At 50.0% G+C, this 140,070-nt stretch overlaps 5 protein-coding genes and 4 pseudogenes across 12 annotated transcripts in view; 4 read left to right on the top strand and 5 right to left on the bottom strand.

Moving 5' to 3' along the window:
• Nucleotides 1–44,259: 44,259 nt before the first annotated feature.
• On the top strand, nucleotides 44,260–99,630 carry DNAJC11 (DnaJ heat shock protein family (Hsp40) member C11). Its single transcript, XM_039842324.1, has 16 exons — nucleotides 44,260–44,414; nucleotides 63,404–63,533; nucleotides 65,509–65,582; nucleotides 72,152–72,253; nucleotides 82,536–82,664; nucleotides 83,541–83,663; nucleotides 84,659–84,732; nucleotides 87,560–87,749; nucleotides 88,520–88,605; nucleotides 88,921–89,037; nucleotides 95,706–95,861; nucleotides 96,913–96,982; nucleotides 97,497–97,554; nucleotides 97,701–97,843; nucleotides 98,504–98,633; nucleotides 99,016–99,630. Exons 1-16 carry the CDS (start codon nucleotides 44,343–44,345, stop codon nucleotides 99,039–99,041), a joined length of 1,680 nt encoding a protein of 559 aa, XP_039698258.1. The 5' UTR covers nucleotides 44,260–44,342; the 3' UTR covers nucleotides 99,042–99,630.
• LOC120585948 (uncharacterized) lies at nucleotides 70,134–70,251 on the top strand (annotated as a pseudogene).
• Nucleotides 88,230–88,348, bottom strand: LOC120585931 (uncharacterized; annotated as a pseudogene).
• LOC120585936 (uncharacterized) lies at nucleotides 92,714–92,800 on the bottom strand (annotated as a pseudogene).
• Nucleotides 99,631–100,603: 973 nt separating the features above from the next.
• THAP3 (THAP domain containing 3) lies at nucleotides 100,604–107,595 on the bottom strand. Of its 2 annotated transcripts, none has more exons than XM_039842325.1 (5): nucleotides 107,466–107,595; nucleotides 104,144–104,336; nucleotides 102,106–102,186; nucleotides 101,783–101,887; nucleotides 100,604–101,503 (listed from the first exon to the last, which is right to left on the bottom strand). In XM_039842325.1, the coding sequence occupies exons 1-5, from the start codon at nucleotides 107,537–107,539 to the stop codon at nucleotides 101,264–101,266; spliced, it is 693 nt and encodes a 230-aa protein (XP_039698259.1). In that variant the 5' UTR covers nucleotides 107,540–107,595; the 3' UTR covers nucleotides 100,604–101,263. The 2 variants fall into 2 exon arrangements, with proteins under 2 accessions (XP_039698259.1, XP_039698261.1); XM_039842327.1 differs by having other exon boundaries at nucleotides 100,807–101,503; nucleotides 102,106–102,168.
• LOC120585951 (uncharacterized) lies at nucleotides 105,158–105,275 on the top strand (annotated as a pseudogene).
• A 753-nt stretch (nucleotides 107,596–108,348) lies between the features above and the next one.
• PHF13 (PHD finger protein 13) lies at nucleotides 108,349–116,054 on the bottom strand. Its single transcript, XM_039842328.1, has 4 exons — nucleotides 115,557–116,054; nucleotides 113,239–113,340; nucleotides 111,415–111,949; nucleotides 108,349–110,924 (listed from the first exon to the last, which is right to left on the bottom strand). Exons 1-4 carry the CDS (start codon nucleotides 116,037–116,039, stop codon nucleotides 110,698–110,700), a joined length of 1,347 nt encoding a protein of 448 aa, XP_039698262.1. The 5' UTR covers nucleotides 116,040–116,054; the 3' UTR covers nucleotides 108,349–110,697.
• Nucleotides 116,055–121,813: 5,759 nt separating this feature from the next.
• On the top strand, nucleotides 121,814–132,960 carry KLHL21 (kelch like family member 21). Of its 2 annotated transcripts, none has more exons than XM_039842338.1 (4): nucleotides 121,814–122,927; nucleotides 124,993–125,398; nucleotides 128,494–128,566; nucleotides 128,993–129,191. In XM_039842338.1, exons 1-4 carry the CDS (start codon nucleotides 121,907–121,909, stop codon nucleotides 129,017–129,019), a joined length of 1,527 nt encoding a protein of 508 aa, XP_039698272.1. In that variant the 5' UTR covers nucleotides 121,814–121,906; the 3' UTR covers nucleotides 129,020–129,191. The 2 variants fall into 2 exon arrangements, with proteins under 2 accessions (XP_039698272.1, XP_039698271.1); XM_039842337.1 differs by lacking the exon at nucleotides 128,993–129,191 and adding an exon at nucleotides 129,725–132,960 and having other exon boundaries at nucleotides 121,820–122,927.
• Nucleotides 132,961–134,808: 1,848 nt separating this feature from the next.
• The window catches only part of ZBTB48 (zinc finger and BTB domain containing 48), a 7,309-nt gene continuing 2,047 nt past the window's right edge, over nucleotides 134,809–140,070 (bottom strand). For 5 of the 6 annotated variants that reach the window (XM_039842329.1, XM_039842332.1, XM_039842333.1 and 2 more), the window contains exons 3-11: nucleotides 140,003–140,070; nucleotides 137,945–138,056; nucleotides 137,240–137,332; nucleotides 136,813–136,899; nucleotides 136,491–136,645; nucleotides 135,883–136,019; nucleotides 135,647–135,811; nucleotides 135,237–135,325; nucleotides 134,809–135,145 (exon numbers count right to left, since the gene is read on the bottom strand). The exon at nucleotides 140,003–140,070 is cut by the window's right edge and continues 174 nt beyond it. In XM_039842329.1, coding sequence (XP_039698263.1) covers nucleotides 134,849–135,145; nucleotides 135,237–135,325; nucleotides 135,647–135,811; nucleotides 135,883–136,019; nucleotides 136,491–136,645; nucleotides 136,813–136,899; nucleotides 137,240–137,332; nucleotides 137,945–138,056; nucleotides 140,003–140,070 — 1,203 coding nt within the window. In that variant the 3' untranslated portion in view covers nucleotides 134,809–134,848. The remainder of the gene's footprint in view (nucleotides 135,146–135,236; nucleotides 135,326–135,646; nucleotides 135,812–135,882; nucleotides 136,020–136,490; nucleotides 136,646–136,812; nucleotides 136,900–137,239; nucleotides 137,333–137,944; nucleotides 138,057–140,002) is intronic. The other variant, XM_039842330.1, reaches the window with a different exon arrangement.

Consider the following 140,070-nt stretch of genomic DNA (forward strand, 5'->3'; position numbering starts at 1 on the left):
CAGAAGAATCGTTTTAACAGTCCTGATCTTTCCCCTCCTTCGGAATGAAAATTGACTTTTCTTTCTTATTGGAAGAGAGTCCCATCTGCCTCGCTCTCCCACCCACGAAGAATTAGACCGCATGCATGACAATACCTAAAGGGAAAATTAAAATTTTAGTAGTCAATAGCAATTCAAACATAGGTTTCTTGAAAGAGACCTCGCTAGTGAATGAAAGAGCTGCTCTGGAGTAGACCTGAAACTATTGATAGATTTCTAAAAACTCTGCCTTCGTAAACGTATGCAAATGAAGTAATCTGGGGGGTAGTGGGGGTCTGGCATTATTTTCATTTTAATTCAAACTCTAAAGCGGAGACTCATGCAACGATTTCTCAAAGCACAATTTCCTTCGGTGACAAAAGATTTCTTCCTTTTTCATCTTGTCAAACGTAATCGCTCACAGATAAAGTCGATTTGCTCTTTTTGCCTTCGTGTTGGGCTATTTCCTTTCGCCGGCTGACTAACGTTTTCTAGGGCAGGTTGGAATTAATCATTCAGCACCCTGAGATTTTTCAGGCCGGCCAGGGCTGAGGATTAGAAATGGTAAGACCACAGCTCGTCCTCTAAGACTTCACACTTGGCAGGGAGAAGGCCCCAGACTTAGAAAGAGCCGTGGGGGAAATTTTACCCAACAGCCCAATCCCGATTCTCCAGATGTGGAGAAACGTGTTCATTTGTCACCCTAACTAGAAGTCATTTGTGCTAATTATTCTAGAACTGGTGGCCCTTTTCTGCTTTCCCAAGAGGCGTCACCATCAAGTGCAAGCACACTGCAGCATTTGCCCCTCTGAATCCCCTTGGGCCTCCCAGGGACTGCACTGAGGAACCCCAAACCCCACCACCACCTTTGCATTTCCATTCTGGTGGCTCTCAGCCCTGCGTGTTGACCCGAAATACCATGTTCTTTCCAACCGGGGTGGTATCTTAATTGGTCCCTTCTGCAGAGCCAAGTTCGGTCAGCCAGTGCTCACAAACTGGGCCACTTGCCCTTCTCACGTCTGGAGCTTCAAGACCAAAAGGCAGCCTGTGGTCCTCAGCATACAGTCGCAGAAGGCTGGGACCAGCCAAGCGCTTTCAGGCCGGCCAGCCAGGGTGCTAGAACAAATGTCAAGGGTTACTTGCTGCAGAGAGGCTCCGGATATAATGTAAAATTGTTCTGTCCTTTTAAAAATGGAAAACGCCTTGGCAGGGTGATATATTATTTGCCTGGCTGCATTTTCTCTCTGTCTCCGTCAAGCCTTGAAAAGTACTGGCACTTCTGCCTTTTCAAGCGGAGCTCAGTGTAACTGGACCACATCTAATGCCCGTACGATGCAAATGAAGATTGAAACTGTTGTTTCCTTTGATGTGTGTGACTAAATGCTCAAAGGGGATATTTTCTTTTCTATCCTCCAGTGGATAGAGCCTCTTTAAAAATACCTGTTGGCTCCCTCTTCCCACTGGAAGTTGAAGTAAACCCTGCACGAGAGATGGAGGTTGGTTTGGGCACAGTGATGACGAAAGTCTTTCTCTGGGAAGAATCCCCTGCCTGTGTCTGCCATGATCGTCACAGTTCTGGAGGGAATTAAGAAGCGTGCAAGGCCTGTTAACGGCGAGAATGTGCAGTGAGCCTGGAAGAGTCTGGAGAACACGAAGCTGGGAAGGTGGGTGAGTCATGGCTGGGATTCGCGGCTGGGCAGCGGGCCGGCGGCTGGGTGGGAGAGAAGCCAACCCACACGCTGGCCGTTCGGTCTTGCCCCTCAAAAGCCTTCCGTGCCAAGAGGGGACCCGATTGCAGACAGCGCTGGTAGAAACCAAGCTGGTCTCTGCGTCTGGGTTTCTCCGGAATCACAAACACCCGCAAGGGAAACCGTGACTCTGCGCCCTGTCGCAGCCGCAGCCTCCAGACCGGCTGTGCTGGTGCTTTGACCCGCCGTCGTCGTCATGAGAAGCGTAAGAGAATCCGGCTTAGTTCCTTTTTCCTGCTTGTCTGCGCTCAGCAAGGCCATCTACGGGAGAAGCTCATATTTAAAAGTAAAACAAAGACACAAACAACAACAAGAAGACAAGCAAACGTTTGGAACGTCTATAAATCATCGTTCGGGTCATTTAGTTTACTTTTAATGTCTCTTCTCTCCCCTTTTGTCCTGGGACATGTTCACAGTGTCTCACTCGGGTCATTTTGGAGGTGGGGTATTAGGCACTCCGTCACCGTTCCCACTGCGTGCCTACCGCCTAGATTGGACCAGGCACAGGACAGTGTGCAATAAATACTGAATGAATGAATGAATGAACGAACGAACGAATGAATGAGTGAATGAATGAATGCTCAGCCAAGCCCTATCCAAAGGAACCAGATTGTCCTGGGGGAAGGAAATTCATACGGAGGAGAATTAAAGAGAGCCATTGGATGGAGACTGAATTCATTTGCTTGGACCGCCATAACAAAGCACTGCAGATGGGGGACTTAAAAGAAACATTTCCTCGTAGTGCTGGAGGCTGGAGGTCTGAGATCAAGGTGTGGGCAGCTTTGGCTTCCCCCGAGGTGTTTGCTTTTTAAATGGGGGAGGGGCATTTATAAATGCTTTTGGAGTGATACACGGAAACGTATAACAGGGGCTTACCTCTGAGATAAAGACCTGGGGGGCCAGGAGAGAGGGGTGGAAAGGGAACATCTCATCATAAACCTTTTCATTCTACCTGATTTTTTTTTAACACATATGTTCTACCTACTTTTATTTTTTATTTTATTTTTGTACTCTCTATTTTTAAAATGCTTTGTTTTTAAAAGCAGTGGTCTAGATAACAAAATTCACTCATTATTACTATTCAAATGCCAGTGATCTAAAGAAAAACAAAAAATACTGGACAATAATTATTAAATATACGGAGTTACTTGATACTGAAATTAAAAGTTTCACTTTCCTCTCTCCTTAGTATCTGCAAATTATTTCTCTACCCTTTCCGCCCTTGAGTAGAAAAAAAATGCATCTGATCTCACGTCCTGTGAGATTCTCCCTACGAGTAACATTTAATCATAAAGTTTTAGCTCTAGGACAACAAAAATTGAATCACATTAATTTCTTTAGGAGAAGCCTAGGCGTGTATATATATAGCAGGGACGTAGGGCGCTAGGTGATCATGAATAAATATGGTATGAAGTGTGGGTAGTTCACTCACTCACTCACGTATTGAACCAGCACCGCTTGGGCACGTACTCTGATACCGAGCATACGTTTGGACCTGTGAGTACAGAAGCAAATAAAAATTTAAAGTAAAAAGCTTGTTTCTGTGCTCATACATTCTAGTCTAGTGGTAGAGACAAAAACATATAATTGCAACTCATGGGAAGTGTTTACTCCAAGGAGTCTGGGAGAGCGGGTCATGGTCATACGGGGCATGGTGGACGGACATTGGAGTAAAGGGACCTTGAGCAAGTTTCTTCCCTAAGCCTCAGTTTCCTCAGTGGCAATATGAGATTAATGACATGGCTGGTGAGAGTGTCAGATGATTGAAAACAAAGTTTATATGACAAGGTGCTTATAAACCATTCATCCCAATGCCCAACATAAATATTAGCTTGTTCAAATGCTTTTTAACTTTTGTTTTTAGTAGATGGTTGGGCATACAAGTCCAGAGCTCAGGAAAAGTCTGGATTGCGGATATAGATTTGAGAGTCTACACTGTCCAAGCAGGAGGTGAAGTCAGGATATCAACAAAGTTACAGCAGGGTATATGAGTATATGAGTACATGAGTATGTGGAGTATATTAGTATATGTAGTATGAGTATGTGAGTATTTGGAACACATGAGTATATGAGTAAATTAGTATATGGCATAAGCTTACAGAGTACATAGAGTATATTAATACATGTAGTATATGAGTATATGAGTAAAGACTATGTGGAGTATATTCGTACGTGGAGTACATGAGCATATGAGAACACGAGTATTTGAAGTAGAGACCTCGGATGCAGCCCTGGGTGGTGCTAACATTGACGAGGTAGTTGCAGACTGAGAAAAAGAAAAGTAATAAGGAAACCCAGAGACTGTAGGAGAAAGGAGGGCAGGGGGTTCTGAGAAGGAAGTGTCCACAGAGTCAAACACCCGGGAAAAGTCAAGTTGGAACCACTTCACATCCACTAGAATAACTGTTATCAAAAGAGGAAAAAAAAAAACAGAAAAACAAGTGTTGGCAAGTATGCGGAAGCACTGGACCCCTTGTGCATTGCTGGTGGGAATGTAAGATGGTGCAGCTGCTGTGGGACATAGTGTCCCACAGCGACTCCTAAGAAAATGAAACACAAAATTACCATATGATCCTGCGATTCCACTCCCAGATATAGAGCCAAAAGATTCAAAAGGAGGGACTCGAACAGATATTTGCGCACCCCTGTTCACAACAGCATTATTCACGATAGCCGATAGGTAAAATCAACCCAAGTGTCGGTCAATGGATGAACGGATAAAGAAAAGGTGGTATGTCCATACAATGGAATAGTATTGAGCCGTGAAAAGGAATGGAATTCTGACAATATGATAACATGAATGAACCTTGATGGCATTTTGCTAAGTCTCAATTAAGCCAGTCACCAAAGGACAAATGCTACACGATTCCACTAATGGAAGGTAGCCAAAGTAACCAAAAGTAGAACCGAGGCTGCCGGGCCTTGGGGGAGGGGAGGACGGGGGAGTGAGTGTTTAATGGGGACAGCGTTTCAATCTGGCTGATGGCTGATGGTTGCACAACTATGCGAATGCACTTAATGCCACCAAATCGTACCCTTAAACGTGATTAAAATGGTAAATTTCCTATCATGCATATTTTACCACCATTTTTTTAAAAATCAGGTTAGAAGACAAATGTGAATGCAACCCAGAAATTACTGGGGAAGTTGATGAGCACAGTTTCTGGGGAGACAAAAGAGCAGAAGCTGAACTACAGGGGATTAGGGAATGATGTAAGGACGTGAAGACTCTGACACCGGTGGCTGCAAAAGGCAGGCGGAAAGAGGGTGTCGGCTAAAAAGGAGGGGGCATTGTCAGCCATTCCTGGGCCTTTCCACTCCCTTAGTCCTGCCTGAGTCCCGGGATCATCGCTAGTGCAGAGGCATGACGGGGAGGAGCCCCCACGACCACTCCCAGGGGATGCTCTTGCTGCTTCCAAGCCTCTCGGCTCCTCCCTCCCACCTCCATCATGCATGTTAAGTTTCTTACAGGTTTAGGCTTTTGGAAACAAAAGCCAGGGTCTTTCAGCTACCCCTGCAGTCTGCCAAGCTCAGGCTGGTCCGGGACAGCAAAATGCAGAGCCAGCTATCTACCCGAAGAAGGGGAGAGGGAAAGGGAACACACTATCGCGGGACATCGCCTAGTGCACTTGCTTCTGGGGTTCTCGGAGCCTGTGAGCTGCTGGCTGCTGGTGGGCATCTTGCTATGTGAGCGAGCCCGGTGAGTGTCTTCTGTGAGCTCCAGCTCACGGGCCTTACCTTCCACGCTCGACCCCGCCTCACTGTCTGCGCGCCCCATACTGCTCTCCATCTTGGCCCCCCCACCCTTACACTTGACATCAGAGCTCATTCCACAAATATTTATTAGCACTTACTGTGTGGCAGGAGATGGCAATTCCCGTTCTTGTGGATTTTAACGTTCTCATAGTGGGAGACGGATAATAAAGTTTAAAAGTTAAGTACGTGTGTCAGGTAGGGGCGAGAATAATGAGGCAGGGGAGGCAGGTGAGGGGAGCAAGCGTGAGGGACGGAATTGCAATTTCGGAACGAGCAGTCAGGGAAGGCAGCCCTCAGGTGACAGTGGAGCTGGTGGGCAAGAGCCCCGTGGGTGTCTGGGGAAGAGCATCCCAGGCCGGGGAAAGAGCCAGTGCAAAGGCCCTGGGGCGAGCTCTTCCCTAGCGGATTGGAGAAAGAGCAAAGAGACCAAACCACTGCAGCTGAGTGAGCAGAGAACACAAAGGGAGACGCGCTCGGAGTTTGAAGTAGAGAGTCAGCGAGCCGATGAGGATTTCGGCTGAGTGAGATGGGGAGCCCTACAAAGAGCGGGTAGGAGTGACACGATCTGACCCACGCGCTGGAACCATCAATCCGGCCACAATGTGGAGAATAGACAGCCGAAGGGGGGCGTGGCCAGGGGAAAAACAGCCCAGTTCCAAAGCAATCACACAGTCGCCGAAAGAGGTGATGGTGGGGTGCACTGGAGGGAGAAGGGTAGGGGTGGCGAGAAGGAGTCGGGCTCTGGATGGACGTCGAAGGCAGAGCAGCCGTGATCTGCTGGCGGATGGCGTGTGGATTGCAGGAAAAGGGGACGAGGCAAGAATGGTCCCAAGGAGGGAAGCGTGTCAGCAGGCAAGGATGGAGCTGGCCGATGGATGCTGCGTCGTCCCCAGGGAGAGAACCGGCCCAGAGTGGGCGCGTCGAACCCTTCCCAGCACCGTGCTCACAGCTTCACTCAGACGTGGGCTTGGAGTTTCTCTGCCATGTCACAAAGCTCGTAATCAAGAATTTACTTCCCATTTATTCTGCCACCGGTACATGAGAATCCCCCTGGTTAATGTTAATAATCGTGTAGCCAGCGTCTTGTATTAGAGATCTGGATGCAGCCAAAACACAGCCCTGTCATTTCTTGATTATCACAGCCCACGTCGATACGGATACGGTTTAGGGGCCAGGAAAGTGTGAAGGGTTGATTTCAGTTTTTCTTGGTTAAATATGAACAGATCTGTAAACACCCGCCCACCTTCAGAATACTGAGGCGCCATATGTGTCAGAGTGGGGGTGTCCCTCAGTGAGCGACGCACACCTTTTCTGGTGGGATCTGCCTCTAGATCAGTGGTTCTCCAAGTGGGCTCCCTGGACGAGCTGCACCTGCATTATCTGGGAAACTGTTCCACGTGCGGATCCTGGGGTCCCACTCCAGACCTACTGAGTCAGAAACTCCAAGAAGAGAGGAGATCAGCAGTCTGGATCTGAACAAATCCTCCAGGTGGTTGTGACGCACACTTCCATTTGGCTGCTCCAGATTCTCAGCGCCCACTGCCTTTAATCCGTCCCCTTGGGAGGGGCGAACACTAGAAAGTTGGAGGGCAGAGTAGGGAGAGAGCTTTTTTATGCCTTTACTTTCTAGGCGCCCTGTCTGGAACTTCCTTAATTTATAGATTGGCTCTGCTTATTTAATATGCACACACGTAAGCGTGGGGACCACATCCAGGCATCTCGTCATGGGCTTTCGACCAGTGCCACGCATACATGGCCCGTTGCTCTGGAGAGCGGTAACACAACCGGATGACTTACACGATTTCTAACGGTAAGAATGGCGCTATTGAAACCCATTTCCTCGTGTGCCAGCTGCAAAGTTTCTCTGCAAACAGAAGTAAAAATGCCAAGTGTTGTTGTTTTTTAAACACTTGTCAAACACGAAGCTAACTTTTTCAGTGTTTGTATGATGGAGGTAAAACCAACTGTTCTTTTGGCTTGGCATCTTTTCATGGATCGCTCTTTGTAAATGGGTATCGGGGAGCCCCTTCTAAGCTTGCCTGCCTTGCCGTTTGAAATGCATAAAAACTCAGTCTTTTTTCTGTAATAAAAGTTTGAGTCCTTACAGCAATCCAGCTGTATGCTGCATGAGACACTGCCAAGTTTACCAGGTATGTGTTCAGAACCACATGGAATTAGTTATTCCTTCTCACCGCCCCACGGGCTGGTGGCCCATCCGTCCACTGTGACTGTCCTGCCATTCATTGCCATGTTCTTGGGGCAAAGGATCCACTGGGAATTTCATCTGAGTGGTGGATGCTGAGTCAGCATTCATTGGGCGTATCCTATTTTCTTATCAGCCCGATGAGACGGCTCTTCAGGCTGTTTTTCACCTTCTGGAGCTGGAAACCCTAGATCAGAGAGAGAAGCCGGTTTCCCAGTGAACAAAGGGAGTGTGTGTCAAGGGCAGGGAGAGGATTCCCTCACTTTTACTCCATTCCTCAGAAGCCACTCTCTCTGGGCCTGCGTGATAATGCAGGCTCTGGGGAGGAGGAGGAAGGAATGCCTCTGTCAGAGGTGAGAGCGCTCCCTCCTCAGGGGACATTGCGAGTCTGCTCCTGATCGCCAGGTGGGAAGGGAGCATGAACTCAAATAAAAAAGAGACTGCACACATGGCGGGGCCCCCCGGGGCCTGAATAATGATGCTACCTGGAGGCGTAGCCCCCTCTCACTCCTAGCACGGCCCCAGCAGCAGGCTTCGTGGGCATCCAGTGTCAGAGCCAGGATGCTGGGGGCAAGAGAAACACCTGGCTGCAGCATTTCCAGAGACACCCACCCTCAGGCGCCCACCCCACATGCACGCCCTGGGAGCACACATCTCACAGTTTAGATGGAAGGCTCTGGACCAATGGCCAGGCCTGGATTCCTGCCCCTGCCCATTTACACCGTGGCACTGGGCAAATCCTATGGCTCCCATGAGCTTGGATTCCCTCATCTGAAAATGTGCATGGTACCTACCATGACATGTCATGGGTTGTTATGCGTGTCACAGAAAACCTGTCAAAGTTTTTATGAAAATACAGCCTACATTAGCAACGGAAGACACAGCAATTGCTATCTGCTCTTTGTCATTTACAGATCTGTGACAGCTATTTGTCTAGCCAGCCATTTTCATTTTAAATTGTCCTACCCTTGTTTGAACTTGCAGAAATTAAGCAAGCAAGTCCTGAAGACTTCGATGGAAACGTGCAAAAACCATTTTGTCTGTTTGTTTGTTTTTGTTTATTTTTTCTATGCCATTTCCTGGTTTGTGTTGACAAAGCCTATGTAACCCATCATGCTAAACTAATAGGACGAGGCTGCATTCATTCTGGGCTCAGAAAGCAAGGCGGAAGCTCAGACGTCGTACGTGTTAACCAAGAGTAAAAGGTTAGATCGAACTAGCGCCGCCAACGATATGCTCGTGATTTGCAGGGAGAAATGCTTTATACAAATTCCAAACACTCAACTCCATTCATTTGGCTACCTTTGTTTATTCACTGACCTCCCAGAAACCAACTCTCCCTCTCTCTCTCCCTCTCTCTCTCCCTCTCTCCCTTTCTCCCTCTCTCCCTCTCTCCCTCTCTCTCAGGAAATTGGTGGTGTAATTCGGAGTCCAAAGGCCTGGGAACAGGGGGAGCTGATGGGTTAAATCGCGGTCTGGGGGCTGGAGATGACATGAGAGGAGATGAGAAGTCCCAGCAGGAGCAGACAGGCAGGAAGCCAAGAGGCAAATCCTTCCTTCCTCCGCCTTGCGTTCTATCCAGGTCCTCACCGGACTGGATGTTGCCGACCCACACAGGAAAGAGCCACACAGAGTCCACTGATTCGAATGCTAGCCCCACTCAGGAATACCCTATGTGACACTCCCAGCAATAACATTTCATCTGGGCTCTCCATGGCCCAGCCTGGTTGATGCATAAAATGAATCATCATGGTAACCAAACAGTTACATCATGAGTATTCCAAGAAATGTTGTATAAGCGCTAGGGACAACAAGGAACAATTGCTTCCTTGGGAGGATGCTGGGGCAGCTTCACTGGATAGGAGTGACCAAGATGGCCCTTGAAGACCTGATGGGAAGAACTGTCCCGTAGCATTATGGTTGCCTTCTTCAGAAAAATTGCCTCCTTCTTTATTCATTCATTGATCCCACAACTATTCGTGTTTCTATGCCAGCTCAGGCACGCATCCCTGGGAATATGGTGGGAAAACACAGAGACGAGGTCTTATTCTTATAAAGTGGAGGAGATGGACAACAAGAGAGAAAACAAAGAAATGGGATGGCGTCCAATGTGATAAGTTCCAAAGTCAACCAAGCAGTGAAATGGGATAGAGAACGCCTTGCTAGGCGCATAGGATGGTGGGCGAAGGTGCTGTTTTATCATTTACTGCTTTATTATTAATACAATCCTACTGGAGCTGTGGGATTATCTGGAGGAAATGCATATCAGGCACTGCACAATGGCCCTGAGGATGGAATGAGCTTGGCTGAAAATGCTGATATGACCACCAGATAGGGAAGGAAGGAGCCACAACGCAAGGGACTTGGCCCTGAAAAGGAGTTTGGGTTTTATTATAAACGTAGTAGAAGTCTATTTGTAGGATTTTCAGCAGGGAAGTCATACGATCTAAACTTTTCTAGAGCCGGGACTCAGTTTCTCAATGGTTTCCAACCATTTATTGAACTGAATTGAATTTCATTCACTCCTCCAATATTAGCCATGTGACCTTGGCCAGATCTCACCACCCACATCTCTCCCGCGGGGTCTCCTTTCCATTGAGCAGGCAAGAGTCCAGTATTTGCTGCGTGGAGATGTTCACTTGCCTCACCAGATAGGGAAGGAAGGTGGGGGGTGGTTGCTGGGTGTGTTCCAGCGCCAGCATTTGCATGATGAGCCTGTGACCTCAAACTGCTGAAATGGTCACAGAGTTACCCAAGCTTCTCTTAGTGCTTAGTTCCCATTGGATTATTACAACCCATTTCTCTTCAGAATGACCCGAACCCCTCCCTCACATCTTAGCCACAAAGGGAAAATTAACAGTAACATAAAAAGTTAAGAAGGTGAGAGAATGTTATCACTCTTGTCGACAATAAAATCTGTTGCTGATCTTCAGTTGTGAAGACAGGCACATTTATTATTTAGAGAATACAGATTATTAAATATTAAATACTTGAGCCCGGGACAGTGTGAGGGTAAAACCAGGAGTGTGAACTTGTCAAAATCGTAAAAATGGTAACTCCTTGCAAGGGTGAAGTGCATCTGCATTTATTACCACTTTTATTGTGCTATAAATTAGGAGGGGAAACCTGTGATGTGTCAATTTCAAGTTCCAAGTGATATGCATTATCTTTGAGATGGAATCCGTTTAACTCCGCTTCACAAATACTTACTTGCCCACTTGCCTAGAACTATTAACTGTTTTGGCTGGGAAGGTGCTAAAAGATAAGGTTTTTTTCCCCTTATTTACCACATGAGGGAATGGCAAATGAGTAAAACATTTTTTATAAGCTGGCAATTTTTTCGTAGTAGCTCACACATCCGATCTCACGTTTGTCTAAAGGTTTGTGTTGATGAAGGCAAAAATACTTTTTAAAAATTGTAAACGTCACACGTGATGCCGAACATAGTTTTTATATAACTTTTGACATCCTTCAATTTACCCTAATACATGTCTGGCCTAAATTTTTCATGCAAATTTAAAAATTTGAATCACTGCCATTTGCTTCATAATATGAAGCGACACACCACAAGATCTGTCAGAATCTGAGCATCCACTTGACTTGCCCCTAAAGCTCACAGATGTAAAAGCTTGATTTCATGATTTACCGTTTATAATAAAATGATTTTCCCTCTTCTTACAAAGAAGATTTGCACATCCAATTTGTTTCGCCCTTTTAAAAAATGTGTCAAATTTAACAAAAAATTTCCAGTGAAGCACCTGATTTAAATACAAATCCTGCCCCCTAAAGTAGGTGGCCTTTTGCTTCATAAGTGCTCAGCAGGGGTTACGCATTGAATTATTTCATCAAAAACTTACTGATAGGCTTACCAATATTTGGATTAATTTTAATGCTAAAGAAGTAAATTGTTAGCATTTCCATTTGAAAAGGAAAGGAAACCTATGACTTAATTTTTTAACAACTTTAACCTTGATTATCCTTTTTTCTGACTGAATGCTATACAATGATATTAAATTCAAAAGTTAATCTAGCCTGCAGGATGGATAATTAGTCAAAACCAGAGAAAAGTCACAAGAAATTAACAATGAAATCAATTCCTTGATTTTGTGTCACGCCTCTTTCTCCTGGGCATTTTGAGGCAGATTTTCAATAGACACTCATTGCTTTCTTCTAAATTCTGCTGAGGTTATATTCTCGAATGATCCAGACTTTTCTCCTGAGTGAAACGAAAAAACTTAGGTAAAGCAAAGTTCCATGATGACGGGAAGAAAAAACAGAAGAAGAAATGATTCAGAAAGAGACTAACTAGGGAGGGGAGACGAGTCAGAGCTCAAAGGAGCTGAGGAGACCAGGCCCAGGAGACAGCCAGAGCTGAGTGGTTAGTGATGGAGCAGGGAAAACTGCTTTCAAAAGCTTCTGGAAATCTAGCAGGAAAATGTCCAGATTGGAGCAGGAAAGCAGAGAACTCCAGGAAGAAAATTCCTGATGAAAATAGGTGGAATAATTGAGCTCTTGAAAAAGAATTGAGAATAAGATTAAGGTGAGTCACACATACAAAAATAAATAAATAAGAAGAAAAGAGATAGGCCGAGAATTATCCTCTGAGCAGCAGGAGAAGGCACAGCATGCACTGTGAGTGACCAACGCAGCAGAGCTTAATCCAGGAATATGTGGTTTCATAAAATTATAGAATATTTTAGTGAAAATACAGTTTCATTTCTTCAGAGTTTATGAAGCAGTTCACATAAACCTAAAAACCCCAATAGTCTTCTAAGTTGAGATTCATGAGGAACTACTTTAAAGGACAGATAAAACTGATCTTCTGGTCAAGATGGTACAGAATGTAAATGATATGCTCACCTCCTCTCACGACCACATCAAAATTACAACTAAACCACAGAAGAACCATCATTGGGAGCCACCTGAGGTCTGGCTAAACAGAAGTGCTTCAACTGAGGACACACAGAAAAAGCCACCTCGAGACTAGTAGGAGGAGCAGAGACGGGGAACAGCTGAGTGTGGCGATTGAGAATCGAGAGGGATGTCTCAGCTCCAGAGGTCCCCCCAGGGAAGCGAGGGGTCCCGGCCCCACACCAGGCTCCTTAGCCCAGGGTTCCAGTGCTGGGAAGAGAAGTCCCCACAACCTCTGGCTGTGAAAACCAGCGGAGATTGTGGCTGAGTGACAGGAGGGCTGTGGGAATCGCCGATGTTCCTCTTAAAGGGCCCGCGCACAGACTTACTCGGTGACAGACTCGCTCACTCTGAGCTCCAGCACCGGGGCAGCAGCTCAAAAGGCACCAGAGACACACGGGGAGGAACTAAGGTGTCTGGCTTCAGGTTGAGGGCTGGAGGGGTGGCTTTCTCCCAGATGGAAGTGCTGGCAGAAGCCATTGTTCCTTCATTGAGCCCTCCCCACTCCCAATGCACAGACCCAGGTGGGCACCACATCTGAGTCTCCATCCACCTGACTGACACCAATTGCCCTGCCCAAGTGATTCCCTGAGACTCTGTGCCTTCCAATGTGTGGGCCCACCTGAGTTGCCTCCAATGGCTTTTCCATACAAATGACCTGTCTTGGCTCATGCTATGAACTTTCCGAAAATCTCTCAAAGCTTCACAAGACCCAGACAAGCAGCACCTAGCCTCAGCATGCCCCGTGCCTCTGCCGAGAAGCCCCAAGCCCGGCTCTAGAGGCAGCCAGCCTCAGTTTTTGGTTTGGCCTCTTGAGGCATCTCTAAGCCCAGCACTGGTGGTGGCCATCTGCAGATTGCTTGGTGACTCTTGCCAGGTGGCACCAGGCAGTGTGCAGGCTAAACTTGACCTGCAGCAGGGCCTCTCCCAAGAGGCTCTGGGACCAGCACGCCTGGTGGCCAGCTTCAACCCAAACTGGAGCACCAGTCAAGATTTCATCTGAGGACAACATACCCAAAGGGCAGACTGGGAAGGCACCAGAGCCTTGCAAAGTGAATCCTGCTCCATAGCATCAGCGCCTCACCAGCCTGTCCTCACAACCAATCCCTCCCACTGATGTACAAGTAGTAACTAAGGCTCAGCTACACCAGGAGGGTACACACAACCCATACAAGGGACACACCCGGAAGACCTGGCTCAGGTAACCAGGGAAGACTGTGCCACTGGGCCCCACAGAACACCTACTACATTAGGCAACTCTACTAAGACTGGGAAACTTAGGAGCCCTACCTACTACGTAGGAAACAGACACAGGGAGACAGCCAAAATGGGGAGACAAAGAAATATGTCCCACGTGAAAAACAGAACAAAGATCCAGAAAAAGAACTAAACAAAATGGAGACAAGCAATCAACCAGATGCAGAATTCAAAACACTGGTTATAAGGATACTCAGTGAACTGAGGGGAAGAGTAGATGAACTCAGTGAGAACTTTAACAGAGAGATAGAAAACATAAAAAAGAACCAGAAATGAAGAATACAGTAACTGAAATGGAGAAAACATTAGAGGGAATCAATAGTATATTAGAAAAAGCAGAGGATCGAATCAGTGATTTAGAAGATAAGGTAGCAGAAAACACCCAATCAGATCAGCAAGAAGAAAAAAGAATCTAAAAGAATGAGAATAGTTTAGGGGGCCTCTGGTACAATGTCAAGTGTACCAACATTCACATCATGAGGGTACCAGACAGAGAAGAAAGAGAGAAAGAATTGAAAACTTATTTAAAGAAATAATGACAGAAAACTTCCTTAACCTGGTAAAGAAAATAGACATACAAGTCCAGGAAGCAAAGAGAGTCCCAAAGCAGATGAACCTAAAGAGGCCCAGAACAAGACACATCATAATTAAAATGCCAAAGTTTAAAGACAAAGAATCTTAAAAGCAGCAAGAGAAAAGCAGTTAGTTAGCTACAAGGGAGCTCCCATAAGATTGTCAGTTGATTTCTCAACAAAAACTTTGCAGGCCAGAAGGGACTAGCATGAAATAGTCAAAATGATGAAAAGCAAAGACCTACAACCAAGATTACTTTACCCAGCAAAGCTATCATTTAGAATCAAAGGACAGATGAAAAGCTTCCCAGACAAGAAAAAGCTACATCACCAAACCAGTATTACAAGAAATATTAGAGGGACTTCTTTAAGAAGAAGAGAAGAAGAAAAACAAAAACTATGAATAAAAAAACGGCAATAATTACATATCTATCAACAATTATTTCAAATGAAAAAGGGCTAAATGCTCCATTCAAAAGATAAGATGGCTGAATGGATAAGAAAACAAGACCTTTACATACGATGCCTATAAGAGACTCACTTCAGATCAAAAGACACACAGAGACAGAAAGTACAGGGATGGAAAAAATATTTCATGGAAATGAAAATGAAAAAAAAAAAATCTAGGGTAACACTACTTAAACCAGACAAAGGCTATAGAAAGAGACAAAGAAGAACCCAGTAATCCCACTCTGGGTATTTATCCAAAGAAACGCAAAACACTACTTTGAGGGGACATGTACATCCATATGTTCACTACAGCGTTATTTACAATAGCCAAGATATGGAGGCATCCTTGATGTCCATCAATGGATGAATGAATAGAGGTAGTACGTGTATAAATGGAATATTACTCAGCCATAAAAAAAAAATTTAATGAAATCTTGTCATCTGTAACAACATGAATGAACCTAGGGAGTTTTGTGCTGAGTGGAGTAAATCAGACGGAGAAAGACAAATGCCGTAGGATTTCACTTACACGTGGACTCTAAAGAGCAAAACAAACAAGACAGAAACAAACTCACAGATACAGAGAACATTTTGAGGGTTGCCTCATGGGTGGGAGGTTGGGGGCTGAAAAAGGGGACAGGATTAAGAAATACAAATTGGTAATTACAAAATAGTTGCGGAGATGTAAGGTTTAGCATAAGAATATAATCAATAATATCATGATAACTGTGTATGGTGTCAGATGGGTTCTAGATACATCAGGGTGATCATAAGTTATAATGTCTAATCATTATGTTGTACACACAAAACTATAATATCGTCCAACTATGATTGACAAAAATTATTTAAAAAAAAGAAGAAAGGCAGTCAGACCCTCTAGGACAAACTACGAAAAATGGTCTAAAAATGAAACAAACAAAATGTGTCTACTCTTAAGCTATCAACAAACTATGATAATTTTTTTTTTTTACATTTGAAAAAAATAACACATTTCACTCTTGGGCTAGGCATGGGACACTCCTGAGGATATCTTTATAATGTTAAGCCATTCATTCGTTTTAACTTTTCAATTTACACTGCAAATATAACACCCGAGACTCAGTTGTGTTGTCAGGACAGAATACAGATGTTACTAAACTTGAAATCGTGAAAGTGTAAATAATAGATATTATCACAAGGAAGGAGGGAGGAAAATATGGGGTGTGTATACCTTTATCCGAACGAGTGGGGGGTCAAATGAAATTGTGGATGATCGATGTACAAGAAATCAAAAGATAAGTCCATTATTTAAAGTTAGAAAAATGACTGATGAATTCAAAATAATATAAATATCAAAAAATTAGGGGAAGAGGGAAAACTCAATAAGGGACTCAAGAAGAAATAGATACTACGAATAGATCTATAACAAGAGACTGAATTAGTAATTGAACCCTCCCTGTCCCCCGCCACACACACATACGCACACAAAAGCCCAGGACTAGATAGCTTCCCTGGTGAATTCTATCAAATGTTAAAGAAAAATTAATACCAATCCTTCACAAATTCTTCCCAAAAAAAAATAAAACAAGAGGGAATACTCCCCAACTCATTCTAAAACATCACCCCCCCAAAAAAAATCACATACCAATATCTTTTTTAAACATAAATGTGAAAATCCTCAGCAAAATACTAGCAAATCTACTCCAGCAACATATAAAAAGGATTATATGACTAAGTGGGATTTATGCCAGGAGTGCAATGTTGATTTAACATATGACAAATCGATGTATTAGTAGAATAAAGGACAAAAACCACATAATCATCTCAGTAGACACAGAGAAAGCCTTTGACAAAAATCCAACACTCTTACGTTAAGAGCACCTAACAAACTAGGAACGGAGGGGAACTTCTTCAGCCTGATAGAGGCGTCTATGGAAAGCCCACCCTGGTAAGACTGAAGACTCTCCCCTAAGACTGGGAATAAGACCACTCTCACCACTGCTATTCGATATCGTAGTGGAAATTCTAGCCAAGGCAAACAGGAAAGAAAAAAAAAAAAAGTCATCTGGATTGGAAAAAAGGAAGTAATACCATTTTTTATGTATTCACAGATGACATGATCTTCGGAAATCCTAAGAAATATACACATACGCACATGCACATGCACTGTTAGAACTAATAAACGAATCCAACAGGCTGAAGGACACAAAATCAATGTATAAAAAGCAATTCTATTTTTATACCCTGGCAATGAACAATATAAAAATGAAATTAAGAAAACAATTTAAGACAACCTTACAAACTGAAAACTATAAAACATTATTGGAAGAAATTTAAAAAGACTTAAATAAGCGGAATCCATGTTCACTGGCTAGAAGACTTGATATTATTTAGATGGCAACTCCCCAAACTGGTCCGCAGATTCCACATAATCCCTATTAGAGACCAAAGTATAAAAGCTAAAACTATAAAAATCTATTTAAAAAAAGAAAACATCAGAGTTAATCTTCGTGACCTTAGTTTAGGCAATGGCTTCTTAGGTATAATATCCAAAGCATAAGCAACAAAAGAAAATTAGGTTAATTGGACTTTGTCAAAATCTAAAACTTGTGTTTCAAAGGACAACATCAAGAAAGTGAAATGACAACCCACGGAAAATATTTGGGAGAAAATATTTGCGAAGCGTATATCCGATAAGGATCTAGTGTCTAGAATATATAAAGAACTCTTATACCTCAACAATAAACAAGCCACCCAACTGAAAAAGACGAAGGACTTATATAGACATTTCTCCAAAGAAGATGTATAAATGACCCATAAGCTCATGAAAAGATGCTCAAAACTTATAGTCATTAGGGAAAAGCAAGTCAAAACCACGATCAGAAACCACTTTGCACCCACTAGGACGGCTGTAAGAAAAAAGACTGACGAATAGCAAATATTGGTGATGATGTAGAAAAATCAGTACTTGCCAGAGGTTGAGGGGAGGGAAGACTGAGGGTTCCCTGCCAATGGAAGTGGGGTTTCTTTTTGCCGGGTGGGATGAGACGAAAATGTTCTGGATTCAGAGATTGGTGCACAGTGAACTTAGACGTGACTGCACAATCTGTGGATATACTAAAAAAAAACCCAAAACACTGAATTGTACACTTTAACAGTGTAAATTTACGGTATGTGCATTCTAGCTCCATAAAACAGTTATAAAAATGAAGGAGAAAACCGGATATTGACCTTAAAAACACAGAAGAGTCAGGTGTTTTACCAGCAAAATGGGTTTATTCGGAAATAACAGAGGAATTACAGTTTGGGACAAGCAAAGCTGTAGCAAACCGGAAGAACGGAGGAGAGGGGCTTGCTTTTCTAGGGACCAAAGAGGACCGACAAAAGAAGAGGTGTTTGGCTGGGCAGCCCTTCCTCCGCCGCGGTTCGTCCTCCCGTTCGTGGGGGTCTGCGTGAGTGCGCCCCCTTCAGGGCGTCCTCGCTCCATTTTAAACGAGGTTTCCTTCCTTTTCAACAAGGGCAAAGAGGGAGGGGTGGGGTAGGCGAGCTAAACCCTTATCTTTCTACTTAAGAGTCAAAAGCTAGTGCCCACAATCGATAAACCGAGCGATGGAAGTGTGATCGCAGCGGCAGAGGAAGCTCCAGAAGAATTAAAGCCAGGAACAGAGCGAGTGGCTCCTAGGAGAGGACATGAGCGAGAATGTCAGTCTACACCGTCGTCTCTTTTCTACTTTCTGTTACTCCGTGTGCCTGTGTGTTACTTTCACATCAAGTTAAAAAAAAAATTTTTTTTCTTAAAAATGCAAGCATTTAAAAAAAAAAAAAACTCCTAAAGATCGAAGCCAGGAGAAGGGAAGCTTTGGAAGGGACCCGTGAGCCACCGGGGTGGCGCTTCTGGACCAAGCTTCTTCCAGGAAGCTGTCCTCGCTCTGAAATCTTGTCTCAGCCCCACGCCTGCAGCTCGCTGCTGCGGCTGCTGCTGCTGCTTGCTGCCTCCTGCTGCAGCCAGATGACCCTGTCTGGGCTGGAGCAAGGATAATGACTGATAGAGATTTTTGCCAACCAGCTGAGAGCTCAAAAAATGACTCTGTCAGAAAAGGAATAGTGAAAAGAATTAACCGTAAAATTAATTAAATGTCATGCACTCAAAATCACGGCAAGATTGGACCAAGAACACTGGCTGTGGCTTGAACAGGCAAATATCCCTAATTCCACTTTCACATAGATCCCTAATGTCCCCCCAGAGTGTGCCAAGAAAGTCAGGTTCACGTTGTCTTCAGCGGTCTCTGTGGCTTTTAATTCCAAATCACTCTTGCTCTGGGTTGAATCTTGTTTAGCTAACACCCAGCTCAGAGACCTCTCCGTTTGATCCAACACTCAGAAAAAAATGTTTCAAAGAAAGAAAGAAACGGTGTGTAAGGTAATTTTGTCCCAGATCTTTCCCTTCAAGTCATGAACATAATAGATTTGACTTTTTACACGGTGTGCCCCCCTAAGAAGCATAAAAGAAAGGTTACACTGGCAGGCGGCTAGAAAAGGGTTTAATTAATCCCAAAGTGTGCGCTTCATTTGGAAAGTGCATCACAAAAGAATCCTGTGTTTACTGAACTACATCCTTAGGGCCGTTATCCCTCCACCAACAGCGAGATTTTTCATCCCTTGTGGTCTGGAAGGTACTGCCATTAAAAATAAGATCCACACAGGGCACCAGAGCTGAAGATGCTGAGGATGCAGGCACTTTCCCTTTGGCAGATGTAATTGGCATCTTGGCATTTGTGGAAAGATGTCTAAGCTCTAATCCTGTAGACTTCACTCTCTCGGAGTGACGGTGCCCAGGTGGCTCTCCCCAGATCATGCCCATGAAGGAGCCCGAGCCAAGAGTGGTCCACACGAGGCACGCTCCCAGCGTGCGATCCCCCTTTTTGAAGCAGACGCTGCCCTACCTTAGCAGACGTGGGCCAGGACTAATCAGAAACGACTTGCCTAAAGCAAAAACATGGAGCTGCGCTTTCATTTAGCATGACTGTTATCAATCAGATGAGTGATTTTTTTAAAAACGCTGAGGGCGCTCAACGTGGACGAAGCTTGAAAACATTATACTAAGTGAAAATGGACTGTCACAGAAGGGCAAATACTGTATGAGTCCGCTTCTGTGAGGGACCTAAAGGACTCAAATTCATAGAGACAGAAAGGAGGAGGGTGGGTGCCAGGGGCGGGGGACACGAGGGCGTGAGGTTGGTGTTCCATGGGACAGAGTTTCAGTTTGGGAAGATGAAAAAGTTCCGGAAATGGATGGTGGTGACGGTTACACAACAATGTGAATATACTTAATGCTACCAAACGGTGCACATAAAAATGGTTAAAATGGGAAATTTTGTAATATGTATTTTACTACCGTTTTTAAATTTAATTTTTAAAAAAAGCTTAGGGCTTATTTTATTGAAAAAGGACACAGTCTTGTGCTTCGCTGTAGGTGTTAGCATAATGCTGAATTCAGAGATGGCTTAGCGGCCCAGGGCGGAGGCCCCTGGGTAGGCATCTGAGGGCAAACCTGGACCCTTCTGGAGACCGGGAGGCAGGGAACTTGCCCCGCTTGTGAGTAATGACTGTGGTTTTTTGGCAAACATAAAGGAGGAAGGAACTAAAAATACTTATTGGCTACTCTGCCAAAACTCCACAGCGCTCAGAACGTACCAAGCCAACATGTTGAAGCACTTTCAGAGTGAGAAGGATCGGACTAGACACCAAGGTCAAAGTCATCTCACGCCTTCCGGTTGCCTGTGGGTGATGCGCAGGAAGAGGGACCAGGCGTCCAGCGCTGCCCCAAACAGCTGTCCAGCCGCCGGCCAGGAGAGAGGGGCAGCAGGAGGAACTGGCAGGGTCCCCGGATGCGCGGGCCACGCCCCCGCCGCCCCCGCACAGCTGCCGGGTTCGCGGAGCACTGCCAGGCGGTGCCCTTTCCACTGCCAGCTCGCAGAAGCTGAGAAAGAGCAACATAGCTGTTTTCCTCCTGCTTCTCCCAAGGTGCGGGAGTGGAAGCCCCAGACCCCTGCGGAGGGGTGGGAGAGGAGAGCAGGTGTGTGAAGGCAGCCCGGGGGGTCCCGCACACCTGGCTGCTCAAACGTAACGCCAGGGGAGCTGGCCGGAGGGCAGGTTTGATTCAGCCCGTCTGGGCGGAGCCAGAAACTCCACGTCCAACAAGGTCCCAGGTATCCGCCGCTGCTGGCTTTGGGACCTGGAACGAAACTAACTCCACCAGGCCAGACAAACGCAGAGGGATGGGGGTCGCCGGTGAGGCTAACGGCAGCCGGCTACTCCGTGAGGTTTGGAGGGTGGAGAACGTTCTCGGAATCTGGGCCTTGCAGCCAGGTTGGCCTTGGAGGCGGCGGCCCATGAGTCTGTGTCTCTGTGTCCACCACATGAGAGAATTTTACTCAGCGCGGGCACTGCCCAGGCCCCCTTGTGGGTTTGGGAGGTGCAGGCATTGCAAAAAGGGTACACACTGGCCCAAAAGGGTAAGCTGGGGATTCTGACACCCCAGGGTTCAGGTGTCAGGGGTTTGACATCAGCCATGTGACCCTAGGAGAGGTTTCCTTATTCGTAAAGTGAGGCTAATAACGGTACCTTTTCATGGTGGACAGAATAATGAACCCCAAAGAGGGACATATCCCCAGAACCTGAGACTAGGTGAGCTTACATGGCAAAAGGGCCTTCGCAGATGTGACTAAATGAAAAATCTTGAGTTAGGAAGATTGGCCTGGGTTATCTGGGTGACAAGTCTTTATAAGAAGGACACAAGAGAACGAGGGTCAAACAAGGAGACGTGATGATGAGAGCAGAGGTCAGAGAGAGAGCTTTGAAGACGTCATGCTCCCAGCTTAGAAGATGGAGGAAGAGTCAACCAGCCGAGGGATGCAGGTGCCTCTAGAAGCCGGAAAGGCAAGAAACAGATTCTTCCCCGGAGCTTCCAGAAGGAACGCAAGTCCGCACATGCCTCGATTTTAACCCTGTCTGATCCATTTCCTCCTGAACCGTAAGGTAATAAACCTGTGTTGTTTTAAGCCTCGAAATTCGTGGTGATTTGTTACAGCGGTCATAGGAAGCAAGTGTGCTTTCCCACACGACAGTCGCAAAGACTGATGAAGCAATGTCTAGGCTCGGCTGCCAGGACAGTACCTGGCACTAGGTAAGTTGCAGCTGTTAGCAGGGTTCACAGCAGAGACATACTTGCTCTGTTAGCACAGTGGCAGCCTGGTCAGGTGGCAGTATCCCCCTCACCCTGCACCAGGAGCTCTGGAGGTCTCTGAGACCAACAGTCATCACTAAATGATGACCAGGGACTTCCTGTTTCCAATACTTCTAATGACTCTGGGGTCAGACAAGCTCGCAGGGGGCAGGGGGTCCCCGCGAATGAAAAAGGGGCTACGTAATAAACCTGACAAGCCCAGGGGGCCACCTGGAAGGCATGACAAGGTCAGTGACCAAAAGTAACCCTCGGGATGGTCTGATCATAAATTTCTAATTGGGCTAGTAGCTTCCTTAGCTGAAGTCAATCTTAGTAGCTTCCCAAGCCCGTAGCTTCCTTAGCCGAGGTCAATCTTTACCTTAAGCGAGTCCATCCATCGTTCTTATGCATCTATGCATCTAGGATAACATACCTTTGAGGTGTCAGAGCAGTTTTCCTTCTGCAACCCCCTCTCACCTTCCCCACCCCCCCACGCCCCCATGAGCATGCAACCTGACACCAGGGCAACCACCAGAACAGATCACAGAACCCCTCGTTCTGGTCTTGTTGCCCACGTACCATCTACATGACCTACGATTGTTGAATGTCAACTAATCTACCACCAATAAATTTCATGTACCTCCCTCGGGTTTCCCCCTTTGATTCTAAATGCATAAAAGGAACTGCAAAGCTGTCATTTCCTGGAGCATTTTCTCAATCCGCTGAGATCTTGCTTCTGCATGTGTCCTCAAAAGTCTGGCTCAAATGAACTCTTACGAGACTTTTCTACGGGCTGGCCATTCTTTCTTCGACATCCCCAAAGTGCAGCTTTAGAATCACTGATGAAGCACCCAGTGGGGAGCTTGGTGTCCTCAGGCATTATGCACTTTCCTTTATCTAAGAATTAAAGTGCGCTTTTTAAAAATCTCTACACCTCCATAGTAATGTCACAGAGAAATGCCACGTTAGCGGCAGGAGGGAAGAGAGAGAGTAAAATGATGATCTGCAGCCTGGATTTCAGGCTGATGCAAAATGGACCAGACACAGAGCCGAGCCTCCCAGGAAGGACTTGCGGATAGAGACAGCAGCTGCGGAATCCCGACTCTCAGATCTCGCTCAGCCCGGGGGTTACCACACCTGGACCCGTGCCAGGGCATAATGCATTATAACTACAGAGTAAGTAATTCAAATTATGATCATTTCAGGAACCATTTTTTATGAGAAAATAAATTTTAAAATAATAGCATTTTAAACTTTTTATGGTTACATTTGTCATGTGACCTGGGACAAGGTATATTTTTGCACTAAAATGGGACACATTAATTATCTCCCAAGTAACACTCAGGAACAACATTAGCAGGAAAGGACAGGCTGAACCAGACAGTCGTTCTTTCCATCTGAGACACACGAACACACACACACACACACACACACACACACGCACAAAAACAGGATAAAGGAGTAGAACAATTTGGCTGTGGGTCCAGATAAGTCCCCAAAGGCTAGGGAAGGTTGCAAACAGGGCAGCAGATTTAGTGAGACTCCAGCGGGCCGCATATGGATGAGTGTGTGTGTGTGTGTGTGTGTGTGTGTACAGTATTATTAATGTGTGTTTGCTTTGCTTGTTTGTTTAGCAGTCAATCAAATAATTAAAATTTCACTTTGGCCATATGCTTCCCCAAACTCTTGGAAATGGAAAAGAATCTTCTATGAGCGATGATTCCCCACCTCTCTCTCCATATTCCCATGAGAGTCACGGGGATCCACGCGGGTTATTGGGGGTCAGGGAGCAGACAGTGGATTGTGTGAACGGGAGGTTTCCCAGCAGGAAGGCCAGTGACGCTAGACATAGGAGGTCCACACAGTATCTTTTGTCCCTGTGGAGAACGACAAGAGGCTTAGAGATAATAACAAACCGTGCTTCGTATGGTGCTTTACAGTTTACGACTCCTTTTCTTTACGTTACATCGCCTGCCCTGGATTGGCTGGATGATTCGTGAGGCCGGCACAAGATAAAAATGCAGATTAAAATTGTTTAGGAATTGCAAGATGGCAACGGCAGAGCATTAAGCCAAGCGCAGAGCCCTGCGTGGCCGCCTGGGTCGCCAGCCTGTGAAGCTGGCCCTGCTCCCACCGATATTAAGAATCGACCATTTGAAGCACAGAAACTCCTATCGCCCCCCATGCTCAAAGACTCCCCCACCTTCCCTCCAACCTCCTACCCCACTCCTGCCTTGCGCCCAGCAGCAAATTACAAACACCCACCGCAAACTGGCTGAAACAGCAAGAAAATGTGTTGGATCACACGACCAGAAGTCAAGAGAAAGAGTGGGCTTCCAGACCTACCTAACCCTCTGGCGCTGGCTCAGTTTCCCTGGCTCGCTCTGGGTTCTGCCCCTTGGGCGATGAACGTCGTCCTTGGGGCGGAAGCAGAAATGGCTGCAGCAGCTCTGGGCCCAATTACTGTGCACAGCAGTGTCCTGAGGAAGAGAGACCGCCCTCCTCCTGTCCCTCCCCTCGGAGCGGGGTTATTTCAGGGCTGCACACGTCTCCCCTCGTGCAACATCGCCCTAAGTTACAAACCCACCCCTCGACCAGTCCGGGCTCAGAGGAATGCCCTGTGCCACCCAACCTTGCATTCTTTGACCGAGAGCTCGTGAGGATGGAGGAGATGAAATTGCCTTGACTAGTTTCAGCAGCCCCTTCCCGCCACCCCAGGCTGAGGTCCAGCCCCCCTCCCCACAACCGCCTCAATGCCCCGCCCCAATGCCGCGCCCCCATCCCTTGGTGAAAGCAGCCATGGGAAACCATGCTTTCTAGCATATGACATTGACCGCTGGCTAGACTCGATTGGCCTTCTGGGTACCCTGACAAGGAGACCGCCGATCCACTCGACTTTACAAAGCCCCGCATAGAAACAGGAGCTCGACCAGATTATTGCTCCGGGCGTTGGAAGGAAGAAACTATAGGACCGAGAGAATGTTTGAAGCTGACGTTTAAACCTGACGACGTAGAAGCCAGAGAGGCCGCCGTGGGCCTCGCGCAATTGCGTCGCAGAAGCTGTAGAACGCAGAGAAAAGCTGTTGCCTCAAAGGTGAGGAGCAGGGGACGGGCGGAGCCCTGGGGCTCGTGTTCATGACAGGGTAAACCCACGGGGTAAACCCACACGCTCCTGTTCCCGCCCCCTTGCTGCCGGAATCCCTGTCTGCACTCCCGGCCCCTTGCCTGGGATAGCCCTTCCCCCACCCCTATTCCTGGAGTGGTATTTTTCCCCCCTATAGCCAGAAGAGCCATGTCTCAACCATCCAAGGGATCTTAGATTTAACTGCGCTCTTCAGCTGAGTAAGAGGAGAGAAATACAGGAAAATAGCCATTCATCTGTTCAACACATGTTGAGAATTCTGTGCCCTGAGCCACTCGACCAGGCTCTGGGGATGAGAAAGTAAACTGCGGTCCCTCTCCAGGACTTCGTGGCAGGGTTACGGGGAAGGCAGAAGAAAGACAGACAGGTGCACAAGTCATTATGCTGTGATGTGATGAGTACGAATAGGGAGAGGAGGGAAATGATCGAAAGGGTCCCCAAAACTCAGCCGCCTCAGAGGGAAGCGTCTCCAACACTTAAACCGTATCCGAAATTTTTGCTCGGAGTGAAGATAAGATGGAAATGTTTGATAATAAACAAACATATGGCGAATTTGTTTCAGCTCCCCTCCCAACTGTTTCCCCTGGATCCATAATCCTTCTACTCGCATGAAAAAGAATTAAAAACAAACAAACAAGGTTTATCCTGAGAGCTTTGCACAGATTAGTCCTTACAGTGGGTGAAGCCCACAAATGTACAGCTCGTAGTTACCGAGAACTGTGATAACCAAAGCCATATCCATGGTAACTGATCAGAAACATAGGAAATCTATGGCACAGGAATCTCCGATGAAACAGAGTAATCGGAGTGCATGATACTGACTTATGAATCTAGTTATGGAATTTTATGAGAAAAAGAATTATACCTTCAGAGAGAAGGAAGGGGTTCACGTCTCTATACAACATCCATCTGCGTCAGAATAAATAACCTCACCTTGACTCCAAGGGAATTGCCTTTGTTTTGAAAATGCTCAGGAATCTGAGACTCAAAAGCTCTGTGTGTGTGTGTGTGTGTGTGTGTGTGTGTGTGTGTGTGTGTGTGTTGGCGGGTGGGGAAAAGCAGAGAACCAGGAAGAACGTGGGGAAGATTTAGCTTCCCTTTCCCAATTTGATCACCCTATGGGCATTTGAGAAATCTAACGTAGGTTCACAGATGGACATTTGATATCAAAAGGCTCAATTGAAAAAGCCTTCAGTCTGGCCAAGCTTCTGAAGCAAAAAGGTCCAAGGAAATTCTCTCCAAGCCTTGGGGAAGGACCTTAGCTGAATTCTCAGGGGATGTCATCACAGAGTCCCCTCCTTGCCTCATTGAGTCCGTGCTAACATACAAGATACGCTGTTTATTTCTGAACACTGCAGAAATCATAAAGACTGAAATTTAATTTTTATATCACAATAGAGAAGAGTGAGCCTGAGAAATTGGCCCTAAGGTCAGCGGAAGGGAACCCGAGATGGATTTCTTCCTGAGATCATCGTTCGGCAAACTCCTGGCCAGATGTGCCCTGGCAAACGTCCACATCTGTATCAGAGACTCCAAAACGCCACCCTCCCGTACTTAGAAAACAGATTGATAACGTGACAAGCCGCGATTGCATTAACAGCATACCAGCCGCCTGTCTGATGAATTGGAGTGGGCAGTAGTATATGGAAGTTACATTTTCAGAGTCGATGAGTTTTGATAATTGAGTTTATCCCTCGCAATGAGTACAGTTCTAGGAAATCTAGATAAAAGCGTTACGGGCTTTGTTTGCTTAAGTGTTTCCTGAGCAAGGACCATTAGCTTCGTATGACTTTCTTTGGACATTTTGTTGTCATTACGTCCTGGATAGGATTTTCAGCGGCACTCTCCAGGATCATGTCCACCCTCCACAGAACCTTTCCTCAAATAATATATGGAAAAACAAAGCAATCGCACGGGAAAAGTCAGGCGGCTCTGTGTGGCGGATCGCCAGGAGGGGCTGAGACGTCTCCCCGTTGTCATCGCCCATCACACACAGTGGCTCTTGGGGAAAAGCACAGTTTGAAAACCATTGCGTGATCCACAGCAAACCTCCGTGTCTCTGTCCCACTTAGTACACTGTCGCTGGAGCTTCAGGGAAGGCTTGGACTTGGGTGGGCCTCGGTTCGGGTCTGCACGGGTGGAGGAGGAGTTGAGAGCTGTCCAGGAAGAGAATGAGCCAAGGGCCAAGGGGCAGGGCCGGGAAGGACCGTGGGGTGGGAAGAGCCTGGGAGTGGACCAGAGGGGTGGACAGAGGGCTCCGATGTCGAAGGAAGAAGACAGACTGGGAACGTGGGGTGGGACGAGGACATAGAGAGTCTTGAATATCAAGCTGAGAAATTTGGCCTTTGTCTTATGTCACTGGGCTCCACGACTAGTGATTATATTGGTTTGCTAGGGCCGCCAAAACAAAGCACCACATACTTGTGGGTTAAACAACAGAAATTTATTTCCCCACGGTTCTGGAAGTTAGAAGTCCAAGATCAAGGACACCAGTCACAGTGGATTAGGACCCACCCTAGTGACCTCATTTTTAACATAATCACCTCTTTCAAGACCCTGTCTCCAAAAACAGTCACGCTCTTAGGTACTGGGGGTTAGGACTTCAACATACAAATTTTGGGGGGGTGCACATTTCAGCCTGTAACACTGAGATTTATATTTGTCTTATACATATATTAAAATATATAGATGCTTTTTAAAAAACCATCTGGCAATAGTGCAAAATAAATTGATTGGCTCCAGGCAGAGTGCAGAAGTGAAGAGCCTGAGCCTGCTTCGAGTGAAGCACCACGAAGACGTGGAGCAGAGGCCGGGCCGCAGAGGATAAGGGAGTTTATAAGTAAATGCCAGTTGGGGTGGTGCAATCCATGAGTCCCCAGGGACAAGAGAGAAGCCTGTGCAGAGGGCGGGAAGTGTGGCGGGGGGCGTGTGGAGGGGCGCCTGCAAGGATGGGTAGGTTCGGGACAGGAGAAACGGGGGGAGACCTGTGTGAATAAAGAGGGGGAAGCGGAACCACGAGGACAGGCGTTGCAGATGCCGCTGTGGTTTGCAGACCTCTGTGTGCAAGGCCCGGGTGAGACTGCATCGCTGGGGACTTCGCCGCCGAAAATTCACGCGTTTAGGAAGCTGCTTCTCAGGGCACGATGTTCACATATGAAGATCTTTGCCCTTGTATCGTCGTTGATCCTGAAGAAACATCCAGGGGTAACTCTGAGAACCCCACGCTCAGGAAAAATCCTTCCTTCCTTCCGCGATGCGGTGGTTTGCATTTCTGCTCTGTTGGGATACACCAGACAATCTCTTGCTGCCTCCAATGCCCTACTAGGCACTTGCTAACACGAGCCCCCACCGGGGGGCAAGGGAGGAGCACGTCGTCTGAGCAAGTCTCAGGACACCTGACATCCACCATCATGTGTGTGTTTCAACGGCACGGCTTTAAAAAATTTACAGGCAAGTCCCAGTAACAATCCAGACTCCAGAGGACAGCGAGAAAATGTAGAGAAGCCAAAGATAAAGATACTGGCACATGCCAAAAAAAAAAAAAAGGGTCAATTCACTTCCACAAATTACAAAGGAAATTCCCAGAGGAATGGGCAGATTTTTAGAAGAGAAAAAGAGATTCTATTTTATGGGAAGAGATACAATAACCATTCTCTTCCCATAAAGCGAGTGATGGAAGATTGTCTCCGCTCCATAGATACACGCTGCACATTTTCGGGGGTGATACTAACAAGAAATCAATAGGGTCTTTTATACGTGAAAAGACGTTATCTCTCTGGAAACTCACCACGACTGCTCAGGCTCCAGGAGATCGTCACGGAAACCTGCCACTCGCCATTAATCTCAGTCCCGAGGCGGTAAGTAGCCTTTAAATCCAGACCTTTGTTTATTTTTAAATTATCCTCATTTTTTTTTTTTTTTTTTTTTTTTTTTAGAAAACATCACATTCAAGGCTTCACCCTTCATTAGAGCCAAAGAGCCTTCTGATAACGCTCCGTGACCTGTGTCTCTGCCGTGAGCCAGATGCTGGCCAGAAAGTCCCCCTCCTGCCCGCATCCATGCCCGGAGAACGTCGCATCATTAGCCACCGAAAGCTTTAACGGGGCGTAATTGGGCAGCTCTGACAGGCTCAGCAGGATTTATGGCATCTCCTGGTTGTTGCCTCCATTGATCTGAAATAGAACCAAAGTTAATATTAGCAAAAAAACACTTTGTGCTGGGGTAATTTTCCCATGAAAGGCTTTGGCGACGAGTGGCTTCGAACATCTATTATCCAAGCGCTCTCGGCCAATGGCGGGTCACAGGTTTGAGAACATCCAAAAGCCTAAATCTCCTTGTCTCTCCTCCCACGTGAGCATCCTGGGACGATCTCTCGCTCTCCTAAGGAACTAATTGAATCGTCGCAGAGCACAGACCCTATCCGGATCAGCACGGGCTCTGCCCTTGGATTCGTGTCCTAGGGCCCTAACCAAGTACCCAGACCAGGTGATTTAAACCAGCCTCACAGTCTGGAGGCTGGAACTCTGAAATCCAGATGTCCCAGGGCCAGGCACCCTTCGAGGACTCCAGTGGAAGGTCCTTCCTGCCTGTCCAAGCTTCAGTGGCTGCTTCGGTTCCCTGGCTTGTAGCTGTATCACTCCCGTCACATGGCCACCTTCGTCCTGTGTCTTTGTGTGGTCTTTTTGTGCATCTCCACATCCAGATGTCCCCTTTTCATAAGGACACCGGTCACGTTGGAGTAGGGCATACCCTAGGGACTTCATTTTAACTTAACCTCTGCAAAGTCCTTATTCCAAATAAGGTCACACATTGTGAGGTGCTGGAGATCAGGGCTTAATGTGTCTTTTTTTTTGGAGAACACAATTCAACCTAAAACAATCTGCAAGGAACTTAGCTCCTATTAAAAGCAGACCAGATGACTCCTAGCATGACTGAGTTAAATCAGGGGTTCTCCACCTCAGTACCACTGACACTTTGTCCGGATAATTCCTTGTCATGGGGAGCTGTCCTGTGCATTGTAGGGTCGTCAGCAAGATCTCTGGCCTCCGCCCACCAGAGATGCCAGTACGCACGCCGACCCCCACCCCACCCCCCGCTCCGTTCACAACCAAAAATGTCTCCAGATATTGCCAAATGCCCCCCGAGGGGGCGGTATCGCTCCTGGTTGAGAACCAATGGCTTAAATGAAATATTGGTCTAACTGGCAAAGGCGCTTCAAGTAGGTTGAACACATATAAAGAGATTAGGGCGGTTAGACACCCACCAGAGAAGGTTTCCTAAAAGAGACAGATCCTGAGCAGCTCTCTAAACGTCAGGATTCCATCATTAGTTTAACAATATTGATTATGTGCCAAGTCTATGTTGAGTGCTGATCTGGACACTGTGGGAAAAACAGAAAACAAGAGAGATTTTAAAACCTCGGCCTTAAACATCACACATTTTCCTGGGGAAGACCGCAAATAAACAAGGAAAATAAAATATGCGTTAGACAGTGATACACGTGAATGTGGAAAACTAAAGCAAGCAAGGAGACTAGGAAGGGTTGGGGGTGCTGGGAAGGGCTCCCTGAGATATGGGCGCACTCCTAAGCAGGCGGGGAACCATGCAGATGTGGGGGGAAGCGCGTTGCAGGCAGAGGGAACGGCGAGGGGAAAGGTGCTGAGGCAGGGACGTCCTGGGGGTGTCCGAGCAGGAGGGGAGACCTATGCAGCTGGGACGGAGTGAACAACAAGGAGCGGGTGGGACAGGAAGTCAGCGAGGTGACGGCAGGCGACGGACAACACGGGGCTCGTGGGTCACGGCGAAGAGCGGCCGTCACTCGGAAGAATGTGAGAAGCCAGTGGAGACGTGCGCAGCGGGCTGCCCCGAGGGCCACGTGCTGGGCGGCTGAGACGTGGGGAGATTCTGAACGTGGCCGTGAGAGGAAGAGGCGGCCTTCGGCTTCCGCAGACAGAAAACGAGAGCGGGTGTTAACCGCGATGGGAAGTCGGCAGGAGGAGCGGACGTGGAGGAAAGGGCGGCAGGTTTGTGCGTGCGCGTGGCAGAGTCCACGTGACTTAACGTACCACTTCCATGTGTACAGTTCTGCGGCATTTGATACACGCACCTTGCTATGCAACCATCACCCCCATCTCCAGAACTTTTCCATCCTCCGGAACCGACATCATGTCCCCGTGAAACACTCCCCATGGCCCCTGGCAATCACCACTCTACTTTCTGTCTCTGAATTTGAGGACTCGGGGGACCTCATATAAAGAATCACAGCACTTGTCCTTTCGTGACTGGCTTATTTCACTGAGCGTCCTGTCTTCCAGTTCATTCATGCTGTAGCATGTCAAACTTACCCTCCTTCTTAAGCCTGAATAATATCGCATTACGTGGATATAGCACTTTTTGCTTATCAAGTCCTGCATCAATAAACACTTGGGTTGCGTCCGTACGTTGGCTGTTGTGAATGATGCTGCTATGAACACGGGTGTATGAATCTGCGCGGGTCTCTGTTTTCAATTCTTTTGCATATATACCTAGGAGTAGAATTCATGGATCGTGTGGGAATTCCGGTTAAGTGTTTGAAGAACTTCTCTGCAGTGGCCACAGCATTTCATGTTCCCAGCAGCAATGCAGGGGTGTTCCCGTTTCCCCACATCCTGTCAATGCTCGTCATTTTCTGTTTGTTTGTTTGTTTGTTTGTTTGTTTTAGAATAGACATTCCAATGGATTTGAAGTGGAATCTTATGGCGGTCATAGGTTAGTTTTGAATATGTTAAGTCTAAGGGCTTTTGAGACATTCGAGTTAAGATATCAAATGTGCAATTGGGTATATGGGTCTGGGTGTTGGATTGGGGCAGCTACGCAGATTCAGGAGCCAGGGCTGCGGATGGTATTTAAGGCCGTGAGACTGGCTGAAATCTTCTAGGTCCGTGCCGTCCAATGTGGCCACTGGCCACGTGCGGCCATTGAAATTTATATTCCTTAAAATTAAATAAAATTTAAATTTGACCTCCTTAGCCACACTAGCCACATTTCAAAGGTTCAATAGTCAGACTTGACTGGCGGCTACTACACTGGACAGCACAGGTAAAGAGCATCTCTATCGTCACAGAAAAGTCCACTGGACAGTGCTGGTCTCGAGACTGTGTGAGTTATAAAGGAGAGAGGATCTAAGCACTGAGCTCTAGGCCACTTCAGCACTGCCAGCTGTAGGGGAGCTGGGCACACCCTGGCCTACAGCTAGGGCTACCAGACGTCCCTCCCTTCCGGGGACAGTCCACATTGTGCCTTTCCTTCCGGTGTGATCAGTAGTGGCTCCTTCCTCTTCACAAAATTCTCTGGTTTGGGTGATAATATAGTCACTGCCACATACTCTGAAGGAAGAATGACTGGGTGGCCTCTTCTGCAAAGCAAGGGTGCAGAGTTTCAATGACTCAGCATCCCTACCTGGGCGCTCCTGCCAGGCGCACATCTCTGTTACTAGGAGCCAATTCGAGGATTGATTACGGTCTGCTTCTCCCTATGACTAAACCGTCTTGGAGAAGACTGTGCGCTTCAGAGGCTGTGCCTTCGGCGCTGGCAGGAAGCAGGTGCAAGCTCCCGGCCCCTGTCCTCAGGGCCATGAGGGCAAGCACATAGCCCTGGGTCCGCTGTCCTCTTCAGTTTACCGGTTCCGACACTAAAGGAAGGAGGCCTTTAGAGTGATAAAGACTTGGGCTGTGATGTCATTTCCTGCTAGAATTTCCATCTCACCCATGGCCTACCCTGGGAGGTACCATCTGCTCATTTACAAGTCTCCCTTCACCTGTTGACATTTACGCCCACACGCCAAAACTAAGAGAAAGCCTAGGGGGCAAGAGCCAGGAAGACCTGGGCTGTGCCCGGGTTGCTCCGTGCTCATTAGCCAGGTGGCTTGGAATAGGGTAGAAACTCAGGAGGTTTAGGACATCCAGCTCCCCTGCGACATCTTCAGAATGAACGAAGCTCCCAGGCAAAGCAATCGTCCTCGTTTAATTCTGAAGTCTCCACGCACATGGGCACCATTCTATCTCAACCTTTCATTTCCATGGAAACCATTTATGATGCCACAACAAGAGGATTCTGACCAGAGTGGAAAAAAACGTAGTAGTAGTGAAACTAGCTTTCACGTGAGCTTCTGGTTAAGACAAGGACAGGGGAGAACCAGGGAGCGGTACCCGGAGCTGTCGTAGGAAGGGCGAGGCTTTCAAGAGGCTCAGGGTCGGCATCTACGGCCCAAGCAGAGCAGGGCTATAAATGCCCCCAGAGTCTATTCTGATGCTCTGGCTGGAAGGCCGATCCAGCTTTATGTTTTTGTTTTGTTTTCTTAAGGAAAACAAAATTGTCTTCTTCAATCAACGGTAAAGTGGCCGTGTCACTCCAATCTCTGCCTCCATCTCCTTGTGGACTTCTGCCCTGTGTGTCTATGTCTCAAATCTTCTTCTGCCTTTTTCTTATCGGGACACCTGTTGTTGCATGTAGGACCACCCCCAAATCCAGAATGATCAAATCATGAGAGCTTCGATTTCCTCAGAAAAGATCCTTTTTTCCAAATAAGTCCACCGTTGCAGGGTCCAGGGGTTAGGACGTGGATGTGTCTTTTTGGGGGGGACACTATTCCCCCCACCCCACCCACACAACAGGAGGCTTTGCCCTGGGAGCTACGGAGTTCCACATGCTGAGCAGTGAACGGGTGACCCTGTGGATGTCGAGGCTTTGGCCACTGTCAGGGGTGGCATGCCCAGCCCCTGTCATGTGATACAGGGGCCCAGTAGGGCATCTGGGACATTGCCATGGCAATCCCGAACCGGAACCATTTGTCCTTTGTATTGTTTGTACATCACGTGAAACACACGAATCCAGTAGATGTGCTGTTTCTGGAGGGAACTCATTGCTCAGAACTTGCTTCTTCTTTTTTTTTATCAAACAGAATCTGTTTGGATTTTTCCCAAATGATCACTGTCCCAGGCTTAGCAACTACCTTAAACTTTAAACACCATCAGACACATTTGGGAGGGAGGCGCACAGAAGAGTTAGAAGTGGGAAGAAACGTGTCTGATACTTCCCACCCCGCACCACTCCAGCTCAGAAGAGATGCTGAAGACACTCGAGTCTACAGAAACGCTGGCAGTCACATGCCCAGGACAGGATGGCCTCCCGTGACTCACATGGCTCCGCCAGGCACATAACTGGTTATGAAGAACTGGCGGAAAGGCCAGGCAGCAGGTGGAAGTCTGTTTCCCCAGGAAATTTAACAAACTTGAAGGAGTTTTCGGTCACCCTTCTTGGGATTTTCATGCAGGTAAGCCTGTAAAAAGTGAACATTTTGGTGAATTCGTCAGAGTTTCGGCCCGGACAGAATTTTGGCTAAAGGTTTGTGGCTCATTTTCTTCATCATGCAATAAGGACTGGTGTTTTAAAACACCCATCACGTTCCGGATTCGGCGTCCTGCCTTCGGTAGTCTGCTAAGGTCTGAACTCACGGCCCCACACCGCAGCCAAGGCACCAAGCCCTCGAGAACCCACCAAAAAGGAGGCTGCACAGGAAAACCTCTCCCTCTTAACAATAGTTCGTGATCAAGTTTTTTTCATTCCTATGATACTTACAGACCAAGATCAGCTTAGTAGTGAAAAGCCAGGACTAAGAAACAAAGCTAAGGTGGTCTTTTGATTTCGTGTTATCTTTACGAAAGCAGGTCACGCATTTTTTAAAGAACAGGACATTGCCTACAAAAATATAAAAATCGGCCCCACCTCTGGACAAGCAAGTGTCGCAGCTGCCATTTCTCCAAAACCTTTGCCCTTTTCTGTCCCAAACCTTCAAGCACAATTTTCTTTGCCCGCTTCGGCCGATTGGGACACGGGTCTGCCCTCTGCTGGTGAAGGGACATTTCAGCAGGAAGGGGATGGACGCTGGGCCCCTTAACCAGCTGCCCGGCCGTGGATGTAGAAACGCTCTTGTCTCCTAATTCACAGAGACTTCATCTCGGAGTCAGAGCTGGTGAGGGGCAATAGGACATTCTCCGCCTTCGTGGTCACTGATAGCATCTTTACACGCCACATAACTGCAGGAATGAATGATAAGATAAAGCTGGCGTGAATCGCACATCTGGCTACAAGTTTTCTGAAACGTCATGACATAAATTAATCTGAAAGAGAAAACACAAGTAAACGTAATCAGTCATAAAAGAAGACAGACCTGCAACAGATTCTTGGTTTCACTATTTACTAGCTTGTCCCACGAGCTGGAACGAGCGAGCGCTTAATTTCTCTCAACTCCGTTTCTTTCTTTGTAAAGTGAGCCTACATTATAATAATTACATCAGAGAATGGTTGAACACATTAAATGAGATAATGAATCAGTGAGCACAGTGTCTGGCACATAGTAAGTATTCCATGAATGGTAGCTTAAATATTCCTTTTCAATTCATTGTCTTCTAGAAGCTAGAAAATTTGCTCAGAATGTCCACAGTTGAAGCCAACATTGGAGGAGAAAAGTTAGTGCTGAGATCCCTGAGGTTTGCTTGTCACCTCCTAGCCCAGCAGTTCTCAAGCTGGGGCGATTTTGTCCCCCTGGGGACTCTTGGCAATGTCTGGGGACATTTTTGGTTGTCGCAGTGGGGGAATGTTATTATTGGCATATGGAGGACAGAGGACAGGGTGGTGCCAGAGACGTGCATAGAACGTCCCCACACAAGGACTTATCCAGCACCACATGCTAATAGCACTGGGGTTGGAAGCCCTGTCGTTCTGGTCTTTCTAGAAGTGTCTTTATCTTTAACACCAAAAAACTAAGTCCTTGGCCATCTGCTTTCTAAAACCGAAGCTGTGCTTCCCCGAGTTGAAAACACATTCAGACATGCAGGCTACGAGCCCTCGCTACGTGTCAGGTATGGTCTTAAGCTGTGGCGACTCTGCCGAGCCCCAGAGCTTTCATTCCCTGACCGACAGGTAGCATTTCTGCTTATCACTCAGCTTTCTAGATGACAGTGAGGTTGGGAATAAGGTCTCTGGATTCAAAGGCCGCTCAAAGTCAAGAGGTCAAGACTCTCAACATAATTTTTAAATTTTTTAAGAATTGTGATAAAATACACGTGACACAAAAATTATCATCTTCGCCACCTTTAAGCGTATAGTTCAGTATGTGGAGGACATTGTTGTACCAGCAATCCCAGAATATTCTCCATCTTACAGAACTGAAACTCCGTACCTGTTAAACAACTTCTCATTCCCCTTCCTCCAAAAATTCCCAATATTTTTGTAAGATGAAATACTCCTGAATTTTGTAAAAAAATGACTTGCGGCGGCCACCTCGGCACCATAAGAAGATCCAGTCAAGGTGACACAACTCCCAAGAATGGAGGGAGGCAACATGGAAAGAACCTTCTTTTTTGATGACGAAGTTGGGCAGGTGACTCTTCCACTTCTAGAACCACCTGGCTTTGGGCCTCATGTTAGATGATAAATTTCTTACTGTTTAAAAAAAAAGAAAAACGTAAAAACAAAAAAAAATCAAAACAAGTAAAACAACCAACCAACAAAAACCCCAGAGGTTTTTCATTAAGATATCCCTTAATTCAAAAGAAGCCATTTCTTCAAGCCCGGCCTGACTCTGTGGTCAAGGCAGGTCTCCGCTCAACCACCCTGGGTGACAACCGCTTTCACTTGTCTCTTCTCAAGATTCCCATTGGATAAGGAAGGGAGACGGCAGCTTACCAAACTGCAGAGCCATGTGCTTCCTAAGGTCAGGGGCGCTGGAGAGAGGCTGATCGGCCCCAATTCAGGAAGACCTAGGGCTTTTTCCTTGGCAGTGTTCTGCTCCTGGGCGTCCCTGGCACTCCAACCCGAGCTCTGTTCCTCCGCCCATCAGAGGATGAAAACATCTCTCGGCAATTCCGCCTCCATCGTCTTCCGTTTCTGCTGTCCCTCCTCTCTTTCGGCGTACATTAAATACGTGCCCACGCCTTAGGGCCTCCTATGCCAGGTGCGCAATGCCATTGGAAGTATAAACACGAATACTTCCGGCACCTGCCTCAAGGAGTTTACAGTCTAACAGAGGAAATAAATGTGTAAGTGATGGACATGTGTCAGTGGACTGTAAGTGGCACAAACGGGTAAGTGCCACATCATCGTGTTGTCCGAAGGGACTTACCTTAAACCTGACAAAAATACACGCAAGAGTCGGTCTTCGCTCCCTCCAGAATCCTAACGAAATGATCGGAAAGGAATTAAACAGGTATAAATGCATGTGGACAAAATAAAAGGGAAAGGAGATGACATCAGACTGTCAACAAAATTTTGGAAAATGTGAAATAGAGGGGCCCTGGGAAATAAATTTAGGTTTTCTCTACTCCACTAAGTGCCCGTGGGGTGTGGAGAGACAGCTGGAAAGTGGACTGGTTTGTACTGCAAGATGCAGAAGCAGCTCAGGAATTAGAGGTAGAGCAGAGATGTTGATAGTCTGTATAAAGAACAGTGATATATGTGTGTGTGTGTGTGTGTGTGTGTGTGTGTGTGTGTGTGTGTGTTGAATGTAAAATAATTTGAAACTTACTGGATTTCATTAACCAATGTCACCATAATAAAAACAAACAAACAAACAAATAAATAAACAAAAATTTTAAAAAAGAATAGTTATGAACCCCAGGTTCCCCTCCCCAATCTACTCAGCCAGGCAACTATACCATCCCTCCGCGACAGGAGGTTTGTCATCAGGTGAGACTCAACAGAAAAGGCTTTGGAGTCTAGATATCAGAGCATAGCTAGACATCAGATGTTGTACTGAAAATAGGAATTTTGTGAATGTCTCAGTACTGAAATGTTATTCCCAGCCCTTCCCTCTGCATGACTCATACCTACTCCAGGCAGAAGAAAGGAGAACTCTTTTCAGGGAAAACCAATCCACCCAAGAGGAGAAAAACCCTACAGATCTGACACCTGGAGGACTTCACCTGACCACTTGCCAAGAGACCCACCAGAAGACTAGCTTTGAACATGTACATGGAGCTCCCATGAATAGATAGCCGAAGATCAAGAGCTATGAGGGAAGTGCACACACACACACACACACACACACACACACACACGCACGCACACACGCCAAAACACACAAGAAAAAAAACACCTAGGAAGGAACAGAAACAGTGAAGGAGTACAATAAAACTTAAATATGTCCTCAGAGATATGAGGAAACATACTACATCCATGAAACTATTTTAAAGAAAAAAAATCAGAAAACAAGAAAGAATTCTGGAAATTTTAAAAATATTATTACAGATTTTTTTAAATCAATAAAAGGAATGGTAGATATAATCGAGATCTCCAATAAAGACTAAAAAGACAAAAGAACAGAAATAAAAAAGAAAAAGACATTGGAGAATCATACCATGAGGTCAAGAACCACAATAAACAGAGTCCAGTAAGGACAAACTAAGAAAACCAATGGAATTAAGTTATAACGCGATCAAATAAATTTATCCAGAAGTGATGGACAGAAGTTTCCTACTTAAAAGAGTACTGAGTGCATAGCATAATGAATTTAAAAACACCTATACGAGGTACATCATCATGGAATTTCAGAACATCAGGAATAAAAACAATATTTCCAAAGAAAGAGCGGGAAAAGACAGTTACAAAGCCTCAGGAATTAGAAGAGAATCAGTCTTATGGCCAGCAATACTGGGAATGAAAGAAGGTAAAACAGTACCTTCGAAAATTCGGAGGGAAACATTTTTATGACCTAGACTTTTATACCCAACCAAACTATCTACCTAGCAAACTCGCTATCAAATATAAAGGTTGGATACAGGCGTCCGAGTTCTCAAAAAACTGTGGGAAGTTTTGCTCCATCAAAACGATGTAATAACACAAAAGAAAAATCAGAAACAGGGCATTAGGGAAAACAGAAGAGTCAATACTAGAGAGAGAGAAAGGGTCTTTCGACAGTGGTAGTATAGAAAAGATGCAGGACGATAGCTGTGGAGCAGGCTGCATGATCTCATATATAAAATTCTAGAAAATGCAGACAAATCTATAGTGACAGGTAATGGATTGGTGGTTGCCTAGAGGTAAGAGTAAAGAGAGGAATAGACTATAAAAAGGCATGAGGAAACTTTTGGGGGTGACATTATTTTAATTATAGCGGTAGATTCATTGGTGTATACGTGGGTTCATGTATACACGTTCACTTTAAATACATGCATTAGATTGCAGATAAACTCTACCCAATAAAGTAGTAAAAATAATTTTTAGGAAAGGAGGGAATTAGTGAAGTGGAAGGGAGAAGTATCCACGAAGAAGCCATAGAGATTTTAAAAAAGAAAGAGATAGAAAAGAGAGGATAAAAAGCATACAGGGTACACTGAGAAGGTCTAGTGTGTGTAACTGGGGTCCCCAAAAGAGGCAAGAGAATCACTTCACAGCAGCAAGAGCAGCAGCCTAAAGGAAGTGAAATAATACTGACAAAGCACTGGAAAACACAGTAACTGCCAAACTAAATTTCTCTACCCTGAGAAAATATCCTCTAATATTAATGAAGGCAGCTAGAGACATTTTCAGATAAACAAGAACGGAGAGCTCTCCAACAGCAGACCACATCCAAAGAAATCCCACGGGGTGTTTAGGGTGACAGTCAATGACCCTATAAGAAATGAGGGAGTGAGTAGCGAAGGAAGCAGAAGCAACAGGTGCCATCTCCACCTGGAGGTCTGACGAAGACCTCGCTCTGTTTCTCCAAAACAGAAGTCTTGGTTCTCCCCTCCCCAGCCTTCCTCAGCTCCACAAATGGCCGTTACTACCCAACAGCTCAAGACCAAAGGCAGGAGTAAATTCTGATTCCTCTTTACCCCACCCCCGGACCCCATCTATCAGTCGAACATGTGTTCTATGTCTAGCCATCCTCCTTGCTTAGTCCAAGTCCAAGTCACCATCCTCACTTCCCTGGACACTGCCATAACCTCTTACAGGGGAGGGAGGAGGGGATGCTTCCGTTCATGCTCTATGTCTCTAACCCAGTCTCCCTGGAGTGATCCTTTGGGAGAAAAAAAAAAATCAAACCATTTTACTTCCCTGCTTAAAATCCTTCAACGTTTCCACGCTGTGGTCAGGATAAAATTTAAATTCCTGACCATTGCCTTTCCGGCCCCCACCTCCATGAACCCGTCCTGGCTGAGGCTCTCCAATTATTTCTTCCTGCTGCATGCCCCACCCGCCACCTGCGTCAGCTTCCTGTTCATTGGCCCTCTCCCTACTCCTGGAGCGCACCACACTGGCTCCTGTCCCCAAGCCTTTGTACCAGAAGTTTCCTCCTCCAGGTCTTGCAAAGCTGGAGCCTTCCGGTCATTCAAAATTACATCCACAGATAGCTTGTCCATAACCAACCAATTTAACGTGGCCTCCCTCCACTTGAGGGAGTGGCCACCGTCACCGCACTGGGGTTTACCTTCCTTACGGCACTTAGCATCTGAAACCATCGTGTTTATTAGCTAACTGGTTTGTGGACTGTATCCTCCCCTCAGCCTCAGTCACTCCCCCCCCCCCCCCCATCCCTCCCCAGCCCCAACGGAGGAGGTATATAAGTTTCACCAGAACAAAAACCATTTTCCTCTCGTGAATTGCTGGAACGCCAATGCCCATTCCTGGACGTTGTCTTCAAACTTAAAGAAAAGCCGAGAGACCCCTTGGAGGGGGGCGGTTACTTAATAATACTTGTTAATGAGAGGTGAGTATGACGCAACTGCCAAGGAACACTGGGCGCCAGTCGAAGGCAGACAGCATCAACTTTGTATTTTCCAAGACTTTCCCCAGCTGCTCCTGACAGCCCAGGAGGAGCGTAGCAAGGGAGATAAGCGAGACAAACCAAACCTGGGGTGCATGTGGTGGACAGGGCCAAAGGTCGAAGGATTATGATATCACCGAATGGCTGAAAAAGCCGATTGGAATGGGACCCCAGCTGGGAGCTGGTGGATTAGGGTGGATTAGCACAGAAGGACCAAGGACCTAAGGTCAAAAACCACAGGGAAAACCAATACCACAGGCACCATGGATGGATGACATTGCAGGTAGAATGCTGAGTTCCAAAGGCAGAGGCTCCGAATTGGAGATTTTGGAGGTGCATGCTTTATGGGGACGGTGCGGTCTAAAGCTGGTGAGTCCAGAGGCCTCTAATCTGTGCCTGCACTACTGGCCCCTCTACCCCCCAAGGCTACCTCTGGAGTTAGCTCTTCAGCCTCTGGGGGCAGCTGTCTCTGCGGCACAAGCAGGTGTGGCCCCTCTGGTTGACTCGACCCTTCTACAATTACCATCTTGGCTAAAGAGGTCAGTGACCAGCCACTGAAATGCTAAGCGAGGAGCTAACATCAAGAAAACCTAATTCTTGAGTGCCTAGAATTCTCTTCACTTCAGCGAAGAATTTTTTTTCCTAACTCCTCTTAACAGGGTTATCAGAACCCGTGAGGGAAAGGGAGAACAGGCTGTGAATGGCAAGCAAGCACGAAATCCCGATCTGGACTCAGCGACAAAGAGAATCCTAAAAAGAGTATAGGCAATTTCTCCTCCTGAATGACAGAGAAGGGGTGTGGGCTCAGCCTAGCCGTGAGGGACCTGGGTCCGGCTGCTCACCTCATCTCTCAGGAGCATTTCTCACGAAAAGGGAAGGACTGAGGGGTCCCCAGTTGGGGTCGCCAGATGTAGCAAATAAAAATACACGACACCCAGTTAAATTTGAATTTCAGATAGTGAACTTTTTTTAGTATATCTATATGCGCCATGCAACATTAGTATATGTATGGTAATGATGATTCGTTGTTTATTTGAAATTCAAATTACCTGGACATCTGCATCCCTCATCCTACATGTTAGAGAAAGGGCTCCAGCATTGGATCCAGCCATTAAACACAGGACACTTCCCGAGTGGCTGCGCTGGGAGACCAAGTATTCTGAGGCCATTCTGAACATGAACAATGGTGGATAAACGTCCTTACATTTATTATTTAAAGATGAGAGCATTAATGAGTTATATATACATATATAAGACATACACAAACTACAGTGACATAAATACATCACATAAATATATTAGACTGCGCTTTACAGCTGTTACAAATTGCTTTCCGCCTTTACCCAATACAAAGAAAACAGAAGTACAAGGCAGTGAGTTAAAATGGCTGCATTTTGTCAGATGCTCTGGTGTGAATAGTTTGCCGGATGCGTGCGTTAACTTATAAATTTGTACTGCTCCTGGTTCCCATCATATTTCCCATCATAGATTAAGGTTTTGGAAGGGGAGAAACAAAAAGAGCCAACCTCCAAAGTAAATACATTCTCAGGCTTGCGGTGTATCTAAGTTTATTTTCCATTTGTCACAATCACTCTCCAAGTAACCACAGTACAAAATATCGTGGGCCCAAGAGAGGACAAATGCAGAGCATCCCTGAGTCACTATTTATTTTCTTTGAGTGGTGATAAAAACCAGGTCATTCTCAATCATAGAAACACAGACCTGGGCGTTCCAAAACATATGTTGTGTTCTGTTTCTGTAATTCCTAGAGGCAGTGTTTTCCAAAGCAGAGGAAAGATGGCAAAGAACTTCTCTACCCAACTGAGCATTCCGGCCCAATTAATGTCTACAAACCTAAGGAAAAAAAGAGTGTCTCAATATTGTAGCTTTTCCCCCCAGCCTCTCAGTAAGAAATTCTTAAGGACCAACAAATGTCAGCATGCAGTTTAGCCCTTGATTACCGCTCTGCAAAGGAGAAAAAAAGGGAAAGACCATTAAAAAAATTGCTGGAATGGCTGATGGAACATGTCTCGGAAGCTATTGTGGGGACGCCTCACACAACTGAAGCAATAGCTCTTAATTTACAACCTGGGCTGACAGTCTGTTCCAGACTGACTCAACACCTCGGAATAACGCATCTCAGCGCACCTAAGCGTCTCCTGCCAAAGAGCCCAAGAGGGCGGGGCAACTGGAAGAAAAGATACACAGGCCCAGATGGTGCGCATCTGGCCCAAATTTAGTAGAAAAAGAAATCAACGTCTCAAATCCACAAACAGGTGTTTGGGGCGTCCCAGGAGGCCTGTTTAGGAAGGACAACGGGGATGGTTCTAAACTGGTGGCTGGTTAAGGCACAATGAACGTTCCCGAGAAATAATGGAGAACAGGCACAGGTCTGCACGAACCCAACAGGTGGCTGGAGCGTGGGGGCCCTGTCGTCCACTCTCTCTTGAAAATTGCATTATTTCGAAAACATTTAAATTATTTAGATGATTGTAACCGAGACATCTTTAATAATGCACCAAACAGCAGGCACCGGGTTGAAATCAATTAGGCTCCACCGCTAAATTATAAGGTAGAAATTTACAAGAGAACGGATAGGGACTGTAGGTATATATGCCTGCCAGAGACGATTATATTAGGAACCAAATGGGTACCGCCTCGTCATTTAAGTAGCAGGAAAAAAAAAAAAAAAAAAGGCTGGGTGCTCCTAAACATAGGGTAATATGAAAAATGAAAATGAGGCGGCCCACCCGCTGAGCAGGGTGCTGGGTGGTCAGGAGAAAATGCGGAGAACAATGGCGGCAGGAACAGATCCCACCCTGGAGGTTTCCTGTGCAAAGGCAAGTCAGCAAGTGGGGCCTCGGGGAGCCTCCCGCGGGGGTGGGCTCCGGAGTGCGGCCCGAGAGGGACCATGTGGACCCTGGGTACAGCCCGCACGGGGGGCCGGCACGAGAGACAGGGAGGTGTTGCGGGGGCCTGTTCCCGCGGTGCCCAGAGGGTGACGCCACCCGGGTGGGACCGCAACGTCCCCCTTGCCAGTCCGGGCACAGCCCCAGCGCCGGGCTTTCGGTCCGCGGGCAGCACGTGGCGGGGGCCCCGGCGCCGGGTCCCGCCCTCGGCCGCGCGGGGGCGCAGGGCGCAGGCGCGCTGCTCGCGGGCGCGGGCGGCTGCGGCGCGGCTCCAGGCCGCCAGGGGCCGCTGTGGCGCCGCCGGAACGGCCCGCGCTGTCCGCGCTGACGATCGCCGGTCCCTCTTGAGCACGGCCTTGCCGGTTTGGCGGGGTGAAAGGTTGCGAAGATGGCGACGGCCTTGAGCGAGGAGGAGCTGGACAATGAAGACTATTACTCGTTGCTGAACGTGCGCAGGGAGGTGAGGCCTGCGGTGGGGCGCCGTCGGGGCTGAGGCCGGGCCCGGTCGTTCGGGAGGTCCGAGCTGGCGGCGACCGCCTCGTTCCCGCCACGGGCAGCCGGGGCCGGCGGGCAGGCCGCGTGACCCCGCTTGACGTGCGCGACCGCCGGCTTACCGGGGGGCTCCCCGCGCCCCGACCCCTCCTCCGGGGGTGTCGCGGCCGGCCTCTGCCCCTGCTTTCGGCCGTCAGTGCGCCGCATGCGCTGCGTCCAGGCGAGGCCAAAGCCCTCCGCACCCGCAGTGGGGGACAGGGTGCCGGTGGTGGAGGTGGAGTCGAGTTCCCAGGCCCCCCCGGACCTGGTGCCGCGCTCGGCTCACACGCCTGCCCCGCCCGAGGGGCCGTGTCATCGCCCCCGGCCGGCGGGATGGGAAACTGAGTCTCAGGCAGCAAGGTCAAAGCCACCAGGGACCCTCCCCAGGGGTTCCTCCGGTCGCAGAGTCTTCCTTGGAGATGTCCGGTCTCTGAGGTGTGTCCAGGCTCAGGCACGTGTCTCGTGTCCTCCTTTCCCCGGAGCAGCTGTCCAGAAATGGAAGGAAAGGCCTCCCGGACATAGAGCCTCCATCGGGAGGCTGCAGTTTAGGTCGAAACTCTGAAGCCGGGAGAGAAATGGGGTCCCAAGCACGGCCTGAGCCTGTGCGCCCGTTTCCACATGCCAGGTGCCGGTACCCTGTTTCTTCTCCGAATAAAAGATAATAAGGGAGCGTCTCACACGGAGTAGGAGCTCAGGAAGTTTCCTTGTCGACTAGTCCAGTCACGATCAACGTGAAGGGCAGGAAGGTTTCCAAGGTCAAGTCAGAAGGCGGATCCTTCCTCTCGAAGCTGCGGAGTTTGGTCTTCCGAGCCCCGCCAGAGAATCACTAACTCCATCTCTCAGGCTTTTCAGCGATCAGAACTTGCCGGGTTTGGCCGTCCTGGGCAAATCCGGTCAAGTATGAGTTGTCAGGGTTTGTCTGCATAACGTTAACTTAGCTGACTTTTTCTGAATGCTGAATTAACACTTCATGTTATCTCGTTCTCAGTCAGCCCTGAAGGTAGGTGTGATAATAATTCTTGATTCAAAGAATTATTGAGGCAGAGGAAACTGAGCCAGAGAGAGATCGAGAAACTTGCCGGAAGTTAAACCACTAGAAAGTACAAGAACCTGAATTCAGCCCTGGGCAGTCTGATTCTGGAGCCCCAACTCCCGACCTCCATGTGGTGCTGTCACCCTAGCTTACCAGTCCTCAGACTGCAGAGCTGCTGCTTTTGGTACTGTGTACCCGGGCACCCCACACCAGAACCCCTCAAATATATTAGCTGCTATTTACTTTAAAACACCCAATGAACCAGTTTGGGGAATTGCAGATCAAGTTAGGCTGCCATAGTGCACCTGGAGTTCTTATAAATAATCAACACTAAGGCTTTGGGGTAGATCACTTTGGCCTTCAGTTTCTTTCCCTGTGGGTGAAGCTGTTTGACTCGTTATTCTTTAAGTTTTCTCTGGTTCTTAGAAGGAAAGCAATCAATGAAACCAGCCTTTCTTGTCACTCGTTGATAATTAGCTAGGTTATTAGTAACTGAGCAGCCACTAACCCATTTACCAGGATTACTGAATCTTAGGCAGCTGCAAATAATCAAGAAGATCTATAGTAATAGCCTTGGCCAGAGTCCTAGGCAAACATTTGTCAAGAGTACACTTTGAAACTGCTGGAATCTGAGGGCCTGTCATTGTTACTCAGCTGATGGATGGGAGCCAAAGAAATAGTTCTTAAAAAAAAAAAAAAAAAATTATTTCTCTCCGAGTAAAGTCACTTCTCGTGTTTATGGCCATAGGTGAAATCCCTATGAAACATGTCCTCTTGCTTAAGTCACTTCGTGTTGCCTTTGTCAACAAACTCAGTTTAAAAGGTGTATCGAGCTAATTTTATCTCTCGACTCTGTAGGAGAAGCTCCGAAGGTGATCTCTGGACTTGATATCTACTAGGATTTTTTTTGTGAAATTAGAAATCAACCTGAAGTTGAAACAAAGTGAATTAGTTGGAGAGTTAAAGAAAAAATAGAAGTGATTTTGATTCTGACGAGTGGTGAGGAGAAGGTAACATCTGTTTATGTGTTTGCCGGCAGCTCTACAGCTTGACACCATTTAAGTATAACCGTAGGAGGTGAGATCCTGTTCCCACCTTCAAGAGTATCTTCAAAACTCTCAGTGTTCAGAAGTTCAGACCCTTTTCCCTAGGAATCTCAGGTAGAAGCAACCTGACACAAATCCAAGGAATTCTATTTAAAAATGTAAAAATTACAGGTAATACATGTAGTTACAACAATTGGAGTAAATAGAAATGTCAAAAGTCAGCTTAAGAATCTCCCTTCCCAGGTGTTAAACTTTAAAATATCCCCTTGAATTGTATTCCAGAGAGTAAAACAGGCAGCTGGGCAGGACCACCAAAGTCTGCTATCCACAAGACTTGTATGATCTTTAACGATTCCCTTTCTCTAGTGTTCTGGATTTTCTATTGGGAGTAGAGCTTTTGTCTGCCTGCCAGACATTGTTGGGAAGAGTAGTTTGTCATTACCTGGGCACACAAACCGGATTGCCATCTCTGGCGTAGTATAGTCAGATGCATCATCAGGTCCCTAAAATCTAACTGATCTGAGATTTCTGAGATGATTTTCCAAAATGTATTTGGAGAAAGGATTCTTGAACAGTAAAGCAGACTGAAATTTTCTTGATCTTTATACATTTTGAAGACATTTTAATTGACATGTGTTAAACCTAATTTATTCCTAAATAATTTACACTAATTCCTGCTTTACCGATGTTGAATTACCTTTGAGTTTCATTTTTATGCATGTCACTTAGCAGTGTGTGTAACCAAGTTTTAAGATCTCTCGTCCCTGTCGATTTTAGCTTTAAAGAAACCAATGTCTTTTTCAAGTTGTAAATACCTAAAACACACACACACAGTTGTTGAGTGCAAAATAAACTGAAGTAAAAAGGTTTTTTTCTTGTAGCGCACGAGCGTAGGTGAGTGTTCCAGGATCTTCATCCTCAGCAACCATCATGAAACTAGAATCATCACCGACCAATAAAACGTTTTCCCGAAGGCCCCGCATTTTCGTTCTTTCCCTGGCATAGGCTGCAGTGTTCTTTCCACAAGTCTTGGTTGTCTGGATTTCTTTCTCTGGCTGCAGGTCACACCACAGAGTGGGGCAGACATTCGAGATTGGACTGCAGAGGGAAGGAAAGGGCCACTTCTCACCATCAGGATCGACCTGGGAGCAAGGTCACCCAAACCCCCAGTGAGAATGGGTTGGCCTTATGCAGAAACTGAGCATGGGGGTCGTCAACTAGGCACACTCAGGCCCCGCTAAATAGGTGAGGTGTGTGTGTTTATTGATTCATGGCTCATCTAATCTCATGACGGGCTGTAAAACTGGATCTGAGAATGTCATTCCTCAGCAAGTGTCTCATCTAGTTATGTTCAAAGTTTGGTATTGAGGACAATGACCCCGCTTAGACTGTGTGCGTTGGGCAAGTAGGGTGTAAGCCTTGGTTGTCCAAAAACCTAACTTACCCAGAGGATCACATTTCTCTGGTGTCTTGGAAGTAAAGGCTGAGGGGCACGGTCGTTAGGAGCAGGAGTTTCAGCACATAATGCCACTCAAGTGACTTTGAACAAGTCGTTTCAAAGTTCTGTTTAATTATCTGCCACAGTGCTGGATAGAGTTCCTGAGAGAGCACAAGGAGGCAGCACCGCGGAGCTCTGTCAGTGTGGGGGTCTCGGTTTTACTCTTCTGGGAGTTTGGTGCCTCTAGGCTAGTAGTTTAACCTTTTTGCATTTTCTTTGACATTGAGATGTAAGTAACAGGTAACAATGTATTAAGCACTTGACCTTGAGCCAGAATGTTGTATATTGGAGCATTCCAGTGTAGTGAGACTTTGTATCAAATGCCCAGCTTTGGTAGATATTTAGTTAATATTTATTGTTATTTCTTGAATTTTGATAAGCATGAGGTTTTGCTTATTTTACAAAGATATACCCGTACAAGCTTTTGATGAAGTTTCGTTATGCTTCATCCTGGCTAAATTTGCTGTCCATCTTGTACTAATGAAAAACAGTGCCAGAACTTGTGGTTAGCATTAGGTTATGAATTCCCAAAGCTTTCTTTGCTCTTTCTGTTCAAAAGACTGAGTTTATTCTCTTCCAAAGACAGTTATCTCTCTGTCTCCTGCAAGGTCATGAGTTTAACCTGGAGGGCAGCGGGGCGGGGTTCCCAGAAGCTGGGGCTAAGCATGGGAGTAGGGTGCAAGGTATAGTCCAAGAAGTATCGGGGTAAAGGTGGCGTGGGCCCCAAAGATAAGGTTTTGAGCTGTCAGCTTTGAAGAGATCAGGCAGAGAGGGCAGGATCCGATCAGAGGCAAAGGTTCTGCCTTTCAGTAACAACATGACTGAGCACTGTGGGTCAAGAGTACTCCCAGTGGGGCCCTAAGGCCTCTGGTCGTCTTGCCTCTGGGTAGAGAGGGAGCTGTTAGGATATCCAGCTAGTTCCAATCTCTCATAATGTGATCAGCAACAGCATGAGGTTAAATTTAAAAACGTTTTCTTTAACGAACCATAAGCTAGTTATTACCTTTCTGCTTTGGGCATTTCAAACAATTGCTTCTTGAAATTTTAATGCTCTAGCTCTGCATTATCTACGAAAATACCTCATTTTTTGCTTTCTTAAAGAGAATCTAATTGAAAGCTTTTACATTTGCTGCGAGTTCAGTAATAAAACAATGGAGAAGAAAATATTAGGCGTACAAGCAGCAGGTTTTGTGCGGCCGTCAAATTTTAGTGTTCACCTTTTTATTAAACGTTCATTTTAATTTTACTTATGTATTTTATTTATCCCCTACCTCGTTCAAGAAATGATTTAAGACAACTAGTAGAGATGAAAAAATAAAATAGCATAAACAAAAAGGGGCACCCCCCCCCAAAATGAGAAGACCTTTGGCAGTATTGCCGCTCGTGAGCACTATTGTGGCACACATGTCACACTGAACGCCGCCCCACCGGAGCGGCTGCAGCCGGAACCTCTGTGAGGGTGGCCCGTGCCGGGATCCTCTTTGGCTCTTGGACTGCGAGCGAGGAGCACACAGCGTGCCCACCCGAGTTCGCAGGAGCCAGAATGTTCCTCAGTAGTAAAATGCCAGCAGACGTCAGCCACGAGGAGTCCGCACGTGTGGGCGGGACGTGGCAGATGGACACGGATGAGCGAAAGTGTAAGGTCAGGATTTTAGGGAACCATGAGCCAAACTCCTGATGCGAAGATAGGATCCAGACCACTAGTTTGGACCCAGAAAGGAACTGAGCTCATTTCTCTGAGATGTTGGCTTTTTTTTTTCTTTTTTCTTTTTTTTTAACTGTTGTGTCTCAAAGGCACCAAATAAGCATCCGGACGTGGCCAGGAGGAGAAATGAAAACAATTGTGCAGTGGTGGTAGGGAGATATTTCCTAAGCCCTTGAAATGACCTCCGATCAAGAATCAGAATTCCTGCTGCTTTGGCCCATCGGTACTGCAAGAGTTACTTACCCCTGCCCCATAAGCCTCAAAGGTCACGTGGGCCCTGCCTTCTTTTTTAGTGTTTAAGAATTCTGTTGTGACTGATTACCTAATACTTTTTTGAACTTATATTGCCATCTTGGGGGTAATGGGTTCTGGGAATTTTCTAAGTTCCTTCTAAGTGGAACTTAAGGTTCAGAGGTTATTCCTAGTTACAGAAACTTGGACTTGTTTGGTCACCCTCCCGTTTTGCTTTTCTGACTTATTCATGATATTTCTCTCTTAAGCCCACCTTTCCAAAGTGAAGTCTCGAAATGGCCACAGGAGGCCAACTTCCAAGACCCTGTGAAGTGCAGTGTGTCCACCTGACCCCTGTAGTCAGCAGTGATGTGGTGGTGCTAGGGGGTGTTACAGGACAGCTGATGCGTTAGGCCCCTGGGGGCGTTTGTTGGTGATTATTTGGAAAGGCCAGAGACGTTAGTGGAGCTTTGAAAAGAGGTCATCGGCTTCAAGAGCAAAGCCCTCGAAGTCAGGTTCAAGTCTGACTTTCTAGCAGCCTGATCCGAGGCAAGGTACTTAACCTCTCGGGGCCTGTTTCTTTATCCATAAGATCTAGACAGTAATTTTTTTTGCCATAGGGCTGTTGAGAGAATTAAGAATGCGTAAGTGCTTAGCATAGTAATGGGCATATTATGGAAAGTAAATGCTGGTATATTTTTATTAGTATCATGAGTAGAGAAGTTAATAAGGAATGCTCATATTGATTTATTGGAGTTCTTTTACATAATTTGGATGAATCCTTTGTCTGGTAGGCGTATTGTCAATATCTGGTCCCTCTCCGTAGGTCGCCTTTCACTCTTAAAGGTATCTGCTTTATGAACCTAAGTTTGATTTGAGCCAGGCTACCCACGTTACTAATTTCTAGCTAGCTTTTGGGTCAAGGCCCATCTCCATCTTAGACGAATCATTTAATCTTTTCCATCCTCACTATTTTTGTCTGTGAAATGGGGGTTCTAATACCAACCCTGAGATGTTTTGTGAGTATTAAAGCGTTAAATGAGGAAATGTCAGTGGAAGGGTTTTGTTGCTGTAAGTCTGTCTGAGTGTGCGTGTGACACCATTGACAACTTGAAATCCCCTCGGTCCCCTGTGGTGCTCTCCGTCCTCCTTAGAATTTCCCCAGGTTCAGTCCTCACCAGCCTGGCTCCCGGCCTGCCTCTCTGTCTGCCTTCTGGGCATCGTGCTCAGGTGTTCGAGTTCACCTCGTCCCAAAGACTGACCGCCTCCCAGTGTCTCCCTCACCTGTGCCTCCACGGCCCGACCTGGCACGCTGAGCCCCCCTCACCTGTCCCGTAGACCCACCCAGTCCCGAATCCTCTGGCTCCAGCCCACCTGATCCCTTCGTTTCCATTTCAACTTCTAAGCTGCTGCCCAGCCCCCCACAATCTCAACCCTGCATCTCTGCTGTAGTTTCCTTTCAGGCCTCTCTGGGGTTGACTTTTGTCAGTTTTAGTCAAGCTATACCAAACCATTAATATCACTGATAATAAATTACTGTTAATAAAACCGATCCCGTTAGTTAGTTCCCTACCCAGACACCTTTCGTGCCTTCCTGTTGTTCTCTGGGTGAGGGTCAAGCTCTTGGCTCCTTTTTTAATGTTCCCTGTAGGTTAGATGTTTTATATACTCTGCCTGCTTTGTGGTGATGTTCTCCGAACTTGCACTGCAAAGTAAGCTCCACATGGTCAGAGACGGCGGTGGCTATCTGGTTCACCAGCACATCCCTAGCACAGTGTGGCACTTTACCACGTGTTTGCTGAATGAATGAGCAGGTTCGTGGATGGCCAAGTTAATTTCTTACCCACTTTCTGCCTAATTACACTGCTTTCCTGGGGGTGTTCTTTTCTCCTGAAGAGGCCCAGCAAATCAAAAATCCACCTTGTGCATCCCAACGCGATCCCTCCACCTCCAGGACGTGTCTTTGAATTATCACTGCCCTGAACTCACCTCTTCGCTATCCACATCAGCATTTCTCTTTTATATTGTTTAGTTAAATCCACGTGTGCAGGTTTTATACATCTAGTTTATAGTCTCCTTGAGGGCAGGGGACTAACTCTCTTTGGTCCCTCCCGTGGTGCTTAGAGTGGGGTGGCACTCTGCGAGGCACTGAGTTGAAGTGGTAAGGCTGTACTCGCTTTGCATTTCTGGCAGCAGATCCTTCTAGAAGGATGTATTAGAGTTGATGAGTTATCAGTTTGGAAAATCTACATTTTCACTTTCGAAAATCGGTTAAAGTCAGGTACAGGAGGAAGAGGACAAAGGAAAACGCATGACTTTCCGCTGGGGCCAAGTGAGCCAAGGCTTGTGGAGAGCGAGGAGGGGAGGCCCACGTCCCCTGCTGGGCCTGTCCTTTTCCGTCTGGCAGCTATTGATTATCTTCCTCTCCTGTTTCTTGATTGCAGTGGAAAAGGTTACTTGTTTATCATCTCTTATTCTAGCACCAGTAATGACATTTGCAAAAGTAAACAAGCTTCAGGTGGATTAGATTTTTTTTTTTTTTTTTTTACAGTTTTTCTTTCGTCAGTTAAATAAGGCTGAATTTCTACGATAGACATAGATCTCACTTGAAATCCTGTCCTACTTGAGATGCTCCTTACAAAGATGGCTCGGGCAGAACGAGCTAGTACCGTCTGCTCTGTGCCCGACGTAGAGGCTGAGTCCGCGTATGTCTCCGGGGTCTGTTACTGTCTACAGATGGGCCCCGTGTATTGGGACTCACTTGCAGGCCCTGAAGAGATGTTCCATTCGTCTGTGCAAAGGGTAGAGGGCCGCGTTAGGCAGGGAAGATGCCATCACAGCGTGGCCGGGCCGTGTGTGAGTGCAGCTGTATCGAGCAAAGCTTCAGACCAGTGGGAGCCTTTACAGAACGAAGTGGGAAATTTTCCCAAGTCGGGCTCGGAGGATGCGTTTCAGTGCCTGATAAGAGAGTGGCTTCGTCCCAGTGAAGTCATGATCTACTCAGTGACACCAAGTAATCTCGAACACTCTCTCTTCATTCAGCAGCTCTTACTCAGCACAAAGCGCCCGTGCTATCTTGGCGTGAACTCTGAAATCTTTTTTTCCCTTTAAATTGTGTGCGTACCAAGTATCATAAAAAATTACAGGTTTTTATTAGCCGATACAGTTTATTTCGATTGGATTGTCGTGGAACATATGGACAGTAATGAATCTTCAATTGTGGTAATTAGGCAGACTTCCCAAAATCCAGTAGAATATAGTTTGTGGACACTTAGTTGCTGAAATACAGCAATGCAGATATAGCCAGAAAGTTGGAGCTTGAAATTACAGGCTTCGGCAGCAAATATCCTGATGGCTTTGCCATCCCTAAAGTGAACGTAAATATAGGGTGTTATTAAGTTTTTGTTTGTAGGCTCTGTTAGGTCTTCAAAGGGTTAAATTAATAGCATCACTGTGGTAGTTACACATGCTGTGCACCAAACCTTTTGGCTCTTGGCTTGCCCAGCACATGGTGGGACTGCACTTCCTGGCCCCCTCGTGGTTCAGTGAGGCCCTGTGACTAGTTCTAGCCAGTGATATGAGTGGAAGTGATGTGTGTCACACCTGGGCTGAGGCGTTTAAATGCCAGTGGGAGCCCAAGGGTGGCTGGCAGTGGTTCTGAAGGGTAGCTGCTCTGTCATCTTGGGACCCGAGGACATCGCCAGGCAGATGCCGACTGACCTGAGACAGACGTGTGAAGTGAGAGGCACAAACCTCTGGCGTGTGCCCGCTGCTCATTCCCACAGCTCCACCAACTCCAGCTGTTCTCAACTTTCTGATGTCAAGACCCCTTTATGTTCTCAAACTATCGAGGGCCGCAAAGAGCTTTGTTTCCATGGGTTATAGCTACTAATCTTTCATCATAAATTAAAATTAGATAATTGGTAAAATGTCGTAAAACAAGACACAAAGTAAACTTGTATTTCAAAGAAGACTTAAGGGTTTCAAATGGCTATCGAAAAATAAGCTACGTGTATAGGTATATGTTATATACAGATATCATAGCAGATAAGATGAAAGAGCTAGTGAGTACACAGTAAAAGAGCTGAGAACCTCATGTTTCTACCCTAAAAACACACCTTGGAAATTTCTAGAAAACATAAGAATACACAGGTATGCATTTCATTAACCATCAGAACAGTGATGTCACCACATATCATGTGGTCTCAAGAAAATCCCACTGTCATGAGAAAATGAGGAAAAGGAAAAAAACAGCTTCGTTTTAACCTGTGGACCCCCTAAAAGGGCCCCGGAAGTCCCAGGGGGCCCCCCGGGGTTCAGACGCTGATGGTCCCTACACGGTGCAGCTTGAGAAATAACAGCCGAGGGGCAGTACGCAGTCAGAGTGCGCGCCGTCACACTCCCTGCGGAGACGGCCCCTTCACTAGAATTGAAATTCGTGAAAACGGAGCGACTTCGTCAATTGCATGATTATTTAAAGGAAGCAAATGATGAAATTAGAGTTAGGAGACTTTTCTAGGCATGGTGATGCCACAGCAGAAATCAGAAAAGACACAACTGATAGCTTTGATTTTGTAAAAATGAGTAACTTCTGTGTTTGTTAAAGGAAAACTAAAATCTTTTAAAAATCATAAACACAAAAGACTCAAAAGGAATGTACAATATGTTTATTTGATAAAAGATTCATATTTCTAATATATTAAAAGAATCCTTGGAAATTTTTTTTTAAAGATGAATACCCTAATAGGAAAACAATACAGGAAACAAATAGGTTATTTCATAAAAGAAGAAACGTAAAATGCACATTATATATGGAAGAATGTTCACCCTCCCTAGTAGACAAGTGCAGTTTAAAACAGGGTACTCTTTTTGTCTGCCAGACTCTCTTCGTCTACAAAGGCTTTTTGCCTTTTTAAAGACAGTCCTCAGTGCTGGCGAGATGAGATGCGCTAGCCTGCCCATCTGGGAGACAGGTTTATTCCCTGGGAGAACCAGAGTCTTTGGAGCCCAGACAGAGACACGGGAGAGGGCAGGGGTGGCACCCCATCCGAAGCAGGGAGAACGAACGTGAGTGTCCACACCCCGCAGGAAGGGACTCCGCCTTCCGCCTTCCTCTTCCTTGTTCTCTGAGCGCTTTCTTGAAGGAACTCACCCGACAGGGAGAAAGGACTGCCACAGGAAACTTCCAGGTCCCCTCGCAGGCATTTCCCAGAGACGCTCATCGCTCATCGGGTGACAGGGCCGTTCACACATACAGAGCTTCCAAACAGCTTCGTGGTGTCTCACTGTTGGTATCCATCGATTGCCACCAGAGAACATCGGGTGTGAGAGAAGGTGCCAACGAGAAATTCCGAGGTGGTGCAGACAGCAAAGGGCAGCTGGCAGGGAGCTCGAAAACCAGACGGCCCTCAGAGGGGTGGTATTACGTGTAAGGTGTAAGAGTAAGGTGATTCTTTAAGGAGAAACCCACAGAAAGAGCTAGACATTAAAAAAATGAGATAACAAAAAAAAAGTTATATAGAAGGGGTGGAAGGTAGAAAGGAAATATGCACAAAAGTAAAATTTTAGAATTAGAAGATCAACTCTTAGACATTAAATAAAGTAAAACGAAGGGGACATTATTAAACAATATGAGAAAACTTCTCAGAATTAAATGATGAGAGACTGTATTAAAAGGGCCAATCAAGTAACCAGCTCCACGGATGGGCGGGGGAGGGACTGGAATTAAGGGAAGTCATAGGTTAAAGAGCCCTAAAAGTTTCCAGAGGGACCGTAGCTGTCTCCCCAGCAGTCCTGTGAGCTAGAAGACAGTGGAGCAGTTAAAAATCCTCAGGGAAAAATACTTCTGAGCTAGCATTCTACACGCAACAGCTAGTTATCAAGTACAAAGGTAGCATATAAGAACATTTTGAGAGATGCAAAGTCTAAAACCTGTTACCTCCCAACCAGTCCTTGTAAAGAAAACTACTAGGGGTTGAGGTCCACCAAAATGAAGAAAAGCAAGAAAGAGAAAGGCGTACGATACAGACCGGAGGGGACTGACCCAGGAGTTACCCGCCCTGGAAGATGGTGACAGGAAATGGCCCAGTGAAGTGTGTTTAGCGTCTAGTCTAGCCTAACATCAATCCCGAACAGAGAGCTGTGGGAGGAACGCCTCTTAGGGGGGAAACGCGGGATTGATGAACTCTCTGCGTTTGAGAGGTGTTTACTACGCGGAGTTGGAGAAGAACCTGTGTTAGATACGTAGGAAAACTAAAGCAGATGGCAAGAATGAGGCAGCTCTTCCCTCCAGGAAAAATCAAAAGTTGCTCAGGAGAAGAAATGCGATCATAGTGTACTGTTGGATTCAGCTTTGGACCGTATCTACACAGTCACATGTTTTTGATTCACGGTTGGTCGAATCTGTAGATGGTAAACCTGCGGAGATGGGGGGCCGGCTGTATAAGCATATTCAGAAATATAAATGAGGAAAAAATGCTAAAAGAGTTGCAAGTACTTGCATCTGAGGAGTGGGTGAATGCTGTTTTTGGTTACAAGTCTAATAGTCCTATTTATAAACTTTATGTAATCCTTATTGTTCCTATGGAATCAGCAGTAATAGCCCCACTTTCATTTCTGAGTTTAGTGAATTAAATCTCTCTTTCTGCCCTTAGTCAATCTAGCTAAGGTTCTGAGTCGATCTTCCTGAAGGACCAACATTTGGTTTCATCAATTTCCTCCATCTTCCGTGTCTTGATTTCATCTATCTCTGCTCTAATCTTTATTATTTCCTTCTGCTGGCTTTGAGTGTAGTTTGTTCCTTTGTTTCTAGTTCCTTTACTCGTAAAATAAGGTTGTTGATTTGAGATCTTTCTTGTTTTTTTACTCGAAACATTTAGAGCTGTAAATTCCTCAGCACCGCTTTCGCTGCATTCCATAAATTTCGGTCTGCTTCATTTATTTTCATTTATCTCTTGAGTATTTCCTAATTTTCCTTGTGATTTCTTCTTTGATCCATTGGTTATTTAAGCATGTGTTGTTTAATTTCCACAAATTTGAGAGTTTTCCAGTTTTCTTCCTGTCGCTGATTTCTAAGTAACTTCATTCCACCGTTGTTGGAGAATATATTTTGTAGGACATCTATACTTCTAAACCTGTTGAGACCTCACTTGTGGCTTCGCATATGGTCTGTCCTAGAGGATGTCCCAAGTGCACTGGGCAGATGGCGTGTCTGCTGTTGCTGGGTAGAGTGTCTGTGTCTGTCAGATCTAGTTGGTTTAAAGTGTTTTCAGGTCCTCTGTTTCCTTTCTTATCTTCTGTCTGGTTCCGTCCATCCAGGTTGGGATATCGGAGTCTCTATCACCATGAAACTTTCTCCTTTCAGTTCTGTGCATTTTTGCTTTGTATTTTTGATGGTCTGTCATTAGGTACGTAAATTTTTATGACTGTTATATCTTTGCTGTACTGAACCTTTTATTAATCTATCATGTCCTTTGTGTCCTGTAACCTTCTTTGATTTACTGTCTATTTATCTGATATTAGTACAGCCACCCCCGTTATTGATTACTGTTCGCAATGTCCATTTTCATCCTTTCACTTTTAACCTCTCTGTGTCTTTGAATCTGAAGCGTGTCTCTTATAGACTGCTCACAGTCGGCGATGTTTCCCTGATCCACCTGCCAGTGTCAGCCTTTCGACAGAGATGCTACTCCAGTGACCTTCACAGTGACTACTGATAAGAGGGCCTTGTTCTGCCACTTTGCCGTTTTGTCTTCTACGTACCCGATAGCGTCTGTCCCCCGTTTCCCACATTACCGCCCTTGACATTGAGCCGATTTTTTTTGTCCTGAAACGTTTTCCCTTCTCATTTCCTTTTATCACTATTTTCTTTGTAGTTATATTTAACATATTACATTACATTTAATGTCCTAAAGTTTTAACACTCTAATTTGAATTTATACCAGCTTAACTTTAGTAATGTACAAAACCTCTCTTTACAGCTCCATCCTGCCTTTCAGTTGTTGGTGTCATAGAATTACGTCTTTATGCACTGGGGGTCCAAACAATATATTAATAATTGTTTTTTATATGCATTAGTGTCTTATTAAATTATATAAAAAAACAAAATGTGAAGTTACAGGCCAAAGTTACAACAGGACTAGCTTTTCGACTAATATTTTAAGTGTATCAGTCTCATAAATTCTGTAGAAAACAGAAAGCGGAGTTACAAACCATTTTTACAGAAATACTAGCTTTCGTGATTGCCCATGTATTTACCTTTACTGAGATTTTTATTTCTTCATTCAACTTTGAGAGACAGCAGTCCCCCCCTTATCCACGGGGGATACGCGCCAAGACCCTCAGTGGATGCCCGAAGCCACAGATAGCACCGAACCCTGTCTATGCTTTGTTTTCTCCTATACATTCGTACCTATGATCGAGTTTAATTTATAAATTAGGCACAGGAGGAAATTTACAACAATAACTAATAATAAATAGAACAATTCTAACAATATACCGCATGAAAGTTACACGAACGTGGCGTCTCTCCCTCTCCACAGTGATTTTTATATTTCTCAGTCCAGACCTGTTCTGCACCTGTGTAACCTTCCCTGACTTGCAGTAAATGGCCTGATGTCCCTCGTTTCAAGGGATCCCTTGCTGAAGTCCTCGCAGACGCTCAGTGTTTTCTGACGCAACGTGCTGCCGTCAGTTGGAACACGGTTTCTGTCCGTGTCTTCCACTCACTGATTTAATGCCTTTTCCATCTTAACTAAGCGCTTCTCATGCAGTGTGGCTGTAGCTTTGCAGTCTGAGGTACGACAGCAAAGTTAGTATACATTTCTTTCTTTCTTCTTCAAAAGTTCACAGAAGATTCATCCTTACTGTAGATCTTAGCAACCTCAGCACAGGATTTTTCTTTATTAGGTCGAGACCGTTAACCTTGAAATTTAAAGGTAGCGCTTCATGGCTTCTCTCCGGCATATTCGAATTGCCAACACCATTGCTCTTGCACTTTGGGGACATCATTAAGTAAAATGAGGGTTTGTTGGGCACAGTTCTGTGATGCCACGACGGTCGATCTGATCCCCAGGGTATCTGCTGATGGACTAATAGGCAGGGAGTGTAGACGGCGTGGAGGCACCAGACAAAGGGGCGACTCACATCCTGAGTGGGACAGAGTGGGACGGCTCAAGACCCCGTGACACTGCCCAGAGCGGCACGACTTATACCTTATGAGCTGTTTATTTCTGGAATTCTTCATTTAATATTTTCATGCCGCGGTTGGCCGCAGGTAACGGAAACCGCTGATCGCAAAACCGCAGATAAGGGGGGACCAGTGTACAACCCCGTGCCCCTTCGTTTCAACCCCTTGGGCATTTCTGGCCGGGCGCTCCCTTAGCTCGTGTTTATCTGGGAAAGTCTTCGTTTCTCCCTTGGATATGATGCAAGATAAGGGTCAAATTTTATTTTTCTGTATATGGTTGTTCACCTATAACATCATTTATTGAAAAAGACCATCTTTTCCTCATTGAACTTCCTCGACACCTTTGTCACAAATCCACTGACCATCCAGGAAGGGGTCTGTTCATGGCCTTGCTCGTGGTCCATTGATTTGTATATCTATCTCTTCTCCCACAAGTACCACGCTGTCCTGGTTGCTGTAGCCATGTCAGTCTTAAAATCCAGTACTGAATCTTCCAGTTCTTTTCCAGTTATTTGGCTAGTTTAATAACTGGGAAAGTAAAATTTCTTTTTGTTCCATAGCCTTTGTTTCTTCATATAAATTTTAAAATCGGCTTGTTAATTTCTACCCAATAAAAGCCTGCTGGGATTTTGATGGATAGCATTGAATCTGTAGATCACTTCGGGAAAATTTGACGTCTTAGTCGTATTGAATCTTCTGATGCACAGAGATGGTTCATCGCTCCATGCTTTCATTTCCGTCAGCAGCGTATTATAGTCTGCGGTATACGATTTTCGCACATACGTGTTAAATTTATCCCTAGGTAGTTTGTGTTTATTGATGATACGCTAAAGGTGTTGTCTTTTTAAATTTCAGTTTTTAGTTTGTAGAAGTAAATTGATGTTTGCATATTGACCTTATACCCCATAAGCTTGATAAAAATCACTTAGTAGCTTTTTTGTAGAATCTTTATGATTTTCTACATAGATGACATCTGTAAATACAGTTTTACTTTCCAGTCTATGCATTTTATTTCTTTTTCATGCCTTATTATGGGAATTTCATTTTCTATGTTGTGTAGCATCTAATCCAACAATGTTAACAGACCACTAAACTCTGCGGTCAGGCCACAGAAGACCTTTTCACTATGAATTTATGATCTATCAGGGTTGAATTTATATTTTTATTGAAATTATAACCAGATGATTGAGATGAACCTTTTCAGACTTAAAGCACAGTGCATCTCTTAATCTTACAGAATTTTAGAAATTCATATGTAGCTTTTAGGTATCATTTTTAACATCACATATTTTGAAATACCAGTATTTTTATGATAATGAATGAGTTTATCATCTAGGAAGTATTGAACCAGTGACCTTATCTATCCAGTTATGATGAAAGACCCAATCTAACCTTTTATTGAACAAGGTATTTATTAAAAATGAAACTTCTCATTTCTAGTACTTAATCAATAGCACATTAAGCCATTTATTACTGTGATTAAAGAAACCAGATACCCTACTCCCTCGTCATCTCGTTTAATTTTAACAGCCAGGAAGGAGTCTGACCCAGGTCCATCAAGATCGGTCTAACCCTGCGCCCGTAACTTCTTTGAGGTTCTGGAAAGGACCATTAAAGTTTGCAGAAAGAAAATAACTTGGAACAGCTCTGCAGGAAAGAACAGCCCCTTGAACATCATCGTGTAACTACATCTACCTGGAGAAGATGTATTTTATTTCCCATTAGTTAACTATCACCTGTTTGATTAAAACAGTGGGGTTTGGTGCAGGTGACATATTGGCAAGTGTGGCAAGAAATGCGTAATGGACACTGGCAGGGAAAGAAACCAGGGCAAGAAAAGGGAACTGCCGAGGCCCGGCTCTTCCGGGAGCCTTGTGTGTTGGGAGTCACGAGCGGAACAGCGTGCACAGAGGCACGCGGCTCGGCGAGTGCCGCCGAGTGGCCCTGCCGTCGGCATCCCGGGGCCGCGCCCGCCACCGGGGGGCGGAGAGCGACATGGCATCACGATGAGAATGGCGGCTGACGTGACTGAATTCCCGCCGTGCGCGAGGCCTTGCCAAGCGCGTGTCCCTGAGTTATCTCGTTTACCCCTCACGGTAACAAGGGCTGCTGTCGTCCACGGGTTCGAGGTGAGAAAGCGAAAGGTTTAAGAGAGCTGCAGTTCGGACGGTTTTGCTGAGCGTGGGGCGCTGCGCGAAGCCCTTTGCAATCGCTGTCCCGTTTCATCCTCACACCGTCCCTGACAGTTGGCCGTTGTCCCCTTTCGCAGATGAGAAAGCTCATCTGCCACCAGCCCTGGTCTCCCAGCACAGGCCATTTGACACCGGCACCTGCCTTCTTACCCACTGAACTTGAAAGTCGGTGTCTTAGCAGAGTGAATTGCTCAGGCGGCAGCTGGAGGGGAAGGAGGGAGGCGGCCACCTACGAGTGGCCAGTGCTGTGATCCCCGGAGACTGCACCGAAGAGACGGTGACGGAGAGATCGGCGGGCACGGAGCAGACGCCTGCCTCGACCCTTTCCCAGGGAAGTGGTTGGTGGGACCTGTCAGGACGCAGCTGATGGAAACAGCGGTGTGTGCAGACGCGACTCTGTGAACAAACGTCTGGTCACGCCGAGTGGCTCGGGTCCAGCTGGCTCTTTTCTGAATAACAATCACGTGAAGTTAATATTGCTCTTAGGTCAGCCACCCAGCCATCCACTCCTCAGACGAGGAAGCCGGTCTGAGAGGCACCCGGGCCTCCTCTCGGGCACCTGCAACTGACATGTCGCGTGCCCTCCGCTTGTCTTTTGGTCACATTTATTGTCTTTTTCTTGTTATTCTTCGGAATTCATTGTCGTAAACCTCTGGTAAACCCGCACAAATTTCCTGGTTTTCTCACATCCGAATGACTTATTTTAAATGTTTTCCAATCGAAAATATTTAATTTACATGCCAAAAAATATTACAAAGTAAAGTTTTGCCTTTTTTCAATGACGAAAAAACTCATTAGTCCTGAAATTGGAAGATATTGAAAACTTTTGGAAATTATAGAAAAATATAGTTTGTTTTCCCTAATAACCTCGGTCCCGTGACTGACCGTGTCACTCTGACCGCTCCCCTGTGGCTCTGTGGCCCGGGGCCTGACCCCAGGGTACCATCCGTCTTTGGCACCCTCACCGGGTACCTGCTCCCGCCCCTCTGCCCAGGCGGCTGGGTTTTCGGGCCCCAGTGGCATGTCGTCAGTGACCCAGAAATGTGCTTCTGTTACCGAAATGGTGGGGTTGCCTCCCAAAATAAAATGTTTTTTACTTGGCAAGTCATCTGGATAAACCTGTGCATTCAGCATCACCTCTGTCAGACCAAAATGGTCCCCGAGACTGAGAAAAAAAACATATATTCTTCCCACAAACAGACCTGAAGGGCCCGCCAGGAGACGGCAGTGTCCCTGGCCTCTGAGGAAGTCTGTCTGAGAACTTCCTGGTGGCTGTGAGGCAGACAGAGTAGACACGGACTTTTATCATCAGCCCTTCCTCCCATCCGGCTAAAACATGCAATCTATTGTACTTTCTGTCATTGTGCTCTGTGCTCTTAGTACGGTACATTTTTTCCCTCAAAGTGACTACTTAGGAGGATTGGAGGGTTGTATGTGTGGGGTAAGGGCCTTTTGGGGGTTTGGGGGGCTTTTGTTTTAACTATAGTATGGTGAAGCAGTTTTGTCTTTTTCATGAGCTGTCTTTCAGAATTAGAGGTTGAACTAGAGGCGTGTGTTCGTTTTACAATTTTACTTATTTATCTTTGATTATTAAGGATGAACATTGCGTTTCCTTTGACAGAAAATCTGATTAAGTGCATGGCATTTCCATCTAACGACATATAGCTCTTTCTTTGTGTGGAGAGCACCTTGGCGTGATTCACTTCACATAATGTAGCTCAACGAGTCGGCGGGTCTCTGACGTTTTCCGTTTCAGCTCAGGCCCCGTAGAACCACAAGCTTCATACCGTCTAACAGCAGCATTTCCTAGCAAAACCCAATCGCTGTTCATGTCCATAGCCGATTGCTTTATTAGCTGTGGAAAAGGGGGCTTGTCGAAGTAATAAGCGTAACTTCATCACATCTTGAATGTAGACAGCACACACGTCGGAAGGTGGCCGACAGGCTCCCTTTTCGGCGCCGATGCTGATAACGATAACACCGAAGTGGCACTGACTGCTGTCTGATTGGGTTTTTCTTTCTACAGGCCTCTTCCGAGGAGCTGAAAGCCGCCTACCGCAGGCTGTGTATGCTCTACCACCCCGACAAGCACAGAGACCCAGAGCTCAAATCGCAGGCGGAGCGGCTGTTTAACCTCGTTCATCAGGCTTATGAAGGTCAGTGGAGGCCCAGTGCCCGGTAGCACACACTCAATTGTTAAGAGACTTGATTTGTAGAGGATACAAAAAGACAGTCCTCAGAGGTGTGGGAAAGAGGTGGTTAGTTTAGCGCTTTGCACGGACTGGGGCCTTTGAAAGGGGAGTATCTTGCTTTAGAAATCAATACGTGTCTAGTAAGTAGAAAACGAGAGTTGGAGAAGCACAGAGCAAGAGCCGAGTGAAATTCGGGTTTTAAACTGTCAGCCAGTGCTCTTCCAGCGGGAGCTCTGAGAGGCTACGGGCTGGTCGTCACGGGCGAGCTGTCTTTCTTTTCTTTTTTGTGAGAAGATACGAGGACCTTTTCTCATCTGAAAGTGACTTTTATTGGCTCAGTAGCGTTCAGTTAAGGAAAGGTTCTCACAAAAGAAAGGAAATGATGTTAAGAAAGCTAGTAGGAAATAGAATCAGGTCATTTAGACTTTTATAATTACATTTTATGTATTTTGTGATCTATTTGTTTATAAAACATTGATTAAGTCATTAATAACTAGTTTACTGTTTGAGATGAAGAAAAATGATAGACATGCAATATTGTGAATGCGCCTGATGCCACCAAATTGTACGCTTAAAAATGGTTAAAATGATCAGTCTTATGTTACGTATATTTTACCACAATTTTAAAAATAAAAATTCTAAAAATATTAAATCACTCTTAAGATGTATGCCAAGTAAAATAAGTTATTTCAGAGCTATTTGGCAATTCAGTCCTTAGACAGGCCAAAAATTAGATAATGTGTTTCTTTACAAAATAAAGACTTCTTGTTGTAGGCATAAAAGCATATGCTATATTTCACTTTACACTTTTACCAAAAAGTTAGATTTTAATGACCAGTAAAACTTGGGCCGTGGCTTATGGCGTGTGTGCCCAGTCGACTTTGCGTCTTTACCACATTTAACTCTATTCACACCACTCATGGTGGTCCCAACCCAAAGCCTGTTCCATTTATAGTATCCTGTCGTCTGAGTTACCTGCATAACTGCTCGCGATCGTTTTGGAGATCTGGGGGAGAGTTAACAGGAAAACCTACCATGCTCGTGAAAATGCTGTCGCAGCAGGCCTGCCCGGTGTTTACTTGAGCCTAAAGGGAGCTCAAGTAAAATCGTGAATAAATGTTCCTTATTAAATCCTGGAGATTAACACAAGAAGTTGGACGCCTGCGTTTTCCAGGGGTCAGCATTTCTTTCTTCCTCGTTAGATCTGAATATGGATAGAATCATTTACATCGTTTGTTAATTAGGCCTAAAAATATATAGGAAGTCTCAGGGGAGAGAAGATTCAAAGGTCTTGAACAGAGGTTGGCAGAGCAGAGGAGGAAGATAATGACTCTTCCCTCTACTGACATTTAAATTTGACGAGCTCCCAGCCTGACTAAAAAATCCTTTTCGGAGGTATGTTAGTTAGGTGATGTGGCCAGCACCGTAGTGACAAGTGTTTGTGTGTTTTAAAATGATTTCCACATAAAGAGGAGAGGCGCACAAAACTAGACTATCTCAGGAGCTAGTGAAACCCTACACATAAGCAGTAAATCAGACTTTTCTAGTGTCAGAGCCTGTCGCTAGTTTTACATTAAGCTTCTTTAGAAACGGGAATTAACTCTTTCAAGCCAAAGTATTTTATAGACTGCGGTGGAAACTTACTCAACCCTTTAACTACCCCTGTCCTGTAGCGACAGGGTCAGTGCAGCTTCCTACCAGGCACACCTCACGATTAGGAGTGGCCTGGGCCCAAAAATCTGGCATTTCTCATTTGTAGCCACATTTAAACACGGCCTCCCTTGGATCTGAAAAGCATTAGGAAGAAAGATGCACGGGGAGCGAAAAGTTCTCTAGGAAGGCCCTGGTTGTAGCGGGGGCAAGGAGAGAGGACTCGCCTGATGGCGGCGGCGGCGGCAGGACCGAAGATTGGTGAACATGTCTGCTTTTTCATTTGCAGTGCTCAGTGACCCCCAGACCAGGGCCATCTATGACATCTATGGGAAGAGAGGCCTGGAAATGGAAGGATGGGAGGTAAGAGAAACCTTGCATCCGGTCATCAGACAACGACAAAATAGCCACCCCAGTCCCCTGGCCTGCGATGACATCTTTGAGACGATTCGAAGACGTTAGATTTCCCTCCTTGCTTTGCATTTTGGTTACAGAGACCGAGTTCTGGGCTTGGGCAAGTCAGTCGTCAGCGTGTCCTCCATTTCCTAACCTGTTAGGTGAAAAGTAGGAGGGATCTCAGAGCAGCCCAGTAACTTTTAACCGGGGCAGGGAGCGGGCCGGCGGGGGGCGGACGGAGACAGTCTCTGCAAGGAGCAGTTCTGCCTATGCAGACACATCCTTCACGCCCCACGCCGCTGCGCCTCTCTCTCCACTGCAAGTCACAAGTGACCGCGCTTCGGAAGCGTTTCTGCTGGTGAAGTGTCGTGCATGTGAACAAAACGGAAGCAGAGGAAAGTCGAGACCTCATGGATTAAAGTGTCTGTAATGACCCATGTACTATAATATTAGAATGTTGCCAACTAGGGCGAGTAAAACAAAATAGTACATAGCAGGTATCCGTGGAATAGGTCACCCTGGGCAGCCATGCTGGGCAAGAACATTCACTAGAATTCAGAAGGTTCCGTTTTCTCATGGTCTGCCACCGACTCATCTTAGAGCCTTGGGCAAGTCATTTGACTCCCTTGTACTTACATGTTACTATCTGGAAAATGAAGAGGAAGATAAATTGTAAAAGTCCAAATTGCTCTAGATGTCGTTACTGAATTTCGTGAAAGGAACTTGGTTCTGGTGCCTGAGAAATTTTGCTTGGCTGTTAACATTAAATCGACATGCCTTGAGTTATTGTCATCATCACGTAAGGTTTCCCTTGAAGTTCCTTTGGCATTTCATCTCGAACCCGTACACCTGTTTTTTCTGATCTTCATATAAAACCTTCTGAAGGCCTTCAGATAGAAATATAAGTGAGATAGTTCTATTGTCCTTTCCGTTACTGCTTAATATTGGGGGCTTGTGGGCCGTGTTCAGCCTATACCCATGTTTTAGTTGCCCACACGATGAATATTAGTTACTAACATTTAAATCTTGGGAGTTTTGCATAAAAATCCAGCCTTCTGTCTTCTCTTAAAAAATCAGATCTGGTAACGCCGTATCTGATCCTCCTGTGAGGCATCAGCGAAATCTGAGGCACCTCTGTCCTTAAGCCTGGACTGTGCCATCCAGCCCGTCCCAGCCCCCACCACTCACTGCCGTGTTACATCTGGCCCTTCACTCATCCACGTGTCCCGCCTGGCTCCAGTGGGCATTTGGTTTCTGGCCTTTGGCTCAGTGGAAATGGCTTCATGTCAAATTAGTTCATTGCAGCTAAACGTGAAGTCTAATAGTTTAGTTTTTTCATCCAAAAAAAAAAAATCTTGTATATACTGAATTTCTGCTCACATCATATACACCACTTTAAAGTGCTTTTTTTTTTTTTTTTTTTTTTAAGGCATGGGTTGGTTACAGTTTTTCACGGCCGCAGTCAGGGCCACTGAAAAGCTGTAGGCCTGTCTCACATGTCCCCACTCCTGGGTCTAGGTGTTTAATTCCTAGCAGCATTATCCCAATTCCAGCGGGGTGACGTCTTCCTGGCAAAATACTGCATGGTCTCCTATCGTCAGACCAGAGTGTCCCTCCATCAGAAACTAAGCAAAGCAACGCACACAGCAGTGATTATGAAACTGTGTACGCCATCGCAGAAGGTGACTAGATAAGTGTTTATAATCACATTTTTAGTGAACTAAGGGAAACAGGTTCTCGACGATCAGCATTAGCTACCTTTGCGTTGATGCTGAGCCTTCACGGAAGGCAAATCCCGCTGTCCACAACAGCACGGGGACCTGGAGGTCACCATGCTGAGTGCAGTGAGTCGGACAGAGAAAGACAAATACTGTATGATTTCACTTACGCGGAATCTAAGAAGCAAAAAGAACAAACTAATCGAAAACGGACTCGCCGACATAGAGTACTATCTGGTGATGGCCAGCAGAGAGGGGGTAGAGGGCTGGGAGAAAGAGGTGAAGGGTTAGAGTACAAGTTAGTGGATAGGTGGTCACGGGGATGGGGAGCACGGCATAGGGAACGCAGTCAGCAGTAACGTAACGGCTAGGTGGGGAGTCAGCGGGGAGAAAGAGCAATCGGGGATCATTTCGTAAACTATAGAAGTGTCTAACCAATGTGCTGTATACTCGAAACTAATAATAAAATAATTCTTTTTAAAAAATGCCTTCGAAGAAGACTCCACGAGGGCACCTCCCCAGATATATCCCCAGAGGGGTATTGGGGCCTAGCGTAGGACAAGAGAATTGCGCCCACGGGCACGCTGTGAAGGGGGGTCTCAGGGTACACGTGCGCGTTTATGAAGCTGGCATCCTCATTCCGTGAGGGGGCTCCCGCTTCTCTCCCAGCCCCCACCTGTTACCACACACCCCTCAGTCCACGTGTGTGGGGCAGTCAGAATGGAGGATGCTGTTAAACACCCCTAGCGGCTGAGACGCCTTTAACCCCGAGGTGCCAAGCGCTCCGGGACATAGTCACCCCCCGCCCCCGCAGCGGGGTCACCCCACCGTGGGTGGACGCCGGAGATGGAGCGGAGCTTTTGTAGATTGCCTGAAATATTGGCCCCTTTTCAGCCATTAGGTAAGTTTTCAGTTTTGTTCTGTTTTGTTTTCTTAACCTTCAGTCAGCTGCCAGTCTGTGGCAGGATTCCAGGGGAGTGACATGCAGCCATTCCCAGCCTGTCAAACCAGCCGTTTTAGTCCCTAAAGTTGGGTAGCAGTATCTGTGCAGAGCCCCGCAATGGAAATGAAATTGGTCTCCCCTTCCAAGTGGCGGAAATCCAGCTTTGAGCTGGGCCGGCTTTGACAGTGTTGAATCTGGTAGCAGCTGGAAACCAGGTGACCCCGAGAGCGCTCCCGGATGTAGGTCACAGCTGGAGACGCCCCCCGGCCCAGATCGCCCGCCGTTTAGTTGTCCGTGGCCCCTTACATGCTCCACATGTCATTTTTCCCTGCGACTCAGTGTCGCAGTGTCTAAGAAAGTCAGCCTGCATTCAGAGCTATGATGTGCTCAAGGTCATGGAGAGAAAGCCTTCGACAAGCTCGCGGATCGGAGGAGACCGAGATGTGACGACCAAATGCAGTTCCGGACCCGGATCGCACCCCGGAAGATAAAAGGGGTGTTAGCGGAAAAAGTAGTGAAATCTGGAAAGTCCAGGTTTAGTTAATAGCGATCTACCAATTAACACTGGTTTCTTCCGTTTGACAGGTGTTTCGAGGTTATGCGAGGTAACGGGAAGCTAGGCGAAGGCCATGCAAGAACTTTCTGTACTATCTCTGCAATTGTCCTCAAGTTCTAAACAATTTTCTAAAATTATCCCGAAATAACTGTTGACTAGCTAGAATCAGAATTTTTTAAACTAGACGACACCTCAGGCATCACGTAGTATAAGCTCCTCATTCAGAGCAGGGAACCGAAGCTTGGAGAGGTGAAGTGACTTACCTGAGGTCGCCCAGGAGGTCACAGGTAATGTCCGCTGCATGCCTGCACTGTCCACCGTGCCACCTCACTTCCAGAGATCTCTGTCCCCCTCTTCCACACAGTAAGTCAGTCTTCCTGGCGGACACAGGGACAAGTGAGAATGAGCAAGGTGGACAGTGCAGGTATGTAGATTCATGGGCTGTGTATGATACGCTGTTGATGAAAAACATTGACGACGTCTAGTATTTACCAAGTGACGCAGCATAGGGTGCCGTGTTCCTAGACGCTTAAATCTAATGTTACTGGGGTGGAAAAAGGGACTTGCCGCTGGCTGTGCCACTCCCCGCCATCACGTGCTCTGGGTGAAGAAGGGTGTAAATGGGTCCGGGCGGGCCCGTGGGAGCTTCGGGGGGGCGGGGGGGCTGGCAATTCCTCCTTCTCCAGGGAGGCCAGCCACTCTGGCTTTGCAGTTAGCTCTGATTATGCACCAGCTGTTTGCAGAACTTAGGTAAAATACGACTAGAAATGGAGCGACTTAGCACCTGGGCAATATTTGCCTCTTCAGCTTGTCACAGGGAGTGGCAAAGAGACAGTAATTCTCAGCTGTTAATTCAGTCGGCAAAGGTCAGACAGCTAGAATTCCCGAAAACAAACCCCGTTCTGCCCTGGCCTCTGTGGGGTCTGGAGCTTTTCAGCCTCTTAATTCCTGGACTCTTACAAATCTTTTATTTAAAAAAAAAAAAAATCAGTATAGGGCCATATTCATGGAGTATATGTCACAAGCTAAAGTTACAGCTAATCAATCAAACTTTTTGTTCAATCTATATTCTTAACACTAGCATCATGCCGGATAGAATATTCGGTACTAAATCTCTCATCCAGATGGGACAGCCTGATGACTGGGCCCTGTGGAGGAAGCACTTCCCACCCAGACCCTCTGTCCTCAGTAATGAGTCACTTAGGTCTCCTTGGACAGGGGTTCGAGTAAGTCGAGTAAATAAATCTCAGGTCCACCGTATTAGGCTTTAAGAGTCACAAAGAATTTTTTAAACTATTTAAATCTACGGCCACGCCACCCTGAACAAGCCCGATCTCGTCTGATCTCGGAAGCTAAGCAGGGTCGGGCCTGGTCAGTATTTGGATGGGAGACCACTAGGAAAACCAGGTGCTGCAGATGTAAAAAATAAAAAATAAGGGATTGTAAGCTGACAAGGTCCTTGCAGTCTGTGAGGTCAACCAAAGGTTGCCTCGCCTGAAAAAAAATAATAAAATAGAAATAAACTATTTAAATCATTTTTCCTTGCTCTTCGAGGTAAAATGGAATAGTTGATTATCTACATTTCTTAAAGCTCTTTTATTTTACTTTCTTTTGAAGGGAAAAGCTGAGGGGAGATTGAAAAGACAGTGTAAACTTTAAAAAGCGGCCCCTCATTTTTTGTCCAAGATAGGGCGACCTTGGGGCAGGGAAAGGGCCATAATGGGAGCGCGTGTCACTGTTTTTAGGAACTAGCAGAGTCGGCTTGCCAGCTCAGTTCAGTGTAAGCACGTGTGGATTTTTAGAGGTCACAGAGCAGTCTCTGTCATGCCATTTATGACTTTCATTTTGTTCTTGGATGCTCTTAACAGTGTTTATTTCAGAACTTCCTTTAGGAGAACCACCTTCCCCTTTTTAGTGATTAGTGATTTATATTCGGTTATTAGAGGAGAAAATATTGTTTTCATTATAATTTTCTGTGTACTTCCTGAAGCTGTAATGAACAGATTTCTCAAAAGTGTTTTTGGATAGGCCAGTTTTTGTACTTATTTTTCGATACTACTGAATAATAAAGCCGAGTTGCACAAAACCTATAATGTGAACCCATTTATGTAAAATATATACACGTGAATATACACACACATGCACAGAAGATTTTTAGAAAATACATTAAAAATTAATTGCTAGCCTGTGGGAAGAGAGGATGGCGTATGAGGAAAATCGTACTTATATTGTATCCTTCTGTACTGTACTGGTTTTTTTTTGTTTTTGTTTTTTAACTATAAAAATGTCTTTTTTTAAATAATTTTTTAAACTCATGAGTTCCAAGGTAGCTTTTTCTCACATCATCTACCTTTTTTAGGTGTTTTTTGAGCAGCCTCAGGACGCCCCGTGTTTCCCCCGCTGACACGGGGAATATGCGGTTTGGTCTCTTTCCCCGTCATTCACCCGAGGACTTCAGTCCTGTCCGTTCTGCTCCTGCTCTCTGTGTTTCTCGCAGGCCATAGCATTTGGGGCCCTAGGAAATCACGTGGTACAGTTTCCTCTTTCACAGATGTGGCACCTGCGGTCCACGGTGGCCTTTCCTTGCCTCGTTGAAATCTTAACAACTTTGTCTTTCTTTTGTGATGAACTAAGGAAGGCCAAGATGAGGTGCCTTATTTTCTCATGGATCTGACATCCGTGTGCTTCCCCAAGTGTTAACATGGTTTGCTGTTTGGTACCTGTGTATTATTAGACTAAAGTGTAACTGATAACACACATTCTAAGGTTCATATCGTATTATGGGGGAAGAGTCCCACGACTGGAAAAACACCGAGACCTGGTGGCTTATGATCCCTCGGTCCAAGAAGCTCAAAGGGCATCTCCAGAGATGGCCAGCACATGGAGGGGCATTGGGAGGTGACGGTGCCTTTGTGCACAGCTTTGCTTTCATTTTGATGTGTAACACTTCTTATCTGGGACTCATTAGGAAATTTAAACTGTGAGACTTACAGCAATGTTTTCTTTATAAGATTCCTGCAGCCTCAGAAGAAAATCACTAAAGAAGGAAATACTGCTTAAGTCTCTCCGGAGACCATGACCTTGGGAATGACCAGGGCTCAGCTGAGTGGCTGCGCCGGTGAACCTGCCTCACCAGGGCCTGGAGCCCGGCATCTGTGTAGACACTCATCCTGGTTTCTTTGACATCTGAGTCCCCGGGGAGAAGGAAAGGCGGGCCCCTGGGCGCCATCTACATACCAAGTCAACAAGGCCCGCTCTCTGCGAATGTTCCCTCCCTGCCTGGTCCTGACCTGTGGTTCCCTCTCGACTCCGCCCGCAGGTCGTGGAAAGGAGGAGAACGCCAGCCGAAATCAGGGACGAGTTCGAGCGGCTGCAGAGAGAGAGGGAGGAGAGGAGGCTGCAGCAGCGAACCAACCCCAAGGTGAGCCAGGGGCCGGCCCGAGGGGGACGGGCGCAGGGCCGTTACCGACAGGCGGTTACAAGAAGCGATATCGTGCAAAAGTGACCCACGTTGGGGGGAGAAAAACCCAATCCTGTGGTTCTCCCAGAAGCCAAGGAGACTTCCCAGGCAGGAGTACAGGTCACCCTCTCATCATCCTGCCTGAACCCTTAACACGCGGAGAGCAGTTAGAGGACAGTGTCGGGGAGGCCAGCCCCCCGCGCACGCGTAGAGGCTGCTGGGACCGCAGTGCCACGAGCTCCAGCCGCTGTGGCAGTGGGAGGGGATTCTCTCTGACTTGCGCCAGTCCCCGATAGAGTTCGAGTCACATACTCCAGTCACGCTCCTGAGTCTGAGAGTGACTTTTCAGTCCTGCCTGTACTGTCTTTTATCTTTAATTTCTTGGGGAAGCATAGCGTTTTGAGTGCGCACCCCAGTTTTGTGGCAAATAGGATGTCTCGGTCAAGTTGCGATGCCAGTCGCACTGTCTGGCTAATTGAACGTGGCCCAGTGTTCTGTTCAACTGTGTTTAATAAGGGGACTCAGCAGTCGGGCTCGGTCAGTGTGGCCAGGGTGACCTGGCAGGCAGCCTAAAAATCTAAAGAACAAATGCTGGCTTACAACTGGGGAGCATTATACTGCAAACTTCTGATCAAATACGTTCTAGAAAGTGGAAGACCCCTGCAGCATTTAAAGGATTGTATGTTCAAAACGCTCCCATCTGTTTGAATCCTGCACTTCAGGGTGCAATCGTAAGTGCCAACACCTGTCCCCCACCCACCCTCCCCTTCAGCAGATGATGGCTTCCGCGAGGCGCAGTTATCTTTTGGTCAGATGGAGGTAGAGAACTGAATCACTGGCTGAAGCAACTCAGCGTGCCAGATAATTAGGAGAGCTGAAAATCTCCAAGGCACCCTAACGAGTGGGTTCCCCTCTTGGCTCTCCCGGCTGGGGCTGGGGGCCAGTACACCAGGGGCAGGTCTGGTTTACAAGGTCGGCGCTGGCCGGTGGAGGCGAGGGTCCAGGAGACGGGATGGGAGCCCGGCAAGAGCGGGCGGTGGCTCCGGGACCTTTGCTGATCTGGCTGGAGTTTTGCTGCATTCAGAGCAATGAAGGGGGAAAAGAACGTCACGGTAGCCGGAGCCTCTGTGTCCTGTGATACAATCGGCCATCTGGGTGTGCACAGTGATGGCTGATTGGGATTCTATGGAAATGTGTCTCCAGGCCATGTTTCTGTGGAATGAGGGAGCGCAGCTGTGACCATTTCGCATCGCATGTGAGATATTGTAAAATTCCCAGTTCACTTCCATAAACTGCTTTCAAATAGATGAGACTGTTTCTAACCAGAAACACCGAGCGATAAGCAGATGTCGGCTGTGCAGCATTCTGAGAGGTTTTGAGCTGGATCTTTGATTCCATTTCCGAGTGTTTTGCTTTTCAAGATGAGCAGAAAGGTTGGGAACAGTCTCATCCTAAGAAGAAAGGGCTGATCTCTTTTAAGACTGTAGGGAGAAGGATACTTGATGACCATTGGGCTCGGCACTGGCCTGTCACTCGGACCCCACAGAGGGTCACAGCTTGTAGGGGATCGGCAGGCGAGGTAACATTTGTGACACAGCCATCTGCAACTTGGATAGATAGCTCCCTCTATGTCCATCAACAAGACTTTGTTGGTAGGGATTTTCCAGTAGGATGTTCGTACCAAGAACAGGCAAAAATGTCAGCGGGGGAACCCGTGGGTGGAAGTACCAGCTCTGACAGTGATGCCGGACGCAGAGCCAGCCGTCTGACCGGTGTGTAGTGTTCTCAGTTGCACGATGAAGATACCTGTTCTGTCTCACCGAGTGGTTAAATGGTTGAAAAAATAGGAAATGGACGTTAATTCATTGGAGAAAGACAAGCCTGCTAGATAAGAGCAAACAGGAACTAGACGGAGCCGAGGCTAGGAACGTGTTTTTGTTGTCGTGTTTCATTCGTCACTGCGTGGGGACTCTTCGGCTTGGTCAGGCCATTCCTTGGCCAGTGGTGGCCGGGTTTGGATGGAGTCTGTCAGCTGGGATTTGCACATGGCCCTCTGACAGCGCCGCCAGCCTTGTCCTGTGGCTGAGCCCAGTGCTGCTGAGGTATGAGCCTCGGTTTGTGTGGACTGAGCTGTGGAAAGCACCGCGGGACCCAGGAGGGATGAACAGAAGCGCTGGCTGCAGCCGAGGGAACACAGGCGTGTGCACACACGCACCCACGCGCCCGGCTACGCCGGGGGCAGCGAGGGAGAGCTTGCCACATGGAGTCAGGCGCCCTGGGCTGGGTGCGGGTTCTGCCCTCCAGCCCTGTGCCCAGTTTCTCCCTGTGTGTGATGGGAAGTTTGCCACGAGGCCCACCACCCGGGGCCAAAAGACACAAAATCCCTGGTTGAATTGCCTTCGATTTCTGCCTTTGCCGTGTGAGAATAACGTCCTCTGTTTCCTGCTGGGAAGGGGTCCTGGGGTCTCCAGGGCCAACCACCCTGAGCCGGTGTTGGGGAGAGGACCTGTGGCTGGACAGACGACCAGGTTCGTCCGCACCCTCCAAGACTGTGTGTGACCGGGGCCTGATGGCACCACGCTGGCCACCCCTCCCTTTGCTTTTCAGATCTGTTTTATTGGCCGAATCCACCTACGTTTCTTGACCTTTGGAGACTAAGATCATACAGTAGAGCTGCTCTCTGCCGTGCTCACTTGATATTGATTATTTTAATTCCTTTCTTTGGTAATGCCCATACATCTTGTCTCTGTGGACGACAACCCCTTCGGGAGTATTCGAAGACGAGGTGATTTCCGGGGGCACCGTAGGGCGCCGCCGCCGCCTGCGCAGTGAGCTTGTCCAGACCCACGCGTCCGCGGGCGGTCGTCTGCGGGTCAGCTGTCCGTCTCAGGGTGTAGACTGCTTTCTTTCTGGACCTCATTACGGAAGTTCCACGGAGACTGTTGTGGTATTTCCTGGGACACACCATTCTCCTTCCTCTGCCGCACAGGTTGACACACACCCCCTGGGGGGACCCTTTCTGGTTTTAGAAAGGCCATTTTATCAGGGCGGTTCCTGTAACAGCTTGAAAACACAATCCAGCTTTATCAGAAAAAAATTCAATGTATCAAGGAAGGCATATATATAACCATAAAAATATTTTTGAATCCCAGACGTTTTCATGAAGACGTTTGAGTACGTTACTCAATTATTTTCAAGGGATTTTTTTTAAAAGGTGTGTGTCGGTTGCCATGGCTGACGATTACAGCCATCAGAACGAGCCCGTGGTCATGACTTCTGTTCTGCGGAAACGATTCTGATGTCATAAACCGACTCGGTCCGGCTGGCAGGGTAACCATGTGCTCGCGTTCGCCGGCACGAAGGGCAGCTTACCGCGCGCCGAGACGGGCCGCCACTGGAGTCGGAGAAACCAGAGTTGTCATATGAGGACAAGGGATCGAGTCTGGGCAGGTGCCGTTATACAAGGTGGGGTCTTTGGTGGAGGGAAGAGGTGGCTGGCTGTGTAGACGGCACGGAGAAGGCCATTTAAGTGGGTACGAGCTGGAGGACTGCTCCACTCCCAGCCTGTCAGCATCGTCACCTCCAAACAAGACGTCAGAATTGAAGACTGCTGTTTATACAGCGGGGAGACACAAGGGGCCGGTGGGGCTGGGGTGCGTGGTGGTTCTCAGAAACCCTGGTAAGTCTGCATTTGGACCTCCAGAACCAGAGAATGCAGGTCCAACCGATCGCAGACGGAAGGAGCCTGGCGACAGCCTCACGAGAGCCACCTTGGGTTCATCAGCCGTCATGAAGTGAGCATGTTTCGTCGCCTCTTAATGCAATCGCCTCCCTCGGTGGAATTTTCAGTTAGTAAATAGCTACTATTGAGATTGCATTTGACAGAAATTTCTCACATCATCCTTATGGCCAGATAAAAATGAACGTGAAAATAATTCAGAATGGAACATTCCTGGCTGAATGAGCAACTGATTCCACTCAGAGAGGGTTGATGAACGCCCCCTTTCCGAACTGGGGAGGAGCTTCTCATCGTGGGAGCAGGGCTCTGGCTTGGCAAGCTCGGAATTTCTGAACAATGTCAGCGAAAGTGTATTTGTCACAATCACAGGTGACCTAAAGTAGAAGGACAAAACCAAGCTTCTGAGAGATCGCAGTGAACCAGAATGGAGTGGGGAAAGGAGGGGCGGGGGCTGGGACTGACTCGCTGGCTTAAGACTCACGCCGAGAGAGCGACCCCAAAGGGAAGATGGTTCTGGCTCGGTGTAAGGAACATCGAGCAAGGGGTTAATGGGAACCGCTTTCATTCACGATCTCACTGACGGTCTTTCAGTGTCGTCACTGCTTGTAAAGGACTCTACAGGGCTTGTCATTGCTGCTGTCTTTTACACCTCGGTGGCACAACTCGGTGCCCCAGAGCTAGGGTCGGCCAGCTGTGACCGGCCGCCTGTTTTTGTCCAGCCCATGAACTAAGAATGGTTTTTATTACACTTTTAACAGTTTTTAAGAAGTCAAAAGAAGAGTAATAATTTGACAGCTAAAAATGATATAAAACTCCGATCTCTGTGTCCATAAAGAAAGGTTTATTAGAACCCAGCAAAGCTCATTCATTTATGTATCCTCTGTGGCTGTTTTACAGCACGGCCACAGACTTGAGTCATTCAGCAGTAGCTGCCCACAAAGCCGAACATGCTACCTGGCCCTTCACAGAAAAGGTCTGACAACCTTGCTATAGAAAAGTAAGGCGAAATATGCAAGTAGCAGCGGGGGGAAAGTAAAATGCTTTAAAAGTTTCATGATTTCGACTCGATAACAGAGTCCTTAAAAGTATTTTCCTTTGTAGACTTTTTATTTGAAAAATGTGGTTTAATAATAAAAGGACATGAACTTAACATATATTCAGTTGGAAGGTGTTGAAAAAAATAACCCGTTAATTTATCCAGTGTTAGAGTTCTGTTTATCTTTTTTTTTTTTTTCCCTCAATCCTTTTTCATCCTCTGTGGAAATTCAGACCTTTCATTCGTCTCAAAAGTGTGACTTTTCATTGTTTAAAAGCATATTATCTTGCAAGTGAAAATGAATCGTAAGTTGCAGCCAAACCGTGTTTGGCATGTAGAGAAGAAATTATCCAGTTCTGGTACTGTGAACAGTCCATTTCAAAAGGTTATTTCCTTGAAACGGAAGAGGAGCAGAAGGCAGCCATCCAAGCCACTCTCTACAACATTAAAAGACATCCTTGCAAACTCGGAACGACTTCATCCATCACTCTCTGGGACAGTGGCTTCCTCGGGTACGGCGGGGCCTTGCGCCCAGCATTGTGCTGTGCTTGCTTACCTTCTGGGCTGGTCCTTTCCCATAGACTTGGATCAGCACCGAAGGCTATCGAGTCTCAGAAGTCAAACTTCTAAATGCTACTCTACCCTCTGGTGAATCGGTTGATCGTAACTGTGGAGTTAACACAAATATTTATCATTTAACAAGTTTTCTTTTTAAATGAGAAAAGGGGAAGAAATAAAACCATATTTTACATTATTCTGGACGTTTTAGCCAATGCGATTAGACAAATAACAAAAGAGCTATAAGGAGTGAAGGAGCTGTCTTTATTTGCATGTGATATGATTACCTGTCTTCAAAGAACCACCTGAAAGCAAAAAGGACTGGTGAGCTGACTGAGGTGGCCAGTCACGAAACACACGAGTCAGGCGTTCTGCTATTGCCACGTTTTCATCTCTTCGGGATCGTGTAGTAGCCTCTCCTGACCGCGTCCCTCCTTGTCGGCCCACAGCAGCCAGTGAGCCCGCAAAACGCAGGTCACACCCGATCATTCAGCTCAAAAAGCTTCGGCGGCTTTGCCGTCATTCATTGTAAGCCAGCCTCCTGAGAGTGGCACATAGACAAGGTGACCGTGTAAGTCATCATCCAGGATGTTTTTGAGAGCAAAAAGAGGTGCTTAAGATAATTAAAATTGTATAATTTTTTAAAATATTTTTTTGGCCAACACTGGTTTCATTATGTTGGAGAACCTCTAAAAAGGTTTATTTATTCAAAACTATTTTCAAAAATAAAATTTCTTCAAAAAATGTACCTGTGTACTTTAAAACAAAACTTCGAAGTCATGTCGATTATGTGAACATTAAAAGGAGCAGAAGCATTATGTTTGACACATTCACACACTTTAACCGGTTTAGCAGTTATTTTCCTCTGATTCTGTGCGTTCCGGGTGTGTATCGCTGCATAGCGAACGACTCCAGAACTTAGCAGCTTGCAGAACTTGCCAGAACTACTGGACTTTTCTCTCACGGCTCTGTGGTCAACTGGCCTCAGCTAGACGGTCCTCGCGTGGGTCCTCGTGAAGTTGCAGTCTGATGGCAGCTGGGTCTCGTCGTGTTGACGGCATCTGTTCTCGTGTGCCTCCAGGTGCCCCGGCCGCGGTGGCTGACACAGCTAAGGATGGCCCCGCGTCCCTTCAGTGTGGCCCTTCCCCGGGCCAGCTTGGGCTCCCCGACAACATGGCAGTCTCGGGCTAGTCGGGCTGTTCCACGTTAGCTCACTTCTCCAGAAAGCACTTTGCAGAGGCCTGGAAGAAGCTGCAAGGCTGCTCGTGGCCGGGCCTTGCGGTCTGCACCGGCACATCCCCTGGCCTGTCTGTGTTGGACGAAAGCAAGAGCAGGATCAAGGAGCGGGCTCCGCAAGGGCGGGCGGCAGCAGGCGAGACTCCCCAGGAGGCCTCTCGGTTCAAACTCCCACTGCGTCGCCGCTGGTTTCCTGGAGAATGGAGATTGAAATCCTTTTTTTTTTCCTTCCATAATATTGCCTACCATCTTCATAAAAGTCACATTCATATTTGGTAAATTTGACATTTGACATTTAGTTGATTCTTCTCTATATATCATAGTGTTCTTAATTGAGAAAATACTCTCTCAACTCTAAATGGCTTCATTTTAGACTTTGTGTTTTGGCTCAAGTATTTTCCCAGGCATTGTCTTTTTGCATCTATTCAGAGTGTTTTTCTCTGACAAATCTTTTGTAGATTGTTTTTATGATCTTTTGAATGCCTCATCAAATTCAGATGCCACGAAACTGTAGGCCTCTTCAATTTCATTCCACTCCAGGACAGAATATAAATTTAACTAATTAAAAACGACAGCTCCACCGAAAGAGTCTTACCAAAACTCGAAATATTCCAAAATGTCATTATGAAATCTTCCACAATAGACCGATTGAGCTCTTAACATTTGATTCGTTCAGTTTTTCCCTCCTCAGGAGATGAATTTCAGGGTACTCTAGGTTCCATGCTTTATTTTCACTGATTGCAATTTCTTAACGTAGTTTTTAAGCTGCAGAGTCTGTTGTGCTTCATTTAAGAAGGAGCTCTGCAGAGGCCCAGACGCGCCCAGTACGCAGTTTGTAGCGCGGTGCCATGCTGCCGACTGTTTTGTATTCAGAATCGGCTTCACAAAAAATTATTCTGTTACTCTGAATACACAGAAATATTTGTGCAGTTTAATAGCTACAGCTTTATTTTCCATAGGCAGACGATCGCAGCTCGTTCGGACACGATCATGCATCATTCCACTGTAGCTATTTCTATAGAATATTTCTGCTCCGTGAGTTTTTTGATTTAGTGAGAACGTTTTTACCATGATGCTATAGCTCACCAAAATTGGTATCTGAGTATCACCACAAAATTCAATGTGGGACTTTTTGACCAAGTTTACAATAGCATTTACAATAAGGTCAGGTGTTTTGCCTTCTACAAATCAAAGGATTGTCAAGGTTAACTGATTTTCCTTTTGCAGCATCTGATTGACACCCGCGCAAAGCTGGCATCATTAGCAGCTGTGAAGTGCTTGTGCTAATTGAACCAACATGTAAACAGCTATTGCTTTATCTTTCATTTGTGCATTGCAAACCTTAGAATGGAAAAAATGAGTGAAATTAACATAGATCCAAGTGAAGTCATTTTTCGCGTTTATGCGTAAGTACACCTGCTACGTACATTTGGGCATAGTTTTCTTAAAAGAACTGAAGATGCCGGCATTCCTTTCGCAGATCTAAGACTCGATTTTCGAGTCTTCGGCATTAGCATTGAGGATGGTCAGTGGTGAGCAACAAAAACGTTCAAGTTACAAGTTCATCAGCTTTCTGGGAAGTGGAAATTTATTACTTAAAAATTTTTCATCGAACCTACGTTGAGTTTAATTTCATTGCTGCCTGAAGAGTTCATCAAAATAAAACATCACTCCCCGCCACCCCCCAGTAAAAAGAGAAGAAAGGAAACCCTGTTAATTTATAAAAGGAGTTGCCAGATTGGGCCTGTTGCCTGTTTTTGTATGACCTATGAGCTAAGAATGGTTTTTACGTTTTTAATGGTCGGAAACAAAAGAATGTTTTGAGATGTGAAGGTTATATGGAAATCAGATTTCAGGATCAATAAAGTTTTATTGGAACACAGTCAGGCCCCATCATTTACCGCATAGTCTGACTACATTCCCCTCGAGTTGCCACAGAGACTGTGGTCCCTAACTCCTAAAATACATACCACAGCCCTTCACAGACAAAGTGCCAGCTTCTGACTTCCTCCGTTCAGCAGACGAGAAGAGCAGCGGCGAGAGCGTGCGCACTGCTCTCTCGCAGTCTACTGCAGAACTGGCCCAGCTCCTTTCCACACCTGTTCACACACACGCCCAGGCTTCCCGTGGCCATGGCTCACCCGTGGCTCGACGGCTTCGTACGTGCCATAGACCAGGGCACCAGCCACCTGCTCGATGCACCAAATGGGCAGCAGCTTCTAATACTTTTCCTGCCGCCAGCCGAGATTGGAAGGAGTTAGGGGTGCTGAGCTACCATACTGGGCTACCTACCTGCATGCAGGCGGTAGGATGGGTGGGGCTGCTCACATTTCACCTGGAGAGAGATGGAGGAAGAGTGATGGGTTATCCTTGTCATCTCCCAAAGTGACCGTGCATCCCACACAGCATTACACAAGACCGTGGCAAATGTTAGGGGAACAAAGTGAAGGCCCGTTCCCCAAACCCACTCTGGCTTCGTAGTTAAGGCGGCAGCAGCTGACGAAGGTAACACTTGGTGATGATAACATTATCGATCATGGTAATACTTTGTTTAAAGGTGGAAGTCTGGGATTATTGCTCTACCAATGAAGCAACAGGGTTAAGCTGCTGTTATCCCTGGTAACCCCCCTATAACATGGTACATGGTCACCCATTTGTGACATCCCGCTCCATCTACCTTCTCCCTCCCTCTGCTCCAGCCCCAGCAGCCTCCTCGCTTCTCGAGATACCCACCGTGTCACCCCTCATCACCCTCACACCTTTGTTCATGTATCCACTTCTCAGGGAGGAAAACACATCCTCCCCAGCTAGTTTTGGGGTGATAGAAAGCTTCCGTATTGTGATTTTGGAAGTGGTTTCACAAGTGTACACATCTGTCAAAATTCATTGACTTGTACACTTAATGGGTGCAGTTTGTATTATATGTAAATTAAACCTTGATAAAGTTGTTTTTAAAAATGGGCTGCAGAGAATTTAATAAAAATGTGTGTGTGGCAATGGTTTTATATGTTGGATTAAGATCTATGCCCATTTGAAAAGTCTCATGACAGTAAAAGAAAATAATAAACATTGATTTTTCTGAGTAAGGATCATTTTGATCAGTCAGCAAAATTTTAACTTAGTATTTCTTGAGAGAATATGGTATTCTGTTTCTCAAAACTTAATTCTCAAATTAATTTTAACAGGCAGGACCATTTTTAAATCTTCCATTTGTTCATAATTTATTTTATTCGCACTTCTTTGCCTTTGAAGGTATTTTTATGTTTTAAGCAGTTTTACGGCCGTTTTGTGAAGTAAGCGTATTAAAAGGATAGTGTTTAATCCGTGGGGCTAGTTTGTAGGTTTATGCATTCATGGGTTCTATCCTGAGACAATCTGTTTAGAGCCGTGAAATGGGTCCCATTTGGTCTCTAAAATCAAATTGCGTAGGTCTTGCTGCTTTTCCTAACGCTTGTCTTTGGCCCGTACATCACCGCCTGCAGGCATGACAGGTTTTCAGACTCTAGAAGTCAGTGGTGCTCGCCGTGGCTTGATTTAAACCGTGACATTCATGCTCCGTGGGCCTCGTGGTCACGCCCCCCTGCACCCAGTGAACCGCTAGCCGCCGAAGTGGGGTGTCTTTCATTCCACAGAGTCTCCCCCTCCCATGCTGACTACTTGCTTTTCTGCCCCAGGGGACCATCAGCGTTGGCATCGATGCCACTGACCTTTTCGATCGCTATGAGGAGGAGTACGAAGATGTGTCTGGCAGTGGCTTTCCGCAGATTGAAATCAACAAGATGCACATATCCCAGTCCATCGAGGTATCGGCACAGACGCCTCCGCGAGGGCAGCGCGCGGGCTAACGAGGCCATGCACCAGGCCGCGGGGCGGGCAGAGATGCTCAGGGTTCCTCATCTTTATTCACGAAGGGTGCAGTGAGCCACTTGGAAAAGGGCTCCGGTCACAGCCTTGTTTGTCACTGCTTTGCTGACGTGTTAGCAGCATGAGTTGGAGAAGCAGGGGGCAGGGCTAGCTTCCAAGGGCTCAGGGCTCTCCAGTCAGGAAGTGCAGGTGGTCTGGGAGCCCAAGGTCATGGTGATCTAGGGGCGAAAGCGGACCTCCCTGGGTAATTCCAAGAACCGGTCTTAATACAGTGTTAATTCACACCACATGGTGCTGAAAACACCATTCAGCTGGGCCCTGGGGTCACCAGATGTCATCTCTCTGCACACTGGACGTGGCAACGCCAGGCCACTCTACTGAGGGTTGCAATAGGTCTCTGCTTCCTCAACTGTTTATTCTCAAGTGCATCATTCTAGAACATGAAGTCCTAGCTCAGGGGAACTTGCCCCCTTGGAGCTTCCAGAGTCCGTCGGGACCGTGGGAAGGCACAGTGACGTCACTGCAGTCTGGTGCTGTCAGCACACAGAGAACCAGCACTTAGCCCTGTGTTTTCCCTGGTGTTTTTTTGGTTATTGTTTTTGTCTTTGTTTTGAAATTTGCCCGTTAAAGCTTTTACAAAAGCGTTACTTTGGTGGTCACATGCAGTTCAAATGGCAAAGCGAGGTAATTCTGCTTCTCAACACACCTGAACTGCCAAGTCACCTGCCTTGTGCTGACGGCGTATTCATGATGCTGCTGGCCTTGGCACTTGCTGTTGTTTTGACTCCTTTTTACCAGCAAATGTCATTTCCTAGGCACCCCTGACAGCTACAGACACAGCCATCCTCTCTGGAAGCCTCTCGACCCAGAACGGGAATGGAGGGGGCTCCATCAGCTTCGCACTCAGACGGGTCACTTCTGCCAAGGGCTGGGGAGAGGTAAGAATGTCACCTGGCGGGGTCGTGTTGTCTGTTGCAAAGCCTTATTTCTGAACATTGACACCCGTCAAGCTGACCCTCAGAATGGCCTGGGTGGGCTTCATCGATGTGTCACAGGGTACTGGAAACAGGGTACCGGATGTCAGACTTCCATAAGTTAACTCTCCCCAAGAGAAAAGCATGTCTCGTGTCTAAGGAGCCCTCTCAGCCTGCCAGACAGCTCAAAGCTAGAATAGGGCTTCCCTGGAGATGCCAATCTCCAGAAATGCAACCGCGGGGAAGTCGGCAGCTGTGTTCCCGTTACCAGCTCTGCCCCGTTCCTGCACGGGTCAGAAGGCAGTGCCTCTGCCCCAGTGCTCCGGGCCACTGATCAGTGGTCATTTCACAGCCGGAGCTGCCAAGCAAATGGAGCTGCATCAAATTAACATTGAAGCGTTGCCTTGAAAGTCACCCAGACTAGTAAATGTGGCAGCCAGAGCCAGCCGGGCCTCCCAGGCCGCGAGTGCAGAACAGCTGATGGGTTCAGTGCCCGAGCCCTGAGAACTGTCTCCAGTCACCTGTGAGACCTGCAGTGGCGAAGCAGAGCAGAATAAAAACGCAAAGAAGTGGGCACCAGGCGGGAGGGGGTGGGCCCACACCTGGCTGCCGCGGGCGCTCTGCAGATGCCCCGACGCCTCGTGGACGGGGGAGGAGGGCAGGGAGCCAGTTTCCCCTTTCAACCTGAGCTCGAGAGGTGAGCAGCGTTTCTTCCGAGGGGCGCCTTTCCGAAACGCCCCACTGGAGCCGTCCCCTTTGGGTCCGTGGGCACGGCCCTCCCCACCTGCCAGAGGTTGAGATGAGATCGTAAGAATCTCCCAGCCCCCGCTTCTGGAGCGCCAGCCGGCCAAGGCGTGTGGCCTTGAATCAGAGGAAGGGACAGCAGCCAGAGGTGCTCGCCTGAGACCCGCGTCGCTGCCGTGAGACGCAGCACCTAATGCTTCCGCTCTTCTCAACAGTTGGAGTTTGGAGCTGGGGATCTGCAGGGGCCGCTGTTGGGGCTGAAGCTGTTCCGCAACCTCACGCCAAGATGGTGAGTCCACACGGGTCCCCTTCGGTGGTCACTGTGGACTTAGGAGACCAAAAGCTGTGTGTTCCTTGTGTCAAGGGCCTCTGGAGTGGCCCCGCCTGTCCTCCAGGGTCACTGAGGCGGGTCCTGCAGCGCCGGTGCGAGCTGGCAGTGTGAGTGCGCTGGGCGGGGCGGCTCCTGCTCTGGCCGCAGTGCCCTCCTCTGTCGGGACGGGGCTCCTGCCTTGCCTGGTCACAGTGGCTGTGAGTACCCCAGAGACTGGAGGGACGGTGCCTTTGTGGGGATGTTCATAGGTCACAGGTCAGCACAGTGACGTATTTATGAGCTTGTGTATTATTCCTTTATCCGCAAGCATGTGTGAAGCTCTGCAAGGGCCATTGTGAGCCGTGGAGCAGCGTGCGAGACCACCTGGTCTCGGGTGGGTGACATGTTGGAGCTTTAAGCCTGCACCAGCAGTGACGTCACACTGCTAGAACTGTACTTCCCTGTCCCTTCTAGAACAACAGGGTGTCCTTGTTGCCATTGGGAGGGTACCTGTGTGAGCGCAGATAAAAGGTGGGTGGTAAACTAAGCCTCTCTCCTCAGAGGAATAAAGCTCAAGGAGTCCTAGGATGGGGGATATGTTTGAGAATAAAGGCCATTTGCCTCCTTTGGATGGGTAGCTGCGAGCCTGCCGTGATCCCTGCCCTCTGGTGTGGTGGTAAAGCTGGGTCACAGGTCAGTCCGCACATGGACAGTCAGGGAAATGTGAGAAAGAGAACGTGGCATCAGGGACAGGAGAAGCCCACTGCTGGTGAGGGTGAGCACAGCCCGAGCAGGGGCAGAGCGCACGGGGCGGGGGCGGGGGCCTAGGCTCCCTGCATTGGTTAGAACCCGGCTTCTCCAGCCTCTGCTCCAGGACTTAGGTTCAGTGGGTGTGGGAAGGGGACCAGGGTTTATGCTTTCAACCAGAACGTCAGGTGAACGCAGTGTATTATATACGTTAGCACTGTCCTAATCTTGTCTGCTTAGGATTGTCACCTCTGAGGCCACCTAAAAGCACAGATTCCTGCCCCCGCCCCCCAGACCCACCAAATGGGGTCCGCATAGGGAGGGCCCGGGAACGGGTCCTTCGCTCGGGCAGAGCCTGTCATTCTGGAGACCAGACGTGCTGAGGGGCCTCTCATCACGGAAACGTGGCCGTGTGGTCTGGTCGAGCCTCAGAGTGCTCGTCCGCCCCGATGTCACCGGGCTTGGGCCCGGCCGCCCGTCAGCTTCCGCAGCTGTAGAAATGGAATTTCATCGTGGTCCCCAGGGTTTGTCAGACTTGAAGATGCAGATTCATAAACAAGGATGCCAGTTTATTGATGTACAGCATCTGCTCTTAGGGCATCCTAATCCTAGGGTTGAGTCTGGACTAGGGGACCTCGGTCGGTGTGGGATCAGCCCCTAGTCAGGCAGAGAGCCGTGGGAGGCTCAGTCCCCGAGCCGGGCCCGCCTGGCCACTCTCTTCCCAAAGTCAGTCTGTCTTGCTGTCTAGGACATGCTGGATAAAAACGCTAAATCTTAATACTTTGGTTAAACAGGCATCTCGTTCTTTGTATTTTGATTCTTTTAAATGTCATTTTGTAACCGTCTTGAAATTCTAAGGGCGACTTGATCTCTCTTCTGCCTGCTCGCTCCCCTGGCCCCGGTGTGACTGAAGTGATGTTGTCTATGTGACTCTCTGAGCTAAGTGGGAGAAAAGGGGGCGGGGTCCCAGAGGAGAGTGGAGTCAGTGCGTGTGGCCGTGGGAAGCTGTGAGCAGTGTGCAGCGACCTCGAGCAGAGTTAATCACATTTATTATTATTTTAATGGCAAAAGTGACACTTCCAGAGCTGAGCTAGGAGAGAAAGAGAAACTAAACTTAGGCTAGCCAGTGCCCCCGGGCTGTTTACTAGGCTGTCTGCTCACCTTTTAACACCTGAGTCAAGGGCTGTGACTTCCTTTGTTTTTGAAATGAAATAACCCTTTTTAACCAGAAGATGGGGCTGGCTCCCTGGAAACGAACTTCAGAGGCCTTTATGGGAGGTGGTTTACTGTGTGGCAGGTCATTAACTAACACCTGTAGTGCAGCCTTGTGTCCCTCACGTTGATGAGATGTCAGAGGAGCTTAACTCTTGTTCAGACCAGAATTGGCTTCGTTACACATCGTTTCACTTAAAGTCCCAGACCTGTCGGCAACATTAAGTGACGTCACCAACATCCTGTGCTGGCTTTTCAGGTGGCTGCTGTCTGTAGTACCCAGCTGAGGGTGTACATCAGCATCACCTGGGCAGTCTTTTAAATGCCTGGGCCCCCGCTTGGAAATTCTGGATTAGTTGGTCTGCCGTGGGCTCTGGGCGAGTGGTCCCCAAGCCTCGCTGCACATCTGGAGTCACCTGGCAGGCTTTTAATGCTCCCGGCCTGTACTCCCACCGTCAGAATGCCTGGGCGCGGGGTGACCATCAGTACTTTCTGGAGTAGCCGGCTGATGCCAGCGTGTGGCCAACTTGGGGAACTTCCTGGGGGATTTAACTGGCAGTGGGATCGGATCCGCTGGCTGGGAACGCAGACCTGCAGGTTGCTGTTTGGATACAGCTGAAATTGGAATGGGGTGGGGGGGTGCCAAGCCGCAGGGAGGATTGCTGGAAAGATCCTACCCCATCACCCTCCCCCTCCCCCTTACTGAGGAGGCTTGGTCTCCTGCTTCCATGCTGGAGCTGGCCCAGGGATGACAGAAGGGATGACAGGGTCTTAGCCTGGCAGAGAGGAAGGGGCCGAGAACAGCCGGGTGTCATCCAGGACCCTTTCTGTCTGTGTGTCCCCCCAGCTTTGTGACGACAAACTGTGCTCTGCAGTTTTCGTCCCGCGGAATCCGACCTGGCCTAACCACTGTCCTAGCCCGGAACCTGGACAAGAACACCGTGGGCTACCTGCAGTGGCGATGGGGAATCCAGTCGGCCATGAACACGAGCATCGTCCGGGACACCAAAACCAGCCACTTCACCGTGGCCCTGCAGGTAAGGACTGAGCTCCTCCCACCGCCTCAACGTGCCCCTCACAGCCTTCGCCCCGGTCACCCTGCCCGGATCGGAGCACCTGTTGGGGCTCAGGAGAGCAGGTTCCGGTCACCCACTCTCCAGGGTGTTGAAATGCTATTGGTCCTGGGCTCCCGGGCGCCTGAGCTCCAGTTATCCTAAAGCAGAATGCCTTTTCACGGCTTCCGGTGGGAGAAGCTCACAGAATCGGGGTGGGAGCAGCCACCCCGATCCTGGTTGGTAGGTGACCCCAGAGCAGAATCATACACTCACTCACATGCCTCCTTGGCCGGGCAGGGGCACAGCGAGAGAGAGCCCACCTTCAGGACAGCTGCTGCCATGCGGGAATGCAGACGTGGTGGTGCACTTTTTTCTCATGATAAGGCAGGAGAATGGGTTTTTATGTAAAATCTCCCAGTTTTTATTTTTTATTTATTTATTTTTTTAAATTTCTTTCTTTAACACCTACAGCGCCTGGTCTTCCTAGGTGGTCTCCCATCCAAGTACTAACCAGGCCCGACCCTGCTTAGCTTCTGAGATCAGACGGGATCGGGCACGTTCAGGGTAGTGTGGCCACAGGCAAAATCTCCCAGTTTTTACATATTGGCTACGGGTAAATTGTCACACACTTCGCACAGCTGCCAGGCCCGGCCCCTGCCCGGGAGGCCGGCCCACGTGAGCTCGGCAGCGAGTGCGGGCAGCACGCGCCCGGCCCCGGCCCCAGCCATGTTTCTGTCCCTCCGTCTTCGCAGCTTGGAATCCCTCACTCCTTCGCACTGATCAGCTATCAGCACAAATTCCAGGACGACGACCAGACGCGCGTGAAAGGGTCCCTTAAGTAAGTCCTGGCCCGGGTCACCAGAGCATGCCTGACCACGGGGTTCCTGACGGTGGAGCCGGCAGGGGAGATGCCCGCTCACTTCGCTCTCTCTTGCGTCACGGTTCTCGCAGACCTGGGCCTCGAGGGACCCTGTCTAGTGCAGGAGCGGGACCATCGGTGTCCTGGCTATGTCGTGCTCGCTGACCAAGGCGTCAGTCGTGACCCACTCCTTGTGGGCGGTGGGAGGGCAGACGGGAAGGGGTCAAGCCCCCTCTGCCCCCCGCTCTGCATGACCATTGCCCTTGCTTGCTGATTGTGACCTGCCGCCCGCAGGGCAGGCTTCTTCGGCACGGTGGTGGAGTACGGGGCGGAGCGGAAGATCTCCAGCCACAGTGTCCTGGGCGCCGCAGTCAGCATCGGAGTCCCGCAGGGCGTTTCTCTCAAAGTCAAGTAAGCTGAACACGGTGTTCCTGCCACAGGTTGTCTGGCATCTTGGAACCCAGCTGGCTTCACCTGCATCAGGGTGTGAAACAGACTTTGCTTTGTAATTTCACGCTCAGAGGTGCGGTCGCTTCTGTCTTTGGCGTCTAAGCACATGTCAGAGAGTCCCTGAGCCCCTCCTTTACTCAGCGAGGTCTGTGTCTGCTCTCGGAGACCATCCACGTGCCCCACCGCCCACCTTCCAACCCGCCCATGTCTCTCTCGACCCTCTGCCTTCCCTGATGGCCCTGGACGCCCGCCCACCAACACTGCTCCCCAACACCACGTGTGCACGCAACATCCTCAGCAGCACAGGCAGCTGAGTGCAGGGTGTCCCCGTTGTCACACAGACCCTTGCTCCTCCTGCTTCAGTGACATCCCTTCCTGCTTTCCAGCCTCTGCACTGCCTCTGATCTTACCTGGCTGGCTGGTTGCTTCTGGATGGAGGCCTCGCTGTGGTGGGGCCCAGTCCTTGTCTGTGGACTCTCCCCAGGGGTCTCACCGAGCTTCCAGCCTCTGGCCTTAAATACCTCCACGCACGGATGACTCACAGTTAGCCCTCCCCCACATCTCCAGCTCGCCTGTCCAACTTCATTTTCTGAAGCTCTGCTGGGGTATCTAACAGCATCTCAAACATCACCCGTCTAAAACAGCTCCTGGCCCTCCCCTCACCCTCGGACAGGCATACCCTTCAAAATCTGTTCTGTCTGACGTCTTCCCTGCCTCATCAGAAGGGAGCTCGGTCCCTCCAGGTGTCCTGTCCATGCCCTTGGAGTTAGCCGTGGTCTCTCTCCCACACTAACGGGCCTCAGAGCCGTGTCAGCACGACACTGACGGCGTGGCCTGAGTCTGACCGTTTCTCACGGCCTCGCTGCTACCCTGTCTCGTGTCTGAACCACTGCAGCGTCCCCACTGACTTCATCTGTGTGACACCTGCACACAGGCAGAGTCTTGTTAAAATGTAAGTCAGCATATGTCATCCTCTGCTTAAGACCCGCGGTGACTGCCACACGAGTCCCTGAGGGCCCCCGGTGACCCAGCCCCTCACCGTCCTTCTGGTCTCATGTTCTCCCTGCAGCCTGTGCTCACGCCACCCCTGCCACACTGGCCCCCACGCTGCACCTGGGACACACCGAGCCCAGTCCTGGCTCTGGACGCAGCATTTGCTATTCCTCCATCCCCAGATGACTACATGGCTGGGCCCTTTGATTCCCTCAGGTCTCTGCCCAAATGTCACCTAATTGCTGAAGGCAGCCCTTGTCACCTTGGCCCAGGCAGTCCCTTTCCCGGTCACCCTGTTATTCTCTGTTGCACCCAGCTCCAGCTGTCGTAGAGCTTAGAACACAGCCTGGCACCTGCAGCTGTGCCAGGAACTCAGAGAGAGAGGAAACCGACCACATCTCGGTTTCGGAGACGAGAGCCAGCGCAGGTCACCAAGATCGGAGCTGGCATCAGCCATCTCTCCGCTCGCAGAAGACTTGACAGCAGCTGAGATTTCATACCCGGCTGCAGAGAGCTGTCCGACTTCTGCAGTCCGATCCCTTGCTCCCCTACCCCCAGACTGGGACCATTTCCGTGGCACAGTTCTCTGTGACTCAGTTCGTTTTTGAACACGTCTCCCATAGAGATGTCATCTGACATCAGAATCAAATTCTCATCCCAAGAATGCCGCTCCGGCGTGTCAGAAAGGAACATTTTCTTTTTCTTTTTCTTATTTTTTTATTATGATATTGGTTAACAAAATCCAGGACGTTTCAGGTGTACCATTCAACGGTAAGGCATATAGACATTGCATTGTGTGTTCACTGCCCATAGTTAGATTTCTCTCCGTCACCACATATTTGACCCCTTTTCCCCATCTACCTCCCCGCTCCCCGCTCCCCGCCTCCTGTTAACGACTAGTCTACTGTCCGTGGCCATGAGTCAGAAAGAAACATTTTCCCTTCAGCCACATTTCCTGTGTCAGCAGGCTGAATTGTCCAAATTATATTTGTATATAAACCAAAGTTTTGCCAGAAGGCACTGGAGTTGCTAACTGTTCTCTTATATTTGTTTATTTGGCGAATCACATTACGTTCTGAATGTTGAATCACGTTTACATTCTTGAGGGAAATCCCACTTAGTGATGCTATGTGAGACTTTTTATATATTGCCTCATGTGGTTAGCTAATATCTCACTAAGGATTTTTGCAACTATGTTTATAAGGGATGCTGGTCTATAATTTTTTTTTTTTTTAATTTGTATTTGTCAGGTCTTAGAATGAGATATGCCAGCCTGATAAAATGAGTTAGGAACCGTTCCTTCCACCTCTATTTTCTGAAAGAATTTGTGTAAGATTGGTATTATTTCTTCCTTATGTTTTATAGAATTCACCAGTGAAGTCAACTGAGCACGAGTTTTCTTTGTAGGAAGGTTTTGGTTAATGAATTCTATTTCTTTCATAAATATAGGGCTTTTCCAGTTTTCTGTTTGATCTTATGTCAGCTTGTTAATTTGTAATTTTCTTCTAGGAACTTGTCCATTTCATCTAAGTGTCAAATTTATTAGCAAAATGTTGCTTATAATATGCTCTTATATTTTTAACATCTGTAATTATCTTTCGATAATCTCTCTTTGTTCCTAATGTCAGTAATTTCTGTTCTTTCTACCTATTTCTTAATCGGTCTGGCTAGGATACTTAACCTTGCAAAGAACCAGATTTGGGCTTTGTTAATTTTCTCTATTGTTTATCTGTTTCTGTTTAATTGATTTCTGATCTCATTTCTTTTCTTCTTATTTTGGTTTTACTTTGCTCTTCTAGCTTTTTGAGGTCAAACCTTATTTTATTAACTTGAGACCTTCTTTTCTAATATAAACATTTAAGGCTGTATATTTCTCTTTAAGAACTGCTTTACCCAGTCAAAAATTTTGATATCTTTCAAAGTATTTTCTAATTTCACTGCTAGAAATGTATTGCTTAATTTCTAAATACTTGGGTTTTTTCTAAATATCTGATTGTTGATTTCTAATTTAATTTCATTTTGGCGAGAGAACATATTTTATGATTCCAGTCTTTTTAAATATATTAAGACTTGTTTTATGGCCCAACATATAATTGATGTCGGTCAATGTATCAGGTGCACTTGAAAAAAATGTGTATTCTGCAGTTGTTGGTCGTAGTGTTCTATAAATGTATTAGGCCAAGATTATTGACAGCATTTGTCAGAAATCAGAATTTCTACTACTGATTTTTTTGGGGAGTTCTATCAATTGCGGAGAGAGAAATGTTAAAATCTCCAGCCGTGATTGTGGAATTCTGTAATTCCTTCCCTTATCAGATTTTGCTTTGTGCATTTTTAAGTTCTCTTATTAGACACATACGTTTCGATGATTGTATCTTCCCAGTGAGTTGACCTTCTTATCATCATGGAGCATCTCTCTCTATCTCACAGTACTCTCTATCTTGGCACCTGCTTTATCTGATATTAACATAACAGCCCCAGCCTTCTCATGCCGACTGTTGGTATAGTTCGTGTGTTCCTGTCCGTTTACATTTAACCTGTCTCTGTGTTTATATTTTAAATATCTCTCATACATAGCATATAGTTAGATCTTACTTTTCCATTCTTACTATTTGTTCAGATACTCTTTTGCCTTTTTTTTTTTTTAAATATAGAACACTTCACGAGTTTGCTTGTCATCCTTGCACAGGGGCCATGTTAATCTCTATATATGTGCTGCCGAAGCGAGTACATCTCTTGCTTTTTAATTGGAGTATTTAATTCGTTAATATTTAATGTAATTATTCATATGGTTGGATTTAGGCCTGTTATTTATTATTTTCTATTTGTCCCTTCTGGTTTTTTGTTCCTCTAACCATTTTCCTCTGCCTTCTTCTATGTTAACTGAATATTTTTAGCATTTCATTTTAATTTATCTGTTGACTTTTTAGCTATACCTCTGTGCATTATTTTTTTCCAGCGGTTTTTCCAGCGGTTACAATATACATTGTTAATAACCTTCCATCATCTATTTAGATTTAATATTGCATTCCATGTAAAATGAGGAACCTCAAAAACCTCTGGGGCCATTTTCCCCCTTCCCATGTCCTTTATGTCATGGTCATCTGTATGTGACATCTGCACACATTATAATCTCCACAGTAGTGTTGTCATTTTGGCTTTAAATTGTCATGTATATGTTAAAGGAATTAAAAAAGTAATAGTTTTGTGTTGATCCTTTTTTTTTTTTTTCCATTTTAGCATTCCTTACTTATTCCTAAAAATCGGAGTTTTCTTCTATATTAGTTTCTTTGGCCTAAAAAACTTTCTTTAGCTTTTCTTATAGTGTAAGTCTGCCACTGGTACCCTCTTAGTGTTCTGCACCAGAATACATGTTTATTTTTCCTTTATTCTGCTTTTATATTTTATTTATTATATTTTACCTATACACATCATTTTGTTTTTATTTTATATCACATTAACCTAAAATAGTTCATGGGCATTCCCACCCCAGATCTAAAAATGGTATCACTGCTATAATTTTTTAAGTCAGGTGTATTGAGGTAAAAATTTACATAAATTAGAATTCATCCTTTTTATTGTATAGTTCTGAGTTTTGACAATCATGTAAGTCACGTAACCACTGTCAAAATCAGGATACAGAATAATTCCATCATCCCCCCAAACTCCTCCATGCCCTATGTGTGGCCTCCTAGGCCCCGGCAACCACCAATCTGTTTTTGCTCCTTATATTTCTCCCTTTTTCCAAATGCCGTGTAAATGGAATCATACAGTTGAAGCCTCCTGGACGTGCGTCTGAGACGCATCCACATCGTTGCATACGTCGGTAGCATGTCCCTTGTGACTGCTGTTCGGTGTTGCGCTGTGTAGATGTCCACAGTCTACCAGTTTAAACATATTTCTATTGTTTCCAGTTTTTGACAATTACAAATAAAGCCAATATAGGTATTCATATACAGGTTTCGTGTGAACATTAAGTTTTGATCTCTCGGATAAGCACCTAGGAGTAGGCGTACTGAGTCATATGCTAGTGTGTATTTATAAAAGTACTGAGCTGTTTTCCAGAGTAGTGGTTTCTGCCAACCCTTTGTGTGGGTTGTTTTTGTTTTTGTTTTTCTGTTTGTTTTGTTTTGTTTTGTTTTTTAATATCTAATGATGTTGAGCATCTCTTCATGGACTTATTTGCCATCCATAAATCTTTTTCAGTGAAGTTTCCATTTAAATCTTTTGACTGTTTTCTTATTGAGTTGTTTGGTTTCTTATTTTTTGCATTCTATATCAATTCTACATTTGCTTTCAGTATTGAAGGATATTGTCACTGGATAGAATTCAGGATTAATAGATTTTTCTCTTTTAGCACGTTATGATGATGTTCTTCTGTCTTCTGGCCTCCAGTGTTTCTGATGAAGAGTCATTGGTCATTTGAGTCATTATTCCCCTATATGTAATGTGTCTTTTTTTTTTTTTCCCCTGGCTATTCATTTTTTTTTTCTTTTGTTTTTTAGCAAGTTAACAGCAATGTACTTTGATGTGGTTTTGTTGTATTTATGTCGCTCGAGGTTTGCTAAATTGGTGTCCTACATCAAATTTGGTGTTTTTAGGCTATTAAGTCTTTAAAAATGTATTCCTGCCTCATTCTTTCTCTCCTCTCTGGGGCCCTAATTAATAGAGTAATTCGTATCCTCTTCTTGGTGTTGTGAATAGTGCGTTGTAGAGACTCTGTCCTCTGTTATGTTTCTCCAAAAAGTGTTGATGTTCCCTTTAGAAGGGAGTTAGAAGTCAGACTGCAAGCTCAGACTCACCTGTTTGGCAGCAGCCAAAACACCACAATTCTTTTCCCCTTAGCTGGGCCACTGACAGATGAGAGACCAGCCAGGGATGTGCCACCTTTATACACAGAACCTAGGGCTTCCCTGTCGTTGACGTTCCTCTTTGTTCACTGACTTTTGGGGACCTCCCACATCCCAGCTACTACGGTTACCCCAAACTCTGAGCTCTGTTGAATCAATCTAATAGGACCGCAGATTCCAGTTTTAGCATCCAAACAGTAGACTGAGACTTGCCCTGTTTAAAAAAAACAATACCAGGAGACCCTTGCAGTCTCATCCTCTGCGTGCCAGCCCTCCTCTTGGAGCCGCCAGCCTTGAGTCGCTGTCCAGTACCTGAAGTTCTGTGTTTGTCGTACATGGTCCTGAGTTCACCTTTGTTATCTGTGGGATGGTCGATCCAGTAGCAGCTACTCAGCCATTACTGGAAGCAGAACCTCCTTAAGTTGCTAACTTTGGAAATCTTCGCACACTTCTTTTGAACAGGTAAATTAAGGACTGGAGTGTGACTCTGTCCCCAGGATACCTGGAGGAGTGTCTGCTCCTGTCTTCTAAGGCCACATTTACTCTGGTTAAGCACTAGTCTGTCGCTTTGCCCTTGCGGTCAGCAGGTCCTGGGACCTTTCTGCCTTCACGTACATCACATCCAGCAGCTGAACTTGGGGATGGGGACAGCAAAGGGGAAGCTGACACCGGGCTCCGCCCCTCTGGTGGTCTGTATGTCCGAGAGGCTCTCTGCCTGGCACTAGGCCACCCCCCCTCCTCTCCTGGAGACCCGACTCATCTCGGAGGTTTTGTTTTTATTTGCAGATTAAACAGAGCCAGTCAGACTTACTTCTTCCCCATTCACCTGACGGATCAGCTTCTTCCCAGCGCTGTGTTCTATGCCACTGTGGGGCCCCTCATAGTCTACTTTGCCATGCACCGTCTTGTCATCAAGCCATACCTCAGGGCTCAGAAAGAGAGGTGAGTGTAAAGCATGTCACTGGGACATCACTAAACAGCTCTGTGCCTCAGCGTCCTCACGGTCTTTCAAATGGAGACGATACTAGAACCGACCCCATAGGGTTCTCACTGATTGATGCCTGTACGGGGCTGAGTGTCGAGCCTAGTCCGTAATAAGGACTCAGTAAGCGTTAGCAGATCTGCTACCATCATTTTCTCTTCTGTCTCTCACTCCTATTTCCAGAAAGGATTAGTCTGTTAACCAAATTGTCGAGACTTTAAACCATGACCACAAGAAATAAAAAGTTCTTCTTTTTTTCATTCTAACCATTTCTTTTCCGGCACTGAATTCGAGAGGCGTGGGTTCTGAGTTCTCACATGAGGGGCAGGTGTTGACTGTGTCTCAGGCGTCACAGCAATGTAATCTGTTTTGCAGTATTTCATGGATCTTCCCGTGAGGGCATAATATCCACTCTGAGGGGTGGTTTAGAGTCGTCGCTTTGTCGCGATGGAGTTTCATGAATCGTGCAGCTCAGGGAATTGAGGGGAAGGAATGAACAGCGTTCTCCAGGCCCTGCGGCCTTTGGATCGGGAGAGTTCAGGACCCTGATTTCCCAGGAGGCTTGAGGCTTGAAACAAAGGACGTGCTTCATCAAGTCTTCTGACGGGACGGGCGTATGCCGCCTCGCGTCCCTGTGCTTTGCTAAGAGGAAAGTGTATTTACGTGTCTCACGGAGGCTGTGTTGTCCCTCCCAAGAGTGTTAGAAAGTAATCCCAGGAGACTGGTGGTGTCTCCTGTGAGTCTCACCTTCTCCCAATTGCTGTCAGCTGGAGGTTTCTTCCCAGAGGGCCTGGCAGCGGGTTTCCCGTTCGTCCCGGTGCTGAGGTGGCTGAGAGCCACCTAGGGACAGCGGAGAGGCTGCGTGGGCCTGTGACTGACAGATCCGCTTGCGGTTATCTCGGAAATACTGTTGAGAGTTCTGGAACTGGGGATGCAGTTAGAGCACAGACCGTTCGCGGGCCCGGTGAGGGCAGCACCGCGCTAACGTGCGCCTTGCGTCTTCTCGCACAGGGAGTTGGAGAAGCAGAGGGAAAGCACGGCCACCGACATCCTGCAGAAGAAACAAGAGGCGGAAGCTGCCGTGAGTGCCGCACGTGCCCCCGGAAGCCCTGGGGCTCCGCGGGAATCCGGGTGCCGCACACGCCCGCCCCTCTCCCCCGGAAGCCCTCGAGCTCCACGTGATCGGGTGCTGTCCTGCAGGGCAGGAGCAGTTTCTTAACCTGGGGCTCGGGGGTACTTCCCACCCTGCGTGCTGTCTCCAGGGCCTCCGGTCTCAGGCCTTTCTTCCCCGAGAACCGCATTGGTCAATTTAGTCTTCACACTGCCCATGGGGCACTGTCCTGGGGACTTCAGTTCCTGTCCCTAAAGATGAGTTGCAGTTGCTCTCAAAAGACATAACGAGGTTTTGTAAAAAGTGGTGGATTTTGTTCTCTTTTTCTTACCTTTAAGTGAATAGTTTTTACCTGATGTAAGGTGACAGGTATCTAGGGTAAGTGACAGGGGAAGGGCTGAAATGCCCCAGGCACATGCTGTGGCTCTGAACAGAGGCGGAGCTCAGTGAGGGCCCTGACCTCGGCTTGCCTTGGTCTTTGCAGGTTCGGCTGATGCAGGAATCTGTCCGAAGAATAATCGAGGCAGAAGAATCCAGGATGGGTGAGAAGGCTTGGCCTCTCTCGGGATCTTAGGACAGGGTGGGCGCAGGGGTCTCTAAGGAGCACACCATGCCTGGGGTCCAGCCGCGGCGGGGGGGCGGGGCGTCGGCCACAGCTCGCCCCTGCCCTGACGCAGCCTGTCCTCAGGGCTCATCATCGTCAACGCCTGGTATGGGAAATTTGTCAACGACAGGAGCAGGAAGAACGAGAAGGTGAAGGTGATCGACGTGACTGTGCCCCTGCAGTGCCTGGTGAAGGACTCGAAGCTCATCCTCACGGAGGCCTCTAAGGTACGGCGCCACGTGTCCACGGGTCCCGGCGGGGAAGGCCTCTGGGGACTGGGGACAGCTGGCCCCAGGGAATGGCCATTTCGTAGCAGCGGAATCCGCGGTACGGGCTGCCGCCCAGCACCCAGGTGCTTCCCGCATCGGAGCTGTTTGCGTCATTCATTCACCCAGTCACTCGTTCGCAGCAAGTGCTCATCAAGCACCTCCCACGCTGGTACAGCAGCCAACAGGATGTGCGTCTGCCTTCGCGGAGCTGACGTGCAGCTTGTTCCTCACCCTGCTCCAGGAGCGCGAGGCCACTTCCTGCGCATCTGGCTCAGGCTGGAGCCTGGGGTGCGGATTATAAAGGCGAATAAAAGTGCAGATTAGCTCAGGGCAGGGACCGCTAGCTCCCTGAAGACGGCTAATGTCTCCGGCTGGTGGCTCCCGTGACGACAGGTGCATGTACAGTACGGGGAGGGGCCTATATTGAAAGGGCAGTCTAGGATGAAATGGGCAGCTCGTTTGAATTTTCGTTTCTTTCTCTTCAAGCTGCAACGTTTGCGTCTTTCTGGAGCAGCTTCTGAAGCAAAGTCCAGACCCTTCCACGCCGCCTCTGCAGGCGGCAACGGGCCGTGGCCGTGCTGGTCTAAACGGGGCCCAATCGTAGTGTGTGTGTTGCAGGCTGGGCTGCCCGGGTTCTACGACCCATGTGTGGGCGAAGAAAAGAACCTGAAGGTGCTTTACCAGTTCCGAGGGGTCCTGCACCAGGTGATGGCACTGGACAGCGAGGCGCTTAGGATACCAAAGCAGTGTGAGTAGCTGCCCCTTTGAAGTCACCTGTCCTGTGCACAGGCCAGGAGAGGCCCTCGGCCACTGACCGGGACCGGGAACATCAGAATGTGGGGTGACAGCCGCCCTCCCTCTGTTTTCCACCTGGGAGCAGGCGGGCTTGGGCACCGTGACTCGCTCCGGCAGGTGCCACTCCGAGGGGTGTCCGCCTGTCCCAGGTGGAATTAGCCCTGCTTGCAGCTGCAGCTCAGTGGCTGGGTGTGAAGCAAACCCAGCCGCTCTGTACATTGCAGAGCCCGCGTCGGCCAGGCGGTCTCGGGCCTGCTGATGGCCGCGCCTCTGTGTGGAAAAAGGCCGTGGAAACAGCTGCTGTTCGATTCACTGGTTTGCCTTGTCTTTTACAGCTCACAGGATTGACACAGATGGATAAACTGTGTGAGAAACCAGATTAAAAGAGGCTGCAAAAAATCTTTTCCTGGGAGTCTACAAATTTGGAAGCAGGGAAAAAACCCAGACATCTGATGTGTTTGTTTTATATTATTCCTATAGAAGGCGGTACCCTATCAATTAAGTGAATGGGACACACAGACACCCCACTTTATGGGTGCTGTAGGTAGGACTGAGGCAGCCCCACCTAGACCAGGACCACAGCACAGCCGTGTCTGTCTCCCCAAGGATTATGTCCCTGGAGGGGAGGGCGCCGGCCCCGCCGCCTCTGGCCCCCCAGTCTCCTCCACGAGTGCCGACCGCTGCCACCCAGTAGTTCCTGTCGTCTTGAGGCCGTTACGGAGCCCCACCCTCATGCGGGAGGCGAACTGCTTCTCCTGAACCCCACACTGAACGTGGACAGCCACGGGGCCAGGAAGGAAGGCGGGCGCTCTCAGGAACAGAGGTCTCCCGTCGAGGGAGCATCTGCTGGGTCGGTGTCCCGAAAACCACCTTTTCCTGCCGAAATGTGACTAAGTGAATCCGGAGAGGGTTGTGTGGGTCTATAAATCTGCTTTTTATCTGAGAACGAATGATTTTGGAAATCAGTCTCTTTTTTCCCTCCCAGGACTCCTCCAGTCATTCCTCTGGCACTTGACTTGGGACAGTGGTGTCACTCGGTCCCAGGGCCCATCTCTGTCACAAGTCGCTTTCCAGCAGCAGCACCCCGCCTCCCCCCACCATCCTGGGAGAAGGCTGTGTCCTTCTCACTGCCCATGCTGCCACACCAGGGTGTGGTGTGGGGGTGAAGAGCGTCAGGGGGCGGGGGCGGGGGAATGCAGAGACACCAGTGCCAGAGTGAGGACCAGGCCTCAGACCAGCCAGTCTGCACCTGGCTCCACGCAGCCAGCAGGTGGCGCTGCTGCTCCCCACACGCGGTCTGGGACCATTGGACTGCTGTCTGGGTGCCTGCTCCCAACACCCTCTTTCTTCACCGGCCCTTGGTGGATGCAGAATATCTTTGGTGCCTGTTGGCTGCGGTAAACAGTTACCCGCTGAGCCAGGGCCCAGGTGGATGCTGGTTCTGACAGCCCCCCGTGGCTAATTGCTGCATCAGGCTTCACGCCCGACACTGGTACAGTGCAATCGCCAATAACCTTCCAGTTCTTAAAAACACAGCAGGATGTCTGTCCAGTCCCGCAATATTTCTCTCTCCATTTAAAAAGTTTTTCTGAGCTGCTGCTCTGAATGTGAATTGTACAATAAGCATTGTGTTCAGTGAGTCTGACTTGGGACACCGCCGTGTGCCCCCCGCACCCAGTGGCACTTTCAGGCAGACTCTGCTCGAAGTGGATGGTACAGGAGGCACTCTCACCGCAATAAACCTTTCCTGAAAGCTGGGGACAGTGTTTCAATGCATTGTATGTTCATGATTAGGAGCAAATAAAAGGGATTGCCCCCCCCAAAGGCCTCATCCCATCCTCATTCTTCACTGTTTAAACCACATTTTAAACCATGATGCTTAACTCGAAGCTGCGGTTCAGTTTTCTACATTAGACAAGTATCTAAGAGAGTCCAGAATTAAGAAATCTCTTAGTCTAGTTATTTGGGTTTTTTTTTTTAACTAAAATCCCTTTCTTGTAGTCAAAGGCGGTCACACCCTGCCTGCTCTCCAACAGGAACCCGCAGTTGGTCTTCTCAGCGGCAACAGAGCATGCGGGAGAGAACCTCGAATTCGTGCTTGTCTTGCAGTAAGGGAAGGGAACCGGTGCAGGAAGACGCTTTATTATGTCGTTCCCTCCAACTGGGCCAGGAACGGGGGCCGGTCTCGGCCACTTAGAGAGTCGGCTGTCCAGGCGAGGGAGGGGACCATGCCCTCTGCCTGCGTCAGCCCTCGTCCCCACCGTGGGGGTGACCCAATGCACAAGCCCGTCCCTGGACACAGCTGCCCCACGAGGAAATGTGCTTCTTCCTCACTGGCTCGGGACAGCTCATGCCGTGCTCCAAGGACACGCACCTAACTTGTGCTGAAAGACAGCTGGGGCTGTCACCTCACTGACAACCAAGTTCGTCATGCTCACAGCCCTGCCCACTCCCAGCTCGAGGCCACCTGAGGCTGAGCTGGGCTCCTCACCGGGGCTGGGCCTGGCACACCTCGCTGCCCCTCCGTCTGCAGCAGGAGTCACGCCCCACCTCCTGAGGGCTCCGACAAGCCAGCCGCCCGGCTCAGCTCTGTGGCTCCGGCCGCGGCCCGGCCCCGGAGGCCTGCAGGCGGCCACACACCCTCCGCATCGCCAGCCTCTGCGCCTTCAAGCGCTTCCGGAGCTTTTCATTCTCCTTCAGGGTCAGGAAGAGTTTTTTTTTTAGGGTGTCCAAGTCCAAAAGGGCATAGCTGTGATCTGACGGCTGTGGGGGGCTGGCTGGCCGGCCAGGGGCCTCGGTGGCTTCTGGTCTGTGTGGCAGGACCTGAGGACAGGTGAGTGGGAGGTGAGCAGGGACCCGTGGCAGAGCTGTTCTCTAGCAGGAAGGAGCGGGTGGAGGGGACCCAAAGGGTACTTCCCGCAGCTCTCCTGCCACCCAAACCCACCCAAATCGCAGCTGTGCTATTGGGAAGGTCTGAAACGAGGGCCACGCCCATGGGACCCGTGGTCCGGGCACCAGTTTTCCTTATTTTGTTTGAAGCGAATCCCCTTGTGCTGAGACCAACCCACCACATGGCCCCTTGGGCCAGGCCCGGCGCCTTACCTGTCCTACAGGACGTCCAGAGCTGGGGGGCAGCTGCAGGGCTTCGAGTGCCGTGTCCATCTTTCTCTCCGGGCCGTGTTCCCCGGCCCCCACCCTGGGGAGAACCTGGGAACGCAGTGTAGAGCAGGCAGCTGAGCCGCGAAGATACTGGACCCTCCACAGCTGTCACCTGTCCGTCCCACCAGCAACCCCTCACACTGTCCCAGAGTGGCTGCACCCTGGAGACCACCAAGGACAGTCGGCCTCCTCCCCAGGCCCAGGGCCAGACCCTAAGAAATCAGGCAGACTAGGCGCACTGCAGACTGTATGCAATGCAGACTCACCTTTTCCTTCTCAGAGTCGGCGTTCCCGCCCTCGCTGGCCGGGTCTGCGTCTGCCCTCACCAGCTGTAAGAGACGGAGCTGCTGTGGACCCCGAGGTTCGGCTCACTCAGGGTGTGAGTAAGACTGGTACCCTGCGAGCCCCACCCCCACGCTCAGCCTCACGTCCTCCCGAAACCCAGCCGGCTCGACTCCCCGCCCTCTGGTGATCTTTCTCCAACAAAGTTCCCAAATCTTGAGCCAGAGGTCCATGAACAACAGGTCCCTATGAAGCTAGGGACTTGTCTAATTTGTGTCATCCTGGGGCCTGGTGTGTAGTAGGTGACTCAAATTTTGCTCAATGAGTGGCAGCCACATGGTAGAAAACATGTGACTCAGAGCCTGAGTCCCCAGGTGTCCTCAAGCTGAGCCAGGGCCATCAGGGCTGGAACGAAGGAAATCACAAACGTCTACCCCCCCAACCCCCGGCTCCTACACTGTCACCTCTACCTTCTGAGACAAAGTGATCGGTGAGCGAACTGCATTCTATTAACAACATGCAGTGGGCAGAAAGTCTCAAGCTAAACCATGACCTTCGAGGGCCCTGTGCAGCCTCACACCTGCAGCTCACACCTCACCTGCACTCAAACGTCTGAGGGCCGGCCTCACGTTAAGTGTTCTCAGCACAGCAAAATACAACGTTGTGTGTATAAAATAAAAATAAAAGGCCTCCATAAAAACGAACAATCAAAAACGCGCACTTCACACCTGGTGACACTCTGGGTGTTGGGAATAAAGCAGGGAAACGAGGCCCCGCCCTCAGAGCGCACCCTGGAGGGGAGATCAAACACAAAGGAAGGGGGGGAAAGATGCCAGGAAGCCCAGGGAGCAGAACGGGAGGAGAGGCCCCCTGCAGAACCCTGAGGGCAGAGCGCTGGGCACGTCTGCCGACAGCGGGCACCCGTCATCCCCACACCCTGTAGCTCGGTTCCGATCAGCTCCCTTTCCTCTCCTCATTCCCAAGAAAATCGAACTAGCGTAGGTGCCCATCAGCCTTGTGTTGGCTCCACCACGACCTGGCCTTCTGGGTTCAAACGGGTGCCCTGCCGTGGGGCCCACACTCACGCTCCGTACGCCTCGGATTTGTGACCTTCAATAAATCCCCTCATGGCTCCAACGTCCCGCTGTTCCTGAGCTCTCGCCAAACCCACACATCCCGCCCCCAAGACACGCCCACTCCACGGCCCACGGGGACATCAAACTACACACCCAGGACCCATCTCCTGGGACTCAGAAGCGCCCATTCCCCAGGGGCTGAGCGAGCTTCGCTTTCCCTGGCCCCGTCCCTCAGCCCACCAGGTCCGCAGAGCCCATCCACTCTGTCCTCACCACCCAGCCACCTTCAGCTCAAGCCACCAGGACTGCACTCACTTGTGACACTACAGTGGCCTCCAAACCAGCTTCCAGCCAGAGGAGCCTCCCAAAGCCACGTCCCTCCCCAGCAACCCCACCGCAGACCTGCAGCCTGTGCAAGCCTGCCACCGTCTGGCCCCTGCCACCCTCCGACTAGCCCGTACCCACGCCAGTCCAGAGTGTACCCAAACCCCTCCGCCCCAAGCCTCCACCCATGCCCAGGACCGAGCTCTCATCTGGCACTCATGGCACACAGTAGGACCGTAAGGGAGATCTGCAGACAGCGATGGCACAGGCTCTGCCGTCTTGACCACAAGGTCCCACACCCAGCTGGCTACAAGGGAGGAGGGGACGAGGCACGAGCACACACAGCCTCTGCCCTCCCCGGGGACCAGGCTCGCCACTCCGACAGCTTCCGGTCGTGCAGCCCATTCATTTCTAAAGCAGCTCTAAGTTGCAAATTCCCTCAAACGAAGGTCATGGCCAGCAGAGTGGGCTGGGCTCCGACCCCCCACGCTGGACGGTGCTGCCCTCACTGTGGTGCCAGGCTCCACCTCTGTTGTCCCGGCGAAGGCCAACCCCCCTGCCCCCTCCTGCTCGGTGGGTCCCTGTGGCCAGATCTGAAGAGAGAGGGGACAGGTGTGCTCACCTGTGTGGCGTCCTGAAAGGCAAACAGCGTGGGCACAGCATTGTGCTTCAGGTTCTTGCGGTTCCCGAAGGCACTGAAGCACTCGGGCCGGAAGTGCTCGGAGCAGATGACTGTGTGCTGCTTGGGCTTGAAGTTGGCCCGGCCCATGTTCAGCACCCACTCCTTCAGCAGCTCCGGCCGGCTGAACGGGAACCTGGGGGCACAGCAGGAGGCAGGGGAGGAGGCTGACACGGAGCTCAGCACCTCTGAGTATCCTGGGACTTCCACGCCACCCCACCCCAACCCCACACCCCATGCTCCTGGACAACGTGGGACATCCAGCAACCTCGCTCTGCTCGGCCACGTCCAGTTTCCGGAGGCTTCTGCCATGGCTGTTCACGGCATCCTCAGCAAGAAACTAGAGACCATGATCATGGCCAGAGACCTGTTCCCGACGCTACGTCTGCCTGGTGAACTTTCACCTATTCCCTCGGGAGCCTGCTGGGGGAGCCCTGCTCTGGGGGCCCTGCTGCAGGGGGGAGGACCTGCTCTGGGCCTTGGGGAGGGGAAGTCAGAGGCCCGTGCCCATGGAGCCGGCTGTCTAGAAACGGGGACACGGATGGTAAACCAACCAGATGCAGACTGTGTGGGAGCGAAAGCAGCAGTGCTGGGGGAGACCGCGCAGGAGGCTGCAGGAAGTGGGAGCACGGCCCACGTGGGGACCAGAAGGAAGAATGGGAGCAAAGACCCTGCGACAGGCGTGTTTGAGGAGCGGTCAGAGGCAGGTTTGGCTGAGACAGAGCAAGAGGAGCAGTGGGGACCGAAGGACACGGGCCTCAAGCAGACGGCAGACTGGGAGGCTCTGGGCGGAGGGTGACAATCGGAGCGAACATGGTGGCTGGGACCAGGGTGTCAGCAGAAGAAGGTACTAAGCGGGCAGATCTGGACGTATTTCGAAAGCCCTGCCGTAAGGTTTGCCTGTGGGCAGTGAAGCAGAGAAGGCGGGAGTGTGGCATATTAAGACGGGGGAGGCTTGTCTACGGCCACGCCACCCTGAACGTGCCCGATCCCGTCTGATCTCGGAAGCTAAGCAGGGTCAGGCCTGGTTAGTACTTGGATGGGAGACACCTAGGAAGCTCAGGTGCTGTAGGCATTTAAAATAATAATAATAAGATGGAGAAGGCTGGAGGAGGGGCAGGTTTGGGCCTCAGATGTTTGGCTTTATACGTCAGATGTTAAATCTGAGGTGCGTTTCAGAAGGCCACATGCTGGAGTGGAGTGGCAGGTGGACACATGTGTCTGGAGACATCAATGTCAGGGGTGGGGTTTGTCCCCGCGTAAAGGGTGGTAAAGGCCTGAGTGAGATCGGTGCCTGGGGAGAAAGTGTGGACAGGGATGATACGGGGTCACGGCCCTCGCCCCAAAGTGCTCCAGACTGAGAAGGTACAAAAGAGACTGAGAAGAGACAAAGGAGGTGGCCAAGAGGTGTCCTAGAAGCCAAGTGAGAGAGCCTCTCAAGGGCTCAGTGGTCAATTACGTCAAACGCTGCAGAGGTCAATTCAGGTGATGACAGACCACTGCATGTGGCATCATAAGGGCCACTGGGGACTCAACAGAGCTCTTTCGTGGGCAAGAGTCTGATTGGAATGAGTTCGAGGGAGAATCAGAGGCAACTCCACCTCCAGTTACAAACACGACTGAAACATACAGATACAGGCACTGCAAGAAGACGCATCCCAGCATAAATGTCAAGCCATGTGCTTGTTATGGCCAAAACACGGAGGTGCCCAAATGCCCTTCAACTCTAGAACACGTCAGCTCTGCTATATGCATTCAGTGGAATACCATGCGGCAATGAAAAGGAATCGAGTGCTATTACAGTGCAATAAGGATAACTCACACACGTGGACCATGGAAGAGGGTCTATGGAAAGCAGCCTCACAGGGTGATGTGATCGGAAATTCCTAACTGGGCAGGTCGTGGAGAGGAGTCACACCCCAAGCATTTAAATTCTTTAGCAAAAGGTTTACCTTTGCCTTAAGCAGGCCCCGGCCATTGTTTTTGTGCATCTAGGTGAACACACCTTTGAAATGAGTGTGACCACCTCGGGAAAGCACAGAATCCTAACTATCCTGTAACCCCATCCCTGTCTTTCTTTCCGGCACCTAATCTTCCTGACGTTCCCTCTTTAACTGCAAAGGCATAAAAGACACTGCAAACTTGCCGTTCTCTGAAGCATTTTTTTTTTTTTCCAGTCTATTGAGATCTTGCTTTCAGGCGTGTCCTCTGTTTGACTCAAATCCTTATAACATTCTGTACAGGTGTGTAAGTTTATGACCAAACAAATGTAATAGTAACCAAAAGACAAAAAACTGCAGTGAGTGATTCCATGCACGTGAAGTTGAACACAGGCCAAAGCAATCACTGTGACACAAGGCAGAATGTGCATTACCCTTGGGGATGTGGGAAGATGAGGGCCGGCAGGGGGTGCAGCTAGGGGTCTCCTGGGGGCTGGTGACACGCTAATTAACAGCAGTCACGCCGGGTGTTCATTTTGTTGGCTGGGCTGTGTGCTTGCGACTTGTGCACTTTTCTGCATGTGTGTTATTGTTATACTTCAGGAAAAACATTTACTTTGAGAAAGAAAAAGATAATAGGAAGCGAGGAAGTGCTGACAATGAGAACAGCGGCCTCTGGAAGCGCGCTCGGAAGGGGACAGGGAAATGGGCCGCGGCCGGCATCTGGGAAGCGCGCGCATCCCGCCGGCACCTGCGGCCGCGGCCTCCGCGGCAGGGACCTGACTGGCCGGGCCCCGCCGCGCACACTGGGCGCGCAGGGCGCACTCCCGGCCGCCGCGCCCCTCCCCGGGCTCCCGCCAAGTCCGCGTGCGGGCCCGCCCCCCGCCCCCCGCACGCCCTGCGCGCCTGACGCCCGGCCCGCAGCGAGGGCTCAGCGGCGCCCACACCTAGTGACACCTACTACGTCCCGGCCTGATTCTGGGAACGAGATAAAGTCCCTGGGACGCGGAGGGGACGTTCACCCAAATCACTGCGGACGGTGCCAGGCGCTGCGGGGACACCGCCGGCGGAGGCCTGAGCCCGCGTCAGGGCCCGCCCGCGGCCTTCCCCGCCCAGTGGCGGGAGGCTGTGCGCCGCGGGCCGTCTCCTCGCCTACCGGCTCCCCCCGGCTCCCAGGCCGGCCGAGGCGGCGCGGGTTCCCGGGTCCTGCCCCGCGTGTTCCCCCCACCGGCGCGCCAGGCCTCGAGTTCGAGCTAAGGCGTGGGCCGCGGTCGACTGGGCCGGGCAGCCGGGCCCCCGCGCCCCCCGGCACTGCGGCCCCTCACCGGTGGAAGGTGAGCTGCTTCCTGCGGTTGCTGTAGCGGTTGCAGCACTGCCGGGCCGCGCATGACTTCGGCATCTCCAGACCCCAGGGCCGGCTGCCCCTAACAAAGATGGCGGCGGCGGGGCCTGCGGGCGCTGCCAGGCCTGGGGGCGGGGCTGGCCCGGTGGGTGGGGCTGGGGGCGCGGCGGGGCCTGCGGGGTGGGGTGGAGTGGGGCGGGGCCGCCGGGAGGTGCAGGCGGACCTGGCTCTGCTGCGGGGTACCCGTGAATCGCGTCGCCCCAGAGTCGGAGCGGCTCCGGTTTCGACCCAGTTCGCTGAAGCCAGTCGCCCTCACTTCCTTGTTTTGGGGCCCCCAAAATTTACACCAACAGCCTGGGACAACTGGAACCAGAGAAAGGCTCGACGCCCAACTCGGCCAGCACTTTCAGGATTTTAGGAGGTGCTAAAACAGATTTTGGCCGCCGGAATGTCACTGGAGATACCACTTGGTCCCAGATTAGTTAGGCAGACACAGTTGATAGAACAGGCTCAGGCACTGCACTGTGAACCCTGAGGTGGAAGGTGCACCCCCAGGAGATCCTCGTCTTGCTCACAGTACCTCAGAGGTCGCAGCTTTTACAAAGCAGGTTAAGCACTCACAGTGGTTTAAGCTCATCTACAATTTAATGAAACTGAAAGCTATTCGTGACTATTCACACTGTGGTTTGTTTCTGGAGGATTTATTAGGAAAGTGTATTAAGGGCTGTGGGCATTTTCCATCCTGGTAAACCAAACTCAGACTTTAACTTCCCAAGTCTTCTTATGGTCACTGCTCAGGGGAAGTGATGGAGGGAGAAGCAGCGCAATTATTCTTCAGCACAGAACACAAACACCTGAAGCGAGACTTGAACTTCAAAGTAGCAATATCTTTATTTACAAAATATACAGTTTCACAGAAACAGCTTCGCTTTATACACATAAACTTTATAATTACACAGAACCATGTAAACGATGTTAAGTGTCTGGCCTGGCCAAAGCCAATGGGAGGGGCCTACTTTTGGGGTGACATCTTTCCCTCCCCTCACTTCATTAGCCACCAACCAGGAGCCCCTAGATGGGCCATGCCTAATTTGCATAAAGCTGATTGCAGCTGCCCAGCTCAATCAACACAAAAACCAAGGTGTCTTGACTTCTTAGACACCACCCACAGGGATAGACCTGTTAAAAGAACAAAAAGGAAATGAAGAAACAGAAATCGAGATGACTATCAAAAGCCTTCCAGGAGTCACCAGGCATTGAACCTTCTAAGAGCAATATAGCAATCCGCCAGCATCGGCACTTCTACCCTAAAACCACACGTATTCTTAAATGCACTTGTAAAACTTTGTGGGGGGAAAAAAAAAAAACAAGAAAAACACTTGGAACTTTGGCTATTCTCGTGAAGACACTAGACAATGTCCTGGGGCAGATCTTTGGCAAATTCCTCAACAACTTTTCCTGCACGTTTGCCCTAAGTCAGAGCCAGACAGCTGTCTGGGGGTAAAGTTGTTTCTAAGCCAGCTTCTTACTATTTCTTTCTACAGCAGAACGTCTCTCTTGGGAATCTTCACAATAAACTGGGTTTCAGAAACTATTTCTATTTTTGTGTTAAAAGCAACAATTAAAACCAAAAGGCAGTTGGCTGGTCAAGCATAAATGACACCAGGACAAAATATGGGCTCTGATTAGCCAATTACGGTTCAAACCCTTGGTGCTTCGGTGAGAGAATGTGGAGGGGAGCCACCTGGGGGCCCTACATGAAGGGGCCACATGGAGAAGCCCCCTCAGGGAGACTGGGGGTCCAACCTGCTGTAAACAAGGACAAACTTGGGCATTCTTCCCTTTTCATGCTTTATAAGAAACAATGGTTATGAAAACACACCCATCGATTTACAAAAAATAACATTTTTGAGAACAAGTATTTGGACTGCGAAGAAGCAACATCAATTTCAGACAAAGCTGAAGTCCTTGCCACCTCCGGGCCCCAGAACCACCAGTGTCCCTGAGTGCACTGCCCTGGAGCAAAGCCCTTCCAGGGCTTTAGGTGCAAACTCCCTGGCTTCTTCAGACTTGGCCCCGAACAGGGTCTTCCAGTCCAGATCTAAGGAACTCCGCACAGTTCAATGGTATATACCTGGAAACCGTTACCATCTCTCTCACTCACTAACTCAAACCAAAAAAAGGCTTCAAGTCCTAGCGTTGGCCCGTGATAGCAGGAGGGGGAACAAAGAATCATGGGAAACGCCTTCCTCCCCATCTTTCTTTTCCCCATTACAAAGAGGAACGCCATTCCCCAGGGATTGCCTAACCTTTATGTTGCTACTGGAATAAAGTGAGGGGAAGGGACGAGGAGGGAACCAAAGTGCCCCCTCGCTTGAAAACAGCTTGCATGGGCACCCCAGGGCCCCATATGCCAACTGGAAAGGGCACCCAGGCAGAAATCTGCCAAGACTTTTGGCTATATCGTGCAAAAAAGACAGGGTTTTTTTTACATCGTGCAAAACAGGAAACTGAGTTATGAACACGGGCCACCTCGACCCCCCAACCAACCCCCTTTCCACACAGGAGCCACACATAGTCCCTTTTAACAAACAGAAGAAAACTTAGGGATCACTAGCTCACCCCCTGCCCCCAGGCTCCTCTCAAGAGTGAGGCCAGAGGACTCCAGCGGGCAGCCCCGGGGACAGAGCAGTAACAAGGCAGGGGAGAGGGCGACCACTAAAGGAGGGGCAGCCTTATGGGCTGCTGTACAGACACTTATGGTAGGAGACTTACACTCGAGAAAAAGCTTGCACGTATGGCTGTTGGTTAACAGGCCGGGGAAACGGAACATCACTCCCCAACACGGCGGAAGCGGGAATAACAGCTAGCACTTGTGCCAATCGGCGGGAGTTTGTTAACAACGACAGCAAGAATTCACAACCACCACGTACCCTCATTTTCAGCTAAACCAAAGCCACTGTACTTGGGTGTTTAGTCCACCTCCACTGCAGGGAACACAGCTCTGGCAGCAGCTTTGGCCAACAAGGATTTTATTCAGTCACAGGCTATGAACAGTTTATACCTCGGACAGCCTGTCCTTTTGCTTAGGCACCTGAATGGCAGGGGTCTGCCTGCACCAGAGCTGAGAGTTCTGTGCTCAACTAGTAAGAGAGGCCAATAAGCCCAATCGTCCCTTCCGATTCCTCGTCCACGGTCTCCTCGCTCACTAGCAGTCAGTCCAGAAACAGCTTCCGGGAGCCCATTCGGGAACGGTTGGAACGGCGGATGTCGAATTTGGAGTCCCGGCACTTTTGGCAGACAAACACCTCCGGAACATTGGATTTCCGGATTTTCGCACAAGACAGGTGAATCCAGGTATGGCATTCATTACACTCTATCATGGGGCGGCCAGCAAATGGCTTCATGCAGAAGCAGGTGACGAGGTCCCAGGAGTCATCATCTGAAAGGAGAAAACACATAAGAGGGAAAAAAACCTCTCAGACCCCTCTCTGTCAGGGTCCCACTTCATCAGGACCCTCTCCGTTAGGAAAGCCACCCGCCAACGGGACAAAGCAGCTGAACTGCAGTGCAACTTGATCCTCAACAAATGAAACCAATTTCCACTTTGACTTAAAGGTGCTGCTCCCTCCCTGAAAATGCAGTAACCACGCCGAAGGGCGCCGACACATGGGGCCCCAGGAATCGCCGTGAGATGTGCGCTCGTGAGCTACGTTTCTGCATTTCGAGGTCTGTCTTGGCATCTCAGCCGTCTCTAGCTGCCATCACCCCTCCCTAAACATCTGAGTATCTGCCTTATCGCACCTTTCTCCCTAAAGATGGGGCACACTGCTGTCATATTGCAAGGAAGGGACCGCTCAGAGACTCCTGCTTCCTGTCACTCTCTGACCACCAGCCAGCGAGCGCGTGGCTGTCCTTCAGGGGCCACTCACCTGAATCCACCATTATGTCCTCGTCGTTGCCGGTGCTGTCCTCATCCCGGAACACCACCTGCTTTCCTTGCCGGACGATAGTCCGTTTGCCTTCAGTTTTTATTTCTTTGACCTGATCTGGTGACACCGTGGCACAAGATCCACTGGAAGGAGTGTCGGAGTCCCAGCCCGAGCAGGGGTCGCCGGGGGCCTGGGGGATATCCTGGAGGGGCGGACTCGTGGGGGTCTCTACATATGGATCAGCGGTTTCCAGCTTCAGCAAGCTGCCCATGTAACCCTCCTTCACGGGGACGTCACTGTCCCTTCGCTTCCTCTTCTTCTTCTTCTTCAACTTGTCGGTCTTCTTTCTGTCCAGCAGGAAGTTGCTGGGCTTGGCTCGCTGCAGAAGGGTGGGCTGCAGGTGGCCAAAGCAGTGGTCAGAGACTGGCAAGGGCACCGCAGATGAGATGTCAGTGAAACCAGTGTCCCAGCTGTCGCTGTCAATGGTACCAGCGGTGCTGTTGGCAGGGCTGGGGCTGCCCCTCAAAGGGAGCTCCTGAAAGAACAGAGGCAAAGGTGACGGGTTCTCATTATTTCAAACGGTCCCCAGGAGTAAGAGCTGGCCCGAGCAGAGAGCTTCGCAGCACCCCTGGCCGGGTCAGACCTGCAGACGTGCGCTCTCGCGACCTAAGCTTCTCAGGTCTCGTCAGCTTCATTCTTTAGGAACGGTGTCATCTGTGCCTTATTGAGACCTTCCAGATGGAACGTAAATCCTGGGGAGAGGACCTGCTGCCCTTGCGGAACCCCTGGCTCTGTCCCAGAGCCGGGGACTTAGCGTGTGCTCGCACTCTCTGTGGGAGGGGCGAAGGCACCCTCTCCGACCCGCTCACCCGTCCCTGACTGCAAAACCTCCCTCCACCTGTCCTTCCACAGGACGTATTTTTTTTTTTAACTAAGTTAATTTAAATCAGTTTTGAGCATTTCCTGACACTCCATTTTAGAAAACTAGACATCTCAAAATATTGCAAAAATCGAAATAGGTAATTATTGCCCCAAAGCAGTGAGCGAAACTCCATGGTTCCTTCGGACCATTTAAGAATTTAATTTGCAAATCATGGCAACATTCTACGTGGCACAAAGCAAGCGTGATCCACCTAGATAGCAGTGCAAAGGACAAGCCAATGCTGGGATCTGGCCTCCTGGAAGTACCAGAGTCCTTTCTTTCCAGCCTTGCTCAATATATATACCAAGCCCCTGAATTTTGAGCACCATGGCAACGCTGGTCCACAGTTCTGCCCATTTCTGAGCAAAGGAAAAAAAAAATTCCCTTAGATTACATGGGATTTTGGCCAAAGTCCCTGCAGATTCTGTAATGGGATGTGCACAGCTACCAGAAGGCTGCTGGCCAGACAAGGCAGTGTGGACCCTGCCAACCATCTGGTTGAACTCCAGGTTCCAGCATTCATTAGCCTGTGACCCAGGGCAAGGTGCTCCTACCTGTGCCCAAGTCCTCGGCTTCAAAATAGAGACAATAATGATACCTACCTCATAGCATTATAACAGCCAAAAACATTGCCCGACCATAATAAGCCTCAATTACTACTGGCCAGTAAAAGCAGGCGTGTAGCAAATAGTTATTTTCAAGCAAACTATTAAAGTTTATTAAACCATTTCTAGACAAGCCTGCATTTTCTATCAGTTTCAGGAACCCCTTCCCAAGTGGGTCTAAGTTTCCAAGAAAGATTATTTGCCCAACCACGGTCTGAAGTCCTCCCGCACAACCCCCTTGTCAGACACTCTGGGTTCACTGCCAGCAAGAAAGGTCTCCAAAATGCTGAAGATTACCTCCTTCGGATAAGGGATGTAGCCGGCATAGGCCAAGACAAAGGTGCAGAATTTGTTGAAATCCTCCACGGTCCTGCGCCTCTTGTAACCTGGGGAGTACTCCTGTTAGCGGACGAGAAAACGGGGTGTCTTTGAGAGGAGACACTTGTAGGTAGAATCACGGAAACAAAACTAAGCAAGCTGGAACTTTTATTGTCAGCCACTGAAAAACACGTTGCTAGATTTACGACACTCTAGAAACGAGATAAGGTAAGTTTGGGTCAAGCAGTAACAGTTTTCAGAGGTTGAAAGAGAGGATTGTCATGATGTTATGCCAAGAATACTGGGAAACTGGTTGGAAGATAAAAGTGTGTCCAAAACCTATTTCTTGGCGCTCATGTGGCATTTTCTGACATTATCTATTGTTTCTGCAGGCTTATCAGGACCTCTAATAACTACTTTTTTGCTACAGATTTTCCATTATGAAAATAAACTGCTGCCGCAGCAGTAACTAAAGCACTTTAAATGATTTCAAAAGTCAACTGCTTCTTATCCTTCAGAGCTCACTCGGGCCTGGGACCCTGGAGCTGAATCTCGCCTGACCCCTCCTCCTACCGGGTCTCTCCCCCAGAGAAGGCACTGCCTGCTAGTCCCTCCACTGCTCCAACATCCAGGGGGCCAGGCACCCAAATGTACCCCGACTCAGAAAGTGAACCAGAAACACTCCTGCCAGTTTTATTTGCACGTTGAAGATTGACTGCTAGAGATTTTGGTTTCTGTGTCCCGTCCGCAATCTAGAAACGCTCTCGACAAAAACGAATTTTCTCCTAAAGAAAATAGCTCAAGTAGACAGAACCTTTATATGCTACTGAGCAAATCAACCGTACTTTATTTCAGTCCACTCGACAAACATATTTACTGAGCTTTTCTCTAAGCATTTTCTCACTGCCCCCAACCCCATCCTTACGTACTCGGCTAACATCTCCAGAGCCTACGGGCCCAGTGCCCTGGCAGGCTGAAAGCGGGGAAGGCAGGGGAGACTCCTGAGCCCAGCCCAGCCTTCCCGGAATCAGGGTCGAGAAAGCGGCGGGGCCCCCGCGTGCTGCCCGCAGCTTTCCTTCCAAGGGCGCCCCTCTTATTTTCTCAATTTGGTTCCAGCAATCCACTTTCTCCCCCGACCTTCCGCCGCCGGGCGCCGAGGGGCGCGCAGGTTAGCGGAGCACCAAGCTCAGCGCGGGAGCCAGCGCTTCCTCCGCAGGGGCGATCCCGCCTCCACCCCCGGGAACGGCTGACCGCCCTCCCTCCGGCGGGGGTGGGAGGGCCGCAGCCCTCGGCCCTCAAACTCCCGGGAAGAACTTTTATTTCGGCGGGGAACGTGCAGAAGTGGGTCAGGAGCCGGAGCTCCGAGTGGAAAGCAGCGGCGCCCTAGGGCGCGGGGCGGGGGGACCCGCGCCGCCCCCACCCCGCCCGCCGCACCGCGGCCTTTAGGAAAAGCAGATGGCGGTGCGGCCCCCTCCCCGCCCTCCCGCGGAAGCCGCCCCCCGCCGCCACTCGGCCCCGGAAGGTGCGGGGCCCATCCCGCGCGGGAGGGGGCGCGAGAAGCCGGGCTGAACCGGGGTCGGGGCTAGCAGGGCCTGCGAACCCCCAAGACTTCAGCGCCGCGGGAGCGCGCCTGGCACCGCCTTCTGCGGCCGGACCCGCACCCCGGACCTGGCGGGCCTCAGGAGGGGAGAGGACGGCGGCGCGGCCGCCGGCCCGGAGAACCGCGGGCCGGTCCCCGGAAGGAGGGGGGGGGCGAGCAGAGAGCGGGGCAGGGGCCCTGGAGGGAGGCAGAGCGCCGGAATGGGGGGCTCGGCGCGGGCCCCGGGGGTGGGAACGGAGACGGGCTCCCGAGCCGGAGGGCAGGGGCTGCGCGGGGATTCAGGGGGCGGGCGCGGGCCCTGGCCAGTGGGGAGAACAGGCCGGGGCGCGGGACCTGAGTCCGTCCGAGGCAGGCCCCGGTAGGGGGCGAGGGCTTTTCGCAGGCGGGAGCAGGGGCGGCGGCACTCAGTTGAATCGGGGGAGCGGGGAGAATGGCAGGCAGGGGCCGAGGGGCACAGACAGGGTCCCGAGGCGACCAGGAGCCGAAGGGTCAGCGCTCTTGCCGCAGGAGGAACGCCGAGGCGGGCCGGCAGGGGAGTACGGCGCAGACTAATGGGGGAGGCAGGGTTGGGCGCTGAGGGCGACGACCCGGCTGGGGAGGGAGGGCGGCGCGCGGGCGGCGAGGTCCAACTCCCGGGGCCAACGCAGAGCCGGGGTGGGGGTGGTCCCGGGGCGATCCCGGAGCAGCTCTCACTCACCTCAGGGTGGAAGGCGGCGGCGCAGGAGTCGGAGTCCATGTTCAGGGTGGGGGGCGGCGGCTGCGGGAGTGCAGGGGCCGGGATAAGGGCACCGGGCCGTGGGGCCGCTCGGGGCTGGGGGCTCCGGCGGCCGCGTAGGACCAGGGCGGACCCGGGAGGGGTCGCCCCGGCTGGAGGTGATGGGGGGCTCCGCGTGTCGCGTCCCGGACTCTGTGCTCCCGGGCCGACGGCTCTGAGGCCGAGCCGAGTGAGCGATGCAGCTCCCGCGGCCGGCGCGGCGGGAGAGGCGGGAGAGTCGCTGCGGGGGGCGGCGGCGGCGGCGGCGGCGGCGGCGGCGGCGAGCGGGAACCCGACCGGCTCCCCGACCTGACGCCCAGTTCGGCTCGTGTCTCGGGAGGGAGGGCGGGAGACCCGCGAAGGCTGTCGGGAAATGTAGTCTGGGGGCGACGGGAAGCTGGCGGTGAGGGGGCGGGCGCGAGGCATTCTGGGAGTCGTAGTCCCGGGCTGCGCCGCTGAGGCGCACAAAGGCCGCCTCGCGGACTCCAACCCCCATAGAGCTCTGCGGCGGTTGCCGGGTCTGCGGAGGCGGTGTCTCCGGGACTTGAGGCCATCCGAGCGGGGGATGTGCGGGGGCTCGCGCCGGCTCGGCGGTGGGGGAGGGGCGGCGCGAGCGGTAGCTCCTTGGTCTCCGCGGGGGCGGGGGGGCCGGGGTCGCTGTGGCGGGTGGGGGCGGGGCCGGCGGCCTTGTTCGCGGAGCGTCGCGGAGGCCGGCGCCGCCTCCCTCTCCTGCGGGACTAGGGGTTCTTTCCCCTTTGTGGGCCGGGGTCCCCGAGGCTCCGGCGGGAGTAGGGGTTGGCAGACGCTGACGTTGCGGCCGTCCCCGCGCTCGGCTCCCGGCGCGCCGGGCCGGGGAGCGAACTTGTCTCCGCGGCCGTGGGTCTTGGGGCCGGTCCCCCACCGCCCTGCCCTGGGGCAGGGACCCGAGGACGACGGGACCCAGGCCGAGCGGAGCGCGGGCTGGGGGAGGCGCTCGCGTTTTTCTAGGCTCCGCTTTGAGGTGTCGGGTTACCGCATCTAAAAAACTCTGCCAGTCTTATTAATGTTTTAGGAGATGTTTGCTTTAAATTCCCTTTTATTCCCAACCTCTTCTTAACCTTGGGTCCGCCCCTGTTTTTCACTTTAATTGAATTATTTTCTGACTATATTCCTCAGAGGATTATAAACACTGTGAAGTGAGGCAAAACCGTGACAGATATTTGGTATTGTCGTTGACTTCGTTTATTGACATTTAATTGAGGAGTCTGCAGTGTTTTAAGTGCTGGGCCGCCGAGAATTTTACTACTTCGTATGTTGAAGGTTGACTGAACACTTGGTTGAAAACTGACTGCTCTGATAAAATTACCAGGAGGGAGGCTGACGTTCTTTTTAACATTTTTAGTAACCATATGGAAAAAAAAAAAAATCTATGTAAAAATGCAGATGATTCAATAATATTCTGTAGCTTCGAAGACAACTTAAAGAATGACATAAAATTTTAAAGTCAAATCAGAAAATTGACTCCAACATAACGATCAAAATGATGACTGGAAAAACCCCTAAAAAATAAGATTATTTCCGAGAGAGTGAATGCTGCATTGGTTGGCTATTCCTGTTTAGGTGGTTAAGAAAATTCTGACGAAAACATTTAGTGGTTAAGGGACTGGATTTACCTCAGAAATACTTTTCTGAGCCTCAGTTTCCTAAGCTATCAAAATTTTAGCATAATACTTGCCTCAATAAATGGTAGTTTACTATTGTTAATTTTTAATGTCATTTCAGCAATATCGTCTCAGATTGGAGGGCTCCCCAGAGGTGATAAACTGAAGTACTTTGCAAAGCTAATAAGATAAAAACACACATTGGACTTGGCCTGTGGAAGGATCATTAACTTCTTGCAGAGCTGTCACATTCAGGTGACTTAGCCAGCCTGAGTGTTATCTGACTACAGGGGCCAGAGCAAATGTCTTGAGCTTAGCCGGTGTTGCCCAGGGTCAGAGTCACCAGGAGCAACTTGTTTTGCCTCAGTAAGAAAGGACCAAGAAGGACATTATCCTATTGGTAGCTTAAAGGTGTAAATGCCAAAAAGAATATTAGAGGTGAAGTCCAAATATAAGAAGAGGGAATTTTCACTGATCATTATTCTCTATGGTATGATTTTTCACATAATATACATTAACACCCCCTCTATTAAACAAAGAATTTGGTATACTCTGCTTGTCTCCCTGCCTGTGCTCCAGTGCAGTAGAAACCTTCATGAAGAAGGCCCTGCTTTGTCTCTCCTTCCTTTGATTTCTCTTAGAAATGTTGCCCTTTGGAGGAGGTGTAGAGTTAATAATTACCATCCATCCCCTAGACTCAAAAAAAGGACTATAACACCAATAAATGACCTTAACTCAATAACGTGTAGCCATGGGCTGATAAAGTTGATTTTCTCTGCATGACAGGCTTAGATGTCTTCAATATGCTGTTTATTTTCAGGTAATACTGTAAGGCTCTTGGGCTCCAGGGGATAAATCTAGAATTCCATGAGCAAATTAGGCACAGTAGCCAGATCCTTGGAGCTTATGATTTTTGTTTTCTGCTTTTAAAAAAAAAAAAAAATTATACTTACTGCTGAATACTAATTCTCAGATGATTATACTTAGCAAAGAGGAAGAAAAAAGCCAACATTAGCACAGGTTGTGACAAGTTTAAAAATACTAAGAATACCATGGTTTCCTAGTAAGTAACTTGAGAATGTAGTTATTTTAATTGGGTTACCAAATATAGCTTCACCTTCCTAAATCTCACTGGCTACACATTTCATTTGGGGAACATTCAGGAAGGGTTTCTGCCTCCTACTTTATGCTTGAGTGTAGATATGAACACAACCAAGGGTTTATTTTTCCCAGAATTATTTTCTGGCATTTCAGCTTTTCAGCTTCATAGCATATTCTTAGGAATTCTTATGGATTTTTCCTACTCTGAGTTTTCTGCCTTTCTCACTTCCATCTCCAGGAGAGGAAAAATATGAAAATTCCTCAAAATACTATTTCAACTTTTAGTACCTTGACTACTGTAGTAATATATGTGTGTACATAATTTAAAATAATTGATAAGTCATTTCTATGTATTGTCAGCTTTTCACATAATGAGGAAAATAACCTATGCATAGAAGAATCAAATGAGTTTCTTGTGTTATGGTTCATACAGGGAAAAATATAAAGACTAATAACTAACACTATGTACCAAACTTTAAATGTTTTCACTTACAGTACCTCATTTATATACGATAAGGCACTTAATGGAGAATACTGTAACATTCGTCAAAGTAAAACGTTTATAAGTGCATGCATGACACACCACACCTTAGGCAGCCCAGAATCAGAAAAAAATCATAGCGTCCAATACGAAAAAAAGCAATCTCTTTTTGACTCTAAATGCTGAGTCAAAAAGAGATTGCTTTTTTTCGTATTGGACACTAATGCTAAGATATGTGTTCCCAAATGTCCATCGGAGGAAAAAAAACCAACTTTAAAAATTCTTAGTCACTTCTTGTCCTGTCTGCTTAAAATTAGAATTTAGGTATCAAAATTAAGTAGTTTGAATTTTTAAAGTTAAATTTTTTTTGTTAAATTACATTATAAAGAAGTTACTTAGGCAGAGAGGATTTTCATGATTTTAGAAGAGGTAAACAAACTTCATGGCTGAAGTTTAATCTTTAAGTACAAACATTTTCCCACAAACTTGCTTGTGTCAATTATTTTTCAATAAAACCGGAAAAAAAAAAAAAAAACTTGCTTGTTTGGCTAGAGTTAACATCTTCGCCAAAAAACAGTGTTTCCACCAGGCCAGGGTGTCAGGTGGTATCTGAGGAGTTTAAATCCCCTTACTACAGTTTGCTGACTGTATCTGTCACATGCTTCAGTGAATGAATTTCTCACGTTCCCAATTTGAACTCATGAGATTGATGAGAAGAAAAAGGAACTAAATAGCATGCCCGGGTTATAGGTTATTCAAAATTCCAAGCAGTTGATAGGTCTATATCTGTTTTTTTCTAAGAACATTTATTGACTTAGATGTACACACAGGCTTTCAAGCGCTTGCCTCCTAGGTCCACGATAATAATGTAGCTTTTTTTCCTCAATAACTGAATATTTTATTTTGAACACGTGTTATTTCTTTAAAATCCAGTTTATATTTTTAGTACAGAAAGGGAGAAAGTGCAGGCAAGCGAAAACAAGAAAACCACCTAGAGAAAATGTTACCTTCACAATTTTTTCGTAGGCATATGAACACATATAACAGATTGAGTCATACTATGGATAATCGGATTTTTCACTTGACACTATAGCATAAACAACTTTCCATTTCGATAAATACCTATATTATTCTTCAAGGCTTCACAGTAAAATTCAAACATGATTTGTTGGACTAACTAATTCCCTGTTAGGAATACAGAAAACTGGACTGTTCTTAACTATACAATGATTGATTTCTTAAAGATTTGACTTATGCATGGTGAGTGAGTTCTGACCCAGAGAGACTGTAGTACTTTTCCCTACAAACATCCCACTTCCTGGCTACTCAGGACTTTCTTGTCACAAAGCCTGTGCAAGTAAGCTATTGGCGGGGCTCCTGGGCCCAGGAATGCTGCTGCTGCCGTTAATAGCTGTGTGAACAGTCCATCTATGGGCAATAGGCAGCCTGCCTGGGTACCTGACTGTTTTCTTACGGAGGCCTAAGCTTCCCATGATGAAATTTAGACCAGATACCTTCTCATGGTAGGATGATGAGAGATTCAGAAGAGAAAGCCTACAGTTCTCATTTCAGATATGCAATAAAAACAAGATGTCTTCTGCAAAGGCTGTGCGACTTAGCGGGAATCAAGAAATGTCAGCAGCTCTCCCATGCCGGGCCTGGGCTGGGACACTGCCGAGGCAGAAGGGTTCAGCAGGAATGTCTTTGGGAAGTCCAAAGGGCATGGGGGTGTGGAGCTATTAAATAACAAAAACCCAGGTTTCAGGTGAAATGAGGGTCTTTTCTAAAACTGCACAAAGCATACATTAAACCAAAGGAAAAAAATGGCTTCCAAGTGAGGGAATTTTCTTCATACGCTTACGTTGAATGTGTAGTCCCGGTACCGTATCTACCGGAACCCAAATAAGGCAGATTCCTTTCTTCACTGTCACCCCACAAGTGACTGTGACATTTCTGAACGGCTGCATTCCCTGTATTTTTAAGGCAGTCTCCTGTCTGACCTTGAGCTGAACACACTGTTCCCTGCACCTAGTGTCCCCTCTCTTAGAATAGGAAAAACTGCTATTTTTCCTGGAATTACTTTCTGGTGCTTCAGCCTTTTTGTTCTGCTTAATAGGATATTCTTAGGAATTTATCCTAACCTCAAGTTTTCTGCCTTTCGCACGTCCATCTGCAGGAGAGGAAAAGAGGAGGCGGGGGTGACCGGGGTGACCGAACCCGGAGCAGGCCTGTCCCTTTTGGAGGGCAGCTCTGGAGTCTGAAAGGGTCTCTATGAATCGGAAACTGAAACTGCGCCTCGTATGCTGACGAAAGTTAAAGACCGAGTTAGTCAAGTTTGAAACTCCTGCAAGGAACACAGTGGAGCACATTCCTGGCTTCTGGCCCAGTGTCACTTATAAATGCGCCAAGAAAAAACGTCAGCTAAAAACCTTGTATTTGTTCATGCTTTGGGCCCGAATTGTAAAAGATCCTGTTGTTTGGAACCTTTCCCGTGATAGGGTTAACTAGCAACCCTGAGAACTATTGGAATTCAAAAAAAGCCATTGTACCGAGCCGCCCTAGGGCTCGGGGGCGGACGCCGTGGGGAAGTCTGGCGCGAAAGCGTGGCTTCGGTCTTGGTCGCCGCGCTTGCCCCCACCGGGTTTTGTTCAGCCGTCGGGCCCGGGTGGGTCGTGGGCAGGCCCTGGAGGCCTCCGATCCCGGCGCGCGGCCCTCGTAGAGAACACTTGTCACCCGCCGTCCCGGCCCGGGCGTCGGCGGGAGGCCGCTGGAAGCCCGGGAAAGGCGGAGTGAGGGAGCAGGCGCGGGCGGCGGTGACTCAGCCGGGAGCGCGGGGGCGGGCGCACGCCGGGCTAGCCGAGCCAGCGCGCTCGGAGGGGTGGCGGCGCCGGCCCGAAAGGGTTAAGTGGGCGGTGCTGCCGGGGCCCCGCCCCCGCCATGGCCAGCCCCGGGGAGGCCGCTGCGCCCGGCCGTATTTATAGCGGCCGCGGCGGCCACGCCGCGTCTCTCCCGCTGGCCCCGGCCGCGGCGTCCCGGACTGATACCCACCTCTCCCCCGCGGTGAAGGCGCCATGGAGCGGCCGGCGCCCCTGGCCGTGCTGCCCTTCTCGGACCCCGCGCACGCGCTGAGCCTGCTGCGCGGCCTGAGCCAGCTCCGCGCCGAGCGCAAATTCCTGGACGTGACCCTGGAGGCGGCGGGCGGGCGCGACTTCCCGGCGCACCGCGCCGTGCTGGCAGCCGCCAGCCCCTACTTCCGCGCCATGTTCGCCGGGCAGCTGCGCGAGAGCCGGGCCGAGCGGGTGCGCCTGCACGGCGTGCCGCCCGACATGCTGCAGCTACTGCTGGACTTCAGCTACACGGGCCGCGTGGCCGTCAGCGGCGACAACGCCGAGCCGCTGCTGCGCGCCGCCGACCTGCTGCAGTTCCCGGCCGTGAAGGAGGCGTGTGGCGCCTTCCTTCAGCAGCAGCTCGACCTGGCTAACTGCCTGGACATGCAGGACTTCGCCGAGGCCTTCAGCTGCTCGGGGTTGGCGAGCGCGGCGCAGCGCTTCATCCTGCGCCACGTGGGCGAGCTGGGCGCAGAGCAACTGGAGCGGCTGCCGCTGGCGCGCCTGCTGCGCTACCTGCGCGACGACGGGCTGTGCGTGCCCAAGGAGGAGGCCGCCTACCAGCTGGCGCTGCGCTGGGTACGCGCCGACCCGCCGCGCCGCGCCGCACACTGGCCGCAGCTGCTCGAGGCCGTGCGCCTGCCCTTCGTGCGCCGCTTCTACCTGCTGGCGCACGTCGAGGCCGAGCCGCTGGTGGCGCGCTGCCCGCCCTGCCTGCGCCTGCTGCGCGAGGCGCGCGACTTCCAGGCGGCGCGCTACGACCGCCACGACCGCGGGCCCTGCCCCCGCATGCGCCCGCGCCCCTCCACCGGCCTCGCCGAGATCCTCGTGCTTGTGGGCGGCTGCGACCAGGACTGCGACGAGCTGGTCACCGTCGACTGCTACAATCCGCAGACGGGCCAGTGGCGCTACCTGGCTGAGTTCCCCGACCACCTGGGCGGGGGCTACAGCATCGTGGCGCTAGGCAACGACATCTACGTGACGGGTGAGTGGGCTGCTCAGAAGGACTCTGGGCCGGCGGGTCCCCCAGGCAGCGGTCTCCGAGGTTGGCCTCCTGCGCCCCCCGAGGCAGCACGTCTACCTGCTGGAGAGACCCACAGAACCTGGAGTCCGGGACCACACCTGAGTGCAGACGATCGCTTCCCTTCCCCACGAGCTGTCCGGTGCAGGCCGTTTTAGGGTCAATACTTTGGACCTAGAAGAAGAGCCCCTTGTGCGAGCCCGGACAAGTAGCTACTTGTGGGTCGCTTGGCGGGAGTGGTCTGCCTGGATAGCTCACTCCTTGCCCGGGAGGTGCCATCCCGCCATTTATTTGGAAGATACTGGAGCATTCACTCCACACAATGGGTGCTTTCTTTTCTCCCTAAGGAATCTAGGGACAGGCTCAGGGCTGACGCCCTATGAGACATCCATTCTTAACTCCTGGGGATTTCTTCCCCCCAGATGAGCCACCCAGGCCTCCTGACGCCTGCATTTTGTCATTTTGTCACGGGTGACTACGTTCCCTTGGGCTTACACCTTGGCTGTGCACTGCGGGTCACATGGTATTTAGGCTGCTTCCTGCCCAGCAACTGTAAACATAGTCACATGCTAAGAGGTTTTCTTCCAGTTACTTGGCCCAAACCCCAAAACACTGCCGAGTCATGCTGGGCGGGTCCCAGCCTGCTACAGCCCTGGACTTCTCCCACATTTTTTAAGGATAAATCCTGGCTTAAACAGAAGGCTACCTCCTTCCGTGGGGTAAGGAGGCGCAGTGTCTGAGGGCTATATAAGGAAAGAAGCTGAGTATGCATTTGGGTTCCGCTGAGGGCCGTTAGCAGGCAGTGAGGCTGGGCCCAGCCTGGCACATGCAGGAGAAAGCCAGCTCTGAGACTTGCTCGAGTGTTCGTCCCAGTGGGGCTCGGAGCTGACAAGTGGGAGGCACCCGGCCTAAGGACACGGTCGGCTCTGGCCACAGCTTCTTTGGCCTACACCTCCAGGTCCAGCCTCTGCTGGCATCTCCCGGAATCAGCCCCTTTGGGTTCCAAGCCCCCCTCCCTCCATGAGCCGGTCAGACTGGCCCCAACTTTGCACACCCTTCCATAAATGTCTCAGCTGAGCAGCTAATCCTTTGGGTTTAGACAGGTGGCTGGGTCCTTCCAGACAGCTGCCTGGAGGGAATTTTCCGGGGGCGAGAAAGCCGCCTCAGCTGCCTTATGCACAGTCCTCCTGCAGAAGGAAGGAGGCCGACAGAGTGGACTTTACACGAACCTTGTTTTCTCCCTTTAAAAAGCTCAGGGCTTTGAGACGGAATGTCACGCCTGCTCCGCCTGTGGCGCCAGCCTCGGGGGTAGGGAATGCAACCCTGGGGTCCCCCCATGCTGTAGGAATTCTAAGTCCTGGGTAGACGTGGTTTATTTATGATTACAGTAAGCACCACTGGTTTTTTTTTAATTCTTTTTTGAAATAAATATAGACGAGAGAGTATATATATGCTTGTATAGCTTGAGGAGTTTTTTCTGGACAAAACGTGACAGTAACGTGCAGCCAAACCAATAACTAGAGCCCAGAAGTCCACCGCAGCATGACTTTCTGTGTGGAGCTCTTGCGGTGTGAAGGAGGTTTCCTCTGAGCTGTTCTGGTACAGCCTGGGGTAGAGGATGGTCAGGAAGCCTAAGATTTGGTGCACGAGTCTCTGCTCACCCCACTCACATGCCTTGTGGCTCCCTGGGAGAACTGGTTCTGAGACCTAGTGTTCTGACCCAGTGTCGGTTTATGTGGGTTCCGCATGAGGTTGCTGTCTACTTAAGAATTGCAGCCCAAGGCCTTTGCAGGGCCTACAGAGATTTGGCAGTGTGTCTATGGCATGAGGCTCGGCCGTCCTCACAGGCACCAGGCAGCATCTGCCTTGCCTTACCTGGGCACTGGGGAGAGAGGATGTGTGTTTGCATCAAAGCCCTGGGAGGTTCATTCCTCCTGGAGACGCCCTCTTGGAAGGTGAGGGAGGTGTGGGTGGGTGACTCAGTCCGAGTCAGCGTGGGCCGGCCTGACCGTTGTACGTGTCCTGGCAGGTGGGTCTGATGGCTCCCGGCTCTACGACTGCGTGTGGAGGTACAACTCGAGCGTGAACGAGTGGACGGAGGTGGCGCCCATGCTGAAGGCCCGCGAGTACCACAGCTCCTCCGTGCTGGACGGGCTGCTGTATGTGGTGGCCGCCGACAGCACGGAGCGCTATGACCACACCACCGACTCCTGGGAGGCCCTGCAGCCCATGACCTACCCCATGGACAACTGCTCCACCACGGCCTGCCGCGGCCGGCTCTACGCCATTGGCTCCCTGGCCGGCAAGGAGACCATGGTGATGCAGTGCTACCACCCGGACGCCGGCCTGTGGTCGCTGGTGGACTGTGGCCAGCTCCCGCCCTGGTCCTTTGCGCCCAAGACGGTGACTCTCAACGGACTCATGTATTTCATCAGGTGAGTCCCCGGGGGCCAAGACCAGCCACCATGTGCTCCTTCCCAGGCCCCGTGCGTGGCACATCCTCGCTGCTGTCCCTGTGACACAGATGCGGGAAACGAGGCCAGGTCTTCCCGACCGGCTGCCTTTGTCCTGCCCTGTTCCTTAGAGCTTTGTCTCTGGGCTTCTGTGGCTTCTTAAGGGATCCAAAATGTGGTGGAGTTCGGTCCTTTTGGGGAACTTTTTGAGACTCAGACGCTAAATAAAATGTGTCCCTTTAGGGAACTTCCACTTGGAGGATCCACTAAAGGCCCTGGCTGTCCTCACATGGCATTCATTAAAAAGGAACCTTTCCTACCTAGAGGGATCCTGCATTTTAAAAAGACCGGAGGAGAGCTTTTTGGGTACTCAGATCTTTAGGGGAGTTGTAGCCTTGACAGAGGGACCTTTGCTCACTCAGCAGTGTCCATGCTCCCTGTTTAAAGCAGCATTTGTGTGTCCAGTGTGTTTCCACGGTCCTGTCCATTGCCTTCCCACCAGGCCTGGCACAGGGAGGGCTCATGATTCTTGGTGAATGAATGCTGTTGTACAGGGATCCCACAGCCGCTCTGGGCCAGGGCCAGGGCCAGGAGCTGGCATGGAGCAGGCCCGGAAGCCGCCTCTGGGAATGATGACAGTAGCTAGTGCGTATTAGGCCCCTGGACTTGCCGAGTGCTGTGTTGTCTTTTTCGTGGGTGTTTTCACGGTTGATTTCCCTGACAATCTGATGAGTTGGGCACCGCTGTCGTCCCCGCTTCACAGATGACAAAGGAGAGGCATAGAGGGGTAGGGGACTTAGAGCCACCAGCTTTAAGCAGTGGTATAAGGTTTGAACCAAGGACATCCGACCCAGATCCCTGTGTGGTGACACTGCATCATGGCCTCCCTGGGCCAGGCCATGGACCTGGCAGCATGGAGCAAGGATGGGCAGCCATTGGTCACCATGCATCCTCAGGTCTTGGTGACCAGTCACAGGCAGATATTCTCTCCTGATGGGCCAGCGGGCATCCAGGGGACTAGGAGCTCCTGCCCGCTGCACAGCTTCCATGTGTCGTACACCCACTGCTCCCCTTCCTGGCCTGCAGCCTGCCTGCGGTTACGGGGCCAGGAGGGAAGGGGTGGGGTATGAATGGTGCTCCCCGTCCCTCTTGGGTTGAGGGCTTTGAATTGAGAGCCACAGAGGACATGTGCGCTTTGCCGCTTCTGACCCTTCACCCAGCTCTCCCTCCAAGTCCTGGCAAAAGTCTTCAAAGAGAGGGTGGAGACAGCTATAAATACAGCTCATCAGAGTGCCAGCCCCTCAGCCATGGTTCCAGGCTGAGTGCCTTTGAGAATGTCCTCCCACCCTGTGGTCCTAGAGCAAGGGTGCCCAAGGGCTGGCCCGGCACCGTAAGGCCCCCTTGCTTTCCTCCTCCTGGTCTCAGTCACTTGTCGTTGCTAATGCGCCCCCACATGGAAGCATTAGGTGCCCCCTGCACCCAGTGAGCCTCTGCAGGGGTTCACCTAAGCCCGCTCAGCTTTTCCCCTCCCTCCAACCCAGCTGAGGAAGTGGGCTCTCGTGAGGGCAGCCCGTTTGTCCCCCAGGTGAGTAACGGGGGCCCCACCTTGCCCAAGATGGGAGGCAAGGCCTGGGTCTGACACGCCCGAGTGGTAGTCTCCCAGCCACTCCGCTCATGCCCTTCGGCACCCCATGAGCCTCGTAACCCCTGCTCGAAACGCCACCTATCAGAGCCACTCCTGTCTAAAAGGTGCCATCCCAGGGCCGGTAGCCGGAGCTACGTGCAGCCTCATCCCTCACTGCTGCTGTCCTGGGCTATGGGTGATGACCGGCTGCTCCCCGCTCCCGGACACACCCGCCCTGGTCCTTGCTTAAGGTGGCTCCTTGGCAGTGATGTCTCTGCTGGGGGTGGGCAGCCTGGTGGGTCCCAGTATTAATTATCATCACCCGGGCCACAGAGTGAGAATAGCTTTTACATTTGGCAATGGTTGGAGGGAAAAATCAAAGCAAGAGGAATATTTCACGACATGTGAAAACTTGTGCGAAATTCAGATTTCGGCATCCGCAAAAAGGTTTTATTGGAGTGCAGCCTGGTGTGGTCCTAGAATAAGCCCACACACAGCTCAGTGTGACTGGAGCCGAGTGAGTAAGCAGACGAGAGGGGACGAGGTCAGGCAGGAGGCCTTGGGGGGCTGATACTGGGAGCACACTTACTGAGCGCCTGCTGTGTGCTCTGAACAGGACACCCGCTCTACTGACCGGTCAGGGTCTTGGCGCTCTGCTTGTTGAGAAAGGCGTTGGACCTGATAGTGGTCACATGTGCCCGTGGCCGCCTTTTGTGCTAGGACAGCAGCGTCGAGCTTTGGGGAGTTTCTGCAGGACCTAAAATATTTCCTCTCTGGCCCTTCTGCTGACCCCTGACCTTTGATCATTACTACTGCTGTTTTGGGGGTTCGAGTCCTTGCTTTTTCAAGGCCATGCCTTTGAATCTTTTATTGCATGGATCAAGAGCGTGTCAAACTAGGGTGAGGGACCTTGACCCCAAAGGGAAGGGCAGTGCTGGTATCTTCCTTCCTGTAGCCATGGTTACCCCGCTGTGTGCTGAGGACACAGCAGTGAATGGCATGGGATGGGCGCTGACCGCGCAGTGGTGAGGGCCGTGGCCAAGCAGCAGTCCAGGGGATGTGGGGCAGGTGGCCTTCCTAGTCAGCTACGGATGGATGAGTAGGAGGTGGATGGGAAGGACCCCGATAAGTTCAAGATCTGAAACAAGCCATTATGGCCGCAGCAAGGGGAGGGGGCAGTGGGTTATTGCTGGGCTGTGGGGAAGGGTCTGAGCACCTGAGGGCATGATCTTTGGCTTTGGGGAGCAAGTCTGGGTTCTGGCCTTGAAGTCCAGGCCAGATACGTTTGGGGACGTAAAATCAGAGATAGGGTCCCACTGGCCAGTGGGCTGCCGCATGGCACCAGACAAGTCCTAAAGGCAGGTTGCTTGGAGGACCCTCTTGTCCAGCCCTTCACACCCAGGGGTGTCCCCTACCTCGTTCTGACCTGCTCTCCCCTTCCTTCTCTCCCCAGGGATGACTCTGCTGAGGTGGACGTGTATAACCCCACGAAGAATGAGTGGGACAAGATCCCATCTATGAATCAGGTAACTTTGCCTGTGTTAGAAGCACAGGCTGGTCCTGTGTTTTGGCCAAAGTGTCATCCTGAGTCCCGGTGGGGGGCGGGGGGGCCGTGCTGAGCCCTTTGCTTGTGTCGTTTCACCTAATAGAGGGCTGGGGTCATCCTCAACTTACACGTGAGGGTCGCTGAGACTAAATAATATCCCAGGGTCACACAGCTTAGCGAGTTCATCCATTTGGACTAGAATTCACTGAGTAGCTGCCATGACGCAGAGGACATACTGGGGGACAGCAGATGCACGGGCCCGGGGCAGGATGTGCCTGGCGAGGTCCTAGAACAAGCCCACAGCTCAGTGTGACCGGAGCCGAGGGAACAAGCAGACGAGAGGGGACGAGGTCAGGCAGGAGGCCTTTGGGAACACTTACTGAGCGTCTGCTGTTGCTCTGAGCAGGACACCCGTGCTGCTGCCGCTGCCTGATCAGAGTCTTGGCTTGTCAAAAAGAGAGGTGCTGAACGTGCTAGTGTGTGGAGTTGGGAAGACTAGGCAGCCTTCAGCCACGCAGGCAGCGTCCTTAGTCCCAGATGCACATCTGCATCCACCTGCATCTTTTCTGTCTTCATTGAGATTTCTAAACTGGCTCTCATGATAACCTCTGCATGGCAAATGTCATAATTTACACCATCACAGCTTAATGTTTTTACGTTTAGGAAGTGTAACTTTGTTTTTACCCTGTAATGAGGTACACATACTCATTATAGCAAATCTGGGAAAGAAGGGGGTAGTCCGGCCTCATGGATCAGAGCCCAGACTTTGGGTCAAGGCCCCGCTCTGCGACTGGCAGCTACATGAGGCTGAGTTTTCCCATCTGTAAGATGGTGAGGACAGCCGTGCCCACCACAGAGAGCTGAAGCTACTCGCAGGGAGACTCAGTGCCGTGGTAGCCCCTGACTACCCCAGGGACCAAGCATGGCACGTGCCTCCTGGGCGTGGAGCCCGGTTTCCTAGCCAGCGTGTGGGAAGGACGTGGGTCTGTCCTGCAGGCGTGCAGACGATGGCTCCCAGCACCACTTCAAGAAGGGCCGAGGCCGCCCCACCCAACGGTCCCGTACCCCTTCTGCGTGGAGAGGGACCCTGCTCTGCCCTGGCTGCTGGCCTCCAGTCACCTGTCCCCTTGGCCCACAGGTGCACGTGGGGGGCAGCCTGGCCGTCCTCGGAGGGAAGCTGTATGTCTCAGGGGGCTACGACAATACGTTTGAACTCTCGGACGTGGTAGAGGCCTACGACCCTGAGACGCGGGCGTGGAGCGTGGTGGGGCGGCTCCCGGAGCCCACCTTCTGGCACGGCAGCGTCAGCATCTTCCGCCAGTTCATGCCCCAGACGTTCTCGGGCGGGCATGGCTTCGAGCTGGACAGTGGCAGCAGTGACATGGATGTCGGCCGGCCTCGGCCGCCGCAGAACCCCCACGAGCTGCACTAGCCCCGGCCTGGCCCAGGGAGGGCCTCGGTGCAGGTAACCGGCACCTCTGGGGGGCAGCGACCCCCTCCTTCGTGCACAAGGACAGGTTGGGCTCACCAGGCGGAGCGCAAGCTCTCAGGCTGCTGAGCGAGCCTCGGGGTCCAGCGCCTGGGGAATTCTGTGCATCTAGAGCTCCAGTCACAGCCGCTGGGGCCAAAGCCAGTTGTGAACGTCCCTCTCTCGGTCCAGGCCTTTCTGCCAGCTCATGTCTCTGGCTCCAGAAGGTTGCCCCGGACCTTACCAGTGCAGCGCACACCCATCTCGCTGCCACCACCTGCACCTCCTTGCTCCCACCTAGGGAGAGGAGAGCCGCTTCCGGGGTGTGAGTGGAGGGGGGGACATCCGTGCCATGAGACTGCGGACGCCCTGCTGTCTTCGAGCATTGGGCACCAGGCAGACGATGGTCCCAGACATCCCAGCCCGCCTGCTCCCCGGACGGAGAGGGTCTCACATCAGAACACCCCTCGCAGGGGTGGGGCTGGCTAAGACTGGCCTAGGAGGGGGCCCCAAGGGACCCGCTGAGTGCCGTCTCCAGTGGACTTGGGCTGAGGCAGACGCCGGGCGTCCCCGTCCCTCCAGCCCCCTAGCAGGCATGGCCCCCTTGCTCAGAGACTGCTCTGGGACCTTCGTCTCAGGCCGAGGCAAGAGCGTGCAAAGCCTGCACGTGCAAGGTCACGGCCGCTTGCTGGGGCCCCGGGAGTTCGCCCCTGCAGCCCTGCCAGGCAGGCGGCTGCAGACGCCCCGGCCAGCTAGGGAGCCGGATCCCCCGCTTCTAAAGCAGGCTGCGGGCAGGGCGGCCTTGGGTCGGTTGCAAGGTGTGAAACGCAGTTTGGTTTTTCCTTAAAAGACGGGGACAGCTGGAACCAGGGTCGGGTGTGTGCGGTTTTTGATGTTACGGTTAGTGCCGCTGCCAAAGCTTTCTGCAGGTGCGTGCGGGGGGAGGGGGTGCCCTTAGCCCCTCAGAAGCCAGGCCAGCTCCAGGGAGACCCCCCAGGGGCCCCAATTTCCTCGGGGGAATGTGAGCACGTCTGTGGATTGGGTGGTCTTGTCCCCTTCATGATCCCCAAAACAGCCTTTGCTTGAGTTCGTCTTCCTCCTGGAGAAGAGGGTGTTTGCATTTTCCTCATGAGGCAGGTTGAAAGCAAGCGTTCACTGAGTTGCCTTCTGCCGGTGACCGGACGTGGGGACGTGCTCTCACCGAGAGAACACGGGCGTCTTCACGCCATCACTTCTCAGGTGGCACTTAGAACCCTCTTCCTGGCCAGGTGGCGCAGTGCTTCTGGGGAAGAGGCCTGTGGCCTTCAGGGCTGTCTGGTGGGCCTTCCGTGCAGTGTTACTGCTTTGGGTTAGAAATTGCTCTGGACACCCTGCTGGAGCGGCTACAGCTCAGCCAGCCCCTCCCAGGCCTCTGGGGTTGCCACTCACCTGGTCACTTACAGGCACCCACTGTGCGCCAGGCACTGTTGGAGGGCAGGTGTGGGTAGGGGCTCGGGCCAGCCGTAGGCTGTTTGGGGTCAGCCGCCCCGCACTATCTCTGCCTTCCCATCCAGGTCTCAGCCTTCACCCCTTGTGGTCTAGGTGTTCTTGGGTGAGTTGGGGTTCACCTGCCCCTATCCACAGGGGCTGTTTCACTTCACTTTCCTGGGGCTGTTGTGGCTTTTTTCTGGCCTAAGTGCCTGCCTTACAGGCCCAGCTCCTTAGAAGTTGTCCTGTGTTCTGTGGGGTGGCTGTCTTTGGCTCCTTTGCAGGCAGAGGCTGCCCAGGTATGATGGCTTTTGTCCTCTCAGTGACACAGGGACAGCAGGCAGCACAGGATTGATCGAGCCCCGATTCTATGCCAGGCACTGAGCTCAGTGTCAGAAAGACTGTGCTCTGCCCAGTCTGTGTGGGAATGTGCTACACAGGCGTTCTGATAATTTGACAGGTCATCTGGGGGTCCCCCGGAGGAGGGACGTAGGCCTTGGTCTCAAAGAGACTTTTGGTGTCCATCCTCCAGGCTCTCTCCATAGAGGACCCCCTGGGGCCGCCCCGTAGGTGGGATGGAGCGGGAGATGGACGTGTGCTATGGTCACCGAAGCGCTCCCCTCCTCCCTCCAGACAGGCATGGCTGTGGCCCTATCAGGGTCCAGGATTTGCCCTGGGCAGCAAGGTGTTTGAAGCTTTGTTGTTGAGATGGGCCTGCAAACATTGTTTTTCTTTCAAAATCGGCCCTTGTCTGGCCTTCCCTGTAGAAGCTCCCTCGTGGCAGGGGGCCCAGTGTCCTGGGTTCCTGCTCTTTTTGGTACTTCACCTTGACTGGCCGTCATGAGACTGACCATCCCCTGTCTGGTAGCTGTGCCCAGATGATGGCTGGCTTGGTGTGGGCTAGTGGAAGAGGGATTGGTTTGCCTGCTTCCCCAGGCCCCCACCACCTAGACCCTGTCTTTGGTGTAAGTGTGGGGAAGGTGGGTAGCAGCGTCGGGGACAGGCCTTCAGAAACATCTGCTCCCTGCTCTGCTCTCCTGACCTCTGGTCACAGGCCCTGTGCTAGCTACAAAGCTCCCACCGCCTGCTTAACAGCTGTCTATACACTGACTGACTTGGGGACAGAGGCTGGGCCAGCAGGGGTGGGACTGTCTCTGCGTGTCAGATGCACACACCTTTATCAGTCTAGTCTACAAGACAAATTAAGTTATGAGAACTCAGTGATAGTATTTAACGTGCTGATCTACGAAGTAGTCTATTTATATGACCTCAGAGACTTAGGTACTAAAGACACCTTCTAGTGTCCAGCACCCAGTCCGACCTGAGGGCAGGGCTGGTTTGCGTATTTATTTGTTCTGTAGGCCTACGTGTCCAGAATCCTGTAAGGTTTTAGGATGCCTTCAATACATACTTTTTGAAATAAAAATATTTCCTACACATATGGTGTCGTTGCCTTCATCCTGCCGCTGCTGCGTCTCGGAACCTTTGGGCTGAGGCCAAACGTGTGTGTGGCAAGGGGAGTGGAGAAGTGTGGAGGCCTCAGGGCTCCTGTCCTGGGGCACAGCTTTTCAGGCCCTTTTCTTGTCTTGAATCACCACAAAGTATGAAGTAAAGAGGCCGAGGCCAAGCCCAAGGTGTGAGGAACGTGGGTGGCGGAGTCCAGGCCTCACTCGCTGCTCCAAAGCTGGTTCCTGCCTCGACTCTGCCTGTGGGCACCCTGCCCCTGAAGGTGTGGGCCCATGGTGGGGTGGACCTTGGACCTGAGGGAGAGGAGCGTAGAGCCCCTCAAAGGAGGACCCCAGAAGAGGCCAGGGATCGCTGGGGCCGTGGAGTTCTGAAACAGCCCTCTGAACCCAAAGAAGAGGCCACAGTGTGCCTTTTTAATGCCGTTGTCAAAACAACTCTGCAGCAGCTCAGAACCTGGGTGGCACCCATGGCACTTGAACGCTTGTTACCTCTGAGCTCCCCAATGGTCAAGGAATAAAAGGAAAGATGGTTAGATGGGTCCTGGGTCTAAAACAGAAGGTAAGCGAACCTTCTCGAACTCCAGGAGGAACTCGGCACAGCCTGGGGCTGGCGCTTCCAGAATCCGGTGTGGGATTTGTGTGGCCTGACTCGCGCTCTCAACCGTCACTACCTGATCCGCTCCATGCCAAGCGCTGAGTGGCAGTGCTTAATCGCTCGCTGGTGAGGTTTTGCAGTCGTACGTTTGCAGATTCTAACCCCTTCCCATCGAGTGCTGGGGTCTATGTCCCCTCCCCTGTAACCTGTAACCTGTAACCAGCACACGTGGCAGAGGTGACACTGGCTTCCAGGGCCAGGCCATAAAAAGGTCTTGCAGGTTTGGCCTATTGGGGCTTTTGCATTTGGCACCCAGCCACCGTGCTGTGAGGACACCCAGGCAGCCAGTGGAGAGGGACCCAGGCCCACTGGCAGCGGCAACTTGCCAGACTCAGAGCCATCCTGAGCCCAGCCCCCAGCCCAGGGAAGTTCCGGGTGGCTCGTTCCCCAGCAGGAGGCAACTGGAACAGCAGGTTCTCGCTTAGTCCCATCTATGAAGCATGACTGTTAATAATTCCATTAAAAGATGAGGGAATGAAGCAGTAACTTGGCTGGGGTCACAGCTGTAAGTTGGGGAGGAATCTGGGGACAGCCTGCCTTCAGTGCCCATGTGCTCGTCCTCCGTGACAAACCACCCCACCCCACAGCACAGAACCGGGGGACCCCCAGGGCCTCTCGCCATTCTAAGCCTGGCCCTGCATGTGCCCCAGGCCTCCCGGGCAGACTAACCAAGCTCGGGCCCGCCCCCAGGAAGGGGCCCGTCTGTGGACATGCCACCAGCCAGGGTCCAGGGCTTGCTTAGCCTCCTTGGGCCCCAGGTGTGCTTGGCCACACTCTTAACGGCGGGAGTCGAGCCAGCGAGGCCATCGTCAGGGGCCCTGGCCACTCTGATTCCAGACCTTAGTGTCCTACCCCCACTGGCCGGCAGCACCACAGCTATGAAATAGGAAGACCGCTGCTGTGTCTGCCCCCAGGTCTAAAACCCTGACTGGACGGGGGACGGGACCGATGAGGAGTGTCCTGGGCCAGAGGCTTGGCCCCCAAAGCTACCCGCCCAGTGTCACTCTGCCAAGGACACGACGCGGTGGGAAAAATGCTGGCCGAGCTCTGAAGCGCAGTGGGTCGGACGGGGCACCATTCCTTCTGGGGGACACGGGGGTAAGCAGCACATAGCTGGAGGCCGGGTTACTGGGGAACAGACCCCTGGATGGGCTGAAACAACCAAGTCCAAAGCCGTGTGGTTTATTGGGGGTGGCAGGTGGGGGGCTACGTGTCACAGTCCTCAGGAATGGCGGCCGTGATGAGGAGCGAGGGCTCCGTGACGCCAGAGCTCGCAAAGTTCTCCTCTGCACACAGTCTCTGGCCAGGGAGCTGGGAGGCCAGGCCCCCTTGGGCCAGGGACTCCACGATGACCTCGGCCGATCCTACCTCCAGCTCGGGAGGCGGTTGCAGCGCCACCACCACCATCTTCTCGTCCTCGATGACCAGGTTCCGGAGCTTGCGCTGCCGCGGGTTGTAGTTCTCCACGCGGTCGTGGACCCCCATGTGCCTCCGCAGGTGCGCCTAGGGGGAGGGGCGCTCAGGGCTGGGGCGGTGCGCGCCTCGCGCAGGGGCTCGGAGGCCCCGAGGCAGGCAGAGGGAACCCCGGGCCTACCTGCCGGGTGAACTTGTAGCCACACTCGGTGCACTCAAACTTCCTCACGCCCTTGTGCCTCCTGACGTGCACACGGAGCTGCTCCAAGGCTGTGCGAGGGAAGGGACCCCGAGGTCGGAGAGGCGGGAAAGGGGGAGTGGGCGGGCCGTGGGGGAGGTGACAGTCCTCTGAGTTCACATTTGCTGCTGGGGAGTGGGGTGGGCGGGGGACCTGCCAGGCCGTACAGCGCAACCCGAGGTCACTACTAGGACCCAGGGGAGCTTCAGGGAATGGAAGGGTCCCCTGCTGAGGAGGAGCCTGGGAAAGCCACTGTTGCACGAGACCCACCAACTCTGGTCAGCAGGAAATGGAGAGGGCCCAGGGCTTGCCCCGGGAAGGAGGCGGGTAAGGGCCTCAGCAGGCCTGCCTACCTTTGAAGGTCTTCCCGCAGATCTGGCAGAAGTGTGGCCGGCCCTCTTGGTGGCGGCTGGCCACGTGCCTCAGCAGGGGGCCCTTCTCGGTGAAGCGCTGCTCACAGAACTCACAGCTGAAGGGCCTCTCGCCAGTGTGAGTGCGATTGTGCTTGTCCAGGCTGGCTGCGGGGACAGGCGAGGGCTCAGCCACGAGGCCTCCACCCCAGGGCAGGGAAGGGACGGGCCTGCCTCACCTTGGGTGCGGAAGGTCTTGCCGCAGAGGTGGCACTGAAAAGGCTTCTCGCCTGTGTGCGTGCGCAGGTGCATGTTGAGGTTGGCCTTCTGAGTGAAGGCGTGGTTGCAGAACTCGCAGACGTATGGCCTCTCGTTCCTGTCCGGGTGGGGGACACAGGCAGAGGTCATCACCAAGGGAAGTGGCCCCTCAGTCCACTGCAGCTGGGAGCACGCCTGGCCCCAGAGCCAAGGAGACAGCAAGGCCGGAGCAAGGCTGCCTGAGCCCCTGGAAGGGGCCCGGGCTTCAGTGAGCTGCCTGGCACAAGGAGGGCCTGGGCAGTGCCAGGAAAGGGGCGCTGGCTCCAGCCAGGAGCCAGTGCAAACCAAAAATCTGCCCACGGAGGTACAGGGCCTTGCTCTGGTCTGGAATCCCCGCCCCCAGCCTCTCTGCCTGACAAACCTGCTCATCCCTCAGATGCCCCCAACCCAGAAAGGCTGCAAGCGCCACAGTCAGCGGGGAGGGCACGCTGTTCGGTGTGAGTGTCGTCAAACTCGGCCTTCCCGGCCCACTCGCTGGCCAGAGCCAGCAGCAGGGACAGGCCCTGGGGGAAGACGGGCTGAGCCACACCTGTGCTTGGCCTTGATATGCATCTGCAGGCCGTTTCGGCTCGAGGCGCGGTGCCCACACTCCTCACACACAAACAGCTTCTCCCCGCGGTGCTTGAAAGCCTCGTGGAGCTGCAGTTCCGTTCGGGTCAGGAAGCACTTGTCACAGGTGGGACACTGTAGGGCAGGAGGGACCGGGCAGAGAGAGCAGGGCCAGGGTGACGGTGGGGTGGGGCTACTCTGGGAGTGCCACACGGCAGAAGCCACACAGTCTACCCTCTGGACCAGCGACAGCCCTAGCACCAGAGCGGGCCCGGCCCGCCCCCGCACAGCCTGGCACTCACAGCATGGGGCTTGGGGGCGCCGTGCAGCTTGATCATGTGGTTCTGCAAGTCCTTCTTCTGCATGAACTGCTGGGGGCAGGAGGAGCACTGGAAAACAGGCCCAGTCACCCACGGAGGCCAGCACCCACAACCCCAGTCACCCCTGGGCTATGGGGGGACCCGAGGGCAGGGCCCAGCCTGCGATGCCAGGAGACTCCCTGTCCTGATGTGAAGGACACACGGGGGAGGGCCCCGTGCTACGGCCTCCACCGAAAGAAGCCAGGGCCCAGAGGCCCGGGGCCTTGCCAGAGGTGTGGGGGCCCGAGACGGGTAGGGAAGGCCGGGCTCCTTGAGGCTGGCAATGGGGAGGCACCTGACACCATCCCACGTAAAGGGCTGGGTGTGAGGGATCCCGGGGCCACGGCCCTGGGGACAGGCTGAGCCTGACCTTGTAGGGCATCTCCCCCGTGTGGGACACCATGTGCACCCGCAGCTCCATCCTCCGGCGGAAGGTCTCCTGACACACGGAGCACGTGAAGACCTGGCAGTGTGAGGGGCAAGCAGGGCCGGCATCAGCGGGGGCCTCGGCCTGCGACGGCGGCCTCTGCCCGGGCTTCCACGTGCTGCTGGGAGGAGCCTGCCCGAGGAGGGGGCCGCTAGGGTGGGAGAGGGCAACACGTAACCTGCCTGCCCGGACCCCGGCCAAGGCAAACCCACCACGCCAGGCTCTTCTCAGGCCTGACAGGCTGCGGGCACAGGCCGACTGGCCTTACCTGTAGCCCCTGCCCTTGGTGACAGGCCTCTAGAAAGACAAGGGCGGGGTCTGGCTGGCCTCACCACATGGGCCAGCCAGTGAGGTGGGGGGTGTGGCCAAGTGGCCTTTCTCTTTCCCAGCAGCCCACCCTCCCACCGAATGCCCTTGTCCAAAGCTTGGGGGCCGGGAAGGCAAACCCAAAATGCCTCCCTTCTGCTCTTAGGGACCTGTGTCCCCACCTGTAATACCAGGGCACCAACTCGGTGGCAACCAAGGACGCTGCAGCTCTCCTGAGTCTACCGTCCCGTCTAAGGCCGTCTCCTGGGGGCCCCTCCCGGATGGCAGGAAGACAGGCCAGTGTGCCCCTGCCCACAAGGACCTGCGCCAGCACACAAGTACCTGTTCTGAGCGGTTCATGCAGTTCCGGGCTTCGTGCTCCAGGAGATTCTCTTTCCGAAAGTAACACTTTCCACATTTGGAGCACTCGAAGGGCTTCTCCCCAGTGTGTTTCCTGCCAAAAGAAGCCATAGGGAGAGTGGGGGCTGGGCAGACTGCCCACCTCATCCTCACCCAGAGCCCACTCTGGCTCCTAGTGGAACCACAGGGCTGGTGAACCTGCAGGTGGAGCCCAGAAACGCCCCCTCCATCTAGCTCTAGGTCTGCAGGGCCACCCAAGAACCCCGCACGACTCTGCAAAGGCAGAAACAATTCCCGGGTCCTGACTCCCCGGAGAACCCACTCAGTGTGCCCGGAAATTCTGTGGCCTCCACCTTCAAAACCACGGCCAGAGCTGACCACGATGCCTCACCCCCGCAACCCCCTGGTGTAGCCCCGCCAGCCCCTGGGCAGCCGCCTGAGCCCCCCGCTCCCAGTCTCTGCTCCAAGCCAGCCTCGACTAGCCAGAAGGGCCCTTAAATTGTCAGATCTTGTCGCCTCTTTCCTCAGAACCCTCCAGGGCCCCCATTCCACCCTGAGGAGAGGCCTGGGGACCTGCCTCACTGGCCTCACTCTCCAGGTCTCTGTGCCGCGATGTTCGCCAACCTGCCACTCAGCCCCACCCCAGACCCTTCTCTCAGCCCAAACGCTCTCCCCAGCCATCGGCTGGCTCAGTGACCTTCCTCACCTCCCTGGAGGCCACTGGAATCTTCTCTCTTTCAAACTGCAACCTGACCCCACCCTGAGCGCCCCAGCCCTTGGCACTGCTGTCGTTTTCCCTTTCTGTGGCACTTCCCGCCTCCCATGCCGCTCTAAAGTGACTTTGGTAGTTGGGAGGGAAGCTCCCCAAGGCCTCGCAAGCGCGCACAGCGGCCTTGTCAGCTACTTGGCAAACAGCTTGTTGATGAATAACTGAAGGAACTCTCGCCTCAGAGCCTATGAGGGGCACCAGGAGCCCTTACGAGCAGACACTTCTCTCATCCGCTGCTGCCGTAGACTGTCCTCATCCCCCATCCCAGTGACCTCAGGAGGCCATCACCCCCTCCCAGTTCTTAAGGTCAGTGCAGCAGCCTGTGGCCCCAGCTGGGGATGGGGGTGGGGCATACACCCGAGTCTTACACCGGGGGAGTGGCCAGGCAGATGTGGACCACCCCAGCGGTGCCCCCACACTGAGACTCCCCCAAAGACTCCACTGGCAGCAGCTGTCCCGAAACACGGAGAGCAAACAGGTTCCCTTCCTCCTAGCTCCAACTCCAGTTGGTCATTAGTGGCTTCCCGGTGTCATGAGCAAACGCGTGTGGTCCATCTTGGCTTCGCAAGAAGCTGCGCCATGGTGGACCAGTGATATCTTGGGCTAGAGAGTGTTAGGACTGGAAGGCGTTTATCTAGGCGCCATCCCTGGAGGCCCTGCAGCCAGCGCTGTCCAATCTGGCAGCCAGGGACACATGGCTACTGCACATTTGAAATGTGGTGTGTCGGAGGAACTGAATTTATTTAATTTTAATTACTTTTTAAGTTAAAATAGCTCCATGTGGCATCTGGTTTCCTTACTGGATATTACAGCTTGAGACAAATGGTCTTTTATGCCCCACTGACACCCCAGGGCTAACCCAGAAATGCAGGCAGCACCAATCCTAAAGATTAACATCTTGGCCCAAAGCCCACACCGTCAAGCTTCAGAAACTCCTAAGGTGTGGCCTCGGCCACAGCGTGTGGCCACAGGCTTCTCTCGGCCCTCGGCAAAAGTCAGCTGGAGACCAAGGTCCACAGTGGGCGGAACTGTTGACAAGGTGTCCACATACCCGCTCCAACCAGAGGGCTCACAGGAGGAGGAAATGAATGACTCGGACCCAAGGCTAGAGGCTCACTCCCCACCGACCATAGGCATACCAACTCCAGGCGCCACGTGAATCTAAGATGGAGCCCCTGGCCCTACCTGGCCCAGAAATGGGGAGCACAGGCCCCCTCCCCCAACATGGGAACGGCGGACAGGAAAAGCAAATAGAAAAACAGAACGTTTACCTGTTGTGGACTTTTAGATAATATTTGCTGAGGAACTTTTTATGACATGTGGGGCATTCGACTGGCAC

Source organism: Pteropus medius, unplaced genomic scaffold (assembly GCF_902729225.1).
Source record: "Pteropus medius unplaced genomic scaffold, Ma_sr-lr_union100, whole genome shotgun sequence".
NCBI classification, from domain to species: domain Eukaryota; kingdom Metazoa; phylum Chordata; class Mammalia; order Chiroptera; family Pteropodidae; genus Pteropus; species Pteropus medius.

Coding starts and splice junctions, on each gene's coding strand:
- DNAJC11 (XM_039842324.1), top strand. CDS start 44,343: ATGGCGACGGCCTTGAGCGAGGAGGAGCTGGACAATGAAGACTATTAC. Junction 63,534..65,508: donor CGTTCATCAGGCTTATGAAG/GTCAGTGGAGGC, acceptor TTTCATTTGCAG/TGCTCAGTGACCCCCAGACC. Junction 89,038..95,705: donor GGCGTTTCTCTCAAAGTCAA/GTAAGCTGAACA, acceptor TTTTATTTGCAG/ATTAAACAGAGCCAGTCAGA.
- THAP3 (XM_039842325.1), bottom strand. CDS start 107,539: ATGCCGAAGTCATGCGCGGCCCGGCAGTGCTGCAACCGCTACAGCAAC. Junction 104,337..107,465: donor AAGCAGCTCACCTTCCACCG/GTGAGGGGCCGC, acceptor CTGTGCCCCCAG/GTTCCCGTTCAGCCGGCCGG. Junction 101,888..102,105: donor CCGACTCTGAGAAGGAAAAG/GTGAGTCTGCAT, acceptor CTGCGTTCCCAG/GTTCTCCCCAGGGTGGGGGC.
- PHF13 (XM_039842328.1), bottom strand. CDS start 116,039: ATGCCTCGCGCCCGCCCCCTCACCGCCAGCTTCCCGTCGCCCCCAGAC. Junction 111,950..113,238: donor ACATCCCTTATCCGAAGGAG/GTAATCTTCAGC, acceptor CTGTTCTTTCAG/GAGCTCCCTTTGAGGGGCAG. Junction 110,925..111,414: donor GGACATAATGGTGGATTCAG/GTGAGTGGCCCC, acceptor TTCTCCTTTCAG/ATGATGACTCCTGGGACCTC.
- KLHL21 (XM_039842337.1), top strand. CDS start 121,907: ATGGAGCGGCCGGCGCCCCTGGCCGTGCTGCCCTTCTCGGACCCCGCG. Junction 122,928..124,992: donor CAACGACATCTACGTGACGG/GTGAGTGGGCTG, acceptor GTGTCCTGGCAG/GTGGGTCTGATGGCTCCCGG. Junction 125,399..128,493: donor GGACTCATGTATTTCATCAG/GTGAGTCCCCGG, acceptor TTCTCTCCCCAG/GGATGACTCTGCTGAGGTGG.